This window comes from Rhinichthys klamathensis, unplaced genomic scaffold, assembly GCF_029890125.1.
Source record: "Rhinichthys klamathensis goyatoka isolate OS25496 unplaced genomic scaffold, OSU_Roscu_1.1 h1tg000786l_1, whole genome shotgun sequence".
Lineage (NCBI taxonomy): Eukaryota > Metazoa > Chordata > Actinopteri > Cypriniformes > Leuciscidae > Rhinichthys > Rhinichthys klamathensis.
This window is the reverse complement of record NW_026607183.1, coordinates 981,746-1,087,807: the sequence shown is the minus strand read 5'-3', so window position 1 is coordinate 1,087,807 and position 106,062 is coordinate 981,746. Positions and strand designations below refer to the sequence as shown.

Sequence of the window (106,062 nt, the reverse complement as noted above, 5' to 3'; positions counted from 1 at the left end):
TACAGATAAAGCGTTGTGAATCTAGTTTCGCGTACCTACCCCGAAGTGATAAAATAAAACAAAATTATGTATCAAATTTATAGACAAGTAATTTGTTCAGGCATGGTTTTCTAGGGAAATACAAACCTACGCACATATATTCAAACGCACATAACTATAGAATCAATTCTTAATGCGCATGTGAACGCCATCAGCGTTAATCACAGGTTCACGTTTAAAGTCTGTTTAGAGACATTCATATACATTTTTACCTTGCAGTTACTGTAAATCCGGCCTCTAGTTCATAAACGCCAGAGGAGAACTGGCCCCCACTGAGCCTGGGTTCTCCCAAGGTTTTTTTCTTCTCCATTGGGTCCCTGATGGAGTTTTAGGACACCATCGGGTCACTTGATGGAGTTTTTCGGTTCCTTGCCACTGTTGCCTTTGGCTTGCTCAGTTGGGGATATTCAAATTAATTAACCAATCATTAATACCATTGATCAGCTCTACCAAACGTGGATGTTTTTCCACTAAGAAACGAACATTGTTATTATGTTTTGATTGATACTGTGAAGCTGCTTTGATGCAATCTATATTGTGAAAAGCGCTATATAAATATACTTGATAGAGACATAATGTAACACACACACATATACAGTATGTGTTTGAATAGTCTGTTCATCGCAATGGCATTGTCATTTTTTAACAGACCAACAGTGTATCTGTGAGTCCAGTCTCATAATGGGTACATGTGTTTATGTGTCATACAGATAATGTGCAGTCTTTTCATTGTCATCAAAATCGTAGCCAGTGTTTACTTCTCAAAATACTGATACAGTTATATTGACAACCATCAAAAGCCTGTAACTTGTTAAAAATCCTTAGTACAATATATATCAATGAACATATCAGTGCCTTGTGTCACAAACAAGAATGTCAAAATGCTGTCATGTAATCCTATTGTGTTCTGCTGTTTGTACGAAATGCACTTTCCTTGTTTGCAAATCTTAAGGATGATTCAAGAAATGTACCAAAGCGACTGATAAGAACTGTTTATAGAGGAGAGCAGTTACAGCATACATTCACTCTCTCTCTCTCTATCTATCTCTCAATATATATATATATATAGCCTATATATATATATATATATACAGGGTTCTCAAGTCTCACGCATTGGCCGTGAGACACACGCAATTCAACCAGTTCACACGCTCACACGCCACACCGTGTATTTCTCACGCTGAAAAGGCAATGCCAACCAAGTTGTCCTGCAAGCTTTATATATAACGTTGTATACGAGGCGCATGCACACAAAGATAAGTTTCCTGCCGCCAGCGCGTCCGCATCTCGGCCAGATTGCGTTCGTTACTATAGGCAACTTATAGACGCGCGAAGTCCGCGAACACACACGGAAGTTCGGCCACCGCGACATCGCGCGAACACACGTCGTGATGGAGAAAGTAAGTTGGAAGAAAGCTCGCCTAACATTTTTAGACTAGAACATTTAATATATAGCCCATTGTATACATTATTGATGCAGTCAAAAACTCTACAACTGCTTTGCAACCAGGCCAAAAGCTTTGGCTCGGTTTGGCTAAGGAAATGTTATTGGGTATGGGAAGGAATGAAGATGTATTTCTTCAGTTTATTATACTGTATTAAGTTACATTAAGGCTAAAGCAGAGTGCTCTTGATAATATTGTATATCCTGTCAAAACATACATTAGCCTAATCCATTGCATTTGTATTTTTCAAAGATGTCAGGGAAAAATGCAAAAATATTTGTTTTTCCAAACATTTTGGAGCAATTTGTTATATATTTGTAGCCTAATTTTGAAATATAACATTAAAGAGTAGGCCTATATTTGATGTGATGAATTGCTCTGTCATTTATCAGATTTACCAATTGTTATAATTTCAATTTTTGCTGGTTAATTATGAACAATGGGTAAAATTGGGGGCGGGGATAGGTGGGGGCGGGGCTCCATTTAGGCTCCTCCCCTAACCGCATGTGATCTCACTCCAAGCTTTTAATAAAACTTGAGAACCCTGATATATATATATATATATATAAATCGATAGATAGATAGATAGATAGAGAGAGAGAGAGAGAGAGAGAGAGAGAGAGAGAGGGGGGGGGGGGGGGGGGGGGCAGAGCAGTTACATATAGTCATACAAAAGAAAAAAAGTGTTTAAAAGAATCATGAATCAAGCTGACACGTTTAAATGTTTGTTTACATAATTATTTTGTACTTAATTTGATTTTAAAAGCCATTGGATCTGCACTAACCCTAACCCTAACCCTAGCTCTGCCTGTGACTGTCAGTCTGACTGAGATCTGCTCACACTGTGATCAGCCGCCCTTCCCCCACAGCACTGAGACTGATCGCGCGCGCGCCCTTCCCCCACAGCACTGAGAGAGACTGATCGCGCGCGCGCCCTTCCCCCACAGCACTGAGACTGACTGGAGTGACAGAGAGTTGAACTTGTCTCTGGCTGAACTAACAGACTGACAGTTACAGGTAGATAGCTAAGCAGAAGTGCTGCTCAAAAGATCACAAACTGTCGTGGCTATGCGTTTTTAAAGCACTTTTACAAGGTCTATTAGCTTCTCCGCCCTGTAATGTAAAATACCATTAATTTATGAAAGAAATACAAAGAAGATAATGCTGTTAAAGTACTTGTTAAAGTTTAATTTAGAGCCTCGAAATAATCCACACCCATCCCCCATCTTAACTCGAATAAATTGACAACAACACAGACTCCAAAAGTAGAGACATATTATACCAGCTTGAATATCAGCCCTGCTGTGTATTTGCATACATCAGTTTACTATTTTGATTAATAAATGCTATTAGTAGAAAATAAGATGTCTGTTCAAGATATCTAGGTTGCTCATTTTGCATTTTTTGCTCTTTTAAACCTGTGCTTGTTCGGACATGCGCACTGGTTCCTAGTTCGAGTCGGGTGAGTTCGTTTACAAGTGATCATGTGCTCTGTCCACTAGAAAGACTTGATCCACGACAGTTTTTTTTTTTTTTTTGAAGAAGAAGAAACACTACTGCGATTAAAAAAAAAAAGATTCTTGTCATCAGAGAGTTTTCTATTCGGTCAAATAAATAGTCACAATTGCAACGTGAAATCCAAATACGTAACTACGTCATTTACGCACGTCTGCGACAGTGGATGTATTTTCCCGGGAAATGCAGACACGTGACAATGGGACGCGAAACAGTCAGACGACAGCCCTCCACCCTCCACCACGCAGGAAAGGTGAGATGAAGTCTTGTCCTGAAAATGCATGATAACTAAATACATTGTGAAATATGAAAGTTAGTAAGATGTATGTTTATTTTAGTGGTTTAATTATTTTTTGCTTAGGGTTTTATTTACTTCTCGATTGTATTTTATTTGTTTCTCATTTGATAATTTGTTGCAATAAGGAAAAAAGTATATTGCCTACTTGTAGGCATTGACCAGTAAATATAATTTTGTTATTTCTTATATAATAGTACTTTAGATTCTACAAATTAAAAAAAAAACGAGTCAGTGATAGCCTACTATATCATTGTTTTTCTCAAGTGTTGTCAAATTGCAACTGTGATTTAAAATATTAATTATATATTTTTATATCATTATTATTTGATATATTTTTAATTTTATGTAATACAATATTTGCCCAAAAATCTTTTTTTCAGTGGAATGTTTTTTTCTAGATTTATTATTTATCTTTTTTATCTTTTTTTGCCCAATGATGGTACATAGACACTTTATAGTATTTTTATTGTGTGTTTCAATGTCCAAAGCAGACAAAAAGCACATTAGAAATAGTCCATATAAATCTAGCTGGTTATTGACTGAAAATATCCTGTATGCTGTAGCTAATCAATATAGTAGATTCATGTCAATTGTGGTCACAAGACACACAAGAACCAATGTTTTTTGGCATCATTGACATTGCCTTTTTTTAATCTAAATTCCTGTTGTAGACTGGTCACACGTGCTGTCATTGAATAGAGCTCTGTGATATAATATAAATATATACTTTAGTGTTGAACAGAAAAAACACACGTGTTTGGAACAACATGAGGTTCAATTGGAACACTTAACATAATTGTATGTTAATTACGTATGTTTTTGGGTGAACAATTCCAGTAAGATCAACAAGATTTTTTAAATATGCTTGTTTATTTCATTCACATTATATATATATATATATATATATATTTTTTTCCCAGTCATTTCAAGAAAGTAAGTCGCCATGCTGGGAAATAAAAGACGTAAGAAACCTCTGCAGGACGCTGAGCATCACATTACCTGTGAAACCGACAAGCCTGAGCTTCAAGAGCAGTTCATCAGCAAATATAAAGGCAAGTATTTATGAATAAGCAGTAATAACGTTACTCTACAAAACTGATAATTTAATATATAATTTATTTTTATTGTGCAGTCAAGATTTCTGAATAGAGTTCTGCAGGCATTAGCCCGAAAACAAAAACAGTTGCATTTTTGCATTTCTGGTTCCATCAACCCAAAGTCAGTGTTTATTTGCGCATTCTTAGCCCAATTATGCACAATAAGCCCATAGTGCGTGTGGTCATGTAAACGCAGACTAAGGTCATCATAAACGGCATAAGCATAAACCAATCGACACCGCTAGATTTTTGCCCCTTATTCCAGATTTGCCCAGCATGTAAACACATTAACCTGCGTTCTGTGGCTTATTGAAGTGAGCATGTGTGACTGGAAAGTGTCCTTATTGTGGATTTAAGCACATCCAGACAGAGCGAGCGTTTTCTTGACCCAAGAACATCTTAAAAAGTGTTCTCAAAAAGTGTTCTCATCTCATGCAGAAGTGGTACAGTCAAAATCCTACTAAAACTTCTTTGTCATTGTGGAGAGTGCAGTGCATGGTTGCATAGCAACAACAGACGCCACGGGAAAATCAGACTGTTATTTTACTATTAATAATAAAATATAAGCTAATATGCATTAACACTAGGACTCCCAGAATTCTATAACTACTATAATGGCCATAGCAGTCATTCTGACTGCTCATACATTATTTGCATATCATTTCAAAAAGCTATATCAAATCTAAGAATAAATGGATCTGTTATGTTAGGATAGGTAATAATAAACATCAGAACACTACATTTTAATTATGATGTATGTAAAATTGTATTAGTTAACCAACAACCACTCAGCCTCATCAAGGCTCTGAAGCATGGCTAAAGCCTCTGTGGCAGTCATTCTTCTTGCTGACATTGTTCTGATATTCTCTTTTCAATATTTCAATTTGGTTTTAGCTCGAAGCTAAAGCTAGATTTCAGCTTTGCAATAGACTAAACAAACAACAAGAGAAATTGTTGCTAGTCAACGGTGATGCATCTTCAAGAGCAGGAAAAAGGAGCAACCGACACACGGTCTGTAATGCATACGGTCAGTATGACTGTTATGACCATTCAAGGTAGAAATACTCAAAACTCAGTCTTTTGTGTCTTGTAATTTTAATAAAATAACAATGATAGAATAAAATATAGACACATTTAGGAAAAGTCAGGGTCCTATAGTTACATGGGTTTTATTTCAACAAAGTTATTACATTGCAAAATTTTAAAACAGTCAAAATGACTGCCTTGGGAGTTCTAGTGTTAATGTACATGTCAAGTAATTTGTCTTTTTTTACTCGTATATTTCAGCCTTTAAATCATTTTTATAAAAAGAATGAGGTTTATCTTTTTATAAAACCTTTTTTGTCAACTTTATTCGAATTTAATTTTACTATATGTGCCTATAGGGGTGGGCCGGGGATGGCAGGGGTTGGTGGCAATGTAAGTTTCTGGATATTTTCTATAAGAAAATTTGCGGGGCGAGGGCTTCGATTACCTCTCTCTTTTTGGACCATACATGTGTTTGCATCCCTGCATATGCGCGAGGGAGGGAGAGAGAGAGCAAGACAGTTTGAAGGCGCGCGCGCGGCCGGGGCTCTGCTCGTTCTTTCAGTAACATGCGCCCTGTCACACTCATCTACATCACTCACCGATCAAATAAGGCTTTGGCGGCAGGGGCGTGTCTAGAAGGGGGGCACGGGGTGGCACTGGCCCCCCTGGAATATGATTGACCCCCCCCTGGTGCCCCCCCAACATCATTGGGCTAGATTTACTGTAAACCTGACAATGCCCAACGCCATTGGATCAGAGCGCTGTCAATCACTGCTTGATTTGCGATTCGCAAAGCGAAATCACAGGTCCGCGTTTTTAAAACAGTAGGAGAGAGAGAGAGAGATACCTCGACACGTCATTGTAAATATTGCACCGTATGTTAGTCTGATTACTTTCATGTGTGACTGATCAAGCCAGTACCGTTAGATCAGCTAACGTAATTTCGGCAGACTGAATAGAGATTCCGTGGCAGCGCACGACCACATAAATATAAAATAGATAATTTTTATAGATTTTTAATAGATTACTCTATCTGTTGTTTTAAATACTAAAGGCACAATAATCTTTTTCCAAAAAAGTCGTGCCGTGGTGAACATTAAAATGTGAGAATGTTAACTAACACCATAGCTACATGCAACTGTGTAATTTAGATACTTAATGGGTTTTTGTTTATTTATACACCGCAACAGGACATCCAAGATTTCTTTAAGAAATCATTTTAGAGACCGATTTCATGCAGAGAACGTTCACCGACACTCACACACACATTCAATGTTTGTGTTGAGAATAATGCATGTTAGATGACTAATTAATGCCTAGGTGATGTTTTTTTTATTTATAAGAACAAAACTGTGTGGTCCAATCCATGTTAAATACAAAATGATTTTCAGGCTCTTGTTCAGTGCCACATTTAATACCATCTATATTAGGGCACTGGGCATTGCAAAGATTTTTTAATTCGTGTTTAATATTTTCTAAACAAGTATTTATTTCTAGTTGAATTTTCTAGCTGATTTCCCATGGGCCCCCCTGACTGGTCCTTGGTCCACCCTGTGGCCCCCCCATTTATAAAATCCTAGAATCACCCCTGTTTGGCGGGGCAAATAAACTGCATCCAACTGCTTTCCCTGACGCCTGGATCGTTCGGTGGCGTATTCAAACATGTTGTTTGTCCGCAGCCAGGAACAGCACGTCTGCGTGGCATCGCAATCTTCTTGTAAACAGACCCACTCGCTGCATGACAACGCATGCGATGATGCGAAATGAGGCATAGTTGTCTTGTGCTGGAGGCGGTCATATGCAAACGACTGGTACGTCACTTCGTACCGTGACGTCACCTCGTACCATGGATCCACAACGAGCTGTATTTAGAGCTTGATTAAATAAATGCTTCGTTTATAATGGGGGGGGGGGGGGGGCATCTTAAGCTATTAAACTTGCAGGAAGTTTTAATAATACATAGATCTCTTATATACCAAAAGATCAAGGCAAATTTGGTCTCATGTCATGACCCCTTTAAAAGTATAATGTAAAGTATAAAAAGCAAAGCATACTTTGAGATTAGCCTGGCTATTGACTATTTTCCTACAGTAATTTCCCTTTTACATCATATAATGTACATCATATGGTTGAGAACTTTTAGTAATAATCAAAATAATAGTTGACATTAAAGAAACTGCTGCTAATGAATTTCTCCTCTTCAGGGCGTGGAGTTTTCACCACTGGAGCTTTCTTCAGAGGGGATTTTGTTCTTGAATACAGAGGTGAACTTCTGAGTTCAGAGGAGAGTCTTGCTCGAACTGAACACTACACTGAAGCTGAGAACACGTTCCTGTTTGATTTTCAGTGGCATGGCAGAAATTGGTGGTGAGTAAAGAACTGTTGGATTGATGTAGTAGTGATGATAAAATATCTGGAACTGTAAAATACTCAGGGTGTGTTCATGCCTGTAGTTCTGTTCGCTTGGTTCGTTTGGTCCGGGTCTGCTTAGTGTTCAGATTGGCATTTCTATCGTCAAACCTGTTATGCTTGACCAGTTTGTCCTTTTTAGGGTCACATCTTCCTGTTTTTGGTTCGTTTACATGTCTCTGGTCCATGTTATGCTCATATTTCATTCAAACCGCACCAGAGTTTTTCTCTGTATTCCCTAAAGAGAACAAAATGGTTAAAGGGATAGTTCAGGATTTAGCATTAAGCTTTGTATTAGTAGAAAACCTGTAGTATTTTCGAATTACCATGCTTTCCACCCTCATATCCCCCTGAGACGAGAGATTTATGTATTTTTTGTCTGGAAAAAATCCTCCGATGAAGCAAAATTCGTCATTTTGCGTCATCGGAGGATTTTTTGGCCAGAGGCTAAAGACTACAGCCAGTAGTAGGGGCTGTCCCGCATGTTCTCAACCCGCCCATAGAGGGTGGGATCTCACTCACAGAATGTACACATAGTGTCAGACATCTTTTTCTGGAAGCTAAGCTAGCAGGTTCTTGTTCTGTGGCGAAAGCTGAGTAGTAGGGGTTACCATCCTCTTTTTCCCGGACATGTCCGGCCGTCGATGTCCGGGATTCAGCTTTTGCTTTCTGCAGTCGCCATTCATTGTTTACATGCACACCTTTTGTTTCAATCTAACTGAATTCATTCCGATTGGTGAATCTGAATGTAGTGTTTACATGAAAGCTAAACAAGTGATCGGTTGATGTGCATTTTAACATTGCTAAGAAAATTTCGTCTCACAGGTGTCGCTCATCAGTAATCACGCCACCGGCCTCGCGCCGTTCTCCCGCGGCCCTCACTCGTCCTGCTCGCCACAGTAAACATGACTCGTGTCGTTCTCCCGCGGCCCTCACTCGTCCTGCTCGCCACAGTAAACATGACTCGTGTCGTTCTCCCGCGGCCCTCACTCGTCCTGCTCGCCACAGTAAACATGACTCGTGTCGTTCTCCCGCGGCCCTCACTCGTCCTGCTCGCCACAGTAAACATGACTCGTGTCGTTCTCCCGCGGCCCTCACTCGTCCTGCTCGCCACAGTAAACATGACTCGTGCCGTTCTCCCGCGGCCCTCACTCGTCCTGCTCGCCGCAGTAAACATGACTCGTGTCGTTCTCCCGCGGCTCTCACTCGTCCTGCTCGCCACAGTAAACATGACTCACACCGTTCTCCCGCGGCCCTCACTCGTCCTGCTCGCCACAGTAAACATGACTCGTGCCGTTCTCCCGCGGCCCTCACTCGTCCTGCTCGCCACAGTAAACATGACTCGTGCCGTTCTCCCGCGGCCCTCACTCGTCCTGCTCGCCACAGTAAACATGACTCACACCGTTCTCCCGCTGCCCTCACTCGTCCTGCTCGCCACAGTAAACATGACTCGTGTCGTTCTCCCGCGGCCCTCACTCGTCCTGCTCGCCACAGTAAACATGACTCGTGCCGTTCTCCCGCGGCCCTCACTCGTCCTGCTCGCCACAGTAAACATGACTCGTGTCGTTCTCCCGCGGCCCTCACTCGTCCTGCTCGCCACAGTAAACATGACTCGTGCCGTTCTCCCGCGGCCCTCACTCGTCCTGATCGCCACAGTAAACATGACTCGTGCCGTTCTCCCGCGGCCCTCACTCGTCCTGCTCGCCACAGTAAACATGACTCGTGTCGTTCTCCAGCGGCCCTCACTCGTCCTGCTCGCCACAGTAAACATGACTCGTGCCGTTCTCCCGCGGCCCTCACTCGTCCTGCTCGCCACAGTAAACATGACTCATGTCGTTCTGCCGCGGCCCTCACTCGTCCTGCTCGCCACAGTAAACATGACTCGTGTCGTTCTCCCGCGGCCCTCACTCGTCCTGCTCGCCACAGTAAACATGACTCGTGCCGTTCTCCCGCGGCCCTCACTCGTCCTGCTCGCCACAGTAAACATGACTCGCGCCGTTCTCCCGCGGCCCTCACTCGTCCTGCTCGCCACAGTAAACATGACTCGTGCCGTTCTCCCGCGGCCCTCACTCGTCCTGCTCGCCACAGTAAACATGACTCGTGCCGTTCTCCCGCGGCCCTCACTCGTCCTGATCGCCACAGTAAACATGACTCGTGCCGTTCTCCCGCGGCCCTCACTCGTCCTGCTCGCCACAGTAAACATGACTCGTGCCGTTCTCCCGCTGCCCTCACTCGTCCTGCTCGCCACAGTAAACATGACTCGCGCCGTTCTCCCGCGGCCCTCACTCGTCCTGCTCGCCACAGTAAACATGACTCGTGTCGTTCTCCCGCGGCCCTCACTCGTCCTGCTCGCCACAGTAAACATGACTCGCGCGTTCTCCCGCGGCCCTCACTCGTCCTGCTCGCCACAGTAAACATGACTCGCGCGTTCTCCCGCGGCCCTCACTCGTCCTGCTCGCCACAGTAAACATGACTCGTGCCGTTCTCCCTCTGCCCTCACTCGTCCTGCTCGCCACAGTAAACATGACTCGTGTCGTTCTCCCGCGGCCCTCACTCGTCCTGCTCTCCACAGTAAACATGACTCGTGTCGTTCTCCCGCGGCCCTCACTCGTCCTGCTCGCCACAGTAAACATGACTCGCGCGTTCTCCCGCGGCCCTCACTCGTCCTGCTCGCCACAGTAAACATGACTCGTGCCGTTCTCCCTCTGCCCTCACTCGTCCTGCTCGCCACAGTAAACATGACTCGTGTCGTTCTCCCGCGGCCCTCACTCGTCCTGCTCGCCACAGTAAACATGACTCGTGTCGTTCTCCCGCGGCCCTCACTCGTCCTGCTCGCCACAGTAAACATGACTCGTGTCGTTCTCCCGCGGCCCTCACTCGTCCTGCTCTCCACAGTAAACATGACTCGTGCCGTTCTCCCTCTGCCCTCACTCGTCCTGCTCGCCACAGTAAACATGACTCGTGCCGTTCTCCCTCTGCCCTCACTCGTCCTGCTCGCCACAGTAAACATGACTCGTGTCGTTCTCCCGCGGCCCTCACTCGTCCTGCTCGCCACAGTAAACATGACTCGTGTCGTTCTCCCGCGGCCCTCACTCGTCCTGCTCGCCACAGTAAACATGACTCGTGTCGTTCTCCCGCGGCCCTCACTCGTCCTGCTCGCCACAGTAAACATGACTCGTGTCGTTCTCCCGCGGCCCTCACTCGTCCTGCTCGCCACAGTAAACATGACTCGTGTCGTTCTCCCGCGGCCCTCACTCGTCCTGCTCGCCACAGTAAACATGACTCGTGTCGTTCTCCCGCGGCCCTCACTCGTCCTGCTCGCCACAGTAAACATGACTCGTGTCGTTCTCCCGCGGCCCTCACTCGTCCTGCTCTCCACAGTAAACATGACTCGTGCCGTTCTCCCTCTGCCCTCACTCGTCCTGCTCGCCACAGTAAACATGACTCGTGTCGTTCTCCCGCGGCCCTCACTCGTCCTGCTCTCCACAGTAAACATGACTCGTGTCGTTCTCCCGCGGCCCTCACTCGTCCTGCTCGCCACAGTAAACATGACTCGTGTCGTTCTCCCGCGGCCCTCACTCGTCCTGCTCGCCACAGTAAACATGACTCGCGTCGTTCTCCCGCGGCTCTCACTCGTCCTGCTCGCCACAGTAAACATAATGAATGGTGACTGTAGAACGCAAAAGCCGAATCCCGAACATTTTGGGCGATCTCAAAACACATTTTCAAACTCACTAGTAGCCTATACTTGTTGTTTAACTACTGCGCTCTGTTACCGGTAGGCGTGGCCTCCTAGGGCAGCGAAGCAAGTGCATTCTGGGAGTTGTTGTCTTTCATCCACATAAGCCAAAAATACATTTTCTGGCTTTTCTCAGTCTACAGTAGAAAGCTCCAAATTCAAAAATAATTTCACATTTCTTCTACATAAATGACCCATTTTAAATACATATTCATCTTCGCAGAGGTGAAGTATCCCTTTAATTTGAGATGGCTTTATCTGAGAGCTGAGAGGATGTTGCAGTACACTATCATATATATCAGTGGTTTTCAGACCCTCTCTGCAGATTCTGTATGTCTCCTTCACCAGACACACTCAGTTGAGTTCATAGAGCCGTGTTCTGATGATAAACTCCTCATCTGAATCAGCTGGATTAAAACACGAGACATACAGCATATGCAGAGCGGTGGGTTCCCAGGACTGGGGTTCAGAACCACTTATAGAAAATAACTGTACATTTCTATCATGTATACTAAGATTACAAGTATTGAGTGATAATTGGATGTCTTTATAGCATGGATGCATCTAAAGAAGACGGGTTGTCCTTGGGAAGACTTGTAAACGATCAGACCAGAAATCCTACTTGCAAAATGAGAACCGTTGAAGTGAGCAGAAAACCTCACCTGTGTCTCTTTGCTGTACGAGACATTCTACCAGGAGAAGAAATCACTTAGAATTATGGAGACTCAGATTGGCCATGGCGAGTCAAGGTACTATCAAGAAAATGCTAAAGAGATTGATCAGTAATTCATGATAATCTTTTACTGTCATTCTGATTAGTTACCATGTGATTGTGGTCTCATATTTCTGAAGCCTTTAAATCAAGCATCAGCAGAATCCACTGATAAAAAGCCAGCCAGCAGTTTGGGCCCGCAGAAATCGGTAGGTCCACTTTAAAACATCTGTATCATTATATTATTGACTATTTCAGCTTAGAGATGTGTGTGAAAGAAATGATAGTTAAAGTGTAGGACAGCTAGAGAAATGAACATAAACAAGTTTTTCTGTCCTTCACAAATATTTCCTGCTTTCTTAGCCCCATTGTGCAGCTTCTCTTCCCTTTCCTGAATTGGACAAGGTGAACAGCAAGGGTCCACATAAGCTGTCAGGCAAAGCAAGAACATCAAGGAATAAAACGGTAACCATCTCATACATGCAGCAGCGATCTACTGATGTTTACTGCCAGCTAGTTAAAAGTGCAGTCAGTGATTTCTGATAAACACTGTTGATATTTAAAATCGACAGCCAAACAAACACACACCTCCCTTCATTGCTCCGCCCCCAAAATAATGAACAACACAGGCAACCAGTTGACTACAGGTGCATATCCACTTCATCCAGCACACGTGTGTAATAGTTGTGGCACGTTCGGATCATTTTACTGACTTGGATCTTTGAATCTCGTTCATCAAAATTAACAAATCTTTTTTCGAAAACCTTTTGTTCATTTCAGTAGAATGTATTTAAAATGGTAGCCAAATTCCCCAAACACATCAAATGTTGATCGCATTTAGAATAAGAAAAAAAGTGCGATGCAAGGAAAAGGCCAAATTATGAGAGACGGAAATGATTCATTAATTTATTTGGGTCTTCAGGCTATGCAGTCTGTTAGTTACCTCACCTCCCGATCTAAGCCGTTCGTTCATCCTGTGACATCCTCATAAACTTAACTTTGCAGTCTGTAGTACCGGATACGTACACGTTTCGAGTCTATCGACTTCGGGTTCAAGTCATTCGTTCATCACGTGGCAGCCCCATTGAGCTATGCAGTCAATACTGGATGCAGAATTGATTAGTTCATATTTTGAGTCTTCGAGGACTTGAGAGGTGAACTAATCATTTATCTTTCCAGTACTGACAGCATAGCCTCAATGGGACTGATGGGAAGAACGAAGGACCCAAAGACTCGAGTGATTTAACTAATCATTTCTGTTTCCAGTACAGAACCTATAGGATGTTGTGTGTGCGCAGTCAACACAAAATTAAAGAATCACTCTCTGAGACAACTCAGTAGTCACGAGTCATTAAAGATTGTTCAAAATGTCTATCACACAAACAAGCCCCCCCCGTTGGACCCCATTGAAGTCACTATATGGAGAAACACCTGGAGTGTGTTCCTCAAAAACCTTCATTTCTTTTACACTGAAGAAAGAAAGACATGAACATCTTAGATGGTGTGATGATGGCGAGTAAATTATCAGGAAATTTTAATTCTGAAGTGAACTAATCATTTAAGTAGTTATTGGTTCAGAGTTTTAATGTCTGAACCAGTGTAACTATTAATTTGACTATTGTCACAATTTTGTTGTTTTTTATTTTATTAATGATCTTTGCTTTGAAGTGTGCAAAACACGTTTCTTTATTTTTTGTTTACCCCTACAGTGTGTTTGTTTTGTTTTATATGGGTGCCACAGTTTTCAATATTTTTAATGTCATTTTATTCTTGTTTAAGCTAAATATCTCTTTATATATCTGCAGAAGCGGTTTCAATCAAGACTGTTACAGTCATCCTCAGTCGCATCCATATCTGGTGCACCCTCTTCATCAGCACCCTGTGCTGTGTCCACCTCTATAATGGCCTCATCAACCTCATGCCCTCCTGCCCTGTCCTCATCAACATCAACACCTCCCACGTCACCTTCATCATCCTCGCCTGTGCAGCCTTCATCATCCTCGCCTGTGCAGCCTTCATCATCCTCGCCTGTGCAGCCTTCATCATCCTCGCCTGTGCAGCCTTCATCATCCTCGCCTGTGCAGCCTTCATCATCCTCGCCTGGGCAGCCTTCATCAGCCTCGCCTGGGCAGCCTTCATCATCCTCGCCTGTGCAGCCTTCATCAGCCTCGCCTGGGCAGCCTTCATCAGCCTTGCCTGGGCAGCCTTCATCATCCTCGCCTGGGCAGCCTTCATCAGCCTCGCCTGGGCAGCCTTCATCAGCCTCGCCTGGGCAGCCTTCATCATCCTCGCCTGGGCAGCCTTCATCAGCCTCGCCTGGGCAGCCTTCATCAGCCTCGCCTGGGCAGCCTTCATCAGCCTCGCCTGGGCAGCCTTCATCATCCTCGCCTGTGCAGCCTTCATCAGCCTCGCCTGGGCAGCCTTCATCAGCCTGGCCTGGGCAGCCTTCATCATCCTCGCCTGTGCAGCCTTCATCAGCCTCGCCTGGGCAGCCTTCATCATCCTCGCCTGGGCAGCCTTCATCAGCCTCGCCTGGGCAGCCTTCATCAGCCTCGCCTGGGCAGCCTTCATCAGCCTGGCCTGGGCAGCCTTCATCATCCTCGCCTGGGCAGCCTTCATCAGCCTCGCCTGGGCAGCCTTCATCAGCCTCGCCTGGGCAGCCTTCATCATCCTCGCCTGTGCAGCCTTCATCAGCCTCGCCTGGGCAGCCTTCATCAGCCTGGCCTGGGCAGCCTTCATCATCCTCGCCTGGGCAGCCTTCATCAGCCTCGCCTGTGCAGCCTTCATCAGCCTCGCCTGTGCAGCCTTCATCAGCCTCGCCTGTGCAGCCTTCATCATCCTCGCCTGGGCAGCCTTCATCATCCTCGCCTGTGAAGCCCTCATCGCCTTATGCGCAGCATTCATCATCCTCATCCTCGCCTGCTCCACCCTTATCTTCACCTTGTGCTGTGTCAACACCAGTGGTTCACTCATCACAGGTGTCTGAGACACTCTCATGGGAGGTGGGTAGATTCATTTGCTGAATTATTGGGATGGTCGGGGTGTATTGCACTGGTAGAACTAACAATAGATTATATGAAATTATATATCATTTATATTGGTTTGTATTCATCCTCTTCCAGATATCCTCTTTAAGGCCATCAAGAAAAAGACAGGTATGTGACTTGCCATGTGATACTTTATATGCAATTTTTTTTTGCATAATTATGAATTGGCTTGCATAATAGTATCCGCAATATGATGAAACGTAATGTTACAGCAACCACTGCCTTGAGTAAGTGTTAAATTCTCTCATTCAGTATTCCGGAAGTTCCGTCTGTGACACAGACTACAGCGATGTCACAGACTACAGCGATGTTGACTACATACCAAAAATCAGCTCCGATGAATCGGATGGTAGTTCTTCTGGACATGACATGGTCAAAAGTGCTTTGATACATCCAACATCTCCCAACGAGGCAGGTAGTTCATCTGATCAATTTATGACCGCACCATCACCAAAAAAGATGAAATGCCAATCTAAAGAGACAAACACTTTGTCTGGTGAAAAGACTTTTATTCAGTCAATGCCATCACCAAAGCAGGAACGCAAGGCGTACAACAAGAAGCAGTATTGCCTTTATTGCTCTAAGCCATATTCAAAAATGGCAAGACACCTTGAATTTGTCCATCGCAACGAAGTGGGGGTTGTAAAGGCAATAGCATTTCCAAAACATTCCAAAGAAAGACAAGTCCAGTTAAACCTCCTTAGAAAAAGGGGCAACTTTGCCCACAACACAGATGTGGTGAGACAAGGACATGGGGAGATGATTGCCTGCTACCGTCCAAAAAATAGACAAAGAGCCAAAGAATTTATTCACTGCATTTACTGCCAAGGGCTTTACAACAAGCATAGCCTTTGGAAGCATATCAAAAACTGTCCCCTTAAACCTAAAGAGGATGATGCCCAGGGCAGGAAAAGAGTTCGATCTCTGTGTGCTTTAAACACACCAGTTGGCTTAGAAGTGAGCAAAGGTTTCAAGAAAATACTGTCCTTTATGAACTATGATGAAGTTTCGCGTGTAGTTCATACTGACAGATGCATCATGCAGCTGGGGGAGCACATGTTCAACAGGATGGGGTCTGATGTGACCAAACATGACTACATCAGACAGAAGATGAGAGAAGTAGGCAGACTTCTTCTTGAAGCAAGGAAGATTACCCCACTGAGAACAATGGTAGACTTCTTCATACCAGCAAACTTCAAACATGTCATAGCAGCTGTTAAAGTTTTATGTGGCTACAATGAAGAGAAAAACTCCTACCGCATTCCTTCTTTAGCTCTCAAACTTGGGCATTCTTTAAACAAGGTCTGTAGCATTGTTGAGAGCAATGCCATGATGTATGGAGATCATGATCGTGCTGAATGCGCCCGAGACTTCAGGAAAATACACCAGGCAAGGTGGAATGAGTACATTTCTGCTGGTGCTATAACTACATTGAAAGAAGCCAAGTGGAACACACCACAGATCATTCCTTTCACTCAGGATGTCAAAGTCCTGCACACACATCTTGAAAAGAAACACGATGGGCTCCTAAGTAAGCTCAGAACTTGCCCTTCTGCTGACAGCTACTCTGCTCTAGCCAAGGTCACACTGTCCCAGGTCATCCTGTTCAACCGAAGGAGAGAAGGTGAGGTATCCCGGATGCTTTTGTCAGCTTTTAAAAGTAGGGATTCTTCTGAGCTACACAAAGACATTGCCATCTGTCTGTCTGAGTTTGAGAGGAAGCTGTGTCTGCACTTCACAAGAGTTGAGATCCGGGGTAAACGAGGCAGAAAGGTTCCTGTGCTCCTCAAGCCTTCCATGGTTTCTGCCATGGAGCTGCTCGTTGAAACGCGGGAGCTTTGTGGTGTTCCAGCAGAGAATCCCTTTATGTTTGCCAGATGTGGAGCAATGTCAGCCTACAGAGGTGGAGAGTGCATCAACAAAGCTGCTTGCGAATGTGGCATAAAGAACCCTGAAGCACTGTCATCAACTAGGCTCAGGAAACACATAGCAACCATGTCTAAAATTCTTAACCTTGATGAGAATGAAGCAGACCAACTGGCTGATTTCCTTGGTCACGATATCAGAATCCACAGACAGTATTACCGGTTACCAGAGGGAACACTGCAGCTGGCAAAAATGAGTAAAGTCCTAATGGCCATGGAGAAAGGAACACTGTCTGACTACAAAGGAAAGAAACTTGATGACATTGAAATTGACCCAAATGGTATGAGTATATTTAGTCTGTGTGTATCTGTGCTGTACTTATTTGCAAAACACATCATGTCACAGATACTAAGTATAAGCAATATAGTGTTAATTTTATTGTCATTTAATTATTTAGAGCAACTTGAGGCCCAAGGTGATTCCATGTCAAGTGATGAGGAGGACTACAGTGACCTATCTCAGACAACAGCACCAGCAGAGACTGATCGACCTGTTCAACCTGTTCAATCTGATCAACCTGTTCAACCTGTTCAATCTGATCAATCTGTTTCACAGGTGGATCAATGTAAGAAAAATCTCTAAACTGCACAAACAACAATAATCAAATAAACATGAATTAGCTCCAAGCAGCAATATCCAGCCAAATTCAAATAATCAACACATGAGGACACAATCTTGATTTGGTCTTTACTCACCGATTTAGTTGTAATGAGAATTTACTTTTTAACTATTTCATAGGTTCTTCACACGCTCCAAAAAAGAAATGGGAGGACAGTGAGGTAAAAGCAGTAGAGAGACACATGATGAAGTTCATCAAGACATGCAAAGTTCCTGGTAAGCAAGACTGTGAAAGATGCATTCACGCAGAGCCAGAAGCTTTGAAGCAGCGAACATGGACTGGTGTGAAAAATTATGTGCGGAACAGGATCACGACTCTTAAAAGAAAGGGTGGTTTGTAGGGAGCCATCAACACTTCAACACTTTGCATATTATGCTCTTTTTGTAAGAAATTGAGCTTAATTAAAAGAAATGAGGATAAAGGTGTAGAAATATTCTGAGGATGGAATGAAACAGAATATAAAGTGAAAAGTTAGAGTATAAGAAAGCTAATGAAGAAGTAGAGGATAGTAATATAGTCTAATTTCATTTATTCAGTTTTCTTTGTTCAGTTGCAATGAAGTTGGATGGAATGTCATGTTAAACTTTTTGATATTTCTGTTATAGAGGGAGGAGAGAATGTAAAGACGATAAAGTGAAGAGTGATTAGCTGTGTTGGACATGGGCTGTGGCTGGATGTAACCGATCGGTGAGAGTTGCCGTGTGGAGGCGGGAGGAGCTGAAAACTGAGACGTGAGTTTGACACTTTCTGCTTCCCGTAGTGACGCTTGCGCTGTGTTTGCATACTTTACCACAGCTGAAGTGGAATAAATGCATTATTTGCCAAATACACCGATATTTCAGAGACATTTTGATTCAATACATGTACTGCTTAATACAGCGTCTGTTTGTACAAGAATATAGTTCAACATAAGCCTAAATCCCAATGAAGTGGGGTCTACATTGTATCAGTTTTATTTTGATAACCATGACAATATAACATCGCGACTACATGAAAAGAGCTTTCACTGTTATAAAAAACAGATTTGTGCGGTGGATTCGGCAAATCGTGGATCAGTTGTGTCGTCATCAGAGCTCGTGAGTCGCTCTGGAGAAACTGCTCTGGCTGAGTCCTGCTCTCGAATCGCTCTCGCCGTACTCTGAGACCATACGTCACAGTCACGGGGCGTCGCTGTCTGAAGCCGTACACAAGCTCTAACCGTCATGCACTGCTCAAGTCAGCCGTCTGTGCAGCGCTGTCCAACAAGTTCAACAAGCATAAAGCTCTCCTCCCTCTTTACATCATCTTTATATTCTCCTCCCTCTTTACATCCCCTTTACATTCTCCTCCCTCTTTACATCTGTAAAGTAAAGGGGATGTAAAGAGAAGGAGTGAATGTAAAGAGGAGAGAATGTAAAGAGGATGTAAAGAGGGAGGAGAGAATGTAAAGAGGATGTAAAGAGGGAGGAGAGAATGTAAAGAGGATGTAAAGAGGGAGGAGAGAATGTAAAGGGGATGTAAAGAGGGAGGAGAGAATGTAAAGGGGGTGTAAAGAGGGAGGAGAGAATGTAAAGAGGAGAGAATGTAAAGAGGATGTAAAGAGGGAGGAGAGAATGTAAAGAGGGAGGAGAGAATGTAAAGGGGGTGTAAAGAGGAGGAGTGAATGTAAAGAGGAGAGAATGTAAAGAGGATGTAAAGAGGGAGGAGAGAATGTAAAGAGGATGTAAAGAGGGAGGAGAGAATGTAAAGAGGATGTAAAGAGGGAGGAGAGAATGTAAAGAGGATGTAAAGAGGGAGGAGAGAATGTAAAGGGGATGTAAAGAGGGAGGAGAGAATGTAAAGGGGGTGTAAAGAGGGAGGAGAGAATGTAAAGAGGGAGGAGAGAATGTAAAGGGAATGTAAAGAGGGAGGAGATAATGTAAAGGATGTAAAGAGGGAGGAGAGGATGTAAAGGGAATGTAAAGAGGGAGGAGATAATGTAAAGGATGTAAAGAGGGAGGAGAGAATGTAAAGGGAATGTAAAGAGGGAGGAGATAATGTAAAGGATGTAAAGAGGGAGGAGAGAATGTAAAGGGAATGTAAAGAGGGAGGAGAGAATGTAATGGATGTAAAGAGGGAGGAGAGAATGTAAAGAGGAAGGAGAGAATGTAAAGAGGGAGGAGATAATGTAAAGGATGTAAAGAGGGAGGAGAGAATGTAAAGAGGGAGGAGAGAATGTAAAGAGGGAGGAGATAATGTAAAGGATGTAAAGAGGGAGGAGAGACTGTAAAGAGGGAGGAGAGAATGTAAAGAGCATGTAAAGAGGGAGGAGAGAATGTAAAGGGGATGTAAAGAGGGAGGAGAGAATGTAAAGAGGGAGGAGAGAAGAGAATGTAAAGAGGGAGGAGAGAATGTAAAGGGGATGTAAAGAGGGAGGAGAGAATGTAAAGAGGGAGGAGAGAATGTAAAGGGGATGTAAAGAGGGAGGAGAGAATGTAAAGAGGGAGGAGAGAATGTAAAGGATGTAAAGAGGGAGGAGAGAATGTAAAGGATGTAAAGAGGGAGGAGAGAATGTAAAGGATGTAAAGAGGGAGGAGAGAATGTAAAGGGGATGTAAAGAGGGAGGAGAGAATGTAAAGAGGGAGAAGAGAATGTAAAGAGGGAGGAGAGAATGTAAAGAGGGAGGAGATAATGTAAAGGGGATGTAAAGAGGGAGGAGAGAATGTAAAGGGGATGTAAAGAGGGAGGAGAGAATGTAAAGAGGGAGGAGAGATTGTAAAGAGGGAGGAGAGAATGTAAAGGATGTAAAGAGGGAGGAGAGAATGTAAAGAGGGAGGAGAGAATGTAAAGAGGGAGGAGAGAATGTAAAGAGGGAGAAGAGAATGTAAAGCGGGAGGAGAGAATGTAAAGAGGGAGAAGAGAATGTAAAGAGGGAGGAGAGAATGTAAAGAGGATGTAAAGAGGGAGGAGAGGATGTGAAGAGGGAGGAGAGAATGTAAAGAGGGAGAAGAGAATGTAAAGAGGGAGGAGAGAATGTAAAGGGGATGTAAAGAGGGAGGAGAGAATGTAAAGAGGGAGAAGAGGATGTAAAGAGGGATGAGAATGTAAAGGGGATGTAAAGAGGGAGGAGAGAATGTAAAGAGGGAGGAGAGAATGTAAAGAGGGAGGAGAGAATGTAAAGAGGGAGAAGAGAATGTAAAGCGGGAGGAGAGAATGTAAAGAGGGAGGAGATAATATAAAGAGGATGTAAAGAGGGAGGAGAGAATGTAAAGAGGGAGGAGGGAACGTAAAGAGGGAGGAGAGAATGTAAAGAGGATGTAAAGAGGGAGGAGAGAATGTAAAGAGGATGTAAAGAGGGAGGAGAGAATGTAAAGAGGGAGGAGAGAATGTAAAGAGGGAGAAGAGAATGTAAAGAGGGAGGAGAGAATGTAAAGGGGATGTAAAGAGGGAGGAGAGAATGTAAAGAGGGAGGAGAGAATGTAAAGAGGGAGGAGAGAATGTAAAGAGGGGGGAGAGAATGTAAAGAGGGGGGAGAGAATGTAAAGAGGGAGAAGAGAATGTAAAGAGGGAGGAGAGAATGTAAAGAGGGAGGAGATAATGTAAAGAGGATGTAAAGAGGGAGGAGAGAATGAATGTAAAGAGGGAGGAGAGAATGTAAAGAGGGAGGAGAGAATGTAAAGGGGGATGAGAATGTAAAGGGGATGTAAAGAGGGAGGAGAGAATGTAAAGAGGGAGGAGAGAATGTAAAGAGGGAGGAGAGAATGTAAAGAGGGAGGAGAGAATGTAAAGAGGGAGGAGAGAATGTAAAGAGGGAGGAGAGAATGTAAAGAGGGAGGAGAGAATGTAAAGAGGGAGAAGAGAATGTAAAGAGGGAGGAGAGAATGTAAAGAGGGAGGAGATAATATAAAGAGAATGTAAAGAGGGAGGAGAGAATGTAAAGAGGGAGGAGAGAATATAAAGAGAATGTAAAGAGGGAGGAGAGGATGTAAAGAGGGAGGAGAGAATGTAAAGGGGATGTAAAGAGGGAGGAGAGAATGTAAAGAGGGAGAAGAGGATGTAAAGAGGGATGGGAATGTAAAGGGGATGTAAAGAGGGAGGAGAGAATGTAAAGAGGGAGGAGAGAATGTAAAGAGGGAGGAGAGAATGTAAAGAGGGAGGAGAGAATGTAAAGAGGGAGGAGAGAATGTAAAGAGGGAGAAGAGAATGTAAAGAGGGAGGAGAGAATATAAAGAGGATGTAAAGAGGGAGGAGAGAATGTAAAGAGGGAGGAGAGAATGTAAAGAGGATGTAAAGAGGGAGGAGAGAATGAATGTAAAGAGGGAGGAGAGAATGTAAAGAGGGAGGAGAGAATGTAAAGAGGGAGAAGAGAATGTAAAGAGGGAGGAGAGAATGTAAAGAGGGAGGAGATAATATAAAGAGGATGTAAAGAGGGAGGAGAGAATTTAAAAAGGGAGGAGAGAATGTAAAGAGGATGTAAAGAGGGAGGAGAGAATGTAAAGAGGGGGGAAAGAATGTAAAGAGGGAGGAGAGAATGTAAAGGGGATGTGAAGAGGGAGGAGAGAATGTAAAGGGGATGTAAAGAGGGAGGAGAGAATGTAAAGGGGATGTGAAGAGGGAGGAGAGAATGTAAAGGGGATGTAAAGAGGGAGGAGAGAATGTAAAAGATGTAAAGAGGGAGGAGAATGTAAAGGGGATGTAAAGAGGGAGGAGAATATAAAGATGATGTAAAGAGGGAGGAGAGCTTTATGCTTGTTGAACTTGTTGGACAGCGCTGCACAGACGGCTGACTTGAGCAGTGCATGACGGTTAGAGCTTGTGTACGGCTTCAGACAGCGACGCCCCGTGACTGTGACGTATGGTCTCAGAGTACGGCGAGAGCGATTCGAGAGCAGGACTCAGCCAGAGCAGTTTCTCCAGAGCGACTCACGAGCTCTGATGACGACACAACTGATCCACGATTTGCCGAATCCACCGCACAAATCTGTTTTTTATAACAGTGAAAGCTCTTTTCATGTAGTCGCGATGTTATATTGTCATGGTTATCAAAATAAAACTGATACAATGTAGACCCCACTTCATTGGGATTTAGGCTTATGTTGAACTATATTCTTGTACAAACAGACGCTGTATTAAGCAGTACATGTATTGAATCAAAATGTCTCTGAAATATCGGTGTATTTGGCAAATAATGCATTTATTCCACTTCAGCTGTGGTAAAGTATGCAAACACAGCGCAAGCGTCACTACGGGAAGCAGAAAGAGTCAAACTCACGTCTCAGTTTTCAGCTCCTCCCGCCTCCACACGGCAACTCTCACCGATCGGTTACATCCAGCCACAGCCCATGTCCAACACAGCTAATGTAAAGGATGAAAGAGGGAGGAGTGAAGGTAAAGAGGGAGAAAATGGGGAGGAGTGAAGGTAAAGAGGATGGAAAAGAGGGAGGAGTGAAGGTAAACAGGTTGAAAAGAGGGAGGAGTGAAGGTAAACAGGTTGAAAAGAGGGAGGAGTAAAGGTAAAGAGGATGGAAAAGAGGGAGGATTGAAGGTAAAGAGGGAGAAAATGGGGGAGGAGTGAAGGTAAAGAGGATGGAAAAGAGGGAGGAGTGAAGGTAAAGAGGGAGAAAATGGGGGAGGAGTGAAGGTAAAGAGGATGGAAAAGAGGGAGGAGTGAAGGTAAAGAGGGAGAAAAGAGGGAGGAGTGAAGGTAAAGAGGATGGAAAAGAGGGAGGAGTGAAGGTAAAGAGGGAGAAAATGGGGGAGGAGTGAAGGTAAAGAGGGAGAAAAGAGGGAGGAGTGAAGGTAAAGAGGATGGAAAAGAGGGAGGAGTGAAGGTAAAGAGGGAGAAAATGGGGGAGGAGTGAAGGTAAAGAGGATGGAAAAGAGGGAGGAGTGAAGGTAAAGAGGGAGAAAATGGGGAGGAGTGAAGGTAAAGAGGATGGAAAAGAGGGAGGAGTGAAGGTAAAGAGGTTGAAAAGAGGGAGGAGTGAAGGTAAAGAGGGAGGAGTGAAGGTAAAGGAGGAGGTAGAGATTTTGATGGGTGGATGGAGGAAATATCGAGGATGGTTGTGCACTGAGAATCATTCCCACCTCCAAGTTAATTGATTTTTCATTGTTCTTTTTTTTTTTTTTTATGTTTTTGAATTTCTGTCATTAACTGCAATGTGTACTTTCAACACAATGTGTTCAAGACTGTTAATATTAAAGAGTCATTTAATTGGAGTGTGTGTCACTCGAGTCCCCAAAGAGTCATTTAATCGGAGTGTGTGTGTCTCTCAAGTCCCCAAAGAGTCATTTACTTGGAGTGTGTGTCTCTCAAGTCCCGAAAGAGTCATTTAATCGGAGTGTGTGTGTCTCTCAAGTCCCCAAAGAGTCATTTAATCGGAGTGTGTGTGTCTCTCAAGTCCCCAAAGAGTCATTTAATCGGAGTGTGTGTGTGTGTGTGTGTGTCTCTCAAGTCCCCAAAGAGTCATTTAATCGGAGTGTGTGTGTCTCTCAAGTCCCCAAAGAATCATTTAATCGGAGTGTGTGTGTGTGTCTCTCAAGTCCCCAAAGAGTCATTTAATCGGAGTGTGTGTGTGTGTCTCTCAAGTCCCCAAAGAGTCATTTAATCGGAGTGTGTGTGTCTCTCAAGTCCCCAAAGAGTCATTTAATCGGAGTGTGTGTGTGTCTCTCAAGTCCCCAAAGAGTCATTTAATCGGAGTGTGTGTGTGTCTCTCAAGTCCCCAAAGAGTCATTTAATCGGAGTGTGTGTGTCTCTCAAGTCCCCAAAGAGTCATTTAATCGGAGTGTGTGTGTGTCTCTCAAGTCCCCAAAGAGTCATTTAATCGGAGTGTGTGTGTCTCTCAAGTCCCCAAAGAGTCATTTAATCGGAGTGTGTGTGTCTCTCAAGTCCCCAAAGAGTCATTTAATCGGAGTGTGTGTGTGTCTATCAAGTCCCCAAAGAGTCATTTAATTGAAGTGTGTGTTTTTTTTGTTTGTTTTTTGGACAATTACTACACTTTACAGAAGAACATGACTAATGTGTTAAAGCCCCAGTGAGTAGCCAAAGACTCAAGATGTTTTTGTGATAATGATTATTTTGCAGTCGATGCTAAATTAACTAGAGGGATGCAGGCCGTGGTCTTAGAAAAACTATTTAGGCTATATATATATATATTAGTTTGCGTGCCGTGTGCTCGGCTGCTTGCTGTGTTGTGATCGTAATTATACGATCACGCGAGAGAGAAAGTAGATGTGTGCAGTTTCAGCCGTCCTCCTCTGATTGTGATGTGATCGAAATAACAAACAAAACAATTTTGTAAAATGATATATGAATCATTTTTATTTTATCATATATCATTTTACAAAACTTTTTTGTGCATGTGCTCCCGCACACACAATTTCAGTCACAACACGCAGTCAGAGGATGCGCTGAAACATCAGCTCGCGATGCTGTTCCCTTCATTCATAACTCGGACTGAGAAGGATAGGCTATATTTGTGTAAATAGTTGTGCAACTGCGCAAACTTTATGAAGTTTAATGTTTGGGTTCCAGGGGAATTTATGACTGTTTCACCTTTTCAACCTCATCAAAGTTTCGTAATTAGTAAGTTCTGTGCTTTTTCTCTTTTTTTTCTTGTGTGCTGACTGATGAGGGGCCGATGTGCCTTGGTGAAACGGTGTTTGTACATGTAGCTTATTTTTTTAATTATCGTGGCAAGCAATCATAAAATACAGCATATTGCACAAAAAAAAAGCAATTTACTGAGAAACGGACCTCGGGTTTGGGTCGGGCTCAGGCTTAAAATATAACCGTAATGTTCGGGTCAGGTTAAATGATTTCGGGTACGGGCCGGGTTTGGGCTTAAGTTTAAAGCCTGTGCTGACCTCTACTTCAGGCACATAACTTGTAAAATTTCAGCAATTATTAAATGACTTCTGTAGAGCTGTTTTACAGTTGAAATAGAATTGAGCTGAATAATGACACTATTGTCTTCAGTTCCATCTTTGGTTCTCTCTGATAGTCAATCAATCAAATACAGTCAAATGAATAATATTTCTGAATGTTAATTGTCATTCCCCAACTGAGCAGTGAAGGACACTTCATCTCAAGCTACAAATCAGACAAAAATGTTGGCTACCCATTTTCTGTGATCTTGACGAAATAAAAATAAAAATAAAAAACTGTTTACTCACTAAATATATACCATCTCAACAAAGTCCTGATATTATACCTTTACCAGAATCTGTGTATCACCATGGTCCTCAAAGTATGACTTAACCAGAGTCTGTGTATCACCATGGTCCTCAAAGTATGACTTAACCAGAGTCTGTGTATCACCATGGTCCTCAAAGTATGACTTGATCAGAGTTTGTGTTTAATGTCCCCAAAATGGACATAAAAAATACTGTCCCTAAAGTGAAGGCAAAATGTCAGGTCTTTAAGGAAGACTTTTATTAATAAAATCAAGTGATAAGTGTGATGACAGCTTCTCCAGAAGTGCAGTCATGTCTTTCTTTTGTCTCTAGACCCTTCAGAAAGGGGTGTCCCTAAAGGTAGGGTTCCCAGTCATACGTCCTCACATTGTGGTTAAGTAGGTATGTGTGTGTGTGTGTGTGTGTGTGTGTGTGTGTGTGTGTGTGTTTGTGTGTGTGTGTGTGTGTGTTTGGAGAACTCTTGTTATATGAGAAAGGTTTGAGGGATTTGTGGTTACTTTGTCATGTCGACAAGGTTCTTCATTACCCGTTTCCCTGGTTGTGATAACTCTCATCAGCAAATAGTCTCTTCTCACCTGATGCTCTAGCTGGTTGGGAACATTCAGTTCAAACTCATCTTTGTCTTGCCTTAGCCTGCAGAATAAAAATATATATAATTAGAGCCAAATTAGAACCAATTATTTCCAATAAGGAAAACTTTTAAAGTTCCACAAAGAATGTTTTATTCTCTAGTTCTTTTACCACATTTACCACATGTATTGTTGCATTAAAAGGAACAGTTCACCTAAAAATGAAACTTCTGTCATCATTCACTCATCCTGTGTGTTCTACAAAAATTTTTGAAATGGCATGAGAAAATGATGACAGCATTTTCATTTTTGGTTGCTCCCTTTAAAGAACCCAGAAATCATCTGAAGAATAATGTTCTAACACTTTCACAAACACTTTACATGCTTTGTAATCTTATAAGCCACTCAAGAATCATACAGAGTGATACTTTTCTCTGGTTATCACTCGATCCCATATCACCTGTGTTGGTTCATTTTTTACCTGTCTTTATTTCTGTTTGCTGTCACACACGCTTCAGAGAACGAGCAACAATGGCTCTACTGTGGATTCTGAACGGTGACAGAACAGACTGGCTTCGATGCAACCAGTATTGTATGTCAATGTTTTCTTGCTTGAAAGAGAGATGGACAGAAGCTCCATATAAATTGTGCAGCCAAACTGAGTTTTGCTGATTCAGCATCTGACACACTTCCTGTTCCTCCAGCTGGCGTGTGCGCTGGTGTGACATAATTGACCAATGAATCGTACTGCCCCATTACCACATAGTGACCCGCCGTCGGGAAGAGCATCAGTGCCTGTACGTCCTGTAGTCGTGTTTGAGCAGCGATCTGTGGGTAGACATCGCCATGAGAACTACAAATACTCAAACCACTAATTGAATGAGGTGCCGGCCGGGGACATTTGTCATGGTGCCACTAGGCGTCTGCTCAAGCAAAACTAAAACCTGTGCATTCTTGCCAGTGTTGCATAATCTTTTATGAGTTTAATGGCATCATTCAAGGGTCACAGATGCTGATGCAATTAAGTGATCACCAGGGAGAGGATCCTCATGAGAGAAAGAAAGGTTATGTCAGAAAACGTAGTAAAAAAACAAACAAAAAAACATGGAAAATTACTTTTAATGTTTTACAAATGTATATTTGCTTTTATTTACAGAGCATTTTTTATTCATTTAGTTTATTTCATGTGCAAACAACTGGCGTACAATAATGCACAATAATTTTATAATAATGTAATTTATTTGATCAGTAACTGATTTAATTTTTATGCTATTCTTACAAGTTTCGAAATAAAATATTAATCTTTGGCATGTAACTCGCACCATTTGTGGTACATGATGATACCAAATTGTGCAGAGTATTGAGAGTGCTCTTTTAGTATTATTTATATACTATTATAGTATTTATTAATTATTTGTATTAAGTTATAAATTATTTAATTAATTATTATTAATTAATTATTTTCTGTTTTTATATGAAGTTTAGCTTTTGCCATTTTTATTATTTTTTAAATAAATATATTTTTATTTAGCTTTAATTTGTTTTGTTTTTTTCCCGTTTTAGTTTCAGTAATTTTAGTATTTAATTTACTTGTTTGATTAGTTTGTTGACAAAAATTATGTTTTTTAAGTCAAGTTTTTCCATCTAATATTTATATTTTATTTTTATTTCCGTAACAAAGATGGTTTTACTGGTTTAATCTAAAACACATTTTGAATGCTCTATTATTAAGACCTGTATTTCACTATAAACTACACATCATCCTCAATTCAAATTATCCTGGATCTTACCATGCTAAGAACTGGTTAAAGTAATCCCCAGTAAACCGCTCCATAATAACCCTCCGTTCTCTCCTCATTACATCCCGTTAAAAACTTCACTGGAGATCAAACCTAATCCAAATCCTCGCTGAGACGCTGAATATTTGTTAACATCTCTCTCTCTCCTCTTTCTCTCTCTCTCTCTCTCTCTCTCTCTCTCTCCCATATTTTATACAGTTTATGTCTCTCTCTTCAAACTCAGTCAGGGTAGGCCTCATTTGTTCAAACTGAGCACAAAGCGGACTTATGTAAGTACTGTATTGGTGTGTTTATGTGTGCTTTTTTTCTACTCATACCCATGCTGTCATAGAGACAAAGATTTCTGCACTTTCCCCCAGAACATAGAACACACAATCAGGCTCTGACAGACACACTTTTGGCATCTACGGCTGAAGGCAGAGCGCCAGGTCTTGGAAGGGAAGGAAGCATATAGGATTCCTGGACAGCCATTTCAACTCAAAAGCTTGACTGGGCAACAATGCGAAGGCCTGGAACAATAGCATCCTTTAATATTGAATAGAGAAAACCTGACATGTCTACGGGCGAGACGAGAGTAGGCCTACTGACTGTTCAGACACCTTCTCTGTAATCCAGAGTCCATTTGAGCTTTTTTAACAGGCTTTTGTAGATCAAGGAGTGGCTGTTTAACGTTTAAAACCACAACCTTGATTTTTATGAAATGACCTGTGCATACAATACAACCATAAAAAACACACTTTTAAAAATTAACTCTGCAACCAAATTAAAATAGTTTGGGTGGTAACCTTAGATTTGCAGTTTAGTGGGTTTTATGTAACCTTGAAAATAATAGTTAAAGTCATGAAATCGTAGTACTACTGTGCATATTCTAGTATGTTTACATGGTTAAAGTGGTAATACTACGATTGTAAAAGTAACGTGGAACTTGTGCAGCCAAATGATAACTTTAACATTAACAATAAAGATAAAGAAGTAGTTCTAAAAATCTATCGTACTACTAAATATAAAAGAGTATAGCAGAGTCCTCACCACAACTAAGGGCACAGAGAAATCTTGTTATCTCTATCTATATCGTTGGAATCACTTTCAGAACGATTTTCTCCAGCTGATGAATGATAAAAACACTGACAGCCAATCAGAATCCATCCTGCTTTAATGCATTTAAAGCATTTAAAGTGACATACAACAAAACTGCAGCATGTGCTTCTAATGAACAGAACATTATCGTCTGTTGGTGTGGACGCTATATAGTTATAATTATACTGTAGTTATCTTTATAAATATTATTTTTGGTGTGAACGGGCCTAATAGTAAAAGAAAACAAAGGGTGCTCATATTTTCTGACAAAATACTAGTTGCTAAAGTTTGTTAGTGTTGTGTACAGTTTCTTTAAAAAAGATTGCAAAAATACATTAGTAAAGGTATATTTGGCTTATGGTCAACTTTTGTAAGGCCTTAAGTTTTTTAATTAATGATAATTTTTTTTACTTTTACCAATGAGTAGTTCTTTCCACACTTCAATTGAATGCAGAACATGATGCATGATTTTACATTTTTGTTGTCATAAATTGATATTTGGTTCTTTGTCAATAGCCTTTCAATATTTTTTATTGAAATGTATTAAAAAAAGTATTCATATGCGAAGATTATGTTTTTTTATATTTAAAATATTTGTCTCATATTTTTTATGAGCCCGATTACATTCCTCCTAATTTTAAAACCATAGAAATTAGTTTTTGATTAACTTTCGTATTATTCTTATTGAAGAGATAATCTTTTTTAAAATCTCGACACTGTCCCAGGAAGACGCTGCCTCTATCCATGGACACTCATGCTGCTGTTATGACAACAGACCTGTTACCATGGTGCCACAGAATGACAGTCTCAAGCATTATCAGTGCTGATAGTACGCTGTTCTTTGATTGGCCAGGAGCATTGATGCGTTTTCATGGTGCAGGTCACAATGGTCACAGCGCCATGTCGATGTTTCCGTGTGTGTTAAACAAGTAGGGAAGGCCAATCAGTGCAGCCTCATTGCAAATACACACAAGCATTACATTAAGCACATAGAACAAATTAGTTTCACATATTCCGAGGTTCTCCTTCTGTCTTATCCATATCTGTTCTCTCTTGCTTTATATGTTTGACTGATTATTATGTAAGAGAGATGAGAGAAAGGCTTCTTGTGAGTAAAAATACACTCACACAAGAGGGTGAAGACTCATAGCATTTGCTTAATTAAAATGTACACTACTGAATGAAACAGTTTGTAATAGTTTGAGTTTGCAATAACAACAATGGTGTGCACTGTGCAAACACTGTGAATGTGTTTCAGTTGAGTTGCTTAATGCTGGAGGCCTCTCTTTCAAAAGACTTTTCTGTATTTTTCCCCTCCTCTGCCCTCCCTCTGTTTGCCGCTTTCCCTCTTTCTTTGCACAGTCTATTTACTCTCTTTATTTTATATGTAGTGTCTTGTTCTCTTTCAACAGATCAGTGGATGTAAGAAACCAACAAGCCCCCAAAACAAAACTCTCCCTGTATTTTGTGTTGCTCAATCTTTCCTCTCACAGTTTTTGCATCCTTGCAAAACAACTCGACTGCAAATAGAGAGAAAAGCACATGTTTGAGCACCTTGTGCATCAGATTTAGTGTCTGTGTCTGTGCAGAATCTTGGTAGTTCCAGGTTAGTGTTTTATAAACAGCACAGGTTTACACGAAGGCCGCAGAGTGGAGGCAAAACACTTTTGACCGCAAATACAACACTGTTTGTGTATTTGTGGTGGTTAGGGGTAAGGGGTGGGATATCTTGAACAAACACAAACCTCGAAGAGAAGGAAGGAAGGATAGATAAAGTGCAAGAGAGGGTGAGAATGACAGGGAAAGAGGTTTGGTGTGTCCAGTCCTCGGGTCACTGAACTGAAGTGACCCTTACACCCTTGGCATTATAGAGAGTTTAGCGAACACACACACACACACACACACACACACACACACACACACATAGATAGATAAAATACAAACACAGCATTCGTGGAACTCCTTACTTTTCACTGTAACAGGAACAAAACACTGGGAGAGATTTACAAAATAAACCCCAGCAGGGAGACTCAAAATCGACCTGAAAAAACTAGGTTGTGCCCTTTAAAATATAAACATTAAACACACTATTAAATACTTTTATCACATTATCTATCTAGGAATTTACTTTACTTTATGCTTATTAGACAGTTTTTGAGGTAGTAGTGTTTCTTATAATGACTGCTTTCAAACAAGTTTTCACCTGCCTGCCATTGGTTGAATAAACAGATAGACCCGCCCCCAAACGCACGCCATTGGTTGAGCGACTGTTGCTGTGCAGAATCAAGCTACAGATGGCTTAACAACTTATAGTTTTCTCTGCATATTTACCTGAAATTGGCTGAAATAGTATTTTAATATAAAAATGCACACTTCAGTAAAAATAATAATAATAATAATTGAATCGTATTGTCTGGATATTTTCATCATATTCATCATAAATGTTCTTGTTTCTCAGGAAAAAGGAATGAAGATGTCAAGACGCATATCAACAGGACCAAGCTCATTTATTCCAGAAAATGAGGTAATACTAATAACAAAGTATTATAAGTTGCATTTCTTGGTTCAGAGATGGTGCAATGGTTACACCATGATTGTTTTGGACATATACCATGGTATAACCGTGATCTTTTAGGGTTAGTAAGATTTTGTTTTTTAAAACCGTGATCTTTTAGGGTTAGTAAGATTTTGTTTTTTAATGTAAAAAAAAAAAAAAAGAAGTCTTTATGTTAACCAAGGCTGCATTTATTTGATTACAATATTAAACAGTAATATTGTGAAATATTTTTATTGTGCTGCTTAATATTTTTGTGTATACGTTATACGTTTGTTTCAGGATACTTTGATGAATAAAAGTGCAAAAGAACAGCATTTATTTGAAATTTAAATCTTAACAATTTAACATCCTTACTAAATAAAAGTATTAATTTCTTTTGAATCGTTCATACATAGTTCATATGGTTCATTCAGTACCATAGTATATGTCAGTATACCACAATATTACCACTTTTTCTCTCTTCTCTCACTCAATTCGAGTTCACCCAACTCAGATACTGTAATCGTTCTTTCTCGAGTCAGCTGGTGTTCATTTCCCTTTTGTTTTGAGTTCAGCCAGTTCAGGAGATAATTTTCATTGAATCCGAGTTAAGCGTGCCGGGAGATCTAAGAAAGTGTATTTGGATTGTAAATTGAATTATAGCATCTGTCCCTTCGTTGAATTAAGATTAACCTGAGTCAGAGTTCAAATCTTTTTGGCTCTGATTCATAGCATTGCATATTGGGGCCTTCTCATATTACAAATCAGACACAATTTAGTTCTATACACCACATATTTAATTTCCATTACCATCTGACCACAGTACTTTTATGTGAGGAAAAATATAGTCAATATTTTGCACTGTTGTGAAATGTCCCATGTTCTGATCCTCAACCCCAGATGCCTCTGAGTGACTCCACAGTGATGTTCTTAGACGAAGAGTTCAGTGGCCGCGTGGACAACCTGACGCAGGTGATGGGGCTCCACCCGCATTATCTGCAAGCCTTCCTGCGCTGCCACTATTACCTCTTGAGGATGGACGGCCCCCTACCACTCCACTACAGACATTACATCGCTATAATGGTACAAACGCATACAGAAACACTTTCAAGGGAGACTTTATTTAACTGGAATAGTTTTATGAGTGATTTTTGTCTGTATTTTGCAGGCTGCAGCGCGGCATCAGTGTTCCTCGCTGGTGTGTCACCACATGCAGGAGTTCGAGCAGATAGGCGTGTGTTCTGATTGGCTGAGAGGTCTGGAGTTCTGCCCGCAACGACTCCGCAACCTCAACGAGATTAACAAGATTCTCGCGCACAGACCCTGGCTCATTACAAAGCAACATATACAGGTAACACACTAGCGATCTTGATTATTGCTCAGCATTCTAGCTAATTATTTTAGCATTATGCAATCATTATGCAACAATAAACATTTCTGCACTACATTTGTTTGTCACATGACGTCACTATGTGCATGTTTAATTCAGAGGGTGGCATCCGAATACCATCTTGCAAATAAAAGCATGGCATTTTCAATCCAATTTTGTTAATTCTTTGTGAATACATTTTTTTTTTTTTACTGAAACACCAAAACTAAACTAAAACTAGTTTATTTAATAATCAATTAGGTAATCCAATTTATTTAATAATCAACAATCCAAATAAAAATGATATGAGTTGAATGTAAACATTTAAATAGCAGTTTTTGGACACGCTTGGACACTGTGGACAGTTATGGACACTGAATGACTTTCCTGAGAAAAATTTAATGTAATGCAAATATTTTCTATCAAATGTTAATGATCTTACACTCTTTGTTTCTCAGGCTCTGGTGAAGACAGGAGAGCACAGCTGGTCTCTGGCAGAGCTGGTTCATGCTGTCGTACTGTTGGCTCATTTCCATGCCTTGGCTAGTTTTGTGTTTGGTAGCGGAGTCAACCCTGACCCTGAGGTCAACGGGGTCACGGATGACCTTTGCCCTCGAGCCATGGCGGGTTTATGCACCTGTCACCTAACAAACGGCAACCAAGCCAACGGGAACCCCCTGCGTAACCCTAACACTGGGGTAGGAAAACATTACAGAGTATCCATGTTAGGGATGTGCCCGAATAGTTCTTATGGTTCTTAATGCAAAATATGATGTGGAATATATAAAATGTCATTTATTATATATAATAATTTGTTGTATTATTATATAATTTTATATAAATATATATATATATAATGCAATACATTTTAATATTATACATATACACATACATTTATTTTATTTTTTACATTTTTGGGTTGTTTTTGAAAAGTTTTATGACATTCATCTGCATATTAATTCTATGCATATTCTGTGCATATTCAGGGCTATTTTTTTTATTTGTTTGGACAAAAGTAGCATGTAATTTTTTTAACTCCATTGTTGTGTATTTTAGAGTGAGCTGGAAGCACTGATGGAGAGAATGAAGCGATTGCTGGAGGAGAGAGAAGACGACGATGCGTCCGAGGAGGAGATGTTCACTCGCTTTGAGAAAGAAAAGAAAGAGAGTCTTCTGGTGGTGTCTGCAGGTATTACAACACATATACCTTTTCTACCCATCTACTCTTTTTCAATTTATACTATTATTCATATTTTCTGGCATAATGATAATATTACATGCTAATAAAATCTGAAACTTTTAAATATCGTTGTTGTCTGGCAGAAACCTTGTATCTCTATATTTCGTCATAAATCATTACTATTGGTCACCCTTTATGTCTGTCTTGGGATTTTTGCAAATATTTAACCAATGAAAAGTATTAAAAAGTAGTCTGGTTAAAACCAGACCATTCTCAGTTGTACCTGAGTTATGGTCTGGCAAAGCGTCATAGACAAATCATTTCCAGAGGGGCGTCACCAACGGACGTCGCGGATAGACCTAAAACCAATCAGAGCGATGAAGGAGATGACGTATGCAGAGCGGCGGAAACATCTCCGAGAGTGTTGTTCTTTGGTCGGTTTTTAACAAAAAGGAAACGTTCAAATCGCTTAAAACAGACGCGATAGCTGATTCGAACGAGTGATGTTCGACGGCGGCATCCATCTTTGTAATGTAGGCTACAAAATCTGCTTCAAAATCCCAACGCTGTCGTCATCGTGTAAAGCCCGCCCCAACGTTTCTGATTGGTGCCGCGATTTCGACGGATTGGAAATGGGCTTGAATGAGCTCTTTGCCAGACTAACTTTCAGAGCAAATCTAAATTTGCCGGAAGTTGTCTGGGTTTTCCCTGGCTAATTAAAAAGTGCTTGTGACCAAATCTCGTAACTACATTGGCTCCTCAAACTGTCAGTCAAACTTAATAAATCCGCCCGACTCAATCTTGAATGAAGTTCCGCTCGCAGTGTGGAGCGTCTCTGCTTGTTTGCAATGCAAGGATAAATAAAGAACTGGTTCTTTGAATAAGTGCAGTGTTTTCTTTGTTCACGAAACACTATATATATAGACTAATGCTGTGTGTTTGAGGAGCGGAGAAGAGTGTCTTTATCATTTGTCGTAGAGTCACAGTCAATACTGTCTAAAATAGCCTGTGTATCACTTCGTCTTTACATTTAAACGTTATAAACGTCTTTAGTGTAAACGTTATAACCCGTAAATTGATGAAAATGTAATGCGATGCACTTACTGCCTCAGATGTGGCCGAAATTCACTGGTCAAAAACCTCCACTTGAGCTTGATTTTGGTAAAATATGATGACATATGCTAGTGTCTGACCACATATAAAGCCACAATATAAACTTTGACAACACCGGTTTTCACATTTCCTGAAAAGTAGCGTTTTTGGGGATATAAGGTTTCCGCTCGACACCAATTATATGTTTGAACTAAAACACTATTAGACTGTTTTTTTTTCCTGTTACTGTTGTGGTTGTGTGGTAAAGTGGGAATTAATATTAAATTACCGGTACCAAAATGAAAAATTCTGTCATCATCTACTCTACTCTGTTCTAAACCTGTATGACTTTTATTTGCCATTTGTCATCAGTGACGTCAAACAAAGCATGAATTTGAACTATTGCTTGAAAACAAAAAAGGATCTTGCAGTCTGTTGTTTTGTGTATATTGTATTAAAATATTGTGATTTGCATATTCAGGGTTTGATGAGGAAGTGGTGCCCCCTTCTCCCGTGGCTCGGTTTGTAGACGACCCGTCGTTTGGATACCAGGACTTTGCACGACACGGAGAAGACAACCCACCCACATTTAAAGCACAAGTATGACAACTACCCTCGCGTATACACATACACAGCATTTTGCTTCAATACCCTATTGAGAACGAATGATTGATCATTCTATCTTGTTCACTCTGTAGGACTACTCATGGGAGGATCATGGTTTCTCTCTGGTCAACAGGCTGTACTCTGACATTGGTCACCTATTGGATGATAAGTTCAGAACGGCGTGTGATCTGACCTATTACAACATGGCCAGTCACGAGGGGGTGGACACCAGCATGCTGCGCAGGGCTCTCTTCAACTACGTCCACTGTATGTACGGCATCAGGTACGTCCATGAGTGTGTAATTTACAATCATATTACATTCTATTTTTTCAGTACTCCAACTTTTTTTCAAGTTAGTTGCCAAGGCAAAAGTTATAATTTCTATTGCATTACTACACACTAGCCTACTGTCTGCATACAGGTAGTAGTATGCGACTGTAAATCATAGTGTACAGTATGTATGCCCAGAGCGCCCCCTAGTGTACTATAGCACAGTACAACCAGGAGTACTGATGTCCAGCTCTTTACTGCCTAGTATTGAAAGATGAACATGTTTTCATTCTGTGCGTCTGCAGATATGATGATTACGACTACGGTGAGGTGAATCAGTTGTTGGAGCGCAGTCTGAAGGTTTACATCAAAACTGTGACGTGTTATCCAGAGCGAACCACTCGCCGCATGTACGAGAGCTACTGGCACCAGTTCAGACACTCCGAAAAGGCAAGTCATATTATCATGTGAAATACTACTACTTATTACTATTTTTTCAGCATTACTTTTGCTCTAAATATGCTGATATTCTCAATTACCTTTCTTTCCTTTATCCAGGTCCATGTGAATTTGCTTCTAATGGAGGCTCGAATGCAGGCAGAGCTGCTCTATGCTTTGAGAGCCATCACTCATTATATGACCTGACCAATCAGACGTCACCAATTAACCAATCAGACTTAATCTTTTAGGTGATCTGACCAATTGAACCTCACCCACAATATGACCGGACATTATTATTATTATGCCTAAATTTAACCAAACTATTTTTTTCCCCATCATGGAACATGTCATTATTAATTACTTCTGCGTATAGTTTTAAAATCTTACAATTATGTATACCTTTTCTTGGATCGTTTCTTGGAACTAAATGAAGGAAATTGAGTATAGAGCATTCTGGGTATAATCCCAAACTTCAAATTGGGATGTTCGGGCATGTTCAAATCATTCGTCATAAGAATTGTGGGTGGGGAGCAATGACTTTTGCTGGATTCAAATGTAATCCTTAAAGGTCAGAAAAATCCGCTTGGACTTGACCTGATCAATCAAACGACATCATGACTTGACAAATCACATTTTAACGTGCAATACTTTCTAACTGAAATCTCATTTATACTGTAAGCTGAAATACTGGAGGACTGAGTTCACATTTTTGAAACAGGAAGTTGTCATTTTTTTCTTTTTTTTGCACATTTGAGAAAAACTGTATTTTGGAAAAAGAAAAAATACTGTTTTCCTTTTGTAATATCATGAATGACAATAACAGAATGTGAGAATTTTTTTCCTTTCTTTAAAAAAAAAAAAATCCCTGTGCCTTTTTTCATTCTTGTTTATTTCATATTGAATGTATTGTTTAGATTTTTTTTTGTAACTTGTTTCTAGACTTTTTTTCAGATCAATTTAGTTTGGTTTAGTTGTTTACCTGGAAACTAAGGCTTTTGTAGCATTATTACTGTACTATCAGTCCTTTATTACCGTATTTCCTTTCAATCTCAGTGTTATACTTTAGATAACAAAATTCATTTTTTTATTATACATGTTACTGCCACCTGCAATAGCTCTACTAATCACATCATGTGACTTTATTTCTGTATGTGTGAGCATGTCTTATTTCTGAACGTCTGTGAAAGTGTTTGCAGATCTGTTGCGCGTCTCTTTGCACTAGTGTGCCTCTGTGAAAGAAAACCTGCACACGAGCGAGAGAGAGAGTTCATGTGTGTGAGTGAGTGTTATGTGCAGGATTGCCTGTAGGGAGCGTCTGAAAACTTAACTTCTTTTGATACTATTGATGTGATAATTACTGTCCATCAAAGCATTTCTCAAAGGTTTATTTATATCACTTTAATCATTGCTTCAAATTTGCACAACTCTAATCAAGGTGCAGCATCAGTGTCTTTAAAAAAAAATAGATTAAGATTGTGTCTGAAGCTAAATGTATAGTAAAAGGATAAGCTTTATAGAATGAGCAAAGTGTTGCTAGTCTTATGGACAGTGACTTATTATTGTTCAGAAACAGGTTATGATTTAGTAATTTAGTCGTAGGTACACAAGAGATTGTTACAAATGTAGGTAAATCTGTCATCGAAGTGCCTTTCAAACTCAGCTGTAGGCGTTTCAAAGTGTACGCAGCAGATTTAATGGAAAAAGGCCTTTGAAAAATGGCCGTACGCGTCTGCTGCATTTCCTACTTGTGTTTATTCCGATCAAGGTGGTGCTATGAAGCTTTCATATTCTCCACTCATGATAAATTTATACATTTCCAAAACGGCAGCACTGGAACTTCTCTCCAGTGGCCAATCACAGACCTGTATGTTTCAATAAAGTTTCTAATCAAATTCAGGCTACGAGTGATTTTTTGTGTGTGACAATTTTATGGCTAAAGGGCTAAAAAGTATCTATACTGTTGCGAAATATGCAGCAAGTGAAAAAAAAAAATTAAACTCATATTTGGCAATTTGACATATAGTAACAGCAGTGACCTTCAGTGTGACATATATATATATAGACACACCTACACACACATATATATATATATATACTGTATATATATATGTGTGTGTGTGTGTGCATATATATATAGTTTATTATTACCTGAAATATTTAATATTATATTATTTAGTAATAATATTAATCTAATTAAAATATTATTTATTACATTAACTGCAGGAAATTGAATTGCAAAAAAGCCAAAAGGTAAAATAAAAATGTAAAGAAATGGTGACTAGTCACAACCCCTAAATATATACTTTCCTTTAAACATTTATTTATTATATTGCTACACACGGTTTATTTATGACCTGCATTATTTATTATTTCAATAATAATTATATTTTATTTATTTAAATTATATTTTTTACATGAACTAAAAGATAAATAGAAATAAATGCTGACTAGTTACATTCCCTAAATCAGATGTATATTTCAACCTATATGCTAAAAAAAGAAGAGAAATTTAGTTTACACAACAGACAAGTTAACCTTTTTTTTATTTTTATATATTCTTATATATTAATTTTCTCTATTTTCAGCAAATCAGCCCAAACAAATTTCCATGTTATTACTGATCACTGATAATCATGGCCATGTTGGTCAATGACTAGGGCTACTGACAGATTCCACACTTCATGCTGCATCCAAGAAAATCATTAAAATGTATCCAAGTTGTGGCTTTTATTGGACCCTCAACAACGGGCCCATATGCCATTTAAAGCTGTCTCAACTTACTCTCAAGCATTAGATTACGATTGTCCAGATACGGGGTTTGGCATGGTGATGTCCGGCAGCAGATGACAGCTCGTAATGATGTCAATCTTCTCAGACACGAACTTCAGGTCCTCTAGAATGAGTCTAATGCTGTGGGACGCGTTGATGATGCCTGTCTGAGAGTTGTTGAGATGAGTGGTGGCCTGTCTTATGTCCCTGGCAGCGTTCTGATACACCTGTTTCATGCTTTGGTTGATGTCAGTGCACAGTCGTGCATTGCTCTCCAGCAGTTTCTGCTGAAGTAACGAGTTAAAGCGACCCGAGTCAGGTCTGGACACAGGCGACGATCTGTCCTCCTGTCCGCACACGGTCGCAGGTGTGTTTCTGATCACGATGAGTGGAGGCAGATCTTTGCGGAGCATCTGCTGTTGGCTTTCAGAGGCCAGTCTGCACGCTCTCTCCTCCTCATCCTCGCTGTCGGTCTCGGACGCTTCTCCTGCCACCTTCATACCTGATGATGATGATGATAATGATGCATGGACAGGAGGGGCAGAGGTGATGTACACTTCATCATCCGAATCAGTTTCTGATGCTTCTCCCTGTACCACGATTTGGAATTTGTTGCTTGCCATGATTGCACACCTGGAAGATACATGTTTAAATCAGTTGATTACTCAGTAAGCTTTACCATGGTATAGTATGGTGTCAGTATACATTTAAATACCATGGTACCATGTAATGATTACCATTTACACTACATACATTTACACTGTATTCTAAAGTACTTAAAGGAATATCATAGCACTTCCATGACAAATGTCGATAAATGCTATTTAGGCAATTAGTTAATATACGCATTTACGTTTTGCTGTAAATTGCTTTTAGTTAAATTATGATGATATTGTTTAACGCGTATGTTTTGATATTAATTATGCACAGTAATTGTATTGAAAAAGCGATTAGAATCAAATGTGTGTCTTTTTCTAACCTGCTGGTGTTTGTATCCACAATCCAAATGTCATAGGATTTGTCACGAGAAACCAATTTGAAGCAGGAAGCAGGAAGAAATTTAAAATAAAAGTCCATAAGAATCAGAAGTGTGCACGAATTCAAAATAAAGGTCCCAAGAAATATGCGAAAATAACAGAATAAAAATAATAATAATTAAATAAAGTAAAATAAAGTAAAATTAAATTAAGTGAATTCAAAATATAAGCCTAAAGAATCAGAAGTTTGTGAGTGAAGTCATGAGTGAAGTATGCTGTTTAAAGTTAGTCAAAGCAAGGAATTATAAACAAACACAAATAAATTAAGGAAATAAACAATGTATGTGAACAAACAAACAAACAAACAAACAAACAAAAAAAATACACTTTTTGAGGGTGAGAAAAAACGCACAGTTTTTGTGTCTGTCCCTTTAAATGCAAATGAGCTGTTGCACCCGGCACAGAGGGCGGAACTTCAACAGCTTGCCATGCACTGACAATTTATAAAACTTTTAGCCTTTTATGTTCAAACCCGAGTCAGACAATGACGGAGAGACCCAAGAAGAAGTGACAATGTGTAGATTGCAACAGGACATTTCTGAATGGTTAGTTGATGAATTTATGTACTTTATGTGTAGTTATCTTCTAGTCATTGATTAGCATATTCTGCCTTGATAATCTATAAATCTTTTTTCCGGGGGCGGGGGTTTATGTAAATTTTAGGGTTGGTGATGTCACTAACCCGGGAGGAATGTCCTGTAACGTTAGTCCCTACGAGCCGTTTGTTGTTGTCCTTAAAGAGCAATTTCTTTAAAAGCAAATATCTCTCCCTTTGCTTTGAATTTTGAGTGTTGTAACTTTGCAGATGTTGTTTATGCTCGAACAGCAACATTACACACTAACTAAAGTTAGAAAAGTGAAATCATAATCAACCACCCCTTTAAAATAGGAAGGGTTTGTTTGGCTATTGCATGTTTCTTTATCTGGTGAATAACAGTAATGCTCAGAATTAAGGTGTAATCTGAATAATCTAAGCAGAACTTTGCTCACTGGTTGCTCATTTACAGCATATACACACGCACACACACACACACACACACACACACACACACACACACACACACACACACACACACACAGACAGAGAGTCTCACACTCAGTGTGTGGTGATTATCTTAAGAGAGGAAAAGTATTTCCATGAAAACAGATCTCACACACCGGCAAAGGTAAACAGTGCATGCAACAAAAGTAAAATTAAGTGTTCGTTTTATAATAACCTACAGATTGTGAATATGGAGACTCTGAAGCGGTGGATGAGGGACTGGAAGTATCCCACTTCTCTGTTATGCATCTATGGGTTCTTCAGCACAGTAAAGCCTTTAGAACCATTTCTCATTCCATTCCTAACTGGACCAGACAAGAACTTAACCATTGAGCAGGTAAACCAAACTTTAATTATTAACTTAATGTTTTTGGATTTCAAAACCTAACTGCATGACTCATGTGTAAAAGGGATAGTGCACTGCAGAAATTCAAATTCTGTCATCCTTTACTCACTCTCATGTCGTTCCAAACCTGTGGGACTTTCTTGCCTCTGTGCAACACAAATGAGGATATTTTTTAAAAATGTCTAATAAGTGTTTTTTGTCTATACAATGAAAGTCAATGGATGTTTTAAATCCCACTGATTTTAATTTTATGGACAAAATAGTTAAAAAAAAAACTTTAAAAATATCTTCTTTCATCTTCCACAGAAGAAAGAAGAGTCACAGATTTAGAATGAGGGACAGAACATAAATGACAGAAATTTCATTTTTGGGTCAACTTTGCCTGTAAATGCAAAATGAATTACAGAGAAAGCATAACCTTTTATGGTAAATTATTGTGATTCTGATATAGTTACTGAGTTAGATTTGTACAATAAAAAAGTATATTATATATACTGTTATAAAATGTTCAGTGGATAGAAATAATATTTCAAATTAGAATTAAATTTTTTTAAAACATTTTTTACATTATATTTTTATTAATATATCGTACATATTATTATTTACATAATATTATTATTTATATATTTTTTCTTGTTCTTTAGTAAATATACTAATTAATTATAGGATACATGAATTTCTTTGCATAAATCAATTATTGTGATTCTGATATAGTTACTGAGTTAGTGCAATAAAATTCTACATTCTGTACACTGCTGTAAAATAGTGGATATAAATAATATTCTATAAAAAATCTATATTTGACAAGTTGACATGGCATTTCAAATAGTAACAGAATTGTGACATGATAGATTTATTGTAAAATTATAATTATTTTTATTTACATATTGTATATATCATTATTTGTATAATAATATTTTTTCTATATTATTTCCATTATATTTTGTCTTGTATTATATTTATAGTAATTAATTATAGGCTACGAGTGTTCCTTGTTGTTGTTGCAGGAATCAATTTGATTACTGATTAAGATTTGTGCAATAAATCTTGTTTGTTGTTGGTGGTAAAGTAGCTGTTTTTGTTCCTCCTCAAGGTAACCAATCAGATATTCCCAGTGTGGACGTACTCTTACCTGACAGTGCTGGTTCCTGTCTTCCTCCTCACTGATTTTCTACGCTACAAACCTGTGGTGGTCTTCCAGTGTTTAGTCCTGTTTGCCACCACGGCAATGATACTGTGGTGTAAGGGTGTACGAGAGATGCAGGCTGTGCAGTTTACATATGGAGTGGTGATGTCGTGTGACGTTGCTTACTTCACGTACATCTACAGCATGGTGGAGTTGAAGCACTACCTGAAAGCCACCTCATACTGCCGGACCGCACAGCTTCTGGGATACACCGTGGGTTCAGTATTAGGCCAGGTCCTAGTCTCTTTTGAACTGATGTCCTACAACTACATTCTAGTGTTTACACTTGTTCTCACCGCCGTTGCGTTGATATCCTCCATTCTTCTCCCAATGCCTAAGACAAGCATGTTCTTCCACCAAAGGAGCAGAGCTAGTAGAGAGACTGATGGTGAAGGGCATGTTGAGACAGTTAAACATCTGGAACCCGAGGAAGGGTCTATGTCAGAGGTGGATCTTCAGAGCAATGACCAAAAAGATGCCCTAGAGGTGGATGATGGACCCAAACCGAAGCAGGAAATACTGGAAGGTTTCAATGATTGTGATAGTAGTGCAAAAAGTTCCAAGACAGGTAGGACTACTCAAATCTGCCATATTAGTAACATCACATGGGGTAGAAGCTAATAGAGTGCCTCAGTCAGGAGGAATTAGTCCTAAACCCTGAAATAAGATGCATTTTTGCACTTTCAGATCCATTGTCTTAAAAGTCAATGGGTTTTCTGGTTAAAGGCCTGAAATAAGGTCTGTGGTGAACACAAGTGCAAGATATTTTCATGTTTTATTCTGCGACATAAAAATACATCAGTAATAGTCCACTCCTTATTTTATTAAGCTTTTATGTGTCTTAAAAAGGCAGTTGCTAACAAGTGGCTAAATGGGACTACAGAGCTTCCAGAGGTTGAACATCACACTGAACATGAAAACTCATCTACTCAGTAGTCTGCTTTTACAGCATTGTTGTATTTATACTTGCACTCTTGCAAACAATTCTAACTCAAACTTTCCAACTTGTTGGAAGAGTTTTCAGAAGCTTATTGGAGTCATTTGACTGGTGTAGTTCCTAAAAAAGTTTCTGCCTTACATTTTTAAGTACAATCAAATTGGATGTTTTAAGTCATTTCAACTTAAATTACATTAAACTGACTTAAAAAAGTAAAAAAGTACACTGTTAAAGCAGTGTTAAAAAATATGTTGTTATAACTTTTTGATCATATACATTTTTAGTGTAACTTTAGTTGTTTAATTCCGACAATTGAATTTAGGCTTCGAAATTCGTTAAAGTTGTGAAGATAAATGTATACAAATCTAACTTTTTGTGGTAGTTGTATATTTCTTATTTAGCAACTTGTTAGCAAGTTTAAGTTCTTGCACTTAAAAAAAAAAAAAAAACAACAACAACAACAAAAAAACCTGAAATATACTTGAACTTTACTTATGTAGACTTAATAAATTGAACTTGAACTTGAAGTATAATTATTTTTTTGTAACGGAAAGCCGAAACATGCATGGATGAATCATTCACAATAAGATCATTAAGATGCATTTAGAAAATAGAAAGGGTGAATTTTTATTTCATACTGATTTTAAGGACTACAAACTGCTCATCTCTATAAAAGACAATAAACTGTCTTGCATTGGAAGCTGATTCCATAAAATGACTGTTGAATGAATCCACATGATCTTAGTTCTGATTGTCCTGATAATATCCCAGGTGGCTGTGGTGATGTCCTGCTCCGGCTGTGGAGGGATTTCCGGCAGTGTTTCTCCTCCCGTACGCTGATTATCTGGTCAGCCTGGTGGGCACTGTCTACCTGCGGCTACAACCAGACGGTGAACTACGTCCAGTCACTGTGGGAGCACGTGGAGCCGTCTAGTAACTTCACGGTCTACAATGGAGGAGTGGAGGCCCTCTCAAACCTTTTTGGTGAGTACAAGGGACACTTAGGCCTATACTTGTAATGAACTTAGATAAAGTTGAACTTTATTGTGATAGATTTTTCTTCCCTATTGTGACGTATATCCGAGTGAAACTGCTTGTCAAACAAGAAAAAATGTATGGGAGGGAGTGCCCGCTCACTTTTTTAGTTGCACTGGTTTCGGAAGTATTTTTTTCATTCCTTTCTACAAAAGGGATTTCCAAGCCAACCAGCTACGAGGTGAATCATAACACTACAAACTTTGATTTGAAGGAAAAAGTATTTGAAAGTCGGACAAAAATACGAAGGTGCAAGACTGTGTACTTAAAAGCTTTAGTGAGGGAAAGAACTACAATCCCATGAAGCATTGCGAACTGCATAATCAAATTAAATGATTATAGCTATATATAAACTATATATTATTAAGTTTATTGCAAAATATGCATATTGAAATTTTAATAGTTTGAGAGTGTAGGGGATCTACTACGTCATTCGCAGTGTTCATGGTAGTAGGCGGGGCTAAAGAGCTCTTTGGCATGTTTTTCTTGTTTTGACTCTCTGGTTGGTGTAATTGTCTGTACAGCATCATGGGTAATGTAGTTTTTTTACCACGAATTCCGCTGTTAAACACATTTATTTTAAAACTAAGTTGAAATAATGCGGGCTGACGCTTGCAACTGACTGTTGCACTTGCACTCTATTGCTGTGATCTCATGTGAGTGACGTGTGTGACAGGTTGTCCCGCCAGTAAACACGTCATCATTTCATTTTGCAAGTGGAATTTTTATGAAAATTCTAAAGTAAAATTTTTCGTCATTTTGTCAGTTAACCCCCCCCATTTATTAGTTTAATCCATTTATTAACTTTTTGAGCATAAACCTGAAAATTAAATTTCCAACTTAAACTGTCGTAAATCTTGAATGCTTTAGATGCACAGACTTAAGTCTCTCTTTTCAAAGATGACACTTGGCAGATTATTGCTGAAGTGAAAAACTTTTTAAAAAGTGAACGTAAAAAAAGTTACAGAATTTTACGTTTATTGTTCTGAAAAATGGCTTTAGGAAGTAAGGTTAGATGTTTAAGAGTTATGATTAGTTTGATATACAGTTTACTATTTTATTAATTCAAAAATCCATCACACGTGGCAACTGTCCATCATCACGGTCTGCACCACAGGGGCCGCGGCGGCGTACGGGATCGGGTTTTCATCTGCAGACTGGTCTCGCTGGGGTGAGATGGCTCTGGGAGCGCTCTCTGCCCTGGAGGCCGGTGCTCTCTTCGCTATGGTCTTCAGCGCCAACATCTGGGTCTGCTACTGTGGCTACATCATCTTTAAGAGCCTGTACATGCTGCTCATCACCATTGCCATGTAAGTCCTGTCCAAAATATGTGACGACTTATAAGCACCTGCTTACTTACCCAGCTCAGATGATGTTTATTTCTTAGTAAGTTAAATGTTATCATAAACCAAATTTTGCTGAATTTAATCTATTCATGCGTCAAACTTGTAGCATAATTATATGATAAACGTGTACATTATCTTATCTGACCACTTGCCGTTTCACCTTAATTGGAGCAATGGTAAAGATTTTGGACCTGTAATGCTTATAGTCAAATTTCAGATCCATTTATTGCCTGAAACCTGATGATGTAAAGCATTTACACCTTATATACAGTAGGCTAGATGCCATAAAAAAGTACATATTTCAAAGGTTAAGAGGGCAGAAAAATGCCTGTTAATGGTAGAATCAGATGTGTTTACTGATGTTTTAAAGTATACAGTTCAAATAATTGTCAAATAATGAAAAACTAATTATAGAGATCTTGCACTCATAAAGAGCAATGTATAGACATTTATAATATGGTCTTAACTTTCAAGAATTTCCCAGGTCTGGAAATTACAATTATAAAATTCCCTAATATTTAATAGTTTTCATTGACGGTGACAACTCGGTACATTTCAAAAACTCAGAATGTTACTGATTGCCCTAATAAATATCCATTATTTTTCCAGTCACTCATTACAGGATAAGGATTTATACAGATTGCACTCACACAAAACAACTTTAGCCAAGGATATATTAGATTGAATGAAATATTACAGGCCCGGAAACAGCAGGGAGAAAAGAGAACACATCTACATTAAAATCCGCTCTTCATTAAGCCAATGAATGCACAATCATTTCCATGTCCTTTGTCTCATAGGTTCCAGATAGCAGCGGGGTTGAACATGGAGCGCTACGCCCTTGTGTTCGGAGCCAACACCTTCTGTGCTCTGGTCCTCCAGACAATCATCACCTCTGTGGTGGTGGACAGCAGTGGGCTTGGTCTGGATATTGTCACACAGGTGAGGTTACACGGTTTATGTAAATCAAAATGATTTTATATGGTAAACAACAGCATGACACAGATGCTACATTTCTATTGGATACAAAACACTAGGGCTTTTCACACTGCGCTTAACCCCTGGTAAAGGAATGCTTCACATTTGTAATTCAGAAGCAGGGTTAGCATCGCTTTTTACCCAGGATTGTGAAACCCTGCTCCGGAGAGGGGTCAGCACTGCTTGAAATGATGTGCAGTGTGAATGGCTCCTAACATCGCAACCTTTCATATGCGAAACGGAGGTCAGTGCAGTGAAAAAGAAAAAAAAGTGGCAAGGTCTAGAAACAATTTTTTTTTTAAATTTGAACTAAGGGGTCCGTTTACACGACATCGTTTTCAACTAAAAACGGAAAGTTTTTAATGCGTTTTGGCCATTCATTTACACGACAACTGTGTTTTGGGGGCCTGCAAGTCTTTGAAACCGATACCGTTATTGTCTGTGTAAACCACAAAAACGTGAATTTGTGAAAACAGTGATGTCATGCGCATGTGTATTATGTGTTCAGTCCATAGATATCCATAATAAAGGTTAGATGTCTCGTCCGCGCTGCTGGCCAATGGAGGTCGACGTCCGCACCTGGCAGCCATCTTGTCACAAGCAGCTCGCTCACTCGTAACATTGTGTTTTATTGGTGCATGTACTTTTTAAATAACCATATCGTGCTCAATTTTCTACCGATTTTCAAACGGTTTGTTATAAACGTCAGAGATGTAGTTATGACACGGCACACTTATGAATAATAAGTGTATAAAATAAATAATCATCCAGAATTATAGCCACGTTAATATTGTTTGTAAGAAACCAAACCGTTTGTAAATTCGTCAAGATTTCAACGAGATAAGAGTATTTGTGTTCATGCTGATCACTCATCTTACATCAGGGACCACAGAGCCCGCCAGAAAGCTTGCCTGTGACAAGATGGCGGCCAGTGATGACGATAGAGACTCCGCCGTAAGACATCTAGCCTTTATAATGGATATCTATGGTTCAGTCTATAGGCGCTTGGAGTTCCTTTAAAAAGTGACATCGCCACCTACTGGCCTGGCAGCAGAATACTGTGTTTTTAGTCATTTTCGTGGATCCGTGCAGCAGGATTTTTTTTGACAACGTTGTCGTCTGTATGCAAAAAAAATGCAAAGGACAATGTACTTTCTGTTTTCAGTAGATCGTTGTCATGTAAATGTATCCTAATTAAAACAATCAATCACCAGCTTCATGTGCTTTGGACAGTCACGGAAACACGATATGTATATCAACAGCCGATTTAGCATTTGATAGGAAAAGCATCAAACTCTGTCAAATGGAGTATAGAAGATACCGTTTCATTCTCGACTTCGAAAAGTCCATTCAGAAAAAAATAGTACAGTCGCCAATGTGTAACATGGGGATGCTCAATGCAAGAGTATTTATGTACATAAAGTATTAAATAAAGTAAATCAATGACCCTGACACCGCAGATATGCAAATAAGAACATTAACCCAGTGTTTATGAATGTAGAGTGTGATATAATAGTTTATTAGAATTAACTGGTAACCCCGGGTAGATGATGAGTGTAAAACTAAAAAACTAAAACGTGACAAAAACGGTGATTGCATTCAAACTGTTGTTGTGTTACTTGTCTTACAGTTTACCATCTACGGGGGATATTTTTCTGTTATTGCAATCGTTTTCTTCTTGAGGGGTTTGTATACTACAGTGTGCCGAAAACCTGAGATGGAAACACCGAGAGAGAATCCAGAAGAAACTTTTAAGGCAGAAGATGATGCACAAATCATCACTGGGACCAAATTCTGAACACAAGGAACAGGACGTACAAGAGGTTTAAGCCATCACACTTGATTAATTATGAACAAACAGAAGGAAAGCATAAAAATATACTTTTTTTTTTCTTTTTTTTTAGGTAAAATTCATTTTAATATATATTGTATATATATTTATTTATATATATATATACATATACACACATTAACTTAGATTTCTGTAACATAAGTGGTCTTGATTCAGAGTCTTATGAGTTCAGGAGGAGTTCTCATTACTTCTCATAATGGAAAAAACAATCTTTTTTGCCTCAGAAACTGCAAAAGCACAAAAAGGCGATGTCAAAAAGGGATTCCACATTCTTGCTTAATGTTATTCACAGCACGGCGGACGTCAACGCCGTATATGCAGCATATGTGTGTGTACATGTGTGTATGTGTTAAAGATACAAATACTGATATGCACAAAGATCTAAAATTTAGCAATTTCTATGAAAGAATTATGTACAGAATTGCAGCATTAACATGAACAGGAGGTGTGCAATAACTTAGTTATCCGCCACGTCGTGCAGATGATTTCCAGGCCAGTTAACAGGAATGACAAAAGGAGCACAGTAAAAAAAAGAGCTCCTTTTCTCCAGACAACCCTGCATAATGTTTTGTTTTCTGTTGCTATGGATGTTGCCATAGACAGGATCATGTATTTATTGTTTTGCTGTTTTTTTGTTTTTTTAAACTTAAAATTCAATAAAAAATCTTTAAGAAATTGATGTTTTTTTTAAAGCTACTTGCAGAACAAAACAGTGCAAGAGGTGCGAACAAGTCGCAGGTCGCCCGCTGGAGGACACAAGAGTGCTATAAGAAGGGGTTTGTGGATGAGCCTCCTGCAGGAAACTGTGCCGCTGGCGCCCCTGCCTGCAAGACAGAAGATCAACAAAAACCCTGCAGATTTAACTTCAAAATAACTTGTTTTTGTAAAAGAATGCAGAATAGATAAAAATAAGAGACTTAAAATAACATTTGGAATCAAGTGTAGACTTAAAATTATTAATTTAAATGTATAACAATTAATTAATTATAAATGAATGCATTTAGCTTCAAAATAAAATTCTTTTCTAAATAATACAGAATAAATAAATAAAAATAATAGACTTAAATTAACATCTGGAATAAAGTGTAGGCATAAATTAATTACAATGTATAACTAATAATTATTAGGGCTGTCAAATGATTAATCGCGATTAATCGCATCCAAAATAAAAGTTTGTGTTTACATAATATATGTGGGTGCACTGTGTATAATTATTTTATATATATATATATAAATACACACACATGCTTGTATATATTCAAGAAATATTTTCATGTATATACTGTATATAGATTTATATATAATTTTTATTATATATAAATATAAATATTTTATATATAAATAATATTTTTTTCTTAAATATACATGCATGTGTGTGTATTTATATATATACAAAATAATTATACACAGTGCACCCACATATATTATGTAAACACAAACTTTTATTGTGGATGCGATTAATCGCGATTAATCATTTGACAGCCCTAATAATTATACATGTATAACAATTATAAATTAATACATTTAACTTCACAATAATTTTTTTTTGTAAGATGAATAAATAATTAAAGACTGAAATAAACATTAGGAATTAAATGTAGATTTAATAAAAAATTATATAAAATAAGCAAATAAATAAATACATAGAAATTAGTCAAATTAACATTTAGATTAAATGTAAACTTAATAATAATGAATTATAATTTATATATTATAACTGTATATTTTAATTAATACCAAATAACAGTTATAGCTTCAAAATGAAATATTTTCTAAAATAAATAAATTAAATAAAGAGACTCAAATGAACAATTGAGATAAAAAAGTAAATTTCATAAAAGATTATATAAAATAAATAAGTAACAAAAAAGAAAAGAAAGAAAAATAAGAGACAAATGACCGTTTGGAATGAAATGTAAATTAAAAATGTATAATTATATATAAATTATTAATTACAATTGATAATTATGAATAAATTCTAAATAAAAGATTTAGCTTCAAAATGTACATTTTAAATGTAAAATTTGTAAAATAAATAGACTTAAATTATAATTATAATATAATTATAATACATTATTGATAGAAAAAAACAAACATTGCAATCTTGCAAAAATGAGTTGTTTAACTCACCAGGAAGGGATTGTTGGTTACTCCAGGTGCCGTCATGTTCTGTCCAAATGGAGCGACCTTCCCCTGACCAAACGCAGCAAAACCTCCTAACAAAACAAATATGTGACTACAAAAAAATGTGAACATGTGAAAATCTTTATAGCTGAAGTACAGCTGAAACATTCTGCAAAACGCTGCATGATGGTGGACTGAATTGTAAAGCATTAATATCTTTCCTCAGCCCCTACCGTTGGGTTGTTGGGGATACGCGTGCGGCTGGGCGAACGGCTGTCCAGGAAACGCTTGCTGGAAGTTTCCACTGAAGCTGGTGGGAAGGTTGTATGCAGCAGCGTTTCCAAAACCAGTCGGCATGCTCATGGACGGTGGACCGAAAGAGGCTACGGGACACAAAGAGTCTCAGTTTGACTTGCATACACACATGTGACTTCCAATGCAGTTTCCTTTTAGCCAATCCGTGAGATGCACTGCCATCATGTTTGGAGTTCAACTTCACGGGAAAAAATCTTTAAATAACAGCTAAACTATATGAATTAACCTAATATTATTTACCAGTGGATTTGAAATGGAAAAAACATACAAACTAAATTAAGACACAGCTTAATGTTTTTTCCAACTCTCCACTCCGAAAAGTGAAATGTTTAAGAGGCAGAGCAAATTACTACATTTTCATTTTAAATTTAGAAGACATTCAAGTGACATGCACTGATGAATCATTCAAAATAAGAACAGTAAATAGGGTCATGTTGACTATTTTTGTCCAGACAGGGAACTACACTAACATTTTCCACTGGTGGCACTTGCGCTACTAACTTTTTCAGTTACTAGCGCAAAACATGATTTGGTCGCACAAATTATTTATATAGTAAGCCGCTCTGGATAATAATGACCAATAGTGAAACTGTATTGCATACAGATGTGCTTTTTATTTTACTCTCCATCTTTTAAAACACATGCCTTCTTGTTTTCTTTAAAAATGGTTGGGATAGATTTACTGCAATAGAAAATACAGTAGCCTACACAATAAAGTGCTAAATTAATTTCTTTTGGATTTCACCATGCTATGGTTGGCACAGATGGGCAGACTTCTGAACTCTTAAGGAAAAGTAAAATAAATATAATATGTCATTGTGAAGCTTCAATGATTCGTGTTTGAATTGTTTTGACGCAGTTACAAATTTGGACAGTCCTGCAATTGAAGGCCCACAGAATTTACAGTAGGGCTGCACGATATTGGTAAAAAAAATGATATTGCGATATTTGATTTTTCTGCGATATATATTGCGATATAAAAACAATTTCACCAGATGACTTGAATAGCTCTACTTGGAAAGAATGAATCATTCTAGAATGACTCTTGAGTTCAGTGTTGGACAGATCAGTTGTTATTTTAACCATTCATTAAAGTGAATCGGTTCAAAGGAGTCAGTTCGCGAATCGGACGTGTCATTTCACTCTCTCTGCTCGTTCTCTCAGTTAAACAAGCGCGAATCCGCGAAGCCAACTTGATGTGTTGAATGCTCAGAGCGCGTTATAAAACGTATTCTTAAAATACACATTTCTGTTTTAATAAATGCTCATAGTAAATCATAGCATATTGCCTAAAACATTAGGTAGGTACAAAAATAATCAAACGGTGATACATTTGCGACCCATTAAAAATTAGGGTCGCAATGGCATTTCAAAAGGTCGCATATGCGACCATTTTGGTCGCAGTGTAGTTCCCTGCCAGAGTACAGAAATCTGTGACGCTGAATCGGTAGAGCAGATGAAAACACATGACTAAAGCACTCCAGCAGAAGAAGGAGGACAGAAACAATACACAGCCCACAGAGAAGAACCAACAGTTTATAATATATAAACATACACAAAATTTAAATTGATCAAAAGTGACAGGATCATGTGACACTGAAGACAGGACACTGTAAAACATGACAGCCCCCAATTAAGTTATTTTTGATTTTGAAGTACAAAAGTTAGTTCTGAGAAAAGCTCTGGCATCGTTTGTTTTCAGATGCCACTTCATTTGATATTTTGTATCTAATGAAATATTAATAAAAATCATTTTTAATTGCCTACTGAACGTATATGCATTTGGTAAATTTTCTGTGACAGCTGAAGACATGGGATATCACTGCAAAGGATAATAAGACAATACATTATCTGGGATTCATCCACCTCAGACAACACAAGCACACCTTTCTTTAATGGGGTCCGAAGGTCAGGATGACCACAGATTCGTGGTCAGTGATGTTTATATTATCCTGCTAGTCTATGTCAAGGCTAAGCCCCAGAAAAGGAAGAGAAATAATGGATAAAATGATAGAAAGAGAGAGATGGACATACCAAAGTGAGCCGCAGGGTAAGCCTGACCCTGCAGGGGTCCTATCATGTCTGAACAGCATGTCAAGAACACAGCCAAACAAAACCATCAGTCGCAGCGCACTTGCTTTTTTGTTTTCTCATTTTTGGCCTCTATATAGATCTATAAAAAACTCTCCTCCTTATTCACATTTAAATAAAGACGCCTTTCCTTTCTCTCTCTGGAACACGAACACACACACACTCAACATTTATCCGCCGCAGGGATATAGAAATCTCTGCAGCTCTTCTGCGGTGCCATTGTATCTAGCGTGTGAGAGCGATCTCAAGCTGTTAGCTCCTAGCATGGAGACTGGGTGTATCTGACCCACTTAAAAATCTTCACAAAGCCCTCTGGTGTGTTAAATAAATAATGAGACACAAAACAAGAGCTGCTTCTCATGTCTTAAACTCACCGAGGACAAAGCCTGCTGTGAATTCAGAGAAGATTTTCTGCGAATAAACGCCGGGGTTTGACCGATCGACTTATTTAAACTCTAAGATTTAGCAGGTACATGTAAGCTACGCCTATACCTGCTGTGGCCACGCCCACTCCTGGTGCTGCTCCTCTCCCATTGGTCTGAAATGGGTTAGTGGCCTGCGGAGCCCCGGGAGCGACGAATGGATTCGTCGAAGGCCCTGTTAGAAAACGCAGTCGAGATGTAGGAGAGGCGATGAAGGCGGCAGAATGGAAACTCCAATAGATCTGAAAGACGTTTACCTGCAAAACCCTGAAGCATGCTGGGTAAACCCTGTTGTGCTTGAGCCGGAGCAACAGCTGTAGAGGATCCAAACATAGACCTGAATGAGAGAAAGAGTGTTCAACACGACCGAGAAAAAGACGATGAGGGGAACAGAGACGTCTCTTTATGGTCTCACCCTTGCGTTGTGGTGGCAGTGTTGTAGCCGCTCACATTTGGCGCTGAGGTGCAAAAGACCGTGTCCAGTTCAGCTAGAGCAGCGTAGCGGTCGCCGCCAAACAGAGCTGCCTGTGGAGGGGGCGGACCCACACCTGCCGATGGAGGCGCCGAGCTCGTACCTGTGGATGAAGACAGAAATTGTTCGTTTAAAACCCCAGCACACATTAACGCACCGGACTCTAATACATTATCTGGAAAGTTGTGCATTTCAAATATTTAGAAAAATGAGTCATGCTCAAAAATGCTCATATCAAGCCTAGATAGAGATGAGCTGTAAAGAGTGTGTGAAAATGCACCTTGTTCAGGTTTGGTGCCGAATACGTTGCCGAGGTTTGCCAGGGCTGCGTATCGGTCCGCAGAGACACTGACTGCTTCCACAGAGTTGCTCTGGGTGGAGCTGAACGAGGCAAAATCAGCACTGCACGATTTGGGGAAGTTATCGAAGTTGGCAAAGTTGGGATTAGCTAGTCCTGATGAGCTACCTGAGGAAGGAAAAGAAAAGATGAGCAACAGAGGGAGAGAAAAGATGAAAGAGCAATGTTTCCTATAAGTTTTGTTGTTGTGGAGCAACAACACAGTAGAAAGTCCATTTCACACGTTTTGTTTTGGGCAGACCCTGTTTTTTTTTTACAGAACAGTAAACTCAGCTAAAAACACGCAAACCCAAATTATTTATTAATTATTTACACTATAATCATTTAAGTATGAATAATAATATATAAATATAGCTGCAAGCAGCAATTATCGGGGCCAAGCACAAAGAACACGATACGTCATGCCACCATGGCTGGGAGTGTCAGACCAACTACAACAATGAGCAATTAAAGACATTTTAAGATGATTTTAGGCAAAATGCCTGAAAAATCATAAATACAGTCACTAGTTATTTGATTTAATGGTTTATTACTTTCGACCAATAGGTGGCACTGTGACCAGTTTCATGTGGTGTGGTCAGAGTAAGGTGACAAGACACATTGACACATTTTTGTGTCAACATGCATTGCAGAAATACATTTTGGCTTCATGCCTCAACTTTGTTGCTGCAGTACACAAAAACTATAACTATCTGTCAGCACAGTCTGAAGATAATCTGACTGGAATTTGGTGAAAATCGGACACGGTCTAGGTCTAGGAGGAGTTAGAAAAAGTAGGTTTTGAAAGAAAATCAAAATGGTAGACAGGAAGTTCGGCCAACTATGGAACAATTGGTATCTATGTTCTCTGCATATAGGAATCTATATCGAAGACCAGTTTCATAATAATAGGCTAATTTATTCAAAAGATATTAGCATTTTTGGAAATTTCGTTATAATTTTGGACCATAAGGAGGTGCTGCTACAAAACTTTTGAGTACTGTCAGAGCATGGTGCCGAAGACACACACAGATTTTCACAACGATACGCCAATACGTTCATAAAATATAGAATTTTACGACAAAATACAAAATGGCCAATGACCAAAATGGCCAATATGGGATACTCAAAATGCTGCACCGAATCTAAAGACACCATTTTTGTGACTTTTGGACAAACTGTTCAGGAGTTATAAGCAAAAAGAGAGAATTTTCATTCCTCCTGACCACTAAGTGGCACTGTGCCGAAACGGTGCAGGTGGCCTCGGGTCATGGTTGCCACAACACACATCAAGTTTGGTCAGAATTTGCTAAAGCGTTGCGGAAATATAGCCTCACGTTCATTTTGGCGTTCTCTTTGTTGAAATCGTTTGCCCGTTATTCGAGACTGGTTTGACGAATCAACTTGAATTCCATACCTTTGTCGGCATAGTCTGAAGATGATCTGTTCCAATATTTATGAATATCGAAGTAACGGCCTGGGAGGAGTTCGAAAAAATGAAGGCAAAGGAATCGGATGAAAAAAGAATTTTGTTTCTAGCCCTTACGGTTCAAAAGTTATTAGCATAAATGTGAGTGCAAATTTGGACAGTTGCTGGCGCTAGACTAGAGGGCTTAGTTGGGGACACTTAATATTCAACAATATTATTGATTTGACTGTACTGATGCTGTTGTATGAGAACCGAACTGGAAGATGACATCACTGTTTTCTGCAGAACTGCTTTATGGATGAAATTAACTCATTTAATAATTGATTATCTTTACAACGGACCTGACTTGAGCTGAACAATGACACCATTTTCTTTTTAAAGCTGCTTTGCAGCCGAATTTAACTCGGTTTGCATCATTGAATGATTTTCCTGTTAGACATTTTCCCTACAGGGGTCAGCTTTATCCACGTTATTCCGTCGACACAGGAGCAACAGAAGCACACAGCTAGAGGGAACATTGACTAAGAGGAGAATTCCTGAGGAGCTATATAAGGAAAATCGGATTTCATTCACACCACTGCATGATAGTGTCAGGAAAGCCACTTCAAACAGCAAATGAACAGAGTGTGTGCACAAGACACACACACACACAAGCTGTGACTTACTGTGCATGGCCAGTGGAGGCAGCGATGAGGTAAACTCGCCCACACTGCGACTAAGTGGGAGACTGTTGTACACTGACGTACGCACAGGAAATGAGTGAATGACAGCACAGGTATGAAAAGCAGGAAAGAAAAAGTAAAAGTAATCGAAATTATTAAAAGTTTGGGGTCAATTTTAATGTTGAAAGAAGACTAATGCTCACACAGGCTGCATTTATTTGATCAAATACAGTAATATTATGAAATTTGTTACAATTTAAAATACATTTTGTATTCTAATATATTTTAAAATGTCATTTATTCGGGTGATGGCAGAGCTGAATTTACTCCAGTCTTCAGTGTCACATGATCCTTCAGAAATAAGTTGAGCTGCTTAATATTTTTTGTGGAAACCGTGATACATTTTTATAATTATTTGATGAATAGAAAGTTCTAAAGAACAGCATTTATTTAAAATAGAAATCTTTTGTGACATTACAAATGTATTACTGTCATATTTTAGTCAATTTAATGCATTCCTGCAGAACAAAACAGAAGAAAAAGCTGAAAGTGAGGAACTAAAATAACAGAATAATAAAAATATGTTTTTTTTATTAGAGAGAATTAAATGTATAATTAAAACAACACTGATAAAAAGAAGGAATGGTTGAGAAGCGAAAATGTAATCAATCAGCAATGAAAAAAAAAAAAAAGACAAACAGAAAGACTTTCAAAATCACATTTCTAAGTTAACAGCACAACTTGGACAAGGAGTCATTTCTTAAAGGGAGGTGAATGGATGTTCACATGCCTGGCTGTGAGCTTGTGTTATACCTGGTTGTGTGGGCTGAAATGAGTCCTGTGGAGCTGATGGAAACGCTGCTGTGGTTGGAGCAGCAGAACATTTGAACGCATCAAAATTGGCAAAGTCTGCATTAGCATTAGCATTCTGCGCTGTTGGGGTCCACCACAAACAAACACACAAACAGAAAATGGGATGAGGAATAACAGAGAAACAGGAATGAAACTATGGGATGAACGTGTCCAGTGTTTAGGTCAATTTAGTTTCTTTTTCAGTCAGGAAATCTCAAAAATTCAAATAATTCTCACATTCTCAGTTAAAATACAATTTTGTAAATTTAGCTGACTTAAACACTGGTTGGATATGTAGACATTAAACACGCTGATGTAAAGTGGAATGATACCATGTTGAATCACACAAACCCACTAACACGTGACATGACACAAATAAAGAAATTACATGCATGCATGAAATGAACAGAAAACCTCTACCCAGAAGCACTGGCTCAAAATCCAGCCATACAGACCTCTGGACCTGGTTACTGGCATCAACTGATAAAACTTAAGACCATTACTCTCAAGAGACGCCAGTAAGGATTAGTGGTTTTATGTTTTTTGTGACCGTGGCAACACGGTCAATAAGTCTAGTACGGCATGATGGGAAACCAGACCACATCCCCCTAAGAGTTGTCTTGAACCTTAAAGTACTGCTTTTTAAATGGATGGTTTGTTGTAGTGCGAGTTTGTTCTTACCTGAATGACTGTTGAAATGTGCAAAGTTGGCAAAGTTTGCGTTGCCTGTGGACTGCGAATGCGGACCTGCAAAAATGTCGCCACCGAGTTCGCTGAGCAGATCGAACTTCCTGTCCTGATACTGTTGCTGGGCCAGCTGAGCGCGTGACACAACCGGAGACTGAGGGGGAAAAATAAGATCAGAAACTTGTAACCACAGCCACGTCCAAGTGATCTGAGGGCGCGGGCGCTTCGGTCTTTTCCGGCAAGCGCCGGAAGTGATCTCTCGCGCGTGTATGTCACTCATACAATTGTTTTATTATTATTTTTTTCATTGTTTTCTTTTACGACGGTTTAAACATCCCGGATAAGCGCAAATTAGTACCATTTTAATTAGCCGTCTTACTTGCAATCTCTGTTCTGTGTAAACAATGAGTGACATACACGCGCGAGAGATCACTTCCGGCGCTTTCCTGAAAAGACCGAAGCGTCCGCGCCCTCAGATCACTTGGACGTGGCTGTGGTTACAAGAGGTAAAAACGATATAAAGACTGTTCGTTTTCTCACACAAACCGCTCGTTTCGTGTCTTAGGCCATCAATGTGTACTTACATTTACGAGTCATTAAATCATGTTTAATTTGGACTTCTCTGTGCATGCTCTTTGAGGTGGTGACCATAGACCTGCATTATATGACTGACAGACAAGAACGGTTTGACCTAAAAATATCAAAATTGAAACTACTGCGGAAACAAAGACACCTACATCTTGGATGCCCTTGAGGTAAGCTAAAGCATACCAAAAATTAATTTCAAAGTGAACTATCCCTTTAAGAAAGTAAAGATCTTAACCACAAATATCATTTGGGGTCGGTAAGGTTTTTAAATAAGTTTCTTATGCTCACTAAAGCTGCATTTATTTGATAGAAAATATAGTAAAACAGTAATATTGTGTAGTATTATACAAATTTTATATAATTTTTTTCTACTTTAATATATTTTAAAATGTAATTTATTCCTGTGCTGCAAAGCTGAATTTTCATTTTATCATTCATTCTAATATTCAGATTTTCTGCTCAAGAAACATTTATTATTATTATCAATGATGAACACGGTTTTGCTGCTGAATATTGTTTGTGGAAACCGTGATACTTTCTGTCAGGTTTCTTTAATGAATCTAAAGTTTAAAAGAATAGCATTCATTTATTTATTCATTTGTGTTCACAATCAAATTGTTTGGGTCCGAACCACGGTGCGTTTGCATTGTGAAACAGCAGCTGTTTACCCCTCTAACAACGACGCAAGAGAAGGCGGAAAAATGCATAGAGTTGCTCACCTCACTTGTACATTTTGTTTTTTGAACCTTTGGTTTTGATTTCAAATGGCACTTGCATTTTTCTACTGTGAATGTGCAAAAGAATGCGGGAGTCCATTTTTGGACAAATGAACCAAACTCTGACGGCAACCGAACCTAGATGTGCACCAAACGTGCTAGTGTGAAAGCACTCTTAATTAACATAACAAAACATAACAAAAAACCCACAGTTGCATATATTTCATTGTGTTACCTGGCTGGGTGTGTTTTTGCTGAAGTGTAAACTGGGTACGGATTCCTCCAGTAATGTTTTGAGAGGTCGGACCTCTGGAGTGCTGCTGGTGCTGCTAGCAGACGAGCCAGAGATAGACGCATGAACCGACGCCACAGTCTTAGCCTGCTCTGGAGGAACATACCTGAGAGAAAGACATTTAAAAGAGCAGAGCACACATACACCATGATGCGTTTATTTTATCTTTATGATACCAAGAAAAATACCAATCTTAAAAGCACTGGGAAAGTTTCAGAAAATACTAATAATTAACCCATACGACACATCACATGCAATAAAGTGCAAATCAAGACTCAAATGTGCTGTATTAATATTTTTTATATACAACTTAATTTATTTGGTATGCAGTCATGTAATAAGCGGGATAATATATTTTGCAGTAATGACTGACTGTACATGATACCTCAATTAAAAATCAAACATAATAATAAACATTTCAGTCTGTGCTCTTCCTCCTCACCATCGCTTCTTTTCGTATTTGTCCTGAAGAAACTCTTTGACTTTCTGAGGTTCTCTGAAATCTGGGATGGCCACGTTTCTGTCGTCATAAAGGCCGAGCCATATCGGTTTACATGCCTGCATGTGCATGAAAGCACACACATGAAGAGAGAAAAAGACCATCAGACATTCAAGTGGGAAATATACCATAAACATGTAAAACAGAGATTCATCCATGTCAAAAAAACAGGAAAAAGACACGATTTTAAAGAAACTCTGTCCCAATAATTCTCAGTGTTTTAGAGAGAAGACAGACAAACAGAAAGATTCTTCAGTATCTCTTTCTCACTGCCTCGCATGTGTGAAAAACAATGCACGCATTCATACTAAGGAAAGTCTTGCTTTGAATACATGCTCTCACACACATTCTCAAGAAGGAAACAAATATCTTAAAAAAACATTTAAATACACTCTCTTGGGAGTCAAATGCACACATACTCAGATATCACAACTGATAAATTAATAGGCAAAGCGTAAGGCAGCACATGCTCTGTGTGTGTGTGTGTGTAAAGCCTTTCACAGCAGTGAAGACACTGCCTCCATTTAGATATAATCAATGCAGACACACATTTGTGTGTGAACACACACACACACACCATTAAAAAACAGTGGTAGCGGCTTATTAATTATGTATAGCAACAGCAGAGTGAAGACGCATTATCACTTGAGTCTGATAAGAAGCCCTACAGACACTCAGGGAAGTTTTCTATGACCCTCAAAAATTAATGTAGTAACACTTTCAGTGTTTGTATGAACTCGTTGTGCTGGTCCAAGAGAGGCCGGGTTGGGCTCATCCATGAGATTAAAGCTAAAACTGACCCAGGAATCAGTGCATCTGCTTTCAACGCTTCAGAAAGGCATACTAACTAAACTGACCACTGCAAAGTACACAGTGTGTATGGAATACTATCAAAAATAGTATGCATTTTAGTGAAAAATGTTAGGGATCACTAAAGTGATAATAACTTTCATGTTTTGGCCAATAATCAATAAATGGTCAAACTTCTGACAAAACAAAAAGTAAATAAAGTTTTTTTGCTACAAGGGAATTTAGGCATCACAATTGTATACAGTATGAATAATGAAGATTCATTTTGAGATTGACTGAAGATTACATTTAACAATTTCTATTAAATTATTAGTATTTTTAAATACCTTTAAGTCAGTGTTAGATGACAGAAAAGGTAATCTAAACGTAAAAATAGAAGAACATGCAACATTAAATATCCAATATCAACCAATATGATAAATTACAAAAGAACAAAAATGCAATATCAGCCGATAAACAATAAGGTACATTATTTATATATATATATATATATATATATATATATAGACTGGAGTGATGATGCTGAAAATTACATGAATATAAAATAAATTACATTTTAAAATGTATTAAAATAGAAAAAAGTTATTTAAATTGTAATATTTCACAATATAACTTTTATTTTTTGTTAGAATTCAACCTTGGTGAACATGAGATACTCTTTTAAAAAAACACAATATTTCTTACCAGAGTGTCTATTTGCACTAAGTGTAAATAGCCTGTCTTGTTGGCAAAGGCTATTTACACTAACTCAGCCTACCAATGCCTGGTTGGGCCACACAAGATTAAAAACGAGTATGGCGCATGAAAATAGCTTTTGACGTGATCGACCCGAATTCGAGTCTGCCTTTTGCCAAACTCGCTCTTCTCCCTTTTCCCATCACATAGCAGATTGGAAAGGCATTTATTTTCAATAAAAATGAAGAAAATATTTGAGAAGTGGAAATAAAGTGTCTAACGCGCGTTTAATAATAAAGTGTTTGTTGGTTAGGGGTAGGAAGGGCATATTTTTCAAATAAGGCGGCATCAATTTAATAATTTTAATAAATATAATCATTTACACTCCATGTTATTAATTGCATCCTGTTAAAGTACAACAATACTAATAGTACAAAGTACAAAAACAGTACGAATAGTATCTGCCACTATTTATAAGTATACATACATAGCATCTAAAAACTATTTACACTTAATGCAAAGAACTGATACTTTTTTATAGTGTAAATAGAATATATCGCTATTTGCACTTAGTGCAACTAGCCGCTGCCTATTTCTTACTGACCCCAACATTTTGAATGGTAGAGTTTCTTGCGTTGTTCAAAAAGGCAGTGTGTGCACTCAAATGCATCTGTCACTTAGTAAGCTAGACAAATTACTGAAGAGCTGCCAACTTCAACTTTGCGTGACATGCCCTCATCATCGAAAACCAAATCAGAAGTTCAGACTGACAGATGCAGTGAGACTTTAATACACCAAACCCACTGTCTGATCAGACTGGTTCAAATGATTGGACCCACATAAAACATAAAACAAAAAGTGTGCAAACGCATGCACAGATCATCCTGAAGTTCATTAAAGCGAGTGCGTAATGAGACACAGAGCGCTCAAATAAGAGTCTCCTCGGCACGCAACATCATTTCCAGCTCATCCTCATTAATCAGGCCTCACGAGACCTGGGAAAAATCCCAGGAATGTTGAGAAAAGGAAGGGGGGGATGAAAAGTGGTCAAATCTTTGTGGTTCAGAAGAAGTTCTTAGAGAAACACACATACACACACACACACACACACATATATATATATACACTCACCGGCCACTTTATTAGGTACCCCATGCTAGTAACGGGTTGGACCCCCTTTTGCCTTCAGAACTGCCTCAATTCTTCGTGGCATAGATTCAACAAGGTGCTGGAAGCATTCCTCAGGGAGTTTGGTCCATATTGACATGATGGCATCACACAGTTGCCGCAGATTTGTCGGCTGCACATCCATGATGCGAATCTCCCGTTCCACCACATCCCAAAGATGCTCTATTGGGTTGAGATCTGGTGACTGTGGAGGCCATTTTAGTACAGTGAACTCATTGTCATGTTCAAGAAACCAATTTGAAATGATTAGAGCTTTGTGACATGGTGGAAGTAGCCATCAGAGGATGGGTACATGGTGGCCATAAAGGGATGGACATGGTCAGAAACAATGCTCAGGTAGGCCGTGGCATTTAAACGATGCCCAATTGGCACTAAGGGGCCTAAAGTGTGCCAGGAAAACATCCCCCACACCATTACACCACCACCACCAGCCTGCACAGTGGTAACAAGGCATGATGGTTCCATGTTCTCATTCTGTTTACGCCAAATTCTGACTCTACCATCTGAATGTCTCAACAGAAATCGAGACTCATCAGACCAGGCAACATTTTTCCAGTCTTCAACTGTTCAATTTTGGTGAGCTCTTGCAAATTGTAGCCTCTTTTTCCTATTTGTAGTGGAGATGAGTGGTACCCGGTGGAGTCTTCTGCTGTTGTAGCCCATCCGCCTCAAGGTTGTGCGTGTTGTGGCTTCACAAATGCTTTGCTGCATACCTCGGTTGTAACGAGTGGTTATTTCAGTCACTGTTGCCCTTCTATCAGCTCGAACCAGTCTGACCATTCTCCTCTGACCTCTGGCATCAACAAGGCATTTCCGCCCACAGAACTGCCGCTCACTGGATGTTTTTTCTTTTTCGGACCATTCTCTGTAAACCCTAGAGATGGTTGTGCGTGAAAATCCCAGTAGATTAGCAGTTTCTGAAATACTCAGACCAGCCCTTCTGGCACCAACAATCATGCCACGTTCAAAGTCACTCAAATCACCTTTCTTTCCCATACTGATGCTCGGTTTGAACTGCAGGAGATTGTCTTGACCATGTCTACATGCCTAAATGCACTGAGTTGCCGCCATGTGATTGGCTGCTTAGAAATTAAGTGTTAACGAGCAGTTGGACAGGTGTACCTAATAAAGTGGCCGGTGAGTATATATATATATATATATATACACACACACATATTTATGGGGCTACTCTATTTTTAGAACAACTGACTCATAATTTTATTGATGTAAGGGCGTTTTCAAGAAGAAAAGAAATTCCAGAAATTCCCGTCATTTATCCTATCATAAACATACGCATGTGACCTCGTAAATCATAAACTCAGTGGCGTCCAGATATCAGCACAAACAGTCCACAGAGATGACGACACGATCACTGTGTCAATAAAAACATCACTGCACTTGGACTATGCCATCATCAATTACCTCATTTCCATGCTTCTGTAGAAATTCAATTTCCTGTAGCGTGAAAGTCGTCATGGAAATAGACTTCACTCTGTGGGGGGGATTCAGGCCTCGTCTAAAGGGGAGAGGAAAAAAGGGTAACAGATTAATTAAATAAAGGATAGTGTTGCAAATCTCCTGTAGTGTGAATTAGATTTCCTGCTCCCTCTCACTGTAACTCTTCATTACAAACCTGCTTATTACACACAGATCTAGGACAAGGACAAATTCAGACTGCTCTGCACCTCGCCAAGTCTGTGCGGAGAGAACGAGAGCGTACGGGTGTGTGAGGGGGTGGAAGAGACTGATAGTGTAGAGAGAGTGGTGAGCTAATGCTGCCTTCAAATCACATCGGGATGAGCGCATTGTAGGGTGCTTTCACACTGGCAGTTTAGTTCGGAGCGGGGTACGGTTCGCATGAAAATTCGCTAATGTGAACGCTATCATGCGGACCCGGGTTCGCACTGCGGTAACGTTACCGAACCCGAGACTACCTGGAGGAGGCGCTCTGAGTCCGGTTGCACGCGAACCGTGCCGCGGTTCGTGTCAATGTGAAAGCAACACGGACTCAGGTGCGCACTTGTTCAGGAAGTAAAGTAACCTGCGCATGCGTTTAGCTGACTATGACGTATTTAGTCCAATAAAACACATGTAAGGGATGATAGTGTTGAGGATTTAGCGAGAGTGAGCCTGCAGTGTATTAGCGCATATCGCGTGGAAAAATTATTAGCCTATAAAAATAGTTAAGCTCCTTTATTGGCGAATAACATCCATAAAGTCATCTTTAGCTTTTCATTTTATTGTAACTGCTAAAAAAGCTTCCCGTTCTTTTTTGCCAGGAATATTTAAAAGAGAGAAAACAGTAATGTAGACAACTGTTCAAAGGTTTCGGGTTGGTAAGATTTTTTTTTTTTTACTTTTCTGAAAGTCTCTTCTGCTCACCATGGCTGCATTTGTTTGCTCAAAATACAGTAAAAACAGTTTGAAATATTTGTACAACTTAAAATAACTTTTTCCTGTTTTAATTTCTTTAAAAATGTCATTTATTTCCATGATTTCAAAGCTGTATTTTCAGCATCATTACTCCAGTCTTCAGTGTCACATGATCCTTCAGAATTCGTTCTAATATAGCCTACCGATTTTCTGATCAAGCAATCAATGTTCTTACAATCAATGTTGTTGTTGCTTTATATTTTTGTGAAAACTGGGGATGCATGATATATCGGCCGGGATATCAGTATCAAATGATATATGTTCATTTTTAAATCTTATCATTATCGGCCCGATAAGACAATTAGGCTGATATATTAAAGCCTATAAATATTTGATAATATCCTTCAGCTGAGAAACTTCAGATCCCATGATGGTTTTGAATTGCTTGAAATATAATTGGAATCACTTCCAAAAGAAATACAGTTAAATGTGCAGCGCAAATCTGTCATTTGGGCTACATAATATTATAATGCGAACACTACTGTAAAATAATGTTGTGAATCCGTGCGCTCCCATGTTTTAGCGTGTTGTTACTGGAAGAGCGCATCCACAACAGTTACACCTTCAATCATGACTAGCACAGTCAAGTTCGCATGTGCATTTGAATAAAATGTTGTGATATCTTTAGATTTAATTGTTATTAATTGTTGTTATGGGCAGAGCGCATCCCCAACAGGAGTTACACATTCTGACTAGCACAATTAAGTTAATTTGTGCTTTCGCAGACTTTTATGCAATTGTAAGTTGCAACATTATGTTTATTTTGTGTGTGTGTGTGTGTGTGTGAAATATATATATATATATATATATATATATACTACCGTTCAAAAGTTTGGGGTCGGTACGATTTTAAATACTTTTAAAAGAATTCTCTTCTGCTAACCATGGCTGCGCTTATTTGATTAAAAATACAACAAAAATCAGTTATAGTATTAAATATTATTCCAGTGTAAATCAGCTGTTTTCTGTGTGAATATATAAAGTGTAATTTATTCCTGTGATCAAAGCTGAATTTTCAGCATCACCAGTGTCAGTGTCTTCAGTGTCAAATGATCCTTCACAAATCAGTATAATATGAGGATTTGATGCTCAAGAAACATTTATTATTATTATCAATGTTGAAACAGTTGTTGGTCTGTCAGTTGTACAGTTTTTTATTTTTTTTAGGATTCTTTGATGAATAGGAAGTTCAAAAGAACAGCATTTGTTTGAAATAGAATCTTTTGTAACATTATAAATGTCTTTACTGTCACTTTCGATCAAATTAAGTATTGATTTCTTTCCTCCAAAAAATAAAAATAAAATTCTCACTGACCCCAAACTTTTGAACGGTAGTGTATATACCCGATGTATCTCATTTAGGATGCGTTTGGTTAAGTTAATCAATTTCAAATGTCAATTTTCTTTCCACATAAAGAAGCTCAAGATGAGGAACTGAAGACAACTGGCTGACCATCTGATGATTCAATGCGTCTTTGAATCAGTCTGTGCATGTGTGTTTATTCCACAGCGTCATGATGATCTTTGAACACTTGATCTCTGAATGCCCAAGAGCAATGTAAACATGTGTAAGGGCTGCCCATTAGAAAGCCTGTTTCCTTCCTGTATTTACCCTGTTATCGTTCTCAGATTTGCTCTCTAGGGATCAGTGTGTGTCTACTGGAGGACATGCTGCCTCTGATTCTCTTACGCATCCGTTTTGTTATTTCCACCCCCTGATCTCTTCCTTTCTCTTTCATCTAATGATGCCATTTGCAGATAATAACTAACAGGAAGTTCACTTAGGTAGTTAAAGGTGCTCTAAGCGATGTCACGCGTTTTTTAGGCCGAAACATTTTTTGTCACATACAGCAAACATCTCCTCAGTATCTGCTAGCTGCCCGTCCCCTGGAAACAAAAACAAACTGGTCCAACCTGGACCACGAAACAGTGTTCCAGCCAATAACCAACAAGAATGATTTGGGGGAGGGGGAGGGGACGGGATGAGGAGGAGGGAGGGTTGTGTTTGACAATACTTTGAACGTCAACAAGTGACGTCACCCAAACATCGCTTAGAGCACCTTTAAATGAAACAGTTCACCCAATACTGAAAATGAATTTACTAAACCTCATGATTTCCTCTCTTTCGAGAAACACACTCATTTTTGGGTTGACTATTTCTTTAAGAAACACTCACATGCACCTGCTTCTATGCCGGTGGAATGGGAGGAGGAGGGAGGGTTGTGTTTGACAATACTTTGAACGTCAACAAGTGACGTCACCCAAACATCGCTTAGAGCACCTTTAAATGAAACAGTTCACCCAATACTGAAAATGAATTTACTAAACCTCATGATTTCCTCTCTTTCGAGAAACACACTCATTTTTGGGTTGACTATTTCTTTAAGAAACACTCACATGCACCTGCTTCTATGCCGGTGGAATGGGAGGAGGAGGGAGGGTTGTGTTTGACAATACTTTGAACGTCAACAAGTGACGTCACCCAAACATCGCTTAGAGCACCTTTAAATGAAACAGTTCACCCAATACTGAAAATGAATTTACTAAACCTCATGATTTCCTCTCTTTCGAGAAACACACTCATTTTTGGGTTGACTATTTCTTTAAGAAACACTCACATGCACCTGCTTCTATGCCGGTGGAATGGGAAGGAGCGTTTAGTATGTGCAAGTATGGAAAAGACATTTAAAGCTACTCTGCCGTCCCTCTGTGCTGAAACGGGTGACAGTTCATCTGACACCTGAGCTGCAACAGATGTTCAAAACACCATTCACACAAACACACCCCCTCGAAACCCCCATAAGGCAAATCCAAACACGCCAACACAGCACTTCTGCTCTAACAATCGCTGGTTGTTTGCACGTGGTAATGCAAGTGCGCTGGTAAAATCCCTTCAAAAAAAATTCCCAATTCTGGGGACGTCACCTGTAACTTCCTCTCTTATATACTGTATATATTGTGTGTATCCTTCCTCTTATGGCGACATGAGGCATTTAGTGATAAATTCTGAAGGGCATGAACAGAAAGGCCTTGGTAAGATTAGACCAGGTGATAAATTATTCACACGATCTGCTGCGGGCCATTGGCACGGGGTTGGGGTTCTGTAACCGTGTCCACCAAGAACCATTCGGCTTCAACAAACTTCCTCAAGCCGAACGTCTAACTTACCCCAACTGCCTCTAATCATCGCACCAGTAATAATTCTTCAGCAGCCTCATAATATATCCTTTGAAATTATGCAAATGTGCTATGAATAGGTATTATTTACATTAGTTAGCCAGCCGGATGTTGTGTAGAGCTCCTAAAAGGATAACAACAGCTACATAAAAGTGATCTATACTATATCTTTTGCACTGTATTTCAAGTCTTCTGAAATCATACACTATTGTGTGGGAAACGTGTACAATGGTTCTCAACCTTGTTGACTTAAAAATAACATTTAACACTGTGTTATTTTGTATATTTTTAAATAATGCTGTGGGTTTTTTTTTCAAACAAATGTATTGTAATATAACTTTTTTTGACTTCAAAATAACATTTAAAAGACCCCCCCCCCCCCCCCAAGATATTTCTGGTATATTTCTGCTTTAAAAACAAAGCTTTTAAACACTTAAATTCCCTCATACAGTATATCCAGGTTGACCAAGTTTATGATAACCCTGGTTGTTTTTATAAAAAATGCAGTTGTTAAGGGAACAAATTAAAATATGAAGTATGATTTTAGCTTACATCTTGATTCTCAGCTGTTTGGGCTTATTTTAAACCTTGTTTTGTTTAATTTTAAGTAATATAAGCCAACTTGCGGCCCACTTTGTATTATTTTGTATATTTTTAAATATACTGTGGTGGCTCATACCGACTTATTTGTATTGACAAAAAATAGTATGGAACTGCTATTTAATTAATAGCCTTACCTTATAGGTCTACTGTTTATTCATCAGATTATTAGTCGTATTCGTACAATTTATGTGTATGTTAAGTAAAAGTGTGTGTGAATTTTTTTGGTGAAATAAATTTGCTTTTTTTTTTTTTTTTTTTTTACAAATGTATTGTAAAATATAGCCTATATATTAGGCTATAAATATATACTACAAAAGTGGGTCGCGGCTTGATGACCCTGGGAAAAAGTGGGTCCCATGGCCAAACCACTTGAGAACCACTGTCCTAATGGGCCCTGGGCCCCATGATTGTGTAGCTCTCAAACCAAGGGTACACTCAGCCCATTTTGTGTTCTATAGAAGAAAGAAAGGCATATAGAGTTTGATTGACATGATGGAGATTAAATGATGACAGAATTGTAATTTTTTGATTGACGCTTTGCTGGTCATGGCCACAAGCTAAAATTGGGCAGTACACACAGAATGCAAACAGAGAACCAAAACATATGCCTTATATTTAAAATGCACATATTTTAGATTCACACCATTGTTAAAGTTGGCATGAAAAAGAAGTCTCTTTATAAACGGTAGTCTTTTCTTCCATATTGTGAGATATATCCGAGTGAAACAGCTTCGCGAACAAGAAAAAATTTAGGGCCGGCGCGGGACTTGATTTTGTCCATCGGGCATTGATTGGATCATTCTGGTGTGCTACTGCTGTGAGTGACAGGTCGCCCGCCCTCGCGCCAGTAAACACGTCATCAGAGAAGAGAAGTCGGTGCAAGAGGGAGGGGAAGTGATTTCGATTCAAGATTACAAAAGAGCAACATCCCTTGAACTTGCTGCACTGAAATGGGATCAACCTCAAAGTGAGCCAACAGTCTCTTGTTATTCAGCCTGCATTTCTATATAAAGGAGGTCCTCATTTCATCAGGCAAAAGGACGACACACTTCCCCCTTGACATAGACAAGAAGCATCAGAGACAGAACATCAGCGACTGGCCAAACACAAGAGCATCATTAGGATGTCATCTTAGGGGCAGTGCTTGCAGAGGCGGCTTTCCAATAACAAATGAATCACAGCCAGTCTTTGAGAAATTACACAAAACGATTTCCACCAAATCATCAAGACAACATTAGCATTGCCTAATGAATGACCCTGACACACATACCCACAGAAACACGATGGGAAACACAGGCCTGATCCCACGTGTACTGGGTTACTTGAATTTGTTCAGAGGGTTTTTATTTGACTAAAGTGCTGCCACACAAAAGCAGCGTTCAAAATAGCGCCAATGTTTTGTTTTAATGTTTGAGATGGAAAGTTAGCAAACAGTGCCCAAGGCCAACACTTAACCTTTAAGAGTAGCGTGTGAGAAAGCCATTTCAGATGGTGGTGAGAAGCTCTGGCATCAACTTCACACACCGGGTGAGCCTGCAGATGCCGCATCTGGTTTCAGTAATGAGTGTGAGAGATGGGCTTGTGTGATTGGTGGTTGTATTGGGGTTGTGCGTGTGATGATGCTCTGAGCAGGTGGATGATGGGCTCGGGGAAAATGGGTCAAAAACTGGGTGAGAGGCCAGTCTCCTCACAGTGATAATGTATGGCAGAAAGAGAAACATGTACGTTTATGAGGTCTGTCAGCGTGTGGGTGTGTGGGTTTGCACAATACTTCAGTTCCTCTTAAGAAATCACTGCCAGATAAAATGCTGAAACTTCCTCTTAACACATGCATCAATGGAAGTCATCAACAAACCCACAAACACACACACACACACACACACACAAAAAAACACATCTGAAACAGCATGTCTGCAGAAAGGTAATCATACCCTTCAAAAGTAAGAATTTTTTTGAAGGAAATTATTACTTTTATTCAGCAAGGAAGGACACACTAAAATGATCAAAAGTGACAGTTAAGACATTTATAATGTTAGAATAGATTTCAATTTCAAATAAATGCTGTTCTTTTGATTTGTTACACTGAAAATACAGACATTTAATATATATATATATATATATATATATATATATATATATATATTTTTTTTTTTAAATACAGTTTTTACTGTATTTTTGATAAAATAAAGACTTTTTAAAAATCCTACCGACCCCAAACGAATGAAAAGCACAAACTACTCATCAGACCGCAACATTGCACAACTCACTTCAAATGAATCTTTACAAATACTTTGCGCCATACCTAAAAAGAAAAATCTTTAGCCATGACATAATACAGAATGCCCTTGAGTGCCTTATCGCTTATGAAACGATTACTGCTTAACATAAAAAAAAAATTCAATTAAAAAAGAAAAACCTTTCATTAAAACATTTTATGAAGCAATGGTAAAAAAGCTAAAGATAAAGAGGCAAACCAGCTAAAAGGAAATGTCACATGCCTAAACAATAGTGTGTGACTAAAATAAAGACAAGATAGAAACAAGATAGAACAAAGACAAAGAACGAGTATGTGGGTAAGAGAGAGTGAGAAGGCGAGAGATAAATTGAGGAAGACAGAGGAACTGAGTAAGAGAGAGAGACAGATGGATCCACCCTGTGCTGGAATGGGTTTACCCAGTAACTGACCCCATCATAAACCTAACAGGGGAGTGTTTGCTGGGAGCTTGACCTCATCCAATCTCTACTCAGGTAACACTCCTCCTCACCAAAAGATCTGTGTTCTTATTCGGAGATTTATAGAAGAAAATCACAGTTCAAATAGTGGTCAGCTGATATATGGCTTTTCTCAATGATGCTGGTCCGGATATCTTGAGAGAAGGGTGATCAATGGCTGATATTACACTGATAATATACAGTATAGGGTGAGTTCTGGTATATATAGGTTTTGTTTTTAATTTACTAGAATTCCCCCTAAGTTAAATAATGATGAGAACAATATTTTAAGCCACAAAAAAAATCTAGCCTATGTCATAGATTTCTATCCTACTGTTATTTGATTGAACCATCAAATTAAGTGAATGTCTGAAAAGTGTGAGTGGAGCAATGGCCTTCTTACACATACACACAACCACTGACAGGCTCTAAGGCAAGAGGACAATGCGTGCTTCCTGTCCTAATGTTTCCACTTCCTGTGCACATGCAGATCACATGCTGCTGATGCGGTGAATTCTTGACATACACTTCCTGTTTAAGAAACATACATGTTCACTCAATACAGTCACATCATGTACAAGCCATACGTACAGATAATGACCAGAGTGATTATAAATGCGCAGATTAGAGAGTGTGATTATAGTTCAGATCAGGTGAGACAGAAAATGCAGCAAAATCACTACATGATATTATCAATCAAACACAGACCTGAATAAAATCAAAGATTTGATAACGAGGCAAAGGCTGTACACAATGTGCTGAAGTGTAATATTTAGGGTTAGGATATAGAACAAAACAAAAATGAATGTTCAGAATTAAAATCAGTCGATAATTTTTTTTTCATGTTATAATGGCAAATAACCTATGAATAGTCGATATTAAAATATTTTATTCAATTTTGACGCAATAAAAAACAAAACACTGAAAAATCAATCACTTTAATTATATTTAACAATAGTATTAAATTAAGTGTTTTTAAAGAGTACACCTAAGTGAGTGTTAGATGTGTGTTAAATGTAAAAATAGGCATACATTTGCATGCATATTTAAAGGGATACTCCACTTTTTTTGGAAATAGGCTCATTTTACAACTCCCCCAGAGTTAAACTGTTGAGTTTTACCGTTTTTGAATCCATCAGCCGATCTCCGGTTCTGGCGGTACCACTTTTAGCATACATCATTGAAGTGGACAAGACCATTAGCATTTCTAAAAAAAAAAAAGACCAAAGAGTTTCGATATTTTTCCTATTTAAAACTTGACTCTTCTGTAGTTACATCGTGCACTAAGACCGACGGAAAATGTAAAGTTGCGATTTTCTAGGCTGATATGGCTAGGAACTATACTCTCATTCCTGCGTAATAATCAAGAAACTTTAATGCCGTACCATGAGTGCAGCAGGCGTAATGATATGACGCAGCGCCTGAAAATAGGCCACCTTCGGTCAACACAACGGAACTATTTTCAGGCGCTGCGTCATATCATTACGCCTGCTGCTCTCATGGTACGGCAGTAAAGTTTCTTTTTTTTAAAGAAATAAAGTCTTTTTTTTTTTGAGAAATGCTAATGGTCTTATCCACTTCAATGATGTATGCTAAGCTATGCTAAAAGTGGTACCGCCAGAACCGGAGATCGGCTGAATGGATTCAAAAACGGTAAAACTCAACAGTTTAACTCTGGGGGAGTTGTAAAATGAGCCTATTTCCAAAAAAAGTGGAGTATCCCTTTAATATCCCATATCGATTGATACATTACAATGCGACACCAAAATATAATGCATCCCTAATTCCAAACAGAATCCTCAGTCTAATTCACTGAAATAGCCTAAAACTCAGTCAATTACTAAGAGATTTGAAAAACACCAGATCTCATTCACTAATAATTGCGTGGTGGATTATTTTGTATGTGTACCGTACGCACAGGAGAACTTCTCACAAAATGCATACGTACATGAATTTGTTCTTAACCTCGTTTTAACGTCAATGAATTTGGAGTATTTTAAATGAGCGACAGCTTGTTAGTAATTTGCATAAAACACATCCAAACAATGTCCATACAAGGGCTTTCCACACACACTTTCCATTTGTCACTCTCAGCAAACATGACACAAGATCCTCGAGCAATGACAAGAGTGTACCATCCACAAACACCTTTTATACAGATTACAGACTGATTAGCAAGATGTACATGCACCGTATCTGCATTTATGCACTCCTCACAGCTTGAGCTATAACTTTTTTACTCTTTTACTGTATGTATATACACTCACCGGCCACTTTATTAGGTACCCCATGCTAGTAACGGGTTGGACCCCCTTTTGCCTTCAGAACTGCCTCAATTCTTCGTGGCATAGATTCAACAAGGTGCTGGAAGCATTCCTCAGGGAGTTTGGTCCATATTGACATGATGGCATCACACAGTTGCCGCAGATTTGTCGGCTGCACATCCATGATGCGAATCTCCCGTTCCACCACATCCCAAAGATGCTCTATTGGGTTGAGATCTGGTGACTGTGGAGGCCATTTTAGTACAGTGAACTCATTGTCATGTTCAAGAAACCAATTTGAAATGATTAGAGCTTTGTGACATGGTGGAAGTAGCCATCAGAGGATGGGTACATGGTGGCCATAAAGGGATGGACATGGTCAGAAACAATGCTCAGGTAGGCCGTGGCATTTAAACGATGCCCAATTGGCACTAAGGGGCCTAAAGTGTGCCAGGAAAACATCCCCCACACCATTACACCACCACCACCAGCCTGCACAGTGGTAACAAGGCATGATGGTTCCATGTTCTCATTCTGTTTACGCCAAATTCTGACTCTAACATCTGAATGTCTCAACAGAAATCGAGACTCATCAGACCAGGCAACATTTTTCCAGTCTTCAACTGTTCAATTTTGGTGAGCTCTTGCAAATTGTAGCCTCTTTTTCCTATTTGTAGTGGAGATGAGTGGTACCCGGTGGAGTCTTCTGCTGTTGTAGCCCATCCGCCTCAAGGTTGTGCGTGTTGTGGCTTCACAAATGCTTTGCTGCATACCTCGGTTGTAACGAGTGGTTATTTCAGTCACTGTTGCCCTTCTATCAGCTCGAACCAGTCTGGCCATTCTCCTCTGACCTCTGGCATCAACAAGGCATTTCCGCCCACAGAACTGCCGCTCACTGGATGTTTTTTCTTTTTCGGACCATTCTCTGTAAACCCTAGAGATGGTTGTGCGTGAAAATCCCAGTAGATTAGCAGTTTCTGAAATACTCAGACCAGCCCTTCTGGCACCAACAATCATGCCACGTTCAAAGTCATTCAAATCAACTTTCTTCCCCATACTGATGCTCGGTTTGAACTGCAGGAGATTGTCTTGACCATGTCTACATGCCTAAATGCACTGAGTTGCCGCCATGTGATTGGCTGCTTAGAAATTAAGTGTTAACGAGCAGTTGGACAGGTGTACCTAATAAAGTGGCCGGTGAGTGTATATATACACAGGTGAAACTCGAAAAATTTGAATATCGTGCAAAAGTTCATTTATTTTAGTAATTCAACTTAAAAGGTGAAACTAATATATTATATAGACTCATTACATGGAAAGTGAGATATTTCAAGCCTTTATTTGTTATAATTTTGATGATTATGGTTCACAGCTTATGAAAACCTTTTCACAATATTCTAATTTTGACTTTGGGGTTTTCATAAGCTGTGAACCATAATCATAAAATTTTAACAAATGAAGGCTTGAAATATCTCACTTTGCATGTAATGAGTCTATAATATAATATATTAGTTTCACCTTTTAAGTTGAATTACTGAAATAAACGAACTTTTGCACGATATTCTAATTTTTCGAGTTTCACCTGTGTATATATATATATGTGTAAGCAAGATGAAATATATTTAAGATCTATATTCATGTATAAAGTTTATCTTAACATAAGGCCACCAAGAGTACGTTAATCATTGAATCAGTTATTCAGGATTAAAACTGGGAATTGCTGGCACAGTTGTGAATCCGGGCAAGGCCAGAGGATCATCTCCCCATGCAAATGCCCTAATTAAAATCCAACACCTAATAACCACACTGGGGAAATTGTGCATATATTTTGCTTTTGACAATCAGCTTAAATATAAGATGTACTAAGGTAAATTGCTAAATGAAAACATAATATTGAAAAATAAAACTTGAACTAAACCTAAAACTAATGATATAACCTAAAGAATAATCCATATTCTTAAAAAAACCTACTCTAATTCTATGAGAACAGGGAAGTTATGTTCCACACCACAACAATAACGAAAATGACAGAGTAGCTACATCACTGGAATCACTTTCAGAACAATTATTTTTCCAGCTGATGAACGAAAAAAAAAAACATTTTACACCCAATCAGAATCAACCTGACAAAAAAACATCTTGAGCATTTAAAGCATCAGACGACATAACTGCTGTGCGCACTTATAATAAACAGAACATTAACGGTGTGACATGGTGTGGTGGATGCTAATATAGTTATCGTTTTTGGTGTGACTGAGCCTTAACATTTACTCAAGACATTTACCGTTGCACTGTCAGTTGTAGAAATGTTACTAAAGATTGGTTGTAAGGAGACTCCCATGCTTTGGCTGTCTGACATCTGGTGTGCACGCTCCAGTGAGGGAGCAGACGTCTCTCTGGTGAAGTTGAAGCCATTTTAAAGCTGGTGCTTAGAAAAGAACCCAATTATCTCCTAGCTGGAGTTTACTAGGAGAGTCACTGTTCGTTCACAGACATGCAATGGAGGAACAATACAAGCAGATAAGGCCGCATTTACACTGCAGGTCTTGATGCCCAATTCCGATTAGTTGACTATATGTAATTTTTTTGATGACCAGGTTTACACCTTCTTTTAAAAGTGACCCATATATCCGATATCTGCATTTACACTATACACGTGGTAGGCGTACTGAACCGGAAAAGCTTAGGCCGAAAAGGATGCAAAAATGGCACTATTTGCAATGGACGCAGACAAGATGATAATACAGGTGATTTAAACAAGTGGCTAAATGGAACGGAGGTTGTTGGAGACATAAAACATCTTCACGCTGAACAGGTAAACTCACCTACTCACTAGTCCCCTTTCATCGCCTCACTGCGTTTATAATCGCACTCTTGCAAACAATTAACTCAAACCTTCAGGGAAAACTTTTTTTTTTTTTAAAAGCCTGAAAGAGTTTTTGAAAGCTTAGTGGTAATGACATTGAAGTCATGCATGCGACTTTGGTGTAGTTCTTTATAACCTTACTTTGTAACTTTTTACTCTCGGGTAATTGTAAAGTTGTGTTCATTTGTGCCGATTATCTTGATAAACAAAATATGTAAGAATAGCCCCTTTCACACTGCGAGTTGATCCTGGAAAATTGCCAGAGTGGCTTGTGTGAACACAAACACGTCCCGGTATAAGAGTCCGGCATCGATCCCGGGATGGGGACCTAGTTACAATGCCGGGGAACAGTCCCGAAACGGGCCCTGTGTGAAAAAAAGGGCTGTGTCGTAGAGATGACGCTGAATTTTCATTCAGATCGAGCTCAATCGGATCGATTAAGGCGTTTACATGAAGGTTTTTCAGTCCGATTGAGCCATCAATCCGACTACTAATGGATTATTTGGTTGCATGTAAACGTATAGCCAGTCAGTGTGAATGAACCAAAATGAAAAGATCCCAGGACACATTATCAGTGTATTTTCCAGAATCTCTGTGTTAAAGGGGCAAATCATTTGTTGGTCACAGAGCTTATTTTCTGCAATAATCCTAAAGCCAATGGAAAATTCTTATTGGCTTTTTGTCGAGGGAACCAGCAGTGTGTGATGCTTATGCTGGCCTACAAACATACACAATCCTTGCAGTACTCTATTGTTAGTTTAGAAAGTTTAGTTTTTATTACTGACTATCAGCCTGATCCACCCAGCATAACTGACAGTCCTCACAGCTGTGCACAGGCTTGTTCAAATACACCTGATCGCACTTCCAAATGAACTAACATGATCCTCGGCCCTCTCCTCACTCCAGGACTTCAGCTAGAACAACAAACTTGCTTCGGATTTCTTTTATTTGCTCAATCGATCACTATCCTCTCCTCTGCCTTTGGGAGAATTATTGACCATTTCTTTGCATTTCTGTAGACAGGTCACTCAGAAGAAGAGTACTGTTTTCCAGAGATCCAGTATCTGGACAACAGGACGACATCAAACCACACTACAGCAAGAGCATTTATCAATAGCTTTACCTTACACAGGAACAGTGCCAATCTGTCAGACTATTTGCTGCATTCCTCTCTGAAGTGCTTAAATGGAAAGCAGATGGTTCCCATGGGAGTCAACGAGAGATCGTTCTCAAACATCTTTCCACCTTTTGAGGGAGTAGCTCAAACATAACTGTTAAGAGGTGACCATTGCCAGACTCCTCTAAAAATGAATGTAAAGGCATGAAAAGTCTAGTAGAACGGTCTCCTCCTCATCCGCTTGCTGGGAAATTAAACCATTTTTACGCAAACCTGTGAAACCTTCCTCATCATTTTTCTGACATGACAGGCAAGTTCACTAGTCATGAGTCAAGAATGTATGAGATAATTCATCATCAGAAACAGAAATGTGAAGAAAGACTAACACAATCAACTATTCAGATTCTTCATGAAGACATTTAGCTAATGAACAAGCACATTAGAAGTATAAATGCTTTAAAATAGACTTCTATTCCGACAATCCATTTCAAATTCTGCCATCAAGGCAAATATGTTCAAAAATGGGAAAAAGTGGGTCAGTTTTCATCATGTTCCAAACCAAGAATAAAATTAGGATTTAATTACACAGCAGGAATAAACACATTTATTCAACCATAATATTGAGCCCAACAGATTACTGCACCACTGTGTCCATGAAAAAGCATCTGAATGCATTTTATAATAATAATATAATAAATTCTATAAACAAATTAATAAGAACATAGGCTACTCTGACTGACTGCCATCATCATAAGTTTAGTAAATAGCCTAGACATAAAATAGGTGTAAAGAGCAAAAAATACGTGGGTAATTTCATCTCAAGTGGTTCAAAAAATGTTAAATTCTAAATGGTAAAGTAACTTTGGACCACTTGAGATGCAAAAGGGCGATATTAATTCAGTAAACCATTTAAATCAGCTTCATAGTTGTGAAAACCTCTAGACCACACCCATGAAGGAAGGTAGTCTGCTTATTTCCAATATTGACTTAAATTCAAGCAAATCTGCATTACTTATTATTTGCAGGATCACTCTTGCAATCTTAATTAAAAAGGCATTATTTTAGGAAGCATTTCCAACTCCAATCCAAAATCCCCTGCATAGACGACTGTTACACAACAAGGATGAAATGCTGATCAGGACACAGAGGTATATTTATAAATCTATCTAACACAAAGTCACTTAAATGCATCTTTCAATGAAGATTCTGCCAATTTAATGGCATGTTTCAGCATTCATTCCTGTGCCAATTTGACCACTATCTTCTTCCGGAAAAGGACTTCTTCCGTGTAAAGATCATTCTACACAAGAGGTCACCTCCAGATATCAAAAAGCAGGCTGCAAACTGAACAATGCCAACAATAGATCGAGAGGCACGACATATATAACTAGCCTATATTTATGCATGTTATCTACACCACCACCACATACCCCCAAATATGATGATCCTGGTCTTTATTTAGATTTACATGGATAAATACCAATTATAGCCTATTCTGTGAAATATTAATATCATATATATATATATATATATATATATGCATATATATATATTAAATAAACTATTACAGTGTTCTACTTAATATTGCATGTAATACTGTTAATTACTTTAAATATTTTTCTAATCTATTTTAATCAATTTTATATATATTTAATCTGTTTTAATCCATTTTATATACCGGTATTTCATTCAAAATTATTTATTCGTTTTTATTTATTTTACATCTAACCATCTATCACACCGTCTATCTATTAATAAATACCAATTATAGCCTATTCTGTGAAATATTAATATCATATATATATATATATATATGCATATATATATATTAAATAAACTATTACAGTGTTCTACTTAATAGTGCATGTAATACTGTTAATTACTTTAAATATTTTTCTAATCTATTTTAATCAATTTTATATATATTTAATCTGTTTTAATCAATTTTATATACCGGTATTTCATTCAAAATTATTTATTCGTTTTTATTTATTTTACATCTAATCATCTATCACACCGTCTATCTATTAATTTTATATACCGGTATGCTAATGTATCATTACATTTTTCTTATAGTACTTGTGCCGATATATGCATTTCATTATTTAAATGTTTTTAACAACAAATTTATTTTTATTTCCTCAGACCCCCTAGTACTCTTGATCTTCATATACAAGAAAGTATAAATTGAGCTTCATTTAGGGATTGTCAGTGTCAAGCCCAGCCCTCGCTATCAGGAGAGGAGTGCGCGCACACACCCTTTGCCACATGTCACACACAGTCACCATGTGTCTCCGACTATCCAGCTCTTCCACATGCTCTATAGAGGTTTATCTGATCTACAAGGGCCTCTCCTTACAGCTAGATAAGACAATGCAGGACATATGAAAAGCCCAGTGATATGCCTACAGGTTACGCTGCCCAAGTTTGCTGGAGTATCAAGACAATAGACACTCATGATCTCACTGCATTAGCCCAACCAGACAACCACCCAAAATACAATTTCCCCACCCATCAAGCCTGGTTAATTGACAGATAACCAACCCCAACCCCCAAAAAGACAATAAACCATTTACCCACCCTTATTTACATTTTAAACACCCTAAAGAAAAACATGTATGCTAATGCTTCAACAGCTGGGTTGAAATAGTCGGTATCAAAACCTAGTGAGCTGCCTAACTAGACACGTTTTATGGCTTCACGGGCTATGATGTCTAGGTAGGCAGCGCACTCGGTTTTGAGACACAGACAGAGTGCGAAATAAAGAGGCTCAGACACAGACAGACAGACACAGGAGGGTGGCTCACAGGATGCCTGAGCAGGACGTGCAGACGAACGAGCCCACGGTCATGTTGGCGTAGGTCGGGCCGCGCTGGTCGCAGTCGAAGCACTTTCGGTTGAGCGCCAAACTCGTCATTTCCCGCAGCATCTTCAGGTGTTTTTCCTCCTGCTTTCGCTTCGCGCTCGCTGCCATGGCCGGAGCCGTTAATGTACCGTTGGTCAATTAAAAAAAGAGCGTAATAAAAATCCAATACGTGTAACGTTAAGGGTCCGGAAAAATATCAGTCCGGCACTTCTATAAAACAGATCACGAGGAAAGGTAGGCGAGCCGGAGTTCTTCAGGAGGGCCTCACGTTTCACGAACAACGGGCGAAAAGCGCCGTAGTGATGAAGAGAGGAGGGTCCTGAGGCGCAGCTCTTTCTTTAACAGCCAGCCTGCCCACTCTACTTTCACTGCCTACAACCAGCCCTCCCACTCTGCATTCATTTCTATTGATTGATCCGTGCAGTTTAACACAACGGCCACCAGGGGGCGAGGACAAATAGTAAGTACTCAACGGATGAGATACCAAAGGGCTGAGTGCTAAAACTACCCGTAAGACTTCTTGTGCTGTGTAAATCTGTATGGAAATATAATAAAGATACATTCAGTGATAGTTTTGCTCAATATATGTGTTTATACGTTAGAATAAATATGTTGTTTTTGTGTAACAGGGTCAATAATTTGACAAACCTGATAGCACAGGGGTGAAAACTCTGGAAAGGGAAAACGAGTGACCAATCACAGGCGCCACCTAGGCTCACGTGACCCCAATCGAGCCCCGCCCACAATACTTCTCGAGTGCACGTTCTCGAGCTTATTTAAATGTTCTTATTAATCCGCAGTGCCCTCTAGAGGACGCAACACATTAACACAGCAATTCTCTGCAAGAGTGACCTAATTCCAATAGTATCCAGCTGCAGACCCGCAGCACCACCAGTTTCAGAACCCCAGCGCCAGAACCGGGAGTAAGGGGCGGAGCTTACGTTCTAACACCAGCGCCAGGACCGGAAGTGAGGGGCGGAGCTTACGTTCTAAACCGAGTAACGCCACCTAACGTTTTGGAGCGTAATTTGCTTAGACACGAAACGGCATTTTTACACACGAAACGTCATACTTTATTCGTATTATAATGATACATTAAGGTATAGTACAATAAGCATTTTAAAACATTGATTTTGTGTAATATAATTCTATATAGTTATCCGTTTCATTGTATTATGAGAGTTACTTCCTGATCATGATGGTGAAAAATAATACTTGAAACTTATGGTCATTTTATATAAAATATACTTTATTTCACAAGAACATGTGCAGCATGCATTTTTCTTTATGTAAAATAATGTCAAAAATCTAAAAAGAGAGAGAAAATCCGGCATTGTTTTAAAAGAAACAATAAAAATGTACCGTACTTGTCTCCTTTACACGCCTGGTGTGGCTGCAGGTCTGGGTAAATAAAGGCCGGTCTCAAATAGAGGTCGGGTCTGTTTTTTAGTTTCAGGTTGTATTAAATCTTCTAAAACCCGTCAGATCGTCCGCTTTTTGGCGGCCGCCAAAGCAAATTTGTGTCCCGCCAAAGCCTATTTTGATCGGTGAGTGATGTAGAATAGAATGACTGCTGCGCATGACAGGGCAGAGCAGAGAGAGAGAGAGCCCTGGCCGCGCGCGCGCACTCTCACGTCTTCAAACAACACGAGCGCTGTCTTGCTCTTTATTTGTCACATACCAGTTATAGTTCATACAAGGAGCAGTGACTCACTGTGTAATAAAAACATACCCTAAATATTATTTAAAAGGTGCAACAATTTTAAATATTTTCAAATACTTGCAAAAATAACCATGCTTGTGTCATTGTAAATAATTCCGCCCCTCCCTCACTTCCGGTTCTGGCGCTGGGGTTCTGGCACTGGGGTTCTGAAACTGGTGGTGCTGCGGGTCTGCAGCTGGATATATCTCCCTAATTCAGAGGATTTGGCTAGCCGAGGACATGAATCGACTTTCTTAATCGTTTTTAAGATGGCTATGAATATGTATTATGAAGCAATAAATGGCGCTGTGTTAATTAAACGAAGCACTGTTTGTAATATGTTGCATTGGCCTAATGCTGTATGGTGGAAACGGACTAGTTGTCATATTTCACAATACCTTAACGTCTTGGCTACAAATTATTAAGCTATTGCCCAGGAAATTGAGCACACTCCGACATTACGTGAGAATAGCAGGGCTGCACATTTTCAAATTATATAGGTTGAAATGCCACAAATCAAAATTGAGATATTAAAACAATTAGGAACCACCAAATTATTCCCAAAAAATATACTCTCTATAAGATGTATGGAAGGCCAATATTTCAATGTGCTAAATTAATCAGTGGAAGAAAGATGAGGTAACTGAAAGAAAACCTATTGAAACTTAGTTTATTAAACCATAATCCCTGTGCTAACCTTCTATTAAAAGCAACAACTTTACATTCCAAGTCACAGATTGGTTTCTTGTATTTTTTTTATTTTATCAAGTTTGGCTGGCATTTTAAACATTATGCACACGAAGAGGGTTACACCCATGTGGTTTGCTCATTAGGATTAGATATATGGCGAGATGTATAAAATGGCAGATTAAATACAGTTTACTATGTAAATGTAACCTTCAAACTTAATTTTAAAGGCTTTTTAACTCTCAGAAGAGCACTTATCTGCATTTCTAATCATCACTCTGTACGACTGGTGACCAAGAAGAATCTGTCTGATTAGTCCAACATCTTTATGGTGACCAACTTAGAGCCAACACAAAAGTTATGGCTAAAAATTATTTTTGCATTCTATACAGACAGAACAACATTTTGTTCAGAACTTTTATTTTTAGCAACCAAAGTTTAACATTTATATACATCAATTTATTTGTACCAACAGAAGATCTAAAGAATGTGCACCTCCAGAACAGATTAATGCTCTTAATTTAGATGTATATGATCTTTTTCATTAATTGGGCAGTTTTGTCTTAGTCTGAGGTACACCGAGATTTTCCGTCTCAGGCATAATAAGTTGGCCTCCAGTGTCACCATGGCCACATTTCAGCAGAAGTTTCACCCTACATAATAGTTGTGATCAAGCAGATGATGATGAATGTGAACAGTTTGGTTCTTCAAAAAGTGTCCCACTGGAATCTGTTCATCATTTATCCACTGGCGAGAGCCTGTTTGCTGGGCTTCTGAAGCTGCCCGGTGGGGGCAGTGAAGTCCCATGGTCTGCGGTCCTCGGTGAAGCCATAGAGTTTCCTCAGAGCCACACGCGCTGCCTCCTCTTCGGCTGCCAGGACGGTCTCACCCGGACCCTGAGCCAGCAGCTTACGGTCACTGCCACAAAATAAAAGATAATAAGAGATTTGGTTTTTAAAAATAAATCAAAAGAGACCAGAATAAATCTGACTCGACCCTGAAATGACACATCAGATTGTCCAGATTAATCAACTAGAACTTCATTTACAGACTGGAGTTAATAGATCAGGGTTTATATATATTTCGCAGACTAGTGACTATTACACCATTGTTTATAAATGTTAATTTTCTGTTCTAACATTGGAAATTTATACAGTGAAATGTGACCAAACCAACTGCAATTTATTGTTCTAGCTAGGTGTGGGCGATATGGCCAAAATTTTATTCACAATTTTATTTCTCAATAACTATATATAATATATATATATCATGATATTATGGAGCCCCTAAAGGGACATGAAGGGGGAAAAAAATGAGATTGGAGGTAAAATAAGTCTATGCTTTTGCGTTTTCTCGTAAATGTTTTGCGCTCCCCTGAGAAATTGCGCTCCCTCGACAAGAGCTCAAAAGAACACACAATCATTGATAAAAAAATAAAAAAATAATAATATCTCATATTTTATCCACCACCATGTCCCTTTAGGGGCTTTTGCTTTCAATAAGGTTATGATATCAACATTTTTGTCACCAGTGAAATTTCATAATTCTTCACCATTTTCAAAATTACAAAAAACTATTACTACAAGTCTAAGTAAAAAAAAAAAAAAAAAAAAACTTCAAGCACCAGAAATAAGAAATACTACATTAAATGTATAAAGTAATCAAATGTATAAAAACACTGCATTCACTGTGGACATTAAATCTTCATTTATTCTTATTAAAGTTACAAAGGTGATTCAGTCAAAAGCAGTGAGTGAATTTCTCTTTTGTTGTTTGATAATCATTAAATGACACAGAGCAGCAGCAGGTTATTAGGCTGCTGCCACTTCAAAAAGCACGGATCCAATATACTGATACACATGCATTTTCTTTCTGTTTACGTTCACTTAAGACATAAATGATACTTGCAAAGTTGGGCATTTTGACATAAGTGTGTGAATTTAACTGACTCATCAGTGAGTTCATAACTCACATATGCAGCGGCGTTCAGAGATGAGTTCTCTTTCGCTGCTTATTGTGCTTCACTGGTTTAAAAATCATTTGCACAACAACGTCACATGAGTGGAACCGCGATATAGGCTTGCTACGATAGTCGGTGTTACCGGTGTTCAGAAGCAACACCGGTTACATCTCTTGCCCACCGCAGCACCACCCCCTACTGTCGATTTGATTTCTGTTAATATAAAATCATTTAGTTCAGTTAGAGAACAGACACTATTAAACTGAACATGTCTGCTTAATAAATCGTGAGCCGAGGGTCGCGGCACAGACCAGCAACAGGAGTCAGGTTTCATTCATCACAAGAGTGAGGAGCTGTCTGACAAGGTGACTGCGGAATATTTGGTGTCAAAGCTAAATGTAAAAGCGCCTATTTAAGCGAATTTGTCATTGCACTGTTTTGTTGTTGTGTTTTTCATTAAGAATAATAGGCTAATGAACTAACTATTCAAGTAATCAGCCCCGAATTGGCGCTAATTTGAAAACGAAACTAAAATGTGCACGGCCACACGTGTCAACGGGAGCGGAGCGAGCAGAACAGCCCCCGCCGGTGATACCGGTATTACCGGTGTTGTCACACGTCGCTTAATCGGAGGGAAAATATCCTCCCCTGTCTCTATCGTGGCAATTTCTAATTTTACTCTATCAGTAAAATTTCTACCGGTTAATCGTGTCTACTGGTATATCGCACACCCCTAGTTCTATTAATTGTGTCATACCTGTAAAGCCCAACAAAATAGAGAGGGAGGACAGTACTGGCGCCAGCAGACCGGATGAGGCGAGGCTCGGGTAGCGCTAAACTTTTACGGGTCAGCTCTTTAACCAGCAGCCCCATGGGATCAACCACTCTCCACATGTCAAACAGATCTTTCCCAATCAGCTGAGTCACCAGGAAATCCTGCAAAAACAACACCCAACAAACAGATGGATCAAACTTTAGTGCACAAACAAAGATTAAGGCATATTATATATGTAATATGATAAATATGATTTATTTTATTAATAATTAAACATATGTATATATATATATATATAAATTACATAATTAGAAATTTAATTAGTAAAATTTTGTAAAGTAAAATTAGTAACTTTCATATATAATAAAAAATATATACATTTAATAAAAAATAATATAATCAATATGATTAGTAATTATTAAACATTTATACATGCATTTAATAAAAAAAATATATAATCTATAATAAAATATAAAAAATATATAATTATATATAATTAGTAATTTAATAAATTTAAATGTTTTTTTAATTATTTTAACATAACATTAACACAATATAAAATATACATAATATAAAATAATACATATATATATATATATATATATAAATACAGTAATTATTCATATTTTTAAATGATTTATATATATATATATATATATATATATATATATATATTCACACATAAATAAACAAAAACTTTTGTTAGACGCAATTAATCAATTTGACAGCACTAATATATTTATATATACATTTATTTATATAATTACTCGCATCTGACATTTTTTTTTTTTATAATAATGTGTGAATATATATATATATATATATATATATATATATAGGATACAAATAGACGTCGACAACAACAAAGAAAAAACAACATAAACTGTTAACTGTAATGGGACACTTGTCTTACCCTAATGAAAAGCCCAGCTTGCACAGGCCCGCTGCTCTTCTCCAGAGCCCCAATCACAGCGAAGAACGTTCCTTGCAGGGTGTCATCTGGAACGGGAAACTCTGCACTCATCGTCAAATCCTCCACGGCAAGCTTCCTTGCGACATGACACATGACCTTTGACCCTGTCAGGTGGTCTACAACAGCTGCCACACCCTCCTCAGGCAAGCTATGAAAGCTGCCCCTGCACCACTCACCAAGGAAACCCTGTATATAACAACTGAAAGGTAATATCCATTTCATACCATTTTTTCCAGTATAAAACTCATCAAAATTCTCACCTTTGTGAACTGTTGACCGTGCACAGTCAGCTCGCCGTTGTCTTTCAGGTTGAGGGCGGTCATCTCCGAGTCAAGGCCCAATGCTCGCCTCCTCTCCTCCTCAGATCGCAGGTAACACGAGCTCACAAACGCAGTCTTCAGAAGATCCAGAGAGAAACTCTCCTGCAGGCGGGCACTGAAAGCCTCCACTTCAGCATGGTAATCAAAGTTCGGCAGCTGGGAGCTGATGGGAAGAGAAAGCAAAAGACGGTTAATGCAATAAATGTAATTTACTATGCAAGATATATATAGATTTTGACTGATAAGCATGGAGATGTTGTAAGTTATCAGAGGCACTCAATGCAAGGCCTCAGATAACTACTGAGCACAGGCCCCCTCTTTCCATCCCAATCTTGGCAGAAGAATCTCTTTTCTGTCTCTCTCTCATGTGTCAAATGCTTTGAGAAACAACTTCTGAATGATTTTTTTCTGAAGTCAAGGTCAGCAGGCCTGGGAAGAGTCTAGGGAGTCAGATAAAATGTTCCCAACTAAAAAGTTTATTATGTGATGTTGAGGAAGAACCATGTGGATGAAGATAAACCGGAAAGTGTACATATATGATAATATGAACTAGGAGGCCTTATGATAATCTGTTCATTCACTTTCAAAGTCTTTGTCCAATGATAAACGAATATGTATATGTCTATTCTGAATAAACACTCTGTTTTACTTAGTGCTCATTTTTGTAGCTCTGAGATATGTTTCGGTTGTAAGAGAGATGGGCTGTTAATAATTTAAAGGGATAGTCCACCCAAAAACGCTTTAGGCCGTATCTGTGGTACAAACACAAAAGAGATATTTTGAAGAATGTCGGAAACCAAATAGTTTTGGTTTCCATTGGGAAGTGAAACTGGCTACCAATATTCTTCAAAATTTTTGTTTTTTACAATGTTACAATGTCAAAGCTTTGAGGTTTTTTTTTTTTTTTACAATGGCTACCATTCGATTACAGAATAAAGTTTAAAATTTTGTTTTTCGTTTATAAATCATTGCATGGTATGGCTACATTGTATTTGGTTTGGTCAATTTGATTGAGAAATATGAACCAAAACTGGTTTTAACGACTCCTAGAACAAAACGGAGAAGTGGAGATCGAGCTTTTGTAGCGATAGCTCCAAAACTCTGGAATGATCGACCCCTTTCTCTCAGATCGGCACCCACATCAAGTGTTTTTAAACACAAGCTTAAGGAAAACCTCACCGCATTAGCATTTAATGGGGTATAGTAGTTGTTCGTGTAGGCTATTAAAACTGAGGGGTTTATTTCACTGTTATTTAACTGTGGTTTTAGTGTTGTCTTTATGTGTTTTAGATAATGAACAGCACTTTGTTCAATGGTCAGCTGTGTAAAAGTGCTTAATAAATAAACGGAAATAAACTAAACAAAAATATCTACTTTTAGGTTCCAGAGAAAAAACAACGTCATACAGGTTAGGAACAACATGAGGATGAGTACCGGCGGTAAATGATGGCAGAATTTTTATTTTTGACTGGACTATCCCTTTAAGAAGATTTATCAATGCCATTCATCACAAACAGGCTGTACATGCATCACATGTACTGTGTGGCATCAATTTTATTTGTCAAAAAACAACATACTCTAGGTCTCTTAATGGCGCTTTTCCATTACCAGTACCAGCTCGACTCGACTCGACTCGCCTTGGCTCGCCTCGACTCGGCTCGCTTTTCGCTCCGTTTTCCATTGCAGAAAGTACCGCCACAAATAGTACCCGGTCGTCATAGCGACGCATTTCGTTCCTCGTTGCCCCATCAAGCTCTCGCTGGATCCTTTCTTCGGCAACCAAACAAAGGAATGTCTGCACCTCCTCGTTTGACCACGGCGTATTCTTCCGAGTTGCCATAATAATAGTAGTAAGTTTAGTAACTATCTCTGGCCAAACTATTTAAAATACTCCATCTGGCGCGTGCAATGATGACGCAGATTCTCTGTGACCAATCAGCAGTCGGCATTGTTTTCACGTCACATTTTAGTATCGGCTTAGCTCGCCTCAGCTCGCTTGGAACCTCGCCGGAGGTGGTACGAAAAAAAGTACCCGAAAGCAGGTACAGGTACAACTTTTACACAGTGGAAAACCAAACAAAGGCGAGTCGAGTCGAGCCGAGCCGAGCCGAGGCGAGCTGGTACTGTGTAGTGGAAAAGCGCCATAATATTCTACAGCTCATGACTCCAGTCTACTTTAAGACATTCAGAGAAAATCCTTTGTTTAATTGATGGGAAATTATGCAAAATGTGCTAATGTCAGCCCCCAAAAAGATCAAATGACAGCACGGAGAAAGAATTCATCTGCAGCTTTAGTGGTCACAATGCAAACCAATAAAATGAGAAGACAAGATACTAAATATCATTAACAATCTCCCTCTTCTATAAACTCATTAATACATGTGCTTATCTTGATATTTACAGTTAAATCACTGGCTGTGTCTTAAAACCTACTTAGCTGTCTGCCTAGACAGCATTTGGGCATCACAGATACGCCCTAAAGCGCCTAACTATACAGCCTAGGCAGGCAGCTGAATATGATTTGAGTCACCCACAGCCAGAGAGTATCACAAGTGGCCTTGAGATGTTCTACTGACCGCGGCTTTGGAGGTGGAGGTCCTTCCATTTTTCTCTTCCTCTCCATAATGAGTGTGTAAGCCTTCATCCATCTCTTTTTCTCCCTGACGTGTGTGAGCATCACTCTGGACACATGATGATAATGAAGAGGTAATACAACGCGACTCACGAGCGCCCTGCACGCCGCCATGACAGCCGCGACCTGCTGATACTGCGTGCGCTGTCCGCGAAAGAGCGACGGAAAGCGGGAGGGAAACTGTCCACAGCGCCCCCACCTGGCCGGAGCACCGGGGTTCATTTCTTATTAGTTATGGAGGTCACCTAGCCGAAATAAAACACTTTCGGCTAGGTGACCTGGCTCCATAACTAATAAGAAATGAACATGCCAAGAGAGTGATTAATATTAACCAGTACAAGTTGTGTACTTAAGTTTTTTTTCACGATCACAGGTAAGTGTAAATTCCTTAGGACAAAAGGAGAGTAGAGAAGATTGTAAATTCAAGTGCTTTTCTAACTGCAGTTTATTATTATATACTTCTTTTTATATTATTATTTACCTTTTTATAATCATCAATACGCCAATTGTTCCTTAGTTAAAAGGTACTGTGGCAGTAGCATGGTATTTAAAGGCATGAATAACCACAACACTTTCTAATTTTCAGTGTTGTTATTGTTAACCAAAACTATTACTTTTAAAATTTGGTTTTGGTTATTGAAATGAAGTTGAAAGAATATAAAATATTAGATTAAAACGTGTTAAAAAAAAAAACGTGTATTAAAGGTTGGTGAAAGGTGAAAAAATGACAAATGCACATAAAAACTTAATTTAAAACGAAAAATAAAATATAAAAATAAAAGCATATTCAAAAAATTAAATACTATAATGGTAAACATAAATACTAAAATAACTGATGAATTCATATTTACAGCTTTGTTTGGAAAACCTTTTTACTTTAACCTGTCATGCTTAAGACCGACATTGCTTATACTTTATCTTCAGAAATTAAACACAGACACGAAACTGAAACAAATCCAGTAGATTAAAAGCAAGCAGGACAGAGTGTAGTTCACTACTGTTGTCATTTATTCAAATAAAAGCATTTGTAATTCAATGTTTATGGCTCTGTGAGAGGAAAACTGAATCTGTATCATTTCAGTAATATCCTGCAGAAAAGGTTGTAGCAGAAATGCCATCAGTAGCATATGGGCAGTTTTACATAAATAATGACAAGGACTAAACTCACACTAACAAGTATGGTTTCTATGTTGATGCAAGGTAACATACATATGCACCTAAATCACAGTCCATAAATAATACTATTATTTAATTTGATGCATTTCTCTTGTCTATGATATATCAGTGTGTTCGATTCCATTGGTCTTTGTAGAAGTTTACATAATATTGTACTCATCTGGGCTGTGTTCGCCAAAAGCATCGTAAGCCTAAATTCATCATAGAGACCATTGGTGGCAATTGTTCAACAATCAACTTAGGCTTACGATGCTTTTGGTAAATGCAGTCCTGTATAGTAAACCTATGGAAAATATTATTACTGCCAAAGCTCAAAGACACATGAAGTAATATATATATACATCTAGTTCAAGCTTGGCTATGCAAAAAAAAAAAAAAAAAAAAAAGGAATTAAAAACATACAAAACAAAGAAAAAGAGCAATTGTACAAAAAAAAAAAAAAAGTGTATAAATACATATTTATAATAATAAAATAAAAATAGACTGACAAACTCAAACACAAAAAGCCATCCCTGACTTTACCGCTTTTGCCGTGAAGAAAACAAAACATTTTAGCCATTAAAAAATTTGGCTGAATTTTGACACATTGAAGCAGGGCAAGTTTTTCATTTTGCCCCTCCCACATTGTGGAGTCCATGCTGCTTTAGCGGCGGAACCAAACCCAGCTGTTGATGAGCCAGAAAGCTACAGTAATGGAATACATGATCATTTCTCGCTTGGCTCTCTCTTTGTTCTCCTCCTCTATGAGCTGCAAACGCCGATTCAACTTGACAATCTGTAATGACACAAAATCAAATAAATTAATTAACCCCTCCTATCTTTGAGGTTAAAGGTACAATATGTAGGAATTTTTCGCCACAAGAGGGCGCAGTTACCAACAATAACAAAGGCGAAGCTTGGTGACGCTATGAGGGAGAGTTGAACGATGGGAGATGTCGTTTTCACCATCCAGAGATGTTATGGAATTAAGGAATCATGATCACGGATGAGGTAATTCATTTGTTTTTGTATTACCTGTACGTCTGATCGCAATATTTTATGTCACCATAATGAATTAACTGCAAGGAACGCGAAATGTTATGCTATATTATCCTGTTACAGCTATTTGTCAAATGATTTGTTGGGTTAATGCTGCGCAGTTTTACGTGTTTATGGTTAATGCCGTGTTGTTTTACGTGTTCAAACCAATCGTACTGAAAGTAAATTTGAACGAACATTTGCAAGTAATGGCTAAATATTGTTTAACAACACATATCCGATTGTATTTAATTGCACTGCCATAATCTCGGTCAAAACACAAGTGATAAAAAGCATTACCAAAGTACAAAGAGCAATATAACTGAATTTTCATCAGCATAACGATCACTTGATAGTTTTTCAACATATGCATAATGATTGATCTGTCACGTCACATAGGCGTATGTATCTCGCATTGTTTATAAGTGATATTATTGACAGTTGCATGTGTTGCAAGGAAACACAGATACATCCTTTTGTTTTATGTACATTTGCTCACCTGTCTAATAAAGTATATGCAAGAGCGGTGTTGCTCCAAATTAGTCGCGGACGTGGAGCTCTCGGCATCTCGAAAACGCCACGCTGATATTGATCCTCATTTTAGTTCTCCTTTTTTGTCCCAAAGTCTGTTTGCCATGGTCCATAATGTTTGAACGAAACAACAACGGCGTGCAGCTAGACGTTACGCTCTACACAGTTGTCCACGTCTGTCGCCATGGTTACGTCATGGCTATGGCAGTACGAGCGGAAACCGAGGAAAGCGCGGATATTGCATCATTGACAGGTGACATTTTTTTTCCGGGATGGCCACTTATATAAAATTGGAATTTCTCTGAAATAAAAAAAATCTTTGGAGACTTTTGGGATATTGTAAGTACACAACTGCAGGAAATATATCACACTGTGCAAGTGATTTTTGGATATTTTATTACAAAATTCCTACATATTGTACCTTTAAGTATTGGTCAATTACACACACTACTGTTTAAAAGTTTGGGGGCAGTAAGATTTATTATTTTCTAGCGTGTGAATTACACATCCTTCCCATGACCCGAAGCATTCAAATAACACTTCATTTTTTTTTGTCCAGAGAGCTTACGGTATATCGTTTCCTTCTGATAATATATATATATATATATATATTTGTTTTATTACATTTTTTGGAAGCTTTTTGTTCTGTATTGAAAATGTGTTTAAATGTAACCCCTCCATATCTGTGTGGTCTGCATTGTCACTGATTGATTATTATTTTTTTTTGTGTGTGTGTGTGTGTGTGTGTGTGTGTGTGTGTGTGTGTGTGTGTGAAAAAAGAAACATTTCTCCCATTTACCATTCATTCCTATGGGGGTTAAATTGACCCGCGAGGAAAGGATTTGTTACTATTTTAATTACAACCACAAAAACTCCTTGAATCCAATCAAATTGTTTTTGTGTATTCCAATTTCAAATTTGACAAAACTGGCCTGAGGACAGAATTTAAAGGAATTAATTTATTCTGGAAAGTACACAATATATTGAAAATCAAAAGTGACAATAAAGACATCTACATTGCTACAAAAGATTTCTACAATTCAAATAAATTCTGTTCTTTTGAAATTTCTATTCATAAAACAATCCTGAAAAAAATGCATCATGGTTTCCACAAAAATATCAAGCAGCACAACTGTTTTCAACATTGATAATAATAATAGTAAATGTTTCTTGAGCAGCAAATCATCATATTAGACTGATTTCTGAAGGGTCATGTGACACTGAAGACTGGAGTAATGATGCTGAAAATACAGCTTTGATCACAGGAATAAATTACATATTAAAATATTGTAAAATAGAAAACAGCTATTTTAATTTGTAATAATATTTCACAATACTACTAATTTTACTGTATTTTTGTTCAAATAAATGCAGTCTTGGTGAGCGTAAGAGGTTTTTTTTTAATGGTAGTGCATTTAAAAAAAAAAGATTCTTAGGAACTGCACACTATAAAGCATATAGAGTTGTTTTAACAGCAGAATAATACCTGTCTGCGTAGAGAGGTGGCGTCGACAACAGCCATGTCATCTGCTCCTCCCTCTAGAGTCGAGTCCAGCGTGGCCAGCGCATACCTGTCAGAGACATTATTCATCTCATGAGACATTGAGATTGTATTGAGAGGATAGAGAGAAAAGCGAAGCCAGAGAATAAAACAGATGACAGGGAAGAAATGAGAGGAAGAGAAAAGAGATACCTGTTGTCATGCTGGGGGTTAGAGATGGTTGAACCCCCTCTGAGAGATGGCTTGCTGAGAAGCGGATACGGAGAAAGTGAAAGAGGGAAAGGACGAAAGAAGACACAGACAGACAACTTTAATAACACGCAGATGCGCTTTAACTAATATTTTAGATGTACATGTTGCAGGGGGTCTTTGTCTCACAGACCCTGTCAACATTTCATTTTTATAATCAAATAAACCTTGCAAAAGAAATTATGATTTCATGATAAAGCAGCCAACTGCACAGATGTAAACACAAAAATCCTTTTTTTCTCATTTTCAGAAGGAAACCAGAGCAGTGACTTTTGTTATGCTGGTTTTGCATAAACCTACAGTTGAGTTTAGTTCCGTCAGTGGAGCTGAAGTTAGTCAGAAGCCAAGCACAGGAAATGAGCTCACAGATACCACCTGTGCAGGTATCCATGGAAACCAAAATCAAACAAAGGAATGTTCCGGATTCAATATAAGTTAGGCTGTATCATTTCACAGTGTTTGTGGCATAATTTCAATTACCAGAGAAATTTTCCCAAGTAAAATAAAATAAATAATAATAATAAACACATAATTAATACATATTTGGGTCAGTAAGATTTTGAAATGAATGAATACCTATCCAGCAAGGACAAATTAAATTAATCAAAAGTGACAGTAAGACATCTATAATAATAATTAAAAAAAAAAATCAAATAAATGTTTAATTCATCAAATAATCCTGAAAAACTCAAATATTAAGCAGCACAACTATTTTCACTATTAATAATAATAAATGTTTCTTGAGCATCAAATCATCATAATAGAATAGAATGATTTCTGAAGGATCATGTGACACTGAAGACTGATATATATATATATATATATATTATTTTTATTTTTCTGTGATAATTATGCCACAAATGCTTTCAAAAGAACTTCACTTTAAATGGACCCGAACATTTCTTTAAAAACTATACACCAATGCCACAAACCAATGTGTAAATTGAACTGAAATCTTAAAGCTCAGGAAAAAAGAAAGGATTCAAAGAAAAGAGTAAGAAATAAAACCCCAAACAAAGAGGCAAAGGAAGAGGGAAGCAGCGTGTCCACATCCAACAGCAAACAATACAGCGACAAAGCTGTCATCTAACAAACTACCTCCTAAAACTTAAATATGTAGGGTTCTATGGTTTGTGGTTGAAAGCATTACATTTTAAGGAGGAGTGTTTGACTGCCAGTGCAAATACGCTTAGTGCATTTCCTCACCTAATCAATTTGTCATCAGAATGACAGAAGAATGTCTAGAAGTCGTAGAGGACTTTGGTCCTTGCTTAATCTAACACATTTGTTTAGTTACTCTGTGAAGCAACATCTAAATGAGCCTTTCAGGGAAGATTCAGGGGTCTGATGTCAAAGGTCACCTGCGCTGGTTCTCGTCCAGGACCTCCAGGACCTGCTGGTAGGCCCGGCGTGTGGTTGACTGGATGAAGGAAAGGACACCGTGGGCGCTGAAGAGGTTAAACCCATCCTCGGCACCACCGAGGGGAGCCATAGTGCGCAATGCAGCACAGGGGGAGGGAGTCATACTGACCGCACCACAGAGAGAGAGAGAGAGAGAGAGGGAGATGGAACGAAAGAACAAGAGAGGACAAGTAGAAGATAGAAGAGAGAGAGAGAGAGTGAATGTCAAACAAATTTAAGGTTTCAGAAAGAAGGAAATCAAAGTAGAAAGAAACAGAGGTCGGATAATGAAAATAAAGACTACATTTCATTGGCCCGGGAGAAATGGAGAGATGTCACACTTGATGGGCAACAGCCTCACCATATAAAAATAAACCTACAACCCCAACACAAACACTTCAACAAGCTGAAACAAGCAAACTCTCTTCGTTTTAACAACACCAACAACACAAAGCAGTGTCTGAGCATCACAACCACAAGCCTCAAACGCAGATACACATCAGGCTAACGATGAGGCCGTTTACTGGACCGTAGAATCCATCGCCACTGATCCGAACAGACACAACTTCACCTCTGAGATCCTAACAGCAGTCTGCCTTAAAAATAGTGCACATCAAAATTATAGCTCAGGTATTTGATAGGTGAATCTCATGCAAACATGTCCAGGACACTGGACCCATTTTTTTTAATAAAGAAATGTCTATGGAGGGACCAAAATGTTTTATTATTGTTATTGTTAAAGGGATAGTTCTCCCAAAAATGAAAATTGTGTCATTAATTACTCACTTTCATGTCATTCCAAACCCGTAAGACCTTCGTTCATCTTCGGAACACAAATTAAGATATTTTTGATGAAATCCAAGAGCTTTCTGACCCCCCATAGACTGTAACGTTATGCGTGTGGTGCTGACACAGGTGCTGGTCAATAGAGCTGGTAAGTCCCGCCCCTTCCGCTTACCCCGCTGGACCTCTAGGTTGAAAAATCGTCAATGCAAGTGAATGAGAGAAAATAATTATTTTCTAATCCCGTTTGAATTTTGCAATGAATGTGAACATACACTCACCTGAAGGATTATTAGGAACACCTGTTCAATTTCTCATTAATGCAATTATCTAATCAACCAATCACATGGCAGTTGCTTCAATGCATTTAGGGGTGTGGTCCTGGTCAAGACAATCTCCTGAACTCCAAACTAAATGTCAGAATGGGAAAGAAAGGTGATTTAAGCAATTTTGAGCGTGGCATGGTTGTTGGTGCCAGACGGGCCGGTCTGGGTATTTCACAATCTGCTCAGTTACTGGGATTTTCACGCACAACCATTTTTAGGGTTTACAAAGAATGGTGTGAAAAGGGAAAAGCATCCAGTATGCGGCAGTCCTGTGGGCGAAAATGCCTTGTTAATGCTAGAGGTCAGAGGAGAATGGGCCGACTGATTCAAGCTGATAGAAGAGCAACTTTGACTGAAATAACCACTCGTTACAACCGAGGTATGCAGCAAAGCATTTGTGAAGCCACAACACGCACAACCTTGAGGCGGATGGGCTACAACAGCAGAAGACCCCACCGGGTACCACTCATCTCCACTACAAATAGGAAAAAGAGGCTACAATTTGCAAGAGCTCACCAAAATTGGACAGTTGAAGACTGGAAAAATGTTGCCTGGTCTGATGAGTCTCGATTTCTGTTGAGATATTCAGATGGTAGAGTCAGAATTTGGCGTAAACAGAATGAGAACATGGATCCATCATTCCTTGTTACCACTGTGCAGGCTGGTGGTGGTGGTGTAATGGTGTGGGGGATGTTTTCTTGGCACACTTTAGGCCCCTTAGTGCCAATTGGGCATCGTTTAAATGCCACGGCCTACCTGAGAATTGTTTCTGACCATGTCCATCCCTTTATGGCCACCATGTACCCATCCTCTGATGGCTACTTCCAGCAGGATAATGCACCATGTCACAAAGCTCGAATCATTTCAAATTGGTTTCTTGAACATGACAATGAGTTCACTGTACTAAAATGACACCCACAGTCACCAGATCTCAACCCAATAAGAGCATCCTTGGGATGTGGTGGAACGGGAGCTTCGTGCCCTGGATGTGCATCCCACAAATCTCCATCAACTGCTATCCTATCAATATGGGCCAACATTTCTAAAGAATGCTTTCAGCACCTTGTTGAATCAATGCCACGTAGAATTAAGGCAGTTCTGAAGGCGAAAGGAGGTCAAACACAGTATTAGTATTGTGTTCCTAATAATCCTTTAGGTGAGTGTATGTTGTCTGTGAATTTTTTATATAAATTTTTGTGTAAAGAATGCTACAATTTAGCGGGTAGAATTTTCATACGGTTAGACTTTGTGTGAGAGCACTTTGTGGACTACAACTCTTCGCTGCTTTCGACGCGTTTGATATACGTCACCACCACTAGCACACGGATCCCGCTAAACATGCCTTTGTTTGAATGGTGACATTTGGGTACAAAACACACAGGCATCTCGATCTAATTCCATAGATTATCGCACCGTGATTTGTGGAGGGATAATGTGTCATGCGGTGACGTCACATATGCGACGTGTAGTCTTTCTCGTTATGTCTATTCCACAACTGCTAGCCAAAGAATCATACAATATACTGTCAAACTCGTTACATGAGAAATTATATAAAAAATTAACAGACAACATGTTCACATTCATGGCACAATTCAAACGGGATCAGAAAATAATTATTTTCTCTCATTCACTTGCATTGACGCTTTTTCAACCTAGAGGTCCACTTGGAGTTTTACGGATGGGCGGGACTTACCAGCTCTATACGGAGTAGAACCCGGAAGTTATGCACTGTGTTTACAACGTGAACAAGAGAAGAAATTGTTGAATAAAGTTGTTATTTTGTTGTTGTTTTCTGCACACAAAAAGTATTCTCGTCGCTTGTGGAGCACATTATAAGATTGAACCACTGTAGTCTCATGGACTATTTGAACTATGCCTTTACTACCTTTCTGGGTCTTTAAAGTTGCAGTGACGTTGCTGCCTATAGGTGTTCAGAAACCTCACGGATTTCATCAAAAATATCTTAATTTGTGTTATGAAGATGAACGAAGGTCTTACGGGTTTGGAACGACATGAGGGTGAGTAATTAATAACAGAATTTTCATTTTGGGGTGAACTAACCCTTTAAGCACATTTGTACATACGTTATAATTATATATATATATATATATATATATATATATATATATATATATATATATATATATATATATACACTCACCGGCCACTTTATTAGGTACACCTGTCCAACTGCTCGTTAACACTTAATTTCTAAGCAGCCAATCACATGGCGGCAACTCAGTGCATTTAGGCATGTAGACATGGTCAAGACAATCTCCTGCAGTTCAAACCGAGCATCAGTATGGGGATGAAAGTTGATTTGAGTGACTTTGAACGTGGCATGATTGTTGGTGCCAGAAGGGCTGGTCTGAGTATTTCAGAAACTGCTAATCTACTGGGATTTTCACGCACAACCATCTCTAGGGTTTACAGAGAATGGTCCGAAAAAGAAAAAACATCCAGTGAGCGGCAGTTCTGTGGGCGGAAATGCCTTGTTGATGCCAGAGGTCAGAGGAGAATGGCCAGACTGGTTCGAGCTGATAGAAGGGCAACAGTGACTGAAATAACCACTCGTTACAACCGAGGTATGCAGCAAAGCATTTGTGAAGCCACAACACGCACAACCTTGAGGCGGATGGGCTACAACAGCAGAAGACTCCACCGGGTACCACTCATCTCCACTACAAATAGGAAAAAGAGGCTACAATTTGCAAGAGCTCACCAAAATTGAACAGTTGAAGACTGGAAAAATGTTGCCTGGTCTGATGAGTCTCGATTTCTGTTGAGACATTCAGATGTTAGAGTCAGAATTTGGCGTAAACAGAATGAGAACATGGAACCATCATGCCTTGTTACCACTGTGCAGGCTGGTGGTGGTGGTGTAATGGTGTGGGGGATGTTTTCCTGGCACACTTTAGGCCCCTTAGTGCCAATTGGGCATCGTTTAAATGCCACGGCCTACCTGAGCATTGTTTCTGACCATGTCCATCCCTTTATGGCCACCATGTACCCATCCTCTGATGGCTACTTCCACCATGTCACAAAGCTCTAATCATTTCAAATTGGTTTCTTGAACATGACAATGAGTTCACTGTACTAAAATGGCCTCCACAGTCACCAGATCTCAACCCAATAGAGCATCTTTGGGATGTGGTTGAACGGGAGATTCGCATCATGGATGTGCAGCCGACAAATCTGCGGCAACTGTGTGATGCCATCATGTCAATATGGACCAAACTCCCTGAGGAATGCTTCCAGCACCTTGTTGAATCTATGCCACGAAGAATTGAGGCAGTTCTGAAGGCAAAAGGGGGTCCAACCCGTTACTAGCATGGGGTACCTAATAAAGTGGCCGGTGAGTGTATATATATATATATATAGTTTTGTCATAATCCTAATAGAATAAGGGTTATATTAAAATACATAGTTTCTTTTAATAAATAATTTATCATATACATTTTATTATTGTATTGTACTCTATTCTTTTTATATTAAAATATATTTGATTAAGTTTCTTCTTTTTTTTTAAAGCTAAATATAATTTCTTATATCCGTCTTTTGATTTTAAGGTGAAATAAGAACTGGACATGTTCTTGATAGATTACTGATGTAACAGGGTTCTTAAGTGTATTGCTGATTTTGTGTATTGTCACTTGATATTGGTCAATATTATTAAATATTTAAATACACTAGCGTTTAAAAGTTTGGGGTCAGTAAGATTTTAGAAGTAAGAAGTCTCTTATGCTTACCAAGGCTGTATTCATTTATTTGATAAAAAATTCAGTAAAATATTATTACAATTTACAATAACTGTTTTCTATATATATTAAAATGTTTTATTTCTGTAATGGCAAAGCTGAATTTTCAGCATCATTACTAGTCGTCATCATTACTCCAGTCTTCAGTGTCACATGATCCTTCAAAAATCATTCTAAGATGCTGATTTGAAGAAGAACATTTCTTATTATTATTATCAATGTTGTAAAAACAGTTGTGGTGCTTATTATTTTTTGGTGGAAACTGTGATGCTTTTGCTTCAGGACTCATGTTTCATGAATAGCAGATTCAAAAGAACAGCATTTTTTAAAACATTATAAATGTATTCACTGTCACTTCTGATCAATGTAATGCATTCCTGCTAAATAGTAATAAAAAATAACCAAACTGACCCTAAACTTTTAAATGGCAGTGTACATTTAAATACAAACAAATATTATATTGTTATTATGTTAAAATGTCCTTTTTAGTCTAAATTTAGAGTAAAGTTTGATAAAAGACAGTTTGGCTGATGGGCATGACACATTTAGATTAGTAGCAGAAGCCATATTCGTCTTAATTTTATTAAGGTCAAAAAAAAAAAAAAAAAAAAAAGAGGTGCTGGTCATTGGTGGGTTTAAGTACTTTTATTGACAGATCAGCCAATCAGAAAACATCATGTCAAAACAAGCCAACAATTGTTTGGTTGAAGGAGAATGACTGATCTGTTTTTTTAAGTACAAACCCTCAGTGTGAACAGCTCCACAATGCAAGGAGTGGACATTCATTCGAGTACAATAGAGTAGAATAGAGCTGTCAGGCAGTCATGGCATGAGGGAAACTGACTGACAAAGCAACTCCAAACTACACTGACCATTGACCAATACCACATCACAAGCTGTTTTATATTGGGATCAAATTAGTTTTAACCATGACTGACAGGTGTGATCGGGCCACACCTGTACATGCAATAACATGCACTGCCACTGACCTGCAAAAAAAGCACAAAAGCCAAACCAAAAGGGCTTGAAACTAAACAACATACATGCATGGTTCTAACTCACCCCCTTTGAGTCAGCATCATGAAGGGAGAAAGAGAGACACCAGGGAGGAGGAAAAAACATAAATGGAGTGAGAGGGCCATGTTGACAGGGCAGAGGTGAAACGAAAGTACATGTGTGTGTGTGTGTGTGTTCGTGGCTCTGCACTCACGTAGAGTCGTTTCTGGCGAGCTGGCCATTGTGTTGCACACCTATGTTCTCGCTGACCGTGCGCTCTCTACGTGCCTTGGTTTGCGTGCGCACCTGTGTGAAGAAGAGAAAGTGGACATGTGTTCCTCCTCATTTTACTACACACAAGCCGGTCTTTTTTTAGTGACGTTCATTACCACTCACATCTGCACAGCCCACATCTTGCTAAATTAAGTCTGTCCCACTTACTTCTTCGCTAGGCTGACTTGCAGAGATTGCCTGCTCCATTTCGTGGAAGTCGAAGGGCCGTTCGTTGAGCGTGAGGACCCGAGGTGGCGTCCTGAGGGACAGTGTTGACTCCAACGGGGTGGACTGGATGATGTCCAAGTCTCTGGGATATTGCATGTCATCACTGTCTCCTACATAGGAAGATGAGTGACCGATCAGATATTCGTCCACTCTAAAAATTGCTGTGTGGATAATTCATGTGAAACAAACTACCTAAAAGAGAAATTCACCCTCATTTCGTGCCAAATCTGTAAGACAGCGAAACACAAAAGAAGATATTTTGTGCTTTCCATCTCGTACCTGCCACTATGATTCTCTCGGGAACGTGCATCATTGCCGTGTGGTGCGTGTCCCGCTCTGGGAGTTCCTGCTCTTCCGAGCTAAACGGAGCCACTTTGAGCTGCTCAGGAATGCGCATTCTCTGACTGATGCCCTCCGTGTATTCCAGCTCATAGTGGATCCGGTTCATCTCCGCCATCTCGGCTGTGGGAGAGGGGAACGCCGCTCCACTCATCTACAGGGAGAGAGGAGGATGGGTGTACAGAGAAAACACCAGGTCAGCTGTGATGACATGCAGTAAGGAAATTACACAGCATGTCAATTACAGAGTCAAACAAGATTCCAAAGGAATGTGAACAGAATTCCTATTGGAATCGTGTAAGAATAAAAAATGATCTTACTGGGAGGTATACATACATTTTTTTTTTGTAAATATAAATAAATAAAACAAAGATTGCTGGAACAATTGGTTATCGGCAAAAGTCTATACCAATAGTTTTTGGATTTATATGCAATGGTAACACTTTACAATAAGAGTCCATTTGTAACGTTAACTACGGTTAATAAAAGTATTGTTTATTGTTCATTTTAACATTTACTAAAACATTATTACATTTTAAAGATGTATCTCTTAACATTAGTGAATGCAATATGAATTAACATGAACGACCAAGGTATAATTAATATGTATCTTTAAAAAATTACAGTACATTTTCATGGTTCAGTAGTGTTTTTACATGTTTGTATTAAAGTTCAGCACTATTTTGTGTCTTATCTTTGTTTTCATTTAATATCCATTTTAAAAACGATTGGTTGATTAATCGGTTATCGAACAGTGTGGTCCAACCCATTTATCATCATGGGTAAAATCCATTATCAGTCGATCTCTAATATTGTCTTCTTTTGATTATTTCTTGTACTGCGCTGAATGTTTTGATTCTAATCTGAAACATTAGAAGCTTTAAAATCCTGAAAGAGGTCCTTTCTTCATTCCTCTTGCTGTCTTACAGGAGCATTTTATCCTATAGTATAGATCAAAGTTATTTTTATTCCTTTAGAATTATTCTTATACTATTATAGTGTTTATTAATATGAGCTTGTATTTTTAGCTTTCATTTTAATTGTAGTTTAAGTTTTATTTAATGTTGTCATTTTTTTTATTTTTGTTTTATTTTTCTATTAGGTTTTAATTTATTTTTATTGCAGTTTTTGTTAGTTAGTTAGTTGCCAAAGCAACATGTCTTAGGTTTAAGTTTTTCATTTATTATTTATTTTATTTAAATTACCAAAAACAATAAATAGTTTAATAGTTTAATGATAACAACACTGGCTCTAAATGACCAAAACCGGAATCACAGGTTGTCCAACCTGGTCTCTGTGACCTTTACCTCTAATACAAAGCGAGCTCATAAGACTGCAAGTTTACTTATAATCCTACTAACTATATTATTTACACTTATGTAATACAGATAAATAACTAATCCAGCCACTATCATCCCCAGACCCTCAGGCTAAACTGAAGCACAGAAAGTAAAGCAGCTGTCATCATCAGTGTGTTGTGGTTTGATCAATGATCATGAGACCAACTATTTCAGGAAGAGAAATGCCAATGAACACCACAGGCACCTCCACCGTTTAGTCTCTTAGTAAGCATACCTACTGAATGAATTGAATTAGATTATGTTTCAGAAAATTATCCCAACAAAAATACAAAAATAAAGTCAATATGGACGCTTTTGGTTTCATTTCATTTGAGAGCAGCCGTAAGGTTACTACAGTAAAAACACCTGCTGTAATATTTTGTTTTGAATGTTTGGGTGGATCCGATCAAACCAAACAGAAAATACATAATAACAAGGTCAAATACTTTATAGTGTCACATTTGGGCCAAGATTAAAAAAACTGTCAGTGAAATCAATAAATGATGAGTACATCAGGGCCCTAAAGTAACGTTACATCAATGACAGCTGATAAAGGGCAAAAGCATAATCAGAAATCACATCACAACTCATTTAGACTCATACCTTCACCGAGATCAGATCCACCGACGGATTAGACACGTTAAAGTGGAATGCTATCGTAAAATCAGCTTATTCTGAGGGTTTTTAGAAAAAGGGAATCATCCCGCACTAGTACAGCACAGACCAGCTCAGCCCAGACCAGACCAGACCCGCACCGCCGCTGCGTGAAGCGGAACTGAGGAGAGAGCTTCAGACGAGCCTTTCAAATTAAGAGTCTCTCTGTTGAGACTTCATTTAAAAGTCACGGGCTTTTGCTCATCTTCGGGGGAAACTGTTCATTGTCTTAGTCTGTCATTTAACTTTTAAATAACATTATATTTGTATTATATTAGAAACTACTACACACTAAATTCTGTTAACATTTAGCCTACGTAGAATAATAAAACCTAATTTGTATTCTGTTATTACAAATGCGGTAACACTTTACAATAATAGTAGGCTACATGAATAATCATGTACTAATACCTGAATTAATAATTACTTTACTATGAACTAATGATGAGTTAAGACATGTTGGCTACTAATGAGGAACTAACCTTAACTACGACATGAGTCATATGAATTCCTGCATGAATATACCATCTTAACTACACGTTAGTAGGCCTACATGCTTGTTAATTAATGCATTAATTAACATTTCGGGGTAAACTAAATCAAACATGTTCCAGATCAGAAGAAAGATGTAGCTACTAAAAGATCACAATGTAAAATTGTTCATAAATTTGACACCAGCAACTGTCACAAACATCATGACACTAGATGTCTTGTAATGTTTACATTTAACCTTACTCATTGAACACA

At 38.9% G+C, this 106,062-nt stretch overlaps 6 protein-coding genes across 14 annotated transcripts; 2 read left to right on the top strand and 4 right to left on the bottom strand.

Moving 5' to 3' along the window:
- Positions 1 to 32,916: 32,916 nt before the first annotated feature.
- sesn3 (sestrin 3) lies at positions 32,917 to 37,287 on the top strand. Its single transcript, XM_056243339.1, has 8 exons — positions 32,917 to 33,093; positions 33,179 to 33,361; positions 33,838 to 34,077; positions 34,436 to 34,568; positions 36,133 to 36,251; positions 36,350 to 36,540; positions 36,834 to 36,978; positions 37,087 to 37,287. The coding sequence occupies exons 1-8, from the start codon at positions 32,935 to 32,937 to the stop codon at positions 37,171 to 37,173; spliced, it is 1,257 nt and encodes a 418-aa protein (XP_056099314.1). The 5' UTR covers positions 32,917 to 32,934; the 3' UTR covers positions 37,174 to 37,287.
- Positions 37,288 to 39,681: 2,394 nt separating this feature from the next.
- bloc1s3 (biogenesis of lysosomal organelles complex-1, subunit 3) lies at positions 39,682 to 40,788 on the bottom strand. The gene is made up of 2 exons (XM_056243315.1): positions 40,718 to 40,788; positions 39,682 to 40,371 (listed from the first exon to the last, which is right to left on the bottom strand). The coding sequence occupies exon 2, from the start codon at positions 40,359 to 40,361 to the stop codon at positions 39,765 to 39,767; it is 597 nt and encodes a 198-aa protein (XP_056099290.1). The 5' UTR covers positions 40,362 to 40,371; positions 40,718 to 40,788; the 3' UTR covers positions 39,682 to 39,764.
- A 1,099-nt stretch (positions 40,789 to 41,887) lies between these two features.
- slc19a3a (solute carrier family 19 member 3a) lies at positions 41,888 to 51,728 on the top strand. The gene is made up of 7 exons (XM_056243314.1): positions 41,888 to 42,154; positions 43,257 to 43,917; positions 45,058 to 45,270; positions 46,439 to 46,631; positions 47,468 to 47,609; positions 49,276 to 50,302; positions 51,615 to 51,728. Exons 1-6 carry the CDS (start codon positions 42,008 to 42,010, stop codon positions 49,441 to 49,443), a joined length of 1,524 nt encoding a protein of 507 aa, XP_056099289.1. The 5' UTR covers positions 41,888 to 42,007; the 3' UTR covers positions 49,444 to 50,302; positions 51,615 to 51,728.
- Positions 49,877 to 81,995, bottom strand: agfg1a (ArfGAP with FG repeats 1a). Of its 6 annotated transcripts, XM_056243307.1 has the most exons (15): positions 81,636 to 81,995; positions 65,079 to 65,172; positions 60,927 to 61,042; positions 60,428 to 60,590; positions 58,883 to 59,042; positions 58,163 to 58,282; positions 57,353 to 57,424; positions 55,202 to 55,387; positions 54,865 to 55,024; positions 54,707 to 54,786; positions 54,520 to 54,624; positions 53,971 to 54,018; positions 51,855 to 52,004; positions 51,615 to 51,713; positions 49,877 to 50,302 (listed from the first exon to the last, which is right to left on the bottom strand). In XM_056243307.1, the coding sequence occupies exons 1-14, from the start codon at positions 81,800 to 81,802 to the stop codon at positions 51,619 to 51,621; spliced, it is 1,716 nt and encodes a 571-aa protein (XP_056099282.1). In that variant the 5' UTR covers positions 81,803 to 81,995; the 3' UTR covers positions 49,877 to 50,302; positions 51,615 to 51,618. The 6 variants fall into 6 exon arrangements, with proteins under 6 accessions (XP_056099282.1, XP_056099283.1, XP_056099284.1 ...); XM_056243308.1 differs by lacking the exon at positions 53,971 to 54,018 and having other exon boundaries at positions 81,636 to 81,992; XM_056243309.1 differs by lacking the exon at positions 57,353 to 57,424 and having other exon boundaries at positions 81,636 to 81,992.
- A 2,045-nt stretch (positions 81,996 to 84,040) lies between these two features.
- Positions 84,041 to 90,876, bottom strand: mrpl44 (mitochondrial ribosomal protein L44). Its single transcript, XM_056243363.1, has 6 exons — positions 90,688 to 90,876; positions 88,052 to 88,274; positions 87,732 to 87,977; positions 86,801 to 86,979; positions 84,420 to 85,001; positions 84,041 to 84,341 (listed from the first exon to the last, which is right to left on the bottom strand). Exons 1-5 carry the CDS (start codon positions 90,855 to 90,857, stop codon positions 84,824 to 84,826), a joined length of 996 nt encoding a protein of 331 aa, XP_056099338.1. The 5' UTR covers positions 90,858 to 90,876; the 3' UTR covers positions 84,041 to 84,341; positions 84,420 to 84,823.
- An 852-nt stretch (positions 90,877 to 91,728) lies between these two features.
- mffa (mitochondrial fission factor a) lies at positions 91,729 to 105,435 on the bottom strand. Of its 4 annotated transcripts, XM_056243359.1 has the most exons (8): positions 105,265 to 105,435; positions 103,262 to 103,475; positions 102,923 to 103,092; positions 102,696 to 102,787; positions 96,579 to 96,743; positions 95,161 to 95,214; positions 94,954 to 95,038; positions 91,729 to 92,694 (listed from the first exon to the last, which is right to left on the bottom strand). In XM_056243359.1, exons 2-8 carry the CDS (start codon positions 103,473 to 103,475, stop codon positions 92,563 to 92,565), a joined length of 912 nt encoding a protein of 303 aa, XP_056099334.1. In that variant the 5' UTR covers positions 105,265 to 105,435; the 3' UTR covers positions 91,729 to 92,562. The 4 variants fall into 4 exon arrangements, with proteins under 4 accessions (XP_056099334.1, XP_056099335.1, XP_056099336.1 ...); XM_056243360.1 differs by lacking the exon at positions 95,161 to 95,214 and having other exon boundaries at positions 105,265 to 105,434; XM_056243361.1 differs by lacking the exon at positions 96,579 to 96,743 and having other exon boundaries at positions 105,265 to 105,433.
- Between the last annotated feature and the right edge of the window lie 627 nt (positions 105,436 to 106,062).

Excerpts from the sequence above, each read along its gene's own strand:
- sesn3 (XM_056243339.1), top strand. The coding sequence starts at position 32,935 with ATGTTCTTAGACGAAGAGTTCAGTGGCCGCGTGGACAACCTGACGCAG. Across the intron at positions 36,252-36,349 it reads CACCCACATTTAAAGCACAA|GACTACTCATGGGAGGATCA; the intron begins GTATGACAACTA and ends TTCACTCTGTAG. Across the intron at positions 36,979-37,086 it reads AGTTCAGACACTCCGAAAAG|GTCCATGTGAATTTGCTTCT; the intron begins GCAAGTCATATT and ends TCCTTTATCCAG.
- bloc1s3 (XM_056243315.1), bottom strand. The coding sequence starts at position 40,361 with ATGGCAAGCAACAAATTCCAAATCGTGGTACAGGGAGAAGCATCAGAA.
- slc19a3a (XM_056243314.1), top strand. The coding sequence starts at position 42,008 with ATGGAGACTCTGAAGCGGTGGATGAGGGACTGGAAGTATCCCACTTCT. Across the intron at positions 43,918-45,057 it reads TGCAAAAAGTTCCAAGACAG|GTGGCTGTGGTGATGTCCTG; the intron begins GTAGGACTACTC and ends ATAATATCCCAG. Across the intron at positions 45,271-46,438 it reads GGCCCTCTCAAACCTTTTTG|GGGCCGCGGCGGCGTACGGG; the intron begins GTGAGTACAAGG and ends TCTGCACCACAG.
- agfg1a (XM_056243307.1), bottom strand. The coding sequence starts at position 81,802 with ATGGCAGCGAGCGCGAAGCGAAAGCAGGAGGAAAAACACCTGAAGATG. Across the intron at positions 59,043-60,427 it reads GCAAAAACACACCCAGCCAG|TCTCCGGTTGTGTCACGCGC; the intron begins GTAACACAATGA and ends TTTCCCCCTCAG. Across the intron at positions 54,787-54,864 it reads ACTGCCACCACAACGCAAGG|GTCTATGTTTGGATCCTCTA; the intron begins GTGAGACCATAA and ends TCTCTCATTCAG.
- mrpl44 (XM_056243363.1), bottom strand. The coding sequence starts at position 90,857 with ATGGCGGCGTGCAGGGCGCTCGTGAGTCGCGTTGTATTACCTCTTCAT. Across the intron at positions 87,978-88,051 it reads ACGGTCAACAGTTCACAAAG|GGTTTCCTTGGTGAGTGGTG; the intron begins GTGAGAATTTTG and ends TGTTATATACAG. Across the intron at positions 85,002-86,800 it reads TATTTTGTTGGGCTTTACAG|TGACCGTAAGCTGCTGGCTC; the intron begins GTATGACACAAT and ends ATTTTGTGGCAG.
- mffa (XM_056243359.1), bottom strand. The coding sequence starts at position 103,475 with ATGAGTGGAGCGGCGTTCCCCTCTCCCACAGCCGAGATGGCGGAGATG. Across the intron at positions 103,093-103,261 it reads CGAGAGAATCATAGTGGCAG|GAGACAGTGATGACATGCAA; the intron begins GTACGAGATGGA and ends CTTCCTATGTAG. Across the intron at positions 102,788-102,922 it reads CAAGTCAGCCTAGCGAAGAA|GTGCGCACGCAAACCAAGGC; the intron begins GTAAGTGGGACA and ends TTCTTCACACAG.